We start from the raw sequence: 144,179 nt of genomic DNA, 5'->3' as shown, positions 1-144,179 counted from the left end.
TCATTCTTAAGATGATAGCCATTAAATCAATTAATTAAAATTACCTATCTTTATTTATAGATATCATATAAAAATAATAAGTTAAGATAACATTACACATAAAATAACATGTTTATTACATAAAATTTTAGAAATAGCATAATTAAATTTAACATACTAAACAACTACGGTCAGAGTTATCATCAAAATTTCAAAAATAAAAAAATATAGGAACAAAAAGAAACATTAAAATAAATAAATCAATAGTAAAATTCAATAGTTGTAAAAATATTTTCTAAATAAATTATTATTATTATTTTACTTTTTGGGAATGGATTTGATATATGAGGTTTGTTTTTTCTTGAAAAAATCTAAGGACGGGTTTGGATGGGCGATTGGGTGCGGTGCGGTGCGTTTAGCTTACTTTTTGTCTCACGCTACAGTATCGCTACAGTATCTAATCTCACCGCCACCGCTGTTTTTACACTAACCACAGGTAAACGCACCGCCCATCCAAACTTACCCTAAATCAAATCTTGAAATGACTTGAGTGGGTTATGAGAAATTAGCATCTTATTTTATAATTAGAATATTTTGACCAAAAGAAAAAGAAATTGTGTTTAGGGGACAAATGAAGTTGATTTGATACTTAAATAATCTAGCTTTGTCATGTTACTAAATATGGTTTTAAGGGTCTAAAAAATTCTTAAAATTAAAAAAAATAATTAAGTTTATATATTTTTTCACTCAATTGAGTACTTGAACTTTTAAAATGTATTAAAAAGACCTTCAATTTTTTCAAAAAAAGCAATTAAGCCCCTACTTTTATTAAAAATTAGAAAAAAATATAAAAATAGTAAAAAAATATAAAATTTTATAACAATATTAAAAAATTATAAAATATGAATATAAAAAAATTATAAAATTTTATAAAATACAAAATATAAAGAAATATAAATTTCGTAAATTTTTTTATAAAATTTATCGTACCAAAAAAAGCATTTTACAATTTTTTTTTTATAATTTTTATTGATTTTATTTTTTTATCATTTTTTGCCACATGTCATGTGTTGCGACATGTGATGAATTTAATTGAAAAAAAACTATTGGTCATTAATTTTTTTATGATTTTTATAAATTTTATAAAAAAAATTCTAATTTTTAATAAATTTTAAATTTATATTAAAATTTAATAATTTTTCTAAAATTTATTATTTTTAATTTTTTAAAATTTTTTTTCTAATTTTTAATAAGAGTAGGGGCTTAATTACTTTTTTGAAAATTTTTGAAGGTCTTTTTGATGCATTTTAAAAGTTCAAGTACCCAATTGATTGAAAAAAAATAGGGGCTTAATTGCTTTTTTTTTGAAGAAATTTGAGGATCTTTTTGATGTATTTTGAAAGTTCAAGTGCTTAATTGCGTGCAAAAAAAAGAGGGGCTTAATTGCTTTTTTTTTTTAAAAAAATTGATAGCTTTTTACACCCTTAAGCCAAACGTAATAAATTAAAACTTTCCTTTCAAAGTATAAACAAACCCTCCGATTTCTCTTAATTTCTTAATTCCTCTAGACTAATTTAATTTTTGTCAATTTCAAAAGTGAGTAATTAAGTAAAATTAATCATGATACTTATGTCTTTCACCAATTGTACATAATTTTGATTAGCATGATAATAAATCTAGCATTCAATGTTTATATATTTTGTCATTTTGGCCTTACTTCTAAAAATTTTAACAAATTCAACCTCAACATTTACATAAATGCTGTGGGATAAATTTGTTAAATTAAGACCAAATCGACATAATGTGTAAATTTTAAGGGCTAAATTTATTATATCAATCAAAATGAAGTACAATTGATGAAAAATATTAATGTCGTGATTAATTGTCCTTAATTGCTTACTTTTGAAATTGGAAGAGATTAAATTACTCTGCTTTTTTAAAGGAACCAATTTGTTCAATTTCGAAATTGAAAAAAAAAACTCAACAAGTATTTTTACCATTAATGCATCATGTATATTTATTTCTTTCTAAAAAAAAATATCTTCCTTCATTACTTAATATATTTTTCATCCATACATTTCATTTGAGGCTTAAATCTTAATACTAAATTCGCCTTAAATTTCTTAACTTTTCTCAACTTGAACTTAAGTTTTTTTTTATCACATTGGTTCTTAAGGTTGAGATTTATTACACAAATTAATCTTTATGATTAACACTTAATTTTTGAACAATTGGGTGAAATGGCTAAATTAAGATATAACACGTAGACAAATAGGGGAATGTCACATGTTTTCGTCTTTAATTATTCTAAAAAAAACTTAAAATTTCAAATATATATAAATTCAAAAAAATTAAACAAATTTAAAAAGTATATACGAAGGTATACCAAATCATGGTATATTTTTAAAAATTTTGATATTAACTTATAACTGACTGAATTGATAAATATTTTTTCCAAAGCAAAGAACATACTCATATTTAGATAGTAAATATACATTTCAAAAGACTTCAATAGGTACACGCAAAAAATAGGCCAATTCAGTAGGTTTTTGTTCAATTTCGCGCAAAGTTAAGTTCTCATCAATACGAGTCAAAGGAACGGGCCCTTGGCCACTGATTTCCATATAAAGGACACAACGAGCATAAATACCCTATTTAACTTCTATCCTGATGGACTGAATATCTTTTATAAGGAATCGTAGAAAGATGCAACGATTTTTTCTAGGAAAACCCCAACTAAAAATACATAGTATTCCCTCCTTTCTATCGAATCGATCATAACCACTGCCTACATTCCAAAAAATCGTGTACCACAAATAAGAACTAATAAAGAGGCCTGCGATCCCATAGAAAGACATCATGATTCATCGTGGAAAAAAAAACTATTTGCTGAGATGGAAATAAATATATCAAATTCCAACTAAGATAACTAGAATTTTCAACTAATAAAAACCCTAATGAACCAAAAAAAGAAAAGAAAAGATAAAGGCCTAGCAGAAATTGCTTGTTTTTTGAGATCCCACTATAAATTCTATACATATAGATTCTGATTCCAACTCATACATACTAGATCCAGTTACATTTTATTTGAATTGAGAGAATAATCAAAAAAATTCGACTTTACTTTTTTTGTTTCCGAAGTAATTCTTATCAACTAATACTATTTTGATATGAACTTTTAGAAGGAATTTATCAAATTGCTTCGATCTAAAATCATCCCCTTTATATGATCGCCTATATGGATCTACTAGATATATAGATTTTAATTTCATACATCCGTTTGGTACCGATCCACTTGTTATAATTCATTTAACCCTATACCATGTTTACGTATGCATAAGAGAGACTTTTTCATTTATGTTCAGTTCAGAGAAGTCGGATGTTATACAATATTCTACTAAATAGGTATCCATGACATCTAAGTCTTAAAAAAAAACTAATCTTAGCCCATCGAATCTAAAAAATCTTAGTTTTTTGAACATACAAACATAAAGAAGCCATTGGAATTGCAGAAAATATTAGACCTACTAAAGGCACAAAAATAGAGGAAAAACTGCTGGAAGTTGTCATAAAATTGGTACCTCAATTTAATATTTGTACCTGTTATATTGTTTAGTTAGAAATATATCTTATAAGATTGGGCCAAGTGATGGCGGACTAAATATAGGATTATCGATTGGGCATGATCCAAATAGTATTATTTTATTGGGTATTACATTAGAAATCATGGTCAAGAGCAGTTTCTGCTTCAATGGCGGAGGGAGGAACAAGGAAGAGAAAAATGGTGGACAGAAGCAGAATCATAACATCAGCTGATAACAAGAAAGCAACAGCAGTGGCAAAGTGGCCTTCTCTTAAACCCAAACTCGATCTCCACATTACCCGCCTTCAAGACAATGATCTCTTCACCGTACGTTTCTCTTGAATTTCGCTTTCTTTTTTATTCTTTAAAAATAAAATTATCTCCTTTTTTCTAGTGCCTTATATAGGTAGTGAAATTCTAGGACTATTCTAAAAAGAACCCTTTAATATTAGCTTTCCATCAGCTCTAGTGTTACCCAGAAACATTATAAAAGTTGTAGTACTTTGCCTAATTGGGTATTGTTCTAACTGTGCAATTAGTCAAAATATTACAAACTTTTGTAATTGGTTAATGTGGAAATTACACTTGCTAACAGTATGATTTGTATGTTTATAAAGCATTAAAGTATTTTGTCTTGAATTCAGGTTCATGTAAGTTACTCTCCAATGGATAATGATCTTGTTGAAATTCGTGGATGGTATTGATTCTTGCAGGTGCAGAATTTCTTCACATCTGCAGAGTCAAAGGCATTTATTAAGACTGCTGAGTCAATTGGTTTTGAGCACCAAGGAAGTCTTGGTCCAACTAAAGGTGAAGCATACCGAGACAATGATCGGTTATCTGTTTATGATCCTACACTTGCTGATACTATATGGCAGTCTGGACTTAGCCTATTATTCTCTGATATTAAGATTAGGGGGAAGGTTGCTGTTGGCTTGAATCCCAATATTAGATTTTACAGGTACCTTCATTTTCCCCCCATTAAACCCATGCTTACTTTTGTCCGAGTAAATGTAACTTTGGTTGGACTATAAAAGGTTATGATGTGTGTATTGAAGGCTGAATAATATACTTTGTAGTATATATTGAAGCCTGAACTTTGATTTTCACTTTATTCAATTAATATTCTACTTCAGGTATAAGGTTGGCCAGCGCTTTGGACGGCATTTTGATGGAAGTGTTGATCTTGGAGAGGGAAAGCGCACCCATTATACTTTATTAATATATTTAATCGGTGGTCCCGAAATGAAAGGCAAAAGTGACTTGAGCAACCTGAAGGATTCTGCATCAGAGCCTCTAGTTGGAGGAGAAACTGTCTTCTATGATTCATGGAACGAAATTGTAGCGGAGGCAAATTTCTTCCCTTTCATGTTACTTTTGTCTTTTTGAGTTCCTATCGGATTAGGTATATGGCTCGGTATGGGATACCCTTTATTTATGTAATATTAACTCTGCAGGTTGCTCCTGCTGAAGGAATGGCTCTCCTACACATTCATGGCAACAAATGTATGCTGCATGAAGCTCGAAATGTCTCCAAGGGTATCAAGTATGTTTTCAGATCAGATGTAGTTTTTGCTTGTGGGCCGTAGTTTTCAAATTGAGAAGGTTTGTGAGTTTTCCTCTAAAATTATACAGCAGCCGTAGCAATGCCTAACTGATACATGTATGATCAATATTGTTAAGGTGTGCACCTAGGCTGTAGTGCTAGAAAACAAAAGCACTACCCTTTCAGATGAGGTAGATTTGGTCATGTGTATGCATGGTGCACCAAGGGGCACTTTTTCTAAGAAAAAAAGGCCCATTTGGTTGAAGTTATCTTTAATTTCTGTTACTTTTAATGAATTGCTAATGTAGTGCTGTAGAATTAGATCTCATGCTATATATATATTTCATAGTTTACTTTATCTGCAGTTTTGACAATATTGTGTTACCAAAAGTGAGGGAGCATTCTTGCTTTATCACTTTCCCTTGCTTCGGGGATTAAATCTTCTTGGTTCTTGCTGGACTTGCATTTAAAGTTTGATTGCATCTTGTTCTGATTGTAATGCATCCTGGTATGGCAATGCCTGCCACTTTTTGAAACTGGATGACTCATCCAACAAGCAAAGTGGACATCATTCATAACTACTTAGGGCCAGTTTAGGAATGCTTTTCAAAAGTTCTTTGGGACAAAAAATACTTTTGGGACAAGAACATTCCTAAACAAACTGCTTTTTGAGAGAAAAAGTGCTTCTCCTAAGCCAAAAATTGTCCCAAAAGCACTCTTTTCAGAAACTGGAAATTTTATCTTATCCCAAAAAAGTTTTTTTTTTTTTCTCAAAAGCACTTTTGAGAAGAATTCCTAAACTAGGCCTTAATCCTATATTGTTGAAATGATCAGGCGTAAAGCATATTTGAAATTTATTCTTCATGCCAATATTGCTGATGGGGGTTTACTCTCACCTGTAGTTGAAATTTATAGCTTATTAGTGACAGACTAGTGACAAATACACGACAAAAACAACATTTAGAACTCAACTATTTACAGTGACGGACTTCTGATGAAAATATCACCATTACCATCACAAAGTTTTGATATTACTCCTCCTGACGGGATTGGGACGGTTTAATCGATTAAACTAATTTTTAAGAAATAACTTTATAAATCAAAAGTTACTAACTAAATATTCAAAAATAATTAGTCAATCAAGTCACTGGGAAAAGATTGGTGTTACTTTCAACTTCTTTGTTAATACTAGATTGAGAGTTCAAATAAGGATGGCAATCGAGATTGTGGATTCAAATAGGCATGGATATTGAATTTGTTTTTTCTTTTGGATTTTTGTGGATTTGAATAATATTCAGATAAGTTTGATTTTATATATATAACAAAAATTTAGTGGATTTGAATTGAGATTTTTGTAGATTTTGATATTTTTGAAACGATTGGAAACTTTGGTTTTTTTCTTTTCCGAATATCTGATGGTTAAACGTATTGGATTTGGATTTGGATTTGGATAGTGATATTCATATAATTTTTGAATAATAAATAGATATAAATTTTTAGCAAAATTTATAAATTCAAATTTGAATAATTTAAAAAATGTGATTGATAATTTCAAAGGCTGAGAATCCCGTCCAATTTTTTTTTCAAAGAAAAGGAAAATTCAAAAATAAATCATGTGCATATTCTGGCTAAATGCATGCACGCAGATCTTAGCTTTGATCCCCTCACTCCGTCTAAAGTACCTAAAAACACTGAAAAAAACAAAAAAAATTGGTTTGTATCTTCTTGGCTGCTATGGGAATTCTGAAAATAAAATAATTTTAAATTATAAATAAATATTCTATTTCAGACATCATATACTTTTTTTGTGGAATCCTGTAGGGAACTGAAAAATTGCCATTTGAATCCTCGGTCTTCTTTGTGTTGTTGATTGAGTCCCTCAAAGTCAATGAATAGGGAAATAAAAAGGGTAAACTAGTCAAACATAATTTGGTATGCAAAACTTCATTCTCGTGCTTTCGATTTGGTTAAATTGTAATTTTGGTCCTCATACTATACTCAAAATTGAGATTTAGTCTCAGTATTTTAATTAGATATAGTTTGATCCATTTATTTTATGATGTCATGATTTAATCCAAAAAATTAACATCATTAACTATTCATATTAAAATGATGATGTGAATTTTTCTTAAAAAAATTAATATAAATTTTTTGCCCAAAATAATTAACGGGTTCTATGCTCTTAACAGAAACATGTTTGTCTATACTCGAATCTTAGCTTTGATCAGAGGTGATCATATGTTAAATTAGGTTCAACTAAATCTTAGTTTCTAAAAAAATTTTGTTCAAATGATCTGTTTTATTGTTAAAAGTTTCATTCAAATTTAATTATAAAATATATACATTTTAATATAAAAATATTTTTATTATTTTATAAACAGACAACCTAAAATTGAAAAATATAAACTTAAGCTCAGCCTAAAGGGAGTCAGCCTTAAGGGAAAAAAACTAAAACCACTAACGAAAAACAGAGGGTTTGGATCTTCTTGGCTGCTAATGGAAATTTGAAAATAAAATAATAGAAAATATTTAAAAAAAAGGTTCTATCCATAGACTTTTGGGGATCCTGTTGAAAACTGAAAATTTGCCATTTGAATCCTCAGTCTTCTTTGTGTTCCTGATTGGGGTATGCAACTTCTTTCATTCGTAGTTTTATTTTGGTCAAATTATGGTTTTGGTCATTTTATTACATTCAAAGTGGGGATTTAGTATTTATATTCTAAATTAACATAATTTGATCCGTTATTTTACAGTGTCATTAGTTAGTCCAAATACCGGTCTAAATTGAAAGCTTGTGCAATTTTTTTGAAGGGGTTGGATGAAAATTTTACGCTAAAAAATAAGTTTGGACAAAAAATTAAGCCAATTTAAAATAATATCCGTACTTAGATTCCAACATTCAAGTCTGATTTAAGCTTGGTAAAAAAAATTAAGTTATTTATGTTTTAGAAATTTAATAAAATAATATATATACCTGTAGTTATTTATGTTTTAAAAAAATATGAAGTCTCTAAATATAAAATAAAAATAATATTTTTTAAAAATAATAATATGAGCATATTTAAATAAGTTTGAGTTAATCATTTACAAATATAAATGACATTGGTCAAAATTCGAGGCTTATATTGCGGGTTGATCAAACACTTATGCATGATAAAGATAATATACTGAAGTAGCCAATATCGTCTCAATAGACGTGCTGTTTTTGTTTCAATAATAGTACGTATCGGTATCGATATATTTTGATGTACCGTTTTAGATTTATTGACATTTAAAAAAATATTTTTATATTATATATTATGCAAATATACTTCAATGACATATATCAAAATTTATATACAAATATATTAATACAAAGATAAATTTTAAAATCCTTAATTAAATTGAATAACTTTAACTAAATACTTTTATTTTTAAATATAGTTATATATATTATTTTTAAATATAATTAAAAAAAGTACAAATAGTTAAGATAAAAAATTTATTTATTTTAAAATATTAAAATTTTGTACCAAATGTTACAAACAGGTATATATCAATATTGGTTGAAATATATCGGAATACACCGAAACAACCAAAAATACTGAAATTTTGATTGGATCAAAATTTAAACTACTCGATACCCGATTCAAGACCAGAATAGTATGATCAGTACTAGAATGGTTTTGGCTACCATGTATTATACACGGGCACAGTTAAACCCGGCTAACCGTGAATAACTCTAAAGTACATAGATTAAAATTTAAAATTACTCATAATAAAGGGACCAAGATAAAATTTTGACATTTCAGAAGAAGCAAAGGATGGAATAAAAGACTAACCATTCAAAACAAAGGTGCTTGAGATGTTTAACTGTGGTTTAACTGTTTAAGACAGAGTCCAAAATTAGATTTTGTTTTTCTCTTTCATAAATTGTGCTGTAAAATTTTGACCAAAACAACCTTTAGACATGTCGTAGACCCATTCAACTTTTACTCGCGCGTGAAATCACGTACCAATCATATAACTACGAACTCCAGCGTTGTGGTGATTTTCAATCAAACTCGGACAAAGGTCAAACCTTTGAATGCTGGTTTCTTTTTGCCCTTCACCGCCACCACTAGAAATTTTTATAGCACATGCTTTTTAAATTGGGATAAAGTAATATTTAGTCCCTAAATTTGGTACTTTTGTCTATTTTAGTCCTTGGATCTTATTTTTTGGTACGCATAATCTTGGAATTTGACAGCTTTTCACAAATTAATTTTTGAATTTGGATTTTGCTAATGTTGATTGATGTACCAGTTTGGGATTGTACCACGCACTTGAAAATTTTCTAAAATTTTAATATATATATGTTTGTATTTTTTAGATTATATATTTTAAAATTTTAGACAATGACATGACACAATCTCATAATATCACATCATCACTCTTGAACTAAATCCAAATTCATGGGCCAATTTGAAAAAAGTTATCAAATTTCGGAACTAATGTACAAAAAGTGTTCAAATTATTGTTTAAATTTTAAATTAATTCTAAACTTCAAAATGTCATTCTTCAAAATATCTTGACTTGTTTAAATCTCACATTATAAAAGAAAAGGAAAAAAAATTCTTTCTATTAAATTTTAGTGATACTATCTATTCTTTTAACATGTTAGATTTAAATTGTTTATACGATAGATATACATATATTTACAATCAATGACAAATTCAATGGGACCAGGTAAAGGCTTTGGCCCTTCTCGGAAATTAATAATTAATTTAACCCTTTTAGTATAATATTTCTAGCTTTGTCTTGAATAATTTATATTTTATCTCATCCGTTAACTAGCGTGCTCTAAAATTAATCCGAATAGGAAATTAATGCCTCAACTAATGAGAAAATTAATGGAAAAACCAAATTGATATAACACTAATACTTTAAGCTCTAAATTAGAACTTTATTAAATTTGGATTAATTTAAAATCCAGGTTACAGTTCGAGGAGATAATGTGCTATTAACCCCAGAAAACTTTGCAGTAGTAAAAACAACAGTAGAAAACAAAAATGGGTTATTTTTATTACAAAGCTTTATGGAATAAACCATGGATGTTTGTAAGAAAAAGAAAAGTTCAGTTCTTTTAAAAAAAAAATTTAAAAGAAGGGAGAAAGAGTTAGCTGATTAAGCACTTAGTATCCGATGTTTCTAAGCAACTACGTCTCAAAAATTAAGAGCAAAAATACAGAATAAAAAACCCACTAATTGTCAGTTCTTATGGATATGATTTTAGTATTTAAATATATTTATCCACTTTAGCCATTTTCTTCTTTGTTTCTCTCCCTTTTCTTTTTGCCTTTCTTCAAGTTTCACTTGAAACTGGTACTTTGATCTTCTCTACTTTTTTTTATATGAAAATTTATTGTTTTTGCTGGGTTTTGGGCTTGGCTTAGTTTCTTTGATAGCTATGGCTTGATATTGTTTATGTATGTTTATGGGTTTTGTTTAGATTTCTGGTATCCGCATGAATTTTTGTGATTTTTTTTTGAAGTTTCTAAATTTGGGTGATTGAATATTTACTTTTTCTTTTCTTTTCAGTTTTATATTTGAGAACATTGATTGTTTGATGGGCAATACATGCAGTGGATCTTTCAAGGGGAATCAATTTGAGGGCTACAAAAAAACTTGTTCCAACTCTGATTATACCAATTTGGCTCCATCCATTAGCCCCACAAAGACAGCTAACACCATGAGAAGAGCCATTGATCACCAAGCTCAGTATGTTTTAGGTCACAAGACCCCTAATATCCTTGAGCTTTACACTTTAGGCCGTAAATTAGGACAGGGACAGTTTGGGGTTACTTACTTATGTACCGAGATTTTGACCGGGATTGAATATGCTTGTAAGTCGATATCGAAAAGGAAGTTGATTTGCAAGGAGGATGTGGAGGATGTTAGGAGGGAGATTCAGATTATGCACCATTTGGCTAGTCATAAGAATATCGTGACGATCAAAGGCGCGTACGAGGATCCTTTATTTGTGCATATCGTGATGGAGCTTTGCTCCGGAGGCGAACTGTTTGATAGAATTATCCAGAGAGGGCATTACACCGAGAGGAAGGCAGCTGAGTTGACTAAGATCATTGTTGGTGTTGTTGAGGCTTGCCATTCACTTGGGGTTATGCATAGAGATTTGAAGCCTGAGAATTTCCTGTTGGTTAACAAGGATGATGATTTCTCACTCAAGGCCATCGATTTTGGGCTCTCGGTGTTCTTTAAACCCGGTAATCACTCGAATGTTCTTAACTTTTACTGATTGTTAACCTCTAACATTGAAACTCAATGCATGCTACCTTAATGCCAATTGATGGTTACCGGGAAGAACACGACCGTAATAGTTGAAGAGCTAACATTTGTTTCTTTATTGAGTTAATTTCAGCCCTTTAGTTTATAATGAAACCGATGTCATTTTGAAATTCAAGTCGTTTAACATAATGTGTGGTTTGCTACTTTAGGCGAAGTATTTACCGATGTTGTTGGAAGCCCATATTATGTTGCTCCTGAAGTACTCCTCAAGTGTTATGGACCAGAAGCAGATGTATGGACTGCTGGAGTTATACTCTATATATTGCTAAGTGGCGTGCCACCGTTTTGGGCAGGTATTTTTTGATACTTTTGGTTCTGCATCGGGATGGATTCTCAAGTAAATCTATGTATAATATACTTACAAACCATCCTCTGTTGTTTAGAAACACAACAAGGAATATTTGATGCTGTGTTGAAAGGATATGTTGACTTCGACTCCGACCCGTGGCCCCTAATATCTGATAGCGCAAAGGATCTAATCCAGAAGATGCTATGCTCTCAACCTTCAGAACGGCTGACTGCTCATGAAGTATTATGTATGTGATCTGATATTAACTCTCGGTTACTATCTGTTTGATGTTAATGAAGATAAAATTGTGTCATCATTTTCTTTTCAAATTGTTTAGGTCATCCTTGGATTTGTGAAAATGGGGTTGCCCCGGATAAGGCACTGGACCCAGCAGTACTTTCTCGCCTCAAACAATTCTCAGCAATGAATAAATTAAAGAAGATGGCTTTACGGGTAAGATTCTCAAGATTTGCTTGTAATATTAGGAAGAAACTATACTTGTAAATAGGATCATGTGTAATAAATCAGACGATGTCGTCTTTGAATCAATGAAGGGGTATTACCCTGTCAATACAGCAGAATCAAGCCGTTACATCACTATTTTTTGCTAAAGTATTTTTATGTCTGTCTGGATGCTCCTTGTACTTACTATGTTTAGAGTTCAGTCTTAACAACTACGGAAGTTCATGTTGGCCTGATCCTTTTGTGTTTTCAGGTAATAGCTGAAAGCCTCTCCGAGGAGGAGATTGCTGGCTTGCGAGAAATGTTTACGGCTATGGATACCGATAACAGCGGTGCAATCACATTTGATGAACTCAAAGCTGGTTTGCGAAGTTATGGTTCCACCTTGAAGGATACAGAGATACGGGACCTTATGGATGCAGTAAGTTTGTTTCCGGAGCAGATATCTAAATATGTGTTTCGTTTTCTAGTTCCGTTCGTACATTTCTTCTTCCTTGGTGAATGGTGTATTGTTGCTCGTTCCTTTGGTTTAAATGCCTGCTTATATGTTTTCATTAATTTGTGAGGGATGCAGCATTTGCATCCCCTCGAGATTCAATTTTAACAGAGAAGCATGGAGTAGCCTTATTTGTCTGACTGTAATACGAATAATTATGATTGTCAATGTTTGCCTTCACTTGTGTTTGCAGATAAATTTTTGCGTAATGATGTAGCCGTTGTGCTTATTATGTTATATTCATGTGGTAAATTTTAATTGCAAGTTTGCAAACCAATCATCTAATTTATATTTGATCTGTTCTCAGGCTGATGTCGACAATAGCGGGACCATCGATTATGGTGAATTTATAGCTGCAACCGTTCACCTCAATAAACTAGAACGCGAGGAACATCTCGTTGCAGCATTCCGATATTTTGATAAGGATAATAGTGGCTATATTACGGTTGATGAGCTTCAGCAAGCTTGTACTGAGCATAACATGACCGATGTTTTACTCGAGGATATAATCCGAGAAGTCGATCAAGATAATGTAAGTCATTTTCTACCTTGATGTTCGGATCTTTATGGTTTTCTTATACAGTTGAGCATGTTCCTACTAAAAGATAATGTAGAGTTTTCGAGTACTTCACCGTCTCACTGTTTACAGTTCTTGAATTTCGTGTATGATTTGACATCAATGAGACCTTGTCAATTTACATAGAACAAAGCAGTGGGGTATTGGCAAGCAAGTTCTCGTTTGAATATTATTTTGCTTTTGGTTCGTTTGTTGATTAAGTTTCTAACTGTTTTGCAACATTTGCTTTATTTCAGGACGGAAGAATCGACTATGGTGAATTTGTTGCCATGATGCAAAAAGGCAATGCAGGAGTCGGTAGACGGACCATGAGAAACAGTTTGAATATGAGCATGAGAGATGTGCCGGCTGCTCTATAATTTCCAGTCACACGCATCTTGTACAGGTGTCTTTCAACTGTCATTATATGCTCTTTCATGACCCGAATATCTTCTGGGATAGTTGAAGCACAAGTAAAATAGATCACCTCTAGTCTAGCTTGTTTAGGTTATAAGTTGGATGAAATGAACTTTCTGACTTGCTTTTAACCCGAAAATTCAAACGGTCTGCAGTGGTGTAATCGTAAAAACTCATGCAGTGGATTCACCGCCATCTAATTTACTCATTCAAATGGCTTAGAACTACTGTGATACTTTAGAAGTTCCTCTGAAAAATCGAGAAAGCATTAGAAAACTTGATAATTTCAATGCACAACCAAGGAACCATCTCCGGTTCTGCATCTAATTTGTATGGAAATGATAACGAATAGAAAAACTCCAAAGAATCAGTGTTGCATCATCGATAGAGGGATTTAGATATAGCTTAAGCATCACTGTTTTTCGATACTGAAAGACTAGCAATTAGACTGTTTCTAATGTTCTAATTATATGATGCCATGGCAGATTGTTCAGCAAAGCCGGAAGATGGAATATCCGCAACAAAGCTTTCTGGTTTCGGTTCTTCCTATGCCACCCCAGAATGTCACTGAAGAAATGGTTATGGAATGTTGTTTGTTTAGTGGGATGCTATTGGTTTATAATGCTATAAGGCTAAATCATAAGCTTTTAAAAGACTTTATGAATACGTAGTGTTGCAGTTAAATTACCAGTAGCCTTTTTAGGCATTTGCATGCTTTTCTCAAAATCTTCCTTTCCAAGGAAGCATAGTGTTCCCATTAGTTGAAATTATATTTTCATTCAAATGGATTTGTACTATAAATCGATTTATCATATTCAAACATTAAGATTTTGAATATTAAGATAATTCTAATGATTTTAACAATCTTTAATGATAAAGAATCTAAAAAAATTAACATTAACTTGTTACAATGAAAATAAAAATTAATGATAGAACTCTTTTATAACAAATGTAATAATAATAAGGCTTAAATATAAAATTAATACCTCAATTTGTTCATTTCTCCAAATTTTTTTTTGTCCTATAATTATTTTCTTTTTTCTTTTTTCCATTTTTTTTACGTTGCTTTCTTTTTAGTTTCTAAGTTCTGGGTTTGTCTCTATTTTATATTTCGAGTCTTGGGTTCATCTTCTTTTTTGGATTAACAAGTTTATTTATTTTTCTCTTTTTTCAATTTCTGAGTAGTTGATTTTTTTTCTGTTTGTTTTCCTGAGAAAATATGAGAAAGAAAAAAAAATGGTAGATGAAGGAGCTCCATTACCTCAAAAGCTTGCTTTATATGAACTAGAAAACAAAATGAAAATGAAGGGTGTTTGGTTGATTTTTGAAATTTGATATCAGTTTTATTTTTCTCTCTTTCTCTCTAGAAATGATGAACTGTCCGTGTCAAGTGCAAATAGAAAAAAAGAAAAAGAAAATATTTTCCAACAAATGCAAAATACTCAGATTTTCCAACAGCTTAAGTTTTAGATAAAATGTTGCGGGACTAAATTTTGAGTTAAGAACAGAGAATAGAGAAGGAAGAAATCGAAGAAGAAGACAAGAAAATGAGAGAGAACAGAGAATTCTTTTGTTTACTGAATTTTTCCTTGAAAATCGCTTCCATGCAATACATGCAAATTTAAAGAAACTGTCAACATGATGACGTGGACATTTTCTGTTATAATCAAAACGCTCCGTATTAATAATTCCTAAAACTCCCCGTTTCACTTAGGCTCGAAACTTTCTGCCAACTTTTTAGCTCGTAACAATACTTCCTTCCTGGAAGACAGCCTTGACCTCAAGGCTGGAAGTTAGGAAATTTGCCCTGGAAGCAGTGAAAGATTCCCACGTAGCATCTTCAGGAAAAGAGTTGGCCCATTCTACTAACACCTCAGTCACAGCTTGGCTTCCCCTTTTAACTATCCTTCGGTCAATAATGCAAATAGGCTCCTTTGGCAAGGCACCATGCCCATCCATCAGTGGCAATTGAGCCTGGGTCGGAACCGCCCCCACATGTTTTTTTAGTTGAGAAACATGAAATTTCGAATGAATCTGAGTGCTGCGGGAGTTGCAAGGTATAAGCCACTGCACCTATTTTCTTAATCACCGGAAAAGGACCATAGTACTTAGGAGACAACTTCTGATTATAGATTTTCCGAATGGAGTGCTGCCTATATGGTTGTAGGCGCAAATAAACCATGTCGCCCACTTGAAAACTTCTATCAGAGCGATGTTTGTCTGCCAGTTGTTTCATACGAGTCTGTGCCTTCTTGAGACAAAACTGGAGTAGTTGTCGAGCAGCTTTTCTAGCTTGCAAACTGCGATCCACAACAGCCACGGGAGAAGCGCCTGCCAAATAAGGCATATGTGTAGGAGGGGGTTGTCCATACAGTGCCTCATATGGGGTAAGTTGAATAGCTGAATGATAGGATAAATTGTACCACCATTCGGCTAATGGTAACCATTGAACCCACTGTGCAGGTGTTTCCCCTGTCATGCACCGCAGATAATTTTCTAGGCATTGATTAAGGACCTCCGTCTGACAATCCGTTTGTGGATGATAGGCTGTCGACAATAAGAACTTAGTTCCCGACTGTCGAAACAACTCCTGCCAGAAGCTACTAATAAAAATCTATCCCTGTCCGAAACAATGGATTCAGGCATACCGTGCAATTTGTAAACTTGTGTCAAATATTCATGGGCCACGTCTTTAGCAGTAAACGGGTGACTCATCGCCAAAAAGTGTCCGTATTTGGTGAGATGATCAACCACCACAAGGATGAGGGTCTTTTTATTCGAAGTTGGTAAGCCCTCAATAAAATCCATGCTAACCACCGACCAAGCTCGCTCAGGTATCGGCAAAGGTTGTAAAAGACCTGGAGAAGCCACTGACTCACCTTTACATTTCTGGCAGACCGAACACTCACGAATCCATTTCTTAACATCTGTCGTGAGCCCTTTCCAATATAGCTGACTCGAAATTCTTTTCCTGGTAACATGTACTCCTGAGTGTCCCCCAATGGAACTAGAGTGGAAGTGCAAGAACAACTCTCGACGCAATTGAGGAACTTTACCCACCATGATCTTCCATTTTCGAAACAAAAATCGACCATCCCAAGAATACTTTGGATCATTGTTTTGAGACTGAAATTTTCTGAATAATGTTTTGTAACTTGTCATCTGACATGTATGATTGTTGTACCTGCTCCAAGGGACTCGAAATAACGGAACTCGTGGACATTTGATAGTACTGGCAATGAGCAGACTGTGGTTGTCGAGAGAGAGCATCCGCAACCTTGTTATTGATCCCTTTCCTATATGATACTTCAAAATCGTAACCCAACATTTTCGCAACCCACCTTTGCTGAAATGGGGTAACAGCCACTTGGTCAGATAAGAACCTCAAACTCTGGTGATCTGTCTTGATTTTAAAATGTCGACCAACTAAATAGGGATGCCATTTTCGAACCGCTAACAGCACTGCCATCATCTCTTTCTCATAAATCGACAATGCTTGGTGGCGTACCCCGAGAGCTTTACTAAAGAAAGCAACCGGTCTCCCTTGCGGCTGTAGAACTGCCCCAATACCAACCCCACTAGCGTCTGTGTCGACAACAAATTCGAGCTGAAAATTTGGAAGTGCTAACACAGGGGCTGAACTTATAACTTGTTTAAGTGTCTGGAAAGCTTCAGTAGCTCGGTCAGACCATTCCCACCCATTTTTCTTCAACAAATCAGTTAGTGGGAAGGCCAACATCCCATAATTCTTGATAAACCTCCTGTAGTACCCGGTGAGACCAAGGAAGCTGTGCAGCTCCTTCACTGATCGAGGAACAGCCCACGCAAGTATACACTCAATTTTTGAGCTGTCCATGGAAACGGTTCCCTCTTGCAAAACATGTCCCAGGCAGTGGACTTGAGAGGACCCAAAATAGCATTTTGACTTTTTGGCATATAGCTGCTGTTCCCTCAAGATCAACAAAACTGATCTCAAATGTTGTAAGTGCTCCCCCTAAGAATTTGAATAGACAAGAATGTCATCAAAAAATACAAGCACAAATTTCCACAGCAAGGACTTAAAGACTGAATTCATGAGAGCTTGGAAGCTTGAGGGAGCATTAGTGAGGCCAAAGGGCATCACGAAAAATTCATAGTGCCCCTCATGCGTACGGAACGCCGTTTTATGTACATCGGGCTCCCACATACGGATTTGGTGGTAACCAGACCTTAAATCCAGTTTAGAAAACACTTTAGCCTCCTCTAGTTCATCCAACAACTCTTCAATCACCGGAATAGGGAACTTGTCTTTGACTGTGTGCTGGTTCAACTGTCTATAATCCACGCGTAATCTCCAACTCCCGTCCTTCTTCTTAACCATAACAATAGGAGATGCAAAAGAATTGGTGCTGTCGCGAATAATACCAGCTTACAGCATTTCTTTGATGAGCTTCTCCATTTTATTTTTTTGAAACGTTGGATATTGGTAAGGTCGCAACTTAACCACTACTCCTTCATTCATCAATGGAATTTTGTGATCATGCACCCTGTGAGGTGGTAACCCTTTTGGGACCTGGAATATGTCATTAAACTCTCTCAATAACCCTTGAAGATGAAATTCATGGTTCTTATTCTCTTTAGTAGACAATGTCACTTGTTCAGTCGAGCTCAACACTGCTGTAAAGGTCCCATCGATTGCCCCACAGTTGTAAAACACCTCGGATTAAATTCCATCTTCCCTACAGCCAAGGAACCCGGAGCTATGCCTTGGAGAACACAAGATTCCCCTGCTACACTAAACTGCATCGTTAGGGAACCAAAATTCCACATAATACCCCAAGAGTCAATAGCCATTACACCCCCAACACCATATCACACCCTTTCAAGGCTAACACCATGAAATTAATCGTAAAATTATGATTCTGTACCTCCCAAGTAACCTCTTTGCACAAACCCCAAGTGAACAAGCAACTCCCATTTGCTACAGAAACCCTCAACTGCTCTTGGCGCACCACTGGTAATGATAACCTGTGTACCAATTTTGCATCAACAAAGTTATGGGTACTACCCGAATCAACTAAAATGATAGCCCAGTGAGTCCCCAATTTCGTAGCCATCCACATGGTATTATGCCCTTGCATCCCCGTAAGAGCATTCAGTGAAATAGTAGGAGATGTAAGACCCTCCTCATCGTTTCCATTTTCCTCCAGCTTGTCAAAGCACTCCTGAAACTCCTCAGTCTCTCCATCCGAGTGAGGCTCCAATAAGGCTTGATACAGTTGAGATCTCATGCACTTATGACCCGCATGATACTTAGCCCCACACCAGAAACAAAGGCCCTTCTGTTTTCTTTCGGCCATCACTGTTGGAGAAATATTTTTAGACCTCTGATTGTTGGTTGAGACCCTAGTAGCAGTCTGGCTACCAACTACCGATCTAGTAGGAAAAGAAGATTGTCTCGATACAGTAGAGGTATTGCTAAAAGTTCTAGGTGAATGAGCTGCCAGGGTTGTTGTAGGTCCCCTACCCGAATGGGACATCAGTATTTCTATCTTTTTAGCTAATTGAAAGGCTTCCATCAAGGTCGATGGTGCAAATAAATCCAAATAATGGCCTATTTCAGCTTTCAAGTTTCCCAAAAAAATGCTGAGAGCATACGGTTTAGGTAAGTGTAGTTGATTAAGTAATCCTACAAAAAGGTCTTGAAACTGCTCCACCGTACCTTGTTGCTTGAGGTTGACCAATTCTCTCATTGGATCTCCAAACGTTCCACACCCAAAACGATCCTGGAGACTCTTTATATACGCCAGCCATGATAGCATTTGCAACCCACCATTACGTTGAGAGTAAAAATGGTGCCACTCTAACGCTCGACCCTCCAAGTTCAACATTACCAAACAAACTTTGCTAGAATCAGGTATCCCTTCCGCTTCGAAATACTGTTCCAACTTGGTCCACCATCCTCGAAAATCGGTACCATCAAACTTGGGACACTCTAATCGACTATGATTAGTAGAAACCCCAGCCACATAAGGAGAATATTTCATTTGTTCACTACCTCCATTTGGAACTACAATTTCTGTTTGCATCTGAGGAAAGTCCGTGTTCTTAGGACCGAAACCTAGGGGAGCTCCCAAAACACCCTTGCCTCTGTCTCCGGAAGCATGTGTCGACGCTCCTGCTGGTGGTGGTCTAAAGTACTGGCTCATTAAAGCTTGAAAATCTGCCTGGAACTCAGTTTTAAAATCCTGTAGACGCTGATCCAACTTTGTTTCCACCCGAACGATTTCCTCTTGAATTTTGGAAATCTCTTGCTGCATACTGCCCACCTCCTTCTGTAACATTGTAGAAACTCCACCGCCAGCCATCAGAGGGATCGTGATAAGCTTTGATACCTTTGTTGCGGGACTAAATTTTGAGTTAAGAACAGAGAATAGAGAAGGAAGAAATCGAAGAAGAAGATAAGAAAATGAGAGAGAACAGAGGATTCTTTTGTTTACTGAATTTTTCCTTGAAAATCGCTTCCATGCAATACATGCAAATTTAAAGAAACTATAAACATGATGACGTGGACATTTTCTGTTATAATCAAAACGCTCCGTATTAATAATTCCTAAAACTCCCCGTTTCACTTAGGCTCGAAACTTTCTGCCAACTTTTTAGCTCGTAACATAAAGTAGTCGATTTGAAGAAAAGAATCATTTAATCAAACCTAGATAAAAAAAACTTTTCATCTTCATCATCAAAGCCACTACAGATTGTAATTGTAAGAAAAGAAAAAGAAAAATAAATACTCTTCCTTTCAAAGAAACCCAAATCTTCTTTTTGTTCTTCATCATTAAATCAAGTTGAGCATTTAAAAATTTAAGCAAATACAGATGAAAAACTTCTCTATCTTCATCACCAAAGTCATTTATAATTTTTTATTTTGTTTGAAATTTGTAGTAATACAGATTGTAATTGTAAAAGAAGAAAAAAGAAATACCCAAATTCAAAAAATTCTCTTCCTTTCAAGGAAACCCAAATCTGTTTGAAAGTTTGTTTGAAAGTTGCAATTAAGATTGAAATTTGTTTGAAAGTTTCAGAGCGGTTGCTCATACTGAAAAGTGGCATTTCATATCAATAGCGGCGGCGATAAGGCAAGAAAAAGAGGATGTGATTTAAACAGAGCTTGCCTCTCGGTCTATCTCTACTTATCTCCATGCCGAGAATCTTCTTGGCCTCACCTAGATCTTTCATCTCGAACTCTTGATTCAACTGAGTCTTCAGCTTATCTATCTCATTTTGGCTCTTCGAAGCGATTAACATATCATCAACATACAATAGTAGATAAATGAAAGATCCGTCATGCAGCTTCTGCAAATATACACAATTGTCATATTTGCTTCTTGTGTACTTCTGCCTTCTCATAAAGCTATCAAATCGCTTGTACCATGCCTCGGGGATTGCTTCAATCCATATAGTGATTTGTTAAGCTTACAAACCCAATTTCTACCACCAGCATCTATGTATCCTTCGGGCTGAGTCATATAGATCTCCTCTTCTAACTCACCATGCAAGAAAGCCGTCTTAACATCAAGTTGAGCTAGCTCCAAATTCAACTGTGCTACCAAGGCCAACAAAATTCTAATGGAGGAATGCTTCACAACAGGGGAAAATACATCATTGTAGTCAATTCCCTCCTTCTAAGCGTAGCCTTTAGCTACCAATCTTGCCTTGTAGCGAATATCCTTCTTGCTAGGAGATCCATCTTTCTTTGCGAATACCCACTTGCATCCGATTGCCCTTTTACCTTTCGGTAATTGCGCCAACTCCCAAGTATTGTTCTTCCGGAGAGACTGCATTTCTTCATCCATGGCGCTTTTCCATTTATCACTTTCTAAGCTTTGCATTGCTTCTTGATAAGTGATAGGAATATCATCAACAACGGGAAGGGCGTAGGCCACCATATCAGTAAATCGAGCAGGTTTACGAATTTCTCTCCGTGACCTTGCAACTGCAACTGGTTCTGGTGTACTTAGTGGTTTTTGGGTCAGAACCTTTTCAACCTCTAATTCCTCCATTGTGGCTGGAGAATTAGACTTATTAACTGGGCAAATCCCCATCTGCTCAAACTCCACCTGTTTTGGAGTACACTCCACCTGCTGTGGAGTATTGCTCATCTGAATATCTTTATCTGCTACCTTTTTCAATGTGGCAGATTCATCAAAGGTAACATCTCTGCTACAGATCATTTTCTTTGTGCTTAAGCACCAAAGTCGAAATCCCTTCACTCCAGAAGTGATTCCCATAAAGAGAGCTTTCTTTGCCCTCGGATCTAACTTTGACTCCTTCACATGGTAATATGCAGTGGTTCCAAACACATGTAAGGAATCATAATCTGTAGCCGGTTTTCCAGACCATACCTCCATAGGAGTTTTTCTTTCTAATGCAGATGATGGCAAACGATTAACAAGATGGCCAGCGTATGTCACAGCCTCAGCCCAAAATTGCTTGCCCAACCCAGCATTGGACAACATACATCGAACTTTCTCCAGCAATGTTCGATTCATACGCTCTGCCAATCCATTCTGCTGTGGTGTATCCCTAACTGTGAAGTGTCGAACAATACCATACTCTTGGCACACATCGAAGAACGGATCACTTTTATATTCCCCTCCATTGTCCGTCCTAAGCCGCTTGATTTTCTTACCAGTCTGGTTTTCGATCATAGTTTTCCATTTAAGAAAAACTCTAAGCACTTCATCCTTAGTTCTCATAGTATACACCCAAACTCTTCTGGAAAAGTCATCAACAAAAGTAACAAAGTAGTGTTTTCCTCCCAATGAAGGTGTCTTGGAAGGCCCCCACACATCTGAGTGAACATATTCCAAAATACCTTTTGTATTATGGATAGCAGTACCGAATTTCACTCTCTTTTGCTTTCCCAGAACACAATGCTCGCAAAATTTTAATTTGCAAGCCTTTGCACCTTTCAACAATCCTTGCTTTGCCAGAATTTGCAAGGATTTTTCGCTGGCATGTCCCAACTTCATATGCCACAACTGTATTGAGTCCAATTCTTTGTTGCCGGAAGCTGCAGCGACTGCTCCAATAACTGTACTACCTTGGTAGTAATACAAGTTATTTTTCCTGATGCCCTTCAATATCACAAGTGCGCCAGATGTCACTTTCAAAATCCCATCTCTCATAGTAACAACTGAACCATTGGATTCCAGGGCTCCCAATGAGATGAGATTTTTCTTCAAACTGGGCACGTACCGAACATCAGTCAGAACTCTGGTTGATCCATCTTTATTCTTTAATTAGATTGAACCTATCCCAACAGTTTTACAGGCATTGTCATTGCCCATATAAACAACTCCTCCATTTAGTTCTACTAAATCAGAGAACCACTCCCGGTTAGGGGACATATGATAGGTACAACCCGAATCCAATATCCACTCATCTGAATGGAACGACGATGATGATGCAACCAGTGATAGTTCAGAGTCACTGGTATCATGCTTTGCAACACAAGCATCTACAGCAGCTTTTCCCTTATTCTTCAGCTTTGGACAATTTTTCTTCCAGTGGCCTTTCTCATGACAAAAAGCACATTCATCTTTCCCGAGTCTGAACTTTGACTTTGATCTCCCCTTTTGAGTTTTCTTCCGAGTGTATGAACGACCTCGAACACAAGAGTTTTAACGAGGTTTGGTAAATTATACCTACGTCCTCGGGCACTAACACCAGATGATAACTTTACTATCTTCAAAGTATTACAAACAAATAGAATTCCTTAAGAATTCTCAAATGGGAGAAAAAGAAAACTAAGAGAGAAAGATTGGTTGGGATATTCTGTCTAAGGAAAGACTTTGTATTTAAGAGATCCATGTGATCCACCTCTCTTCCCTGGGAATTGAACTTTGTGTGATTTTTTAGTACAATAATTTACACGCTTCCGACCCTATTGGAACAACAGAGGAACTAGGGGAAGAGAAGAAGAAATAAAAAGGAGAGGAAAAAAGATAGAAAAATGAAAGAAAAGAAAATAATGACACATATCACTGTGAGATACTTAACGGTGTTAGGCTTTGTTATCAATATAGTTGACCGAAAAAAAATTTTATGTACTAATCTGAAAAAAATAGACAAGTTTAGATATTAATTTTATATTTAACCTTAATAATAAATATTCAACAAATGTAATAATAAGATACTAATGATTTCAACAAATTTTATTAATATAATTAACAAAATTAAAACTAATTTATTACAATGACAATAAAAAACTATAATACAAAACGTATAATATATTCAATAATTATAACAACAATAACATAATATTGATTATTAAAATATTTTCTAACAATTGCTAAACATAATAAAAACATAATATTGGCTAACAAACTAATGACAACTTTAATAACATTAATTCATGAATTATGGTAAAAATAAAAATTCTTAACTAGATTAAGTGACTTGTAGAAATTTTCAAAGTAATTGCAATTGTGTAACAACCGGTTTTTAACAATATTAGAAAAATATGGTTTCAGAACCTTATTTTCATAATCCGAAAAATATAGTAATATATTAAATTTTGGTCTAGAAATTTTGTTGAATTGATTATTAATTCGGGTACATGGATTAAATCGTAAAATTCAATCGCAATAGTTTTTTAATTAAAAAATAAATTAAGATCTAAAATAGCAATTATATCATGTCAAGGTGGGTGGTGATGTTATTAGTGGAGTAATTGAATAAATTAAAGTTAATTAAGTTATAAATGTCCATTTTTTAGTGGTGTCAGAAACAACGATTTGGAAATCCTATTTTCGATGTTCGAGCCTATAAATATTATTTTTTAATATTTATGAGGTTATTATAAATGTTAATTGAAGTTTGGTCTCTTAATTTTGTTAATTGGATAGTTAATTAAGGTATAAGGACTAAATAGTAAAAATGGTAAAAGTTAATCGCTATGAAATTTTAATTAATTGAAGTACCAATTGAGCAATTGAACCCTTTTATTTATGACAAACAGTAGTGGAGATGAGCTATCATCCACCAAATTGACTAATTAAGGTTAACATTAACTAATTGTTAATTAATTAAGTTAATTGTAATTAATTAATAACTAATTAAAATATATAAGCCAAATTAAAAAGAAATGAAAGCATTTTCTTGTTTCTTCATCTTCCTCACGGCATAAGGGAAAGAAAATAAGGTTTTGAGGTTTTCAAGCTTTAGTTTTTTTAATTGGTAAGTCATTTCAAGTTCGTTTTTTGTAATTTTTATGTTTTTGAGATCTCGGGAACTTGATTTAGCTAACCCATATATCAATTTGTAAAACTTATAAAGCTTTTAAAAGTTAAAATTTATGAATTCTTGATGAAATTGGTGTTAATTTGTTAGATTTTAAGCTTAGATATGAAAAGAGACTAATTTGTAAAAGCTTAATTGCTAGTTTTTGAACATAGGGACTAAAGTGTTTAAATTTTGAAATTGATATGAAATTTCTATAATTATAGATAATAGAGTTATAATAGGATGTAATTGAGATCAGTTTCAAAATCAAAGCCCAAATTTGAAAGTTATGACAAATTCGATTTTAGGAACTAAATTGAATAAAATGTAAAACTTTAGGGGCATTCGAAAAATAAAATTGAACTTGAAGATTTTGGTTTTTTTTTTGTTTTGATTAGGTAGGTTCATATAGTCTGTTTATATGTAAATTGTTGTATATTTGAATTATGAATTTGTGTACGTGTAATAGTAATTTGAACTATTTACAATTTGGTACAAAAGGTGATAAATGAACAAATCGTAAAAAATGATAAATTGATCGATAAATTGAATATGATGAATTGCAATTTGAGATATTTAATGAATTGATAGATGATTATGAATGATTGAATCGTATTGGTATATTTGTGAATGCTTATCGAGAAAGAGTACTAAACTAAATAAAAATTGAAAATAGTAGAACTTGGTGAAACCATGAAATTGGTCAAATATTGATGATTTTGTATGTTTATGTTAATCCATAGCTAACGTCGACTTCTTGAAAGGGAAAGGAAAAGCTAAAGCTGTTGACGAATAGTTCGGAGTTTCCAATTTGTATTTCTATAATTCAATCCACTTTAGTTTGTTATATGCTAATATATAGAGGTAAGTTGCGAGAAAGTAGTTGGATTGAATTGGTAGGAATATGCCTGAGTATCAAGGTAAATGACTAAATTGAATAGAATTGGAAATAGTGTAGTTTGATGAAAGTATGGAATTTACTTGAAATTGGGTTGAATTATGTTATATTACATGAAGAATTGATGATTTGATGATGAATTGAAAATGATGGACGTGTCAATGGACCTACGACATGATATTACAAAATTGGTTACTTTATTAAATGTGTAGGTTTATACTTCAAGTTAGCCAATGATACACTACGATGCTAGTTTGAGATGTAGATTGACTAATCCGAATGTCTATCTTGAATATCCGAGTTAGGTTAATAGGATTATTTTAATGTGTTTTGTGATTAAATGTAATGAAATGTTGTAATCATATGATAGAGTATGTGAATCAAATGAAACCAAACCTTAGGGGCGGGAACAAATTCAAATGAGTCAAAAGACCCTAGGAACGAATAAATTAGGTGATTTTAGAAGTGGTAAATTGAAAATATGACTGATAAGGGGACATTTTGATATTGGTATGTTCGAAAAGTTGTTATTATAAGTATAATGAATTGTCCCTATATATTGTATTGAAGTGGGATGAATTGTGGTTAGTTTTGTACACTTAACATGTTTATATTGAAGATGTAAAATTTGGTAATTTCAAGTTATAAGTATATGGTAGATATATGCATATAGTTATACATGTTTAACTAGTGTAAATTTGTTAATGCTAATATTATATTGTAACACCCCACGCCCGACCCGTCCATCGGATTCAGGTATAGAGCATCACAAATGAACCTATACTTAATTTGGCTAACTTAGTTTCCATAAATAGACTAAGGTACAATAATCTAATAATCTAATATTCAATAATAATTATTATTCTTACAACTCGGAGCCTTAACTGCTAAATGTTTGGTTATTCAATTTCTGTCTCTAAACAGTTTGTTGGTTTACATTAAGTCCCTTAAAGTTTGACTAAGGGCTAGCTAGTTCAGAATCCAGACTCTATGAATAACGTCTAGTTACACCATGATTTATTCTAAGGCGATGCCTCTAATGATACCCTTTCTTATGTGCATGACTCTAACTTCTGTTGGGAAAGGTGCCCATATTGTAGTAAACATGTAATTGTTTTCTATTTATTTGAACGATAAATAAATCAAGTTAATTTCACATTTCACTATTATGTCTTTTGTATTTTCTGTCTTTTATATTTTGCCTGCATAGCGAAATTGTGACAAGTAAATATTAACTAATTGATTGTCTAAAGTTCAAATTGAAGATAAGTGGCATTGTAAAGAATGTTTACATAACGAGAAAAGCAACCTACTTTAGTAGATAACCTAAATGAGTCCATAATCTCATAAAAGAATCAAAGTGAGCATTTGATTCAAATACTGAGAAGGATTATTATGTCGTCTACAATTCCAATTTGGGAGATGGCTAGTCTTGGCTATCGGAGTAGGTGACTCCACGAGTAGAGACATAGATGTATTCATTGGTAGAATGATACATTGGACTGGACCCAAGATGAATTAATTCTTAATCCGTTTGTGAATTAATTCACTTGTGACATTCATGGTGTGATTTTCCTAAATCCTGAGTTAGTCATTGACTATGCGTATGCAACTCATGTGCTTTGATATAAGTAGAGGCTTATGCTCTAAAGATGATCGAGGCTAAAGCCGATATGTTGGGTACATGACTTGTGTATGACATGACTTTACTAGCAACAATGGAATTCATAGCTCAATTAAAGAGTTAATGATATCCTCTCATTGGCATTATGTGGATTGATAAATATGAAACGTGGGCACGAGTTGCTTGTTCTCGAAGGAGCAATTTATCATAGTCATTTGGTGGCAGTGATCATATTAATCATTAAGAAGACACAATGGTGACAATAAGATAAAATAGGATTGTATTGAATGAACAGATTTAACTCAAAGAAATTAAGGATATCATATGAGGGTAACACACACATGACAAGGTCATTGGAAAAAGCAGTTGGATGAATTGATTTCGTAAAGAGTATATAATAAGGAGTTTTCAATCATGGTACTTCTTGTGGATTGACTCCATGATTGCAATCACTAGAGTCTAATTGGTCCGATTGGTCCCTCTGCTAGCTCAACAAAAGCTCGATTGGGCTGCATTTGAATCAAAAGTAAATTCTACGACTTTGAGAATAATTTAATTGAGTCAATTTATTCGATGTGGAATTAAATTAAGTGGTCGTGAGAATTGTTCAACTAGAGAATTTGATTAAAGAATTTTCTTGAAAAATTAATTTGGAAAATCTAAGTGATTTTTGAAAAAATTAATTTTGATCATGTAAAAAAATTAGTCAAATTAATTAAAATTAATATGATGCTTTTAGAAATTAATTTTCAAGTCAAACAATTGGCCTAATGGGTAATTGAACTTGAAAATTAGACTTGATATCGTAAATTGGGCTCGGGAGCCCAAAATCAAGAACAAGACCCAAAAACTGATCAAACTGGACCTGGTATGTAATACTGGGCCGATAGTCCAATAGGTGGCTAGATCAGATCGGTCAGGTCGTCATTGACTCAGACCGAACCGGCTTGGAGTGCCGTAAGGGTGTCGCACTTGCATCACCGGACACGGCAGTACTGGTGGCTGCAACGGCGGTGTCACGATGACCGGCGGCAATTGGTCATCAGTGGTTAAGCAGTGGAAGAGTTACATTCCTACAGGAATTCTACTAGAGAATTTGATTTCAAATTAATTATTCCAAAAATAATATTAAATTTATTAATTTAATATTAAAGTGATTATCTTAATATTAAATTTAATTTAATGTTTATCTACGAGATAAACATTCTGTTATTTTAATAAGATTTAATATTAAATTTAACCTAATATTTATCTTGATAAATATTATATTAATTTAATATTAAAGTAATTAAGTTTAATCATAGTTGAACTCTCTAAACTCTTCCTATATAAAGAGAGCCTTGGGTCATTATTTACACATAGTTGAATTCAAGAAAAAATTGTAGAGAGGAAATTCTCTAAAGATATTATTCTAGAAAATTTCTAGAGATATTTTTCTAATTTACAACTTGACTCTAAAGTTTAGAGAAATTGTAAAATTACCTCACTGGTAATTTTTGTGAAAAATTTTCTGATTCAAACCGAGCCCACACTCGGTAGAAGTGAGCTTGAAGATAGTTGAGAAGACTACTCGGTTGTAGCGTTTATCCTAGACGAATTGAAAAGGTACAATTTTGATTAAGTGCTTATTATTTTAGATATCACAACTAAGATCTTGTTTTGAATTTTTTTTAAAACTTTGGTTTTTCTTTAAATTTATTTTCCGCTGCATTTTCCAAACCCCTATTTTTCAACAACTTTTGACGATCTCTGACTTTTATTCCATCTGGCTTGGTCCCACTTTGAAGCCTTCGATCATCCTCACAAGTCCTGCAAACATAAATCAACTCCGTAAGCTCGAATGAACTTAGTGAGTTCCTATACTACACCATAAGTTAACCCTATCGCATGAGGGTAACATATGTAAAATAAATTAAACACAAATACTTTCTATTCTCTCATCACAAACATTCTACATCGGGGTGGTGGACTCCACTTGGTCTTTTGAGCTATTCGGCTCACTATAAAACCTTCCTTTGATCGGACTCTCCATCGACCATATCCCAACTACTTCACCATACCAGTGATTCTTATCTTTCATTCATTTCACTTTTCCTTCGCTTGGGGTATTTGTTGACCTAAAACTAATTTGGCTATTTTTCGGCTTCCCATCATGAATCCTTATGGTAGCTTTTCAATTATTCGCCAAAAGAATCTTAGAGCATACCTTTTGTAACACCCCTCACCCGGTCCGGTCGTCGGACTTGGACAATAGGATGCTACAACTAAATACCAAACAATTACAAATGGATTATAATTTTTGAATATCAATTAAATATAAAAAATTCAAAATTAATTAAATTAACATGTGTTTCAATCAATTATGAATTAATATCGAGCTTACAGGAGGTTAAAACTAAACAGGCAATAATTTTGGATCAAGTTGAAATAAATTTAAAAAGATAGGAAAAACTTGAAAACAGGGGTCACACGACCGTGTGGTGATCTGTTGCAAATCGGTATAGCATGTTAAACTAGTTTATTCACTTTAGGAGCTTGAAGACTAGCGTTTTTATTAATTTTTCATAATGTTTTCTTAAGTTTCCATTAAGTTAATAAAACGTGCAAATTGAGTCTTTTATTGACCTTAGGGGCCAAATGAAACCTAATGGTAAGCTAATGAACTTATAAGTGTGCAGGAGACCATTAGAAGGCATACCAAATCAATACTGGTCACTACATCGCAACACGAAAGGTCTGATGTCGCAACATAGGGAGCAGAATGGAGAAATCATGAAATTGTCTTTGATGTCGCGACATAGCCTATGGGTGTCGCGTCATACCCTTGAAGATAGCTCAAGAGGAGTACCCTGACTGCTATGTCGTGACATAGGTCATGGTATGTCGCGACATCGACACTAGAAGGAAATTAAACACGAGACAGAGGTGTTTTGGTTCGCACAATCAAACTTAAAGCTCAGAAACGTTAGCTGACCTAGGGTTAAGGACGGTGACCACCTAAAATCTATAAATAGGCTCCTTTGCCACATGTTAGGGGGACCATTCACTTAGCCTAGAATTAGTCTTTTAATTTCAATTTAGTTTTCTCTTTCTTAGGTTAGATTTATTTTCATTCATTCTTGTTCTATTTTGAGAGGTCTGTATTGTGGAGATAATCAAACCTTGTGGACTTGTGATCAATTTTAATACAATTAGGCTCTTTCGTAAACTGTAACACCCCAAAATTTTAATTTTTGCATGATTTGTCACAAATTTCTTGTTTGCTTTAACGGTTAAGTGATTTGGGTGTGTTTGGGAGTGTTTGGGAAGCCTGGGTTTAAGTCTTGGCTTTTGTAGATTTTTTACTTTTTTCCCTTAAATGAATCTGGATGCTGGTATATAGGTTTTATTAATATTTGTGATTTTTTATGACACAAAGAGCCAATTGGTCCAGTGGTAAGTGGCGTGTGAAGTACTCTTAAGGTCTGAGGTTCGAGTCCTGACTGCATTGTGGAGTGTGTATTTTTATCACCTGTGCTGTGAGGTGGTGGAGTTTGACTGAAATGCTGTGGAATTTGAATGGAGTGGTTGGGGGAATTGAGGAGGAAGTGGTGGAGATAATCAATGAGGGATACGGGGAGTATTCTTAAGAGAAAATTAAGAAATTTGATGAGAGGGGAATGTGTGTGCCATTTGGGGTATTCCAACATTGAGAATTCGACTAGGGAGAAAAAATGTGTTATTTTCGGCATTTGAAAGAGCTTTTTGGGGAGCATTTGCCGAATTTGGTCTTTAGGTACTAAAGGTATTTGGTTTTTAGGTCAGTTTCGTTTTTCACCTATTCGCTTTTAGTGCCAAATTTTTTCTCGGGTTTGTGCACTTTTCTTTTCTGCTTATTCATTCTTTCTTTTCCCTCTCCCTTTGTTGACCGAATCCTTTTCTCTCTCTCCCTCTTATTTTCTCTGTCGGTCAAATTTCTCTTTTCTTCTTTTCTTCTTTGGCCGAATAACTTTTTATTTTCATCGTGTTGTCTCTGTTGAGTTTCTTTCTCCTTTTTACCTCTTGGCTGAATATCACTCATTAGTTGTTTCATTCTATACGTTGCCGTTCTCGTGCTGTAGGTTTCTGACTATCGGTAAGTGGTTATACTCCTCACTTGAATAAACCTACTCTCTTCTTTTTTTTATTTCCATAACCGAGTACTCTTTTCCTTTACTATTTGATTTCTTATGGTTGATTTCTTTTTCTTATAATGTTACTCGTTTCGGTCTTAGGATCTCCTTCAAGGAGTGGTGGTTTGTAGGTGATCTGAAAAATAAACGCAACATTTGTGGTCAACGTTCTTTCAATGTAGGAGGGTGTTTTTTTGGGGATTAAGTGTTATAAGAGGGCATTTTTACCCTAGCTACTAATGGACTAACTTTGGGGTCATGTTTGTTTCTAGGTGGGCGTACGTGGATATAGCACTCTTCTCGTAACTAGGTGTGTAATCACACCTTCTCTCAACTGGAAATTAGCAAAAGCTGAGACCATATGGGCGTGCGAACGCTCGTGTGGTAAATCAAGCCCATAAAACATGGTGTTAGATTATAGAGGCCTCCATGAGCGTTTCATGGCCTTAATGGGCCTAAAATGACTGAAATACCCTCGAAGGGTAAATGACCGAAATATCCTTGAAGAGTAAAATGACCGAAATACCCTTGAAGGGTAAAATGACTGAAATACTCCCAAAAGGTAAAATGACCGAAATACCCCTGGAGGGTAAAATGATTGAAATACCCTCGAAGGGTAAAATGACCGAAATACCCCCGAAGAGTAAAATGACTGTTATACCTCTAAGAGTTAAAATATGTGTATAACCGATTTGCTCTATGATATATATACGACTGTTACTGAGTATGACATACTGCATACGCGTATGATTTATGACATGACATACTGCATGGGGTTGGGATTCTGATATAGGGGAAGTATACTATACTGGTGGTTTTGCCACATATACTGTTACTGGAAGCTTTGCTGCGTTACTGTTACTGGTAGCTTTGTTGCATCACTATTACTGGCAGCTTTGCTGCGATATTGGTGTGTTGGCTGGGTGGGTCGAATTTATCCCCACATGGTGTGTTGGTGGTACGGAGTGGTGTGTTAGCTGGATTGGGATGGGCTGCATTACTGCATTGTACTGTTACTGTAATAGGCTAAGGCCTACATTGTTACTGTATTGGGCTCATGCGCACACTGTTACTATATTGGGCTAAGGCCCACATCGTTGTTGTATAGGGCTCAGGCCCAGACTGCTACTGCATGTTGTATACTGATTGACTGATAGGGGGTTTCACACTGAGTTTCGTAAACTCACCCTTTCCTTTAACTGTGTAGGTAATCTTCAACCATAGGCGATTCGGTGCTACGAAGGACTCGGATATGGCCACACAAACACTGCTGCTCACATTTGCTTTTATGCTAATTTAAATTATAAGTTGGGTTTTTGTTTATGTAATAATGCCTTTAAATTGGTTTAAATTCTTAATCGGGCTTTTACTTAAACATTTTAAACTGCTAGTTAGGGGAAGACGATTTTTTAAAAATAATTATTGTTTTTCAAAGTTACGATTTTTTAAGCAATAGAATTGAAAAAGCTGCTGCGATTTAGAACCAACTTATTAAAACAATATCTGATAACAAGACAAATGTTTTTTATTTTATTTTATTTTAATAACAAAGAAGTTAATGTTAAACTGGGAAACACATTTTTTTTTTACCAATGAGTCTAATTTTTCGAAAAACGCTTTAATGTGACACGCCAGATTCGACCGTAACGTCTAGGCCGGGTTTGAGGTGTTACATAAACTCTATATTATCGATTTATTTAACATGTTTTCTCTTTACATCGATTTTTTATTGTCTATGGAGACCATGAGGAACTAATTCCTCTATAGGGGATTGGTGAGTGAAAGTATGATCTGTTAACTGTTCTGTAGGGATACTCAACGAATCAACTATTTGGGAAAAGAAGAACGTAAAAAAAACCCTATGCTTGACAACCTTGGGAAGTCATCAAGGTGGGAATTAACCCAAAATTGGTATAACCCATCCGTAAATGCCTTCACCCTAAATCGGTCTAAACTATGAGGTTAGAAGATAAGTAGTTCTTGCCGACTCATTATTTGAGTAGAAGATCGGAAGATCCTGCTTAGATAGCGACTAGTTGATTGACGAGGAACCTGAAGTGACAGTTGACGAGGATAACCAAAGTGAGCTAATCACCCAGAATTAGATTTGATTATTTCCATTCTTCAATCTCTCAAATTTTAGTTCTTTATATTATATTATTTTTATTATTATAAAAACCCTAGAAACTCATTTTATTTTACCTTTGTACTATAGCTAAACTAAAGTACTAATTAAATCTTTTAGTATTTAGGTTAAAATTGATCTAGCACTCAGATTCCTTGGATAAGATCTTCGGAGTACTCACCTGCTTCATTGTAACTATAGTACAACTTCACTAGTATACTTGCAGATACCACCTTATTAATATATCCTTTACTGCAATATTTACACTCTGGACGCTAGTACGTCTAGAGGTGGGCAAGTTGTTGGCGTTGTTGCCGCGGAGGCAACGTCACTAGTTTAATTTTAATTTTTGCATTCAGAAGGAAAAATTAGAAAACTTTTAAGTTATAGATACAATTTTTTTATTTGTAAGTACAATTATTAACATTATATAGGTTTTAGGAACCTTATTTGATATAGACTGCCTACGACCTAACATTTCTTGTCTTGTTATTCTTAACTCACATTTTAAACTAAATCCTTCTTTGTAACATGGATTTTTGAAAAGGTTAGGTTTACCGATCGTGAAACTTAGGACCTTATAATGTTTTTACGGAGATTTGATCATATATGTAGCACAGTTACTTACGTAGGTGTTTCACCAAATGCTATTAAATTGTTATTAATTCCATTTGCATTGGATGGGAAGGCAAAAATGTGGCTAGAAACACTCCCCCCAAACACCATTACTACTAGGACTGAGTTTGAGTAGTTATTTCTTTGTTGAGAAGTTCCCATGAAAAGTTACTAAGTACTTATACACAATTATTTTATTTTAAGCAGTTTATTACTGAAACATTGAGACAATCATGGAAAAGGTTTAAAGTGATTCTCAAATCCATATTAGGTGGGGGTATACACTTTGCAGTTCAGATACAACATTTCTAGTATAGGCTGGACAGTAAAAATAGACAAAAATTTGACATTATGACTCGGGGAAGTATTTGGACAAAAACCCAAGAGGAAGTTATGGAAATATTGAAGAAGTTTAGCATTAATGAATCTACCTGGGAGAAATACTATGAAGGGGAAATCAAGGGACTAGAATATAGAAAAAATGGAAAAGAGCAAAAATGTAATCAGTTGGAGTCAATTATAAAATAATCAAATGATCACAAGACAGAAGAAGAAGGGGACAATGTTGAGTAAGAAAACGATCACATGGTATCCCAACTTGATTGGTGGAGGTAGAGTAAGGAGTAGCTGGAACAAATCATTTCGAATTCAACAAAATTGGTGCCGTCTGTTATTAAACCTCCTGAATTAGAATTAAAGCCGTTGCTCGCACATTTAAAATACGATTATCTGGGAGAACAAAATACTCTTCCAGTGATTATTGTTGCAGGCCTAGAAACAATCCAAGAAGAGACTCTACTAAGTGTTTTGAAAATGCATAAAAAAGCAATAGGATGAATGATTATTGATATTAAAAAAATCAATCCTCTATTTTTTCAACATAAAATTAGATAAGAAGAGGTAAAAAGACCTATAGTTGATGCTTAGCGTAGACTTAATCCAACTATGAAAGAAGTGGTAAAGAAGGAATTGCTCAAATAGCTTATTGTAGGTATTGTTTACGCCATCTCTGATAGTGAATAGGTTAGCACTACTCAGTGTGTTCCAAAGAAGGGAGGTCTAACTGTTGTCGAAAATGATAAGAACGAGTTAATTCCAAGGAGAACAGTTATTGGTTGAAGAGTATGTATTGACTGCCAGAAATTAAATGATGCAACAAAAAAAAGACCATTTCCCATTGCACTGTATTGATCAAATGCTCGATTGTTTAGTAGGTAAAGATTACTATTATTTTTTGGATGGCTACTCAGGGTACTATCAAATCCCAATCCACCCCGACGATCAAGAGAAAACCACTTTCACTTGTCCTTTTAGTATTTATCGTTTTAAAAGAATGCCTTTTGGCATATGTAATACTCCAGGAGCCGAAATGGGCAGGTTTTAAGGGGTTTTTTTTTTTACGTAAAAAAGAACATAAAGCTAGATCAGGAAAAAAAAAAGACTAAAGTGAGAAAATGGTATGTTTTAAGGACTAAAAGATGTATTAAGCGTTTTGTTTTTCATAACTGGGCAAAGCAAGCTTTAAGACATGTCGTAGACCTGCTGATCTTTTACTCCCTTGAATATCACACGGACCAATCAACTAACTACAAAGTCTAGTGTTGTGATTTCACCAATTTGAGAAGGGTCAAACCTTGAATCCGCCATATCCAGTTCAAGTCTCTGTTTAGGGGTTTCATCTATTTCCAACTCAAATTTGGTTGAGGATTAATGTTATTATTTGATATTAAGAAATATTAAGGAAAACAAATATTTTTAAATTCACTTAAAGTCAAAATTTTGAGTTAACAATACCAAACAGTTTCAATTATCATCTAAATTTTAAATTAGTTCCAATTTTTGAAATAATATTATTTTATAGATGTAGAACATTTTTAAAATACATGTGGATATAATAAAAGACAAACATAGGAAAAAACTTTTAAGGTTTATAGAATAACTATACATATTTTTACAATTTAACTCATGAGTTCTGTTGAGATTTAACACAAAATTTTAGAATTTTTAGTGCTATTAATCCAAAATATTTGTAGCAGAAAAAATAAAAAAAGAGGAAACCAAAAGCTGGTTACTTTCATCACACAAGATTTTAATCCAGGGATGTTTGTAAGAAGAAGAAAAAAAAGTTATTTTTCAAAACAAAAGGGGGAGAAATAGCTAGCTTATGAAGCACTTCATATTCTTATTCTATGTATCTAAGCAGTAAGCAACAGCAAAAAAAAAAGCAAAAAGTAAAGAAAAAAAAACCACTAACATGGATGAGTTTAGGATTTAAATATATTCATCCACTTTAGCAATTTCCTTGTTTGACTCTCTCCTATTTCATTTTGCCTTTCTTCATTTTTTTCATTTGAAACTGGTACTTTGATCTTCCTCTACTTTTATTGTTATCTTGATACTATCATGCATGTTTTCATATGAAAATTTTATTCTTTTTTGCTTGATTTTTCGGCTTGGCTTAGTTTCTTTGATATTTATGGCTTTGATATTGTTTATGTATGTTTACATCTTTGATAGCTAAGGTTTTTTTTCTTTCTTATCTGATATGGGATTCTTTTGATGCTTAGGTTTTTGGTTTCTGCATGGAAATTTACATTATTATTTTCTTTTTTTCAGTGTAATATTTGAGATATAACTGGATGAGGGAAATACTACCGTGATTGTTTTCATGGGAAATACATGCCTTGGATCTTTCAAGGGTAATAATCATTTTCAGGGCTACAATACCACCACTGGTGCCAATTTGGCTCCATCCATCAGCCCCACAGCTAACACCATGAGAAGAGCCTTTGATCACCAAGCTCATTTTGTTTTAGGCCGTAAGACCCCTAATATCCATGAGCTTTACACTTTTGGCCGCAAATTAGGACAAGGACAGTTTGGGATTACTTACTTATGTACCGAGATTTCGACCGGGATTGAATATGCTTGTAAGTCAATATCGAAAAGGAAGTTGATTCGCAAGGAGGATGTGGAGGATGCTAGGAGGGAGATTCAGATTATGCATCATTTGGCTGGTCATAAGAATATCGTGTCGATTAAAGGCGCTTATGAGGATACTTTATACGTGTATATCGTGATGGAGTTTTGCTCCGGAGGCGAACTGTTCGATAGAATTATCCAGAGAGGGCATTACAGTGAGAGGAAGGCAGCTGAGTTGACTAAGATTATTGTTGGTGTTATTGAGGTTTGCCATTCACTCGGGGTTATGCATAGAGACTTGAAGCCTGAGAATTTCTTGTTGGTTAACAAGGATGATGATTTCTCACTCAAGGCCATTGATTTTGGACTCTCGGCCTTCTTTAAACCCGGTAATCAATCGAATGTTCTTAACTTTTACTGAATTTGAAGCAACTTAAGTAGCTGGAGCATACACCAAGTAGTTAAAGAGATAACATTTAGTTTGTGATAAAACCAACGTCATTTCGAAATTCAAGCTGTTTAACTTAATGTGTGCTTTACTACTTCAGGGGAAATCTTTAGTGATGTTGTTGGAAGCCCGTATTATGTCGCTCCTGAAGTACTCCTCAAACATTATGGACCTGAAGCAGACATATGGTCTGCAGGAGTTATACTCTATATATTGCTATGTGGCTTGCCACCGTTTTGGGCAGGTATTTTTGATAGTTCGACTCTGCATCGGGATCACTTTTCAAGTAGTTCTATGTCTAATATACTTACGGACCTACCACTCTGTATGTACTTCAGAAACAATACAAGAAATCTTCGCTGCTGTGCTAAAAGGACATATTGATTTCAGCTCTTACCCATGGCCCCTAATATCCGATAGCGCAAAGGATCTAATCCGAAAGATGTTGTGCATTCGCCCTTCAGAACGGTTGACAGCTCATGAAGTATTATGTATGTCATGCATATTAGCACTCAATTATTATCTGTTTGATGGTCATGAATGTTCTGAACCTTGATACAAAGCAATAAGTACTATTATTTATTATATTTATGCACCTTCTCCATTTCTTTTTGAATCATTTAGGTCATCCTTGGATTTGTAAAAATGGGGTTGCCCCAGATAAGGCACTGGATCCGGCAATACTTTCTCGCCTCAAGCAATTCTCAGCAATGAATAAATTAAAGAAGATGGCTTTACGGGTAAGATTCTCAAGATTTATGTGTAATATGATGAAGAATCTGTATGTGTGTTACGTATATGTTTAGAGTTCTGTCTTAACAACTATGGAATTTCATGATGGCCTTAAGCATGCTCCTTTTAGAGTTAATGCAATCAGACTCATTTGTGACAGGTAAAGCTCTGCCCTTTTGTGCTATCAGGTAATAGCTGAAAGCCTCTCTGAGGAGGAGATTGCTGGTTTGCGAGAAATATTTACAGCTATGGATACTGGTAAGAGCGGTGCTATCACATTTGATGAACTCAAAGCCGGTTTGCAAAGATATGGTGCCACCTTGAAAGATACAGAGATTCAGGACCTTATGAATGCAGTAAGTTTGTTTATGAAGCAGATATCTAAATAATTGTTTCATTTTTCAAGCTTTCGTTTCGTATTGCTTCTTCTTCCTTTGGTCTAAATGTCTGGTTACATGTTTGCTTGAATTTGCGAGAGATGCAGCAGTTGTGTCCCCTCGAGATTCCTTTTTTGCACAATTATGTGGCTGTTATGCTTATAATGTTATTTGTGCGGTCAGGCTGATGTGAGCAATAGCGGGACCATCGATTACGGTGAATTTATAGCTGCAACAATTCACCTTAATAAGCTAGAGCGCGAGGAACATCTCGTTGCAGCATTCCAATACTTTGATAAGGATAAAAGTGGCTATATTACGATTGGTGAGCTTAAACAAGTTTGTGCCGAGCTTAACGTGACAAATGTTTTACTCGAGGATATAATCCAAGAAGTTGATCAAGATAACGTAAGTCATTTTGTACCTTGATGTTCGGGTCATTACATTAGTTGATTTCTTATATGGTTGAACAGGGTACTGATAACAACAATGTAGAGTTTCCGAGTACGTCACCATCCCGCTGTTTACAGTTCCTAAATTTTGTCTATGACTTGACATTGATGACACCATGTCAGTTTACATTAAACCAAAGCAGTGGGGTTTTGGCAAAGCAAGTTCTTGTTCGAATAATCTTTTGTTTTGTTTTCGGTTTGTTTGATTAAAATGTTCTGCAATATTTGCTTTATTACAGGATGGAAGAATCGACTATGCTGAATTTGTTGCCATGATGCAAAAAGGCAATGCAGGAGTTGGCAGACGACCCATAAGAAACAGTCTGAATATGAGCATAAGAGATGTGCCGGGTTCTCAATAATTGCTGGCCACACACATCATGTACAGGTACCTTTAGGCTATATATCTTCTTTTCATGTCTCAATAACTTCCGGGATAGTTGAAGCACTGGTAAAATAGATCACCTTGTACAGGTATCTTTGGATTATATACGCCCTTCCATGTCTTGATATCTTCCGAAATGGCATTCCGACTCGCTTTTAGCCCAAAATTTCAAATGGTCTGTAACGGTGTACTTGTAAAAGCACATGTTGTGGCTTCACCTATATCTAATTTACTAATTCAAATGGCTTTGAACTATTGTGATACATTAGAAGTTACTGTGATGAACTGAGAAAGCATTAGAAAACTCAATAATTTCGATGCACAATCAATGAACTATCTCCTATCCTGCATGTAATGTGTATGGAAATGAGAATGAATCAAAAAGCTCCGAAGAATTTGTGTTGCATCATCGATAGAACTTAAGATATAGACTTAAGTAGGCTTGTTTTCCATTACTGCTAGACTAGCGATTAGAGTTCGTAAAATCAGGTCCTCATCATCTTCTTTTCGCAACTGTTTCTAACCTTCTAATTATATAAAAAGTTTTATTTACTAAGGATCAATCTGAAAATTAAGATATAATTTAGGGGTCAATTACTAAATATGCTAAAGTTGAAGCAGAAAAATCCCAGCCAAAGTTCAAGTTTTTGAAATTGATCCAAACATGAAAACTTAAGTTGATTAATTATTTGACCATAAAAAGCTTATAAAAATCTATAACTTGAATCATTCAACTTAAATTTGAATTGATTCGAACTCAAAATTATCTAAAATCAAAATGATCTAAAACGATAATGATCTGACTCAAAAAATCTCAAATTTTAATCTTGAATGATTCACGCAAAAATAACTTCAACTGGAATGAATTGATGTATACCTTTTGAGTTAAATCAAACCAAGTTCTTTACTATTAGACCAGTACCTTGTTAACTTTGTGTTTAGTATAATCTTGTTTGTATTTTGTCTAAAATTATCAAATCTACTTAAAAGATAAATAAAAGGTCAAATTAAGAATTTGGTCCTTTTATTATGCAAGAGATATTTTGTATATATTTTAATTTGACATAATTTTATCCATTTACTTTTATAATGTCATTATTAATTTAAATAGTTAATATTATTAACTATTTTGATTAAAATGTTAGGCATGAATTTTTTTTACTTAAAAACACTCTTAGCTCATCATATTCGTATTCTTTTTTTTTGAAAGTTTTTTTTTTTAAATTATGCTAACATTTTAAACAGTATGATTAACAACGTCAACTATTTACACTAACCAATGATATTACAAAAATAAAAGATCAAATTATGTCAAATTATATAGATTGAATACCAAATTTAAACAAAATAAGGAGATCAAAAATAAAATTTGACTAAATAATTTGACAAAAAGAAGTTTCATATATAAATCACTAGTAAAGTAATCTGATGCCGAAATTCTTTTTTGGGTGAAAATGCACCATTTTTAAAACCGGACTAATCCGGTCAATCGGACTAGGAACTAATCGAGGTATTGATCCGAAATAAGAAATGGAACCGATTGATCCATGAATCACTTGAATTAGTTGAATTGGACGGTCGGACTAATTGAATCGATGGTTGAATCAATTTTCTCTATTTTTAAAAATTTTTAAATATTTATTTTATTGAGTCAACCAAACAAATCGAACCAAGAATTGATGGTTAACCAATTCAAGCCGCGATCTAATTCAAAAAACCTTGAAAAATGAAAACTACAAAAGATTGTTCAGATACGATATGATGGGTTGTATCTAAGCCATTGGCCTATGGATTACAAAAACAAAAAAAATGAAATTAATCTTTTATTTTAGTCCTCAAACTATTAATGGTTTATCGATCATATTTTTCTGTTAACCTAATCATCGGTTTAAACCTTAAATGCCTCGGATTTGATGGAAAGCATACTCAAAGCACACAAAATTAAATTCCAGACTATTGTGTATTTATTACATAAACAATTTGGTTATAGCGTGTTAAAAAAAAATAGTGATGTTAAAATTCAAGAGGGCTCTTTTTTAACATTTCAAATCTAAGTTATCCATGCTATAAGTATATATTGAAGCCAAACTTAGATACTAATTGAGACAAAAAACTCAGGTACCAAATTGAACATTAAAACCAAGCTCGGGTACCAAATGGTATATTAACCTATATAGTATATTACACAATAATAATTAAAAAAAAAAGCAAAGTTTTCAATCTCACTGCACCACAATGCGTTGAAAATTTTTACCTTGATTTTCAATCTCACTGCACCACAGTGAATTGCTTGGTTGTTTGGATGTCTTGCTTCCAGCACAGTGAGACTTTTTTACTGCACTGGACAGCCTTATCTCCACTGGTGCTAAAAGCTCCAGTCAGCTCTAGCACAGTGAGATGTCTAAGCCTTATCTCCACTGCTGCACTGCACTGGACAAAAATACTTATACTTTAATTTATTATTTTATCATTTTATCCTTAGATGTTAAACTAATTTCTTTCCCAATCTTATTTGTTTTCAGATTTGGGAACAAAACAACAGTTTCTCCCCTCGTTCTTGCTGGTTTCTCCCTTGTTCTTGCTGGTTTGTCCCTCGTTTTTGCTGGTTTCTCCCCTCTTTTTTGCTTTGTTCTTGGTTGTGGGAGCTTAGGATATTTTGTTTCTTCAGACTAACAAGTTAGAGATATCTTGTGTTTTTCCCTCTATTTTCGCATGCTCAACATTTACCCTTTTTCTCAATTAACAGGGGAAGTCTACATTAATTAGTGCACTCTCAAATAGTAATCTGTATAGTGATGCAAGATATATTTATTCTTTAAAACAGTTTTTCCTCTAAGTTAAATTCTTTGTTAAAAGTAAAAGGATGGATGTTTTTACCTAATTGGAGGCAATGGCTTTGTGCAGATTGTTTGCAACATTGGATGGTTGATTAAAAAGTGTTGTTCTTCCTTTAGGGTGAGATGGTTTGCTGTCACTCACTGTCATTATTGTTGTTATTGTTACTGCTTTTCTTTTGAGTAGTCTGGTTTTAAATGATATACTGACCTTATCCCATAGGTAGCAACATTTTATCTTTTGATCTTTGGACCTATCATTTAGCATGCTTTACACACTATTTAGTAATATTATTACTAAGTATAATTTTAAGTCATACACAATGAAATTACCTAAACATCTAAACTCAAAAACATTATAACTTAAAGCTTGTAGGGCACAAACCGAATTTCCAAGGCTTTTAACACTTGCTTAAGCAAAAAAACACAAACAAATGCATGTAATTATTCCCGATAACGATCAAATTATACAGTAGATTCAAAGTTAGAATAGAAAAAAAGTGAAAGGAACTCGAAAATAGTACCTCAAAGGAACTAGGATAGGAGTCAAATGGAGTCTCCCCTGCTTCAATAGCATCAGTACCCATTCAATATATATATCCCTGACTATATATAAACAAAGAACACAAGACAAGTAATTAAACAGATCAAAAACTGCAAACAAGCTATAAATGATAAAAATTGCAAACCAATCAATCTAGGAAGAAGGAGATTTAATTCATTTACCTGAAATCCAGCTGTCTTCTCAAAGGTAGTATTCTTATGCACAAATCCAAAAGCTGAAAATACCTTCATTATTAAGTCCTTTAGAAAGATGAATGGAAAATAAATCAAGTAAAAAGACTCCAAAAAGTCATTACAACCTATAATTTCCACTAACAAATCTGCCAATGGAGATAACTTCAACATACCAGGTCTTAAGCATCGAGACAGAAATAATAGAACATATTAACATAATACACCTTAACAATTGAAGTGATGCATTTCAGATTTTCTAATGATGTTAACAAAAATTATAGAACATGTAAAATCTATGATTTTGCCGAAGTACTTGAATGAAGTAAAGCATAAAAAGAAAAAGGATAAAAAATTGACCTATATGTGCTAAGAATCCTCAAATCTTTAAAAAAAAAAAACAAAAGCTACACTTCAGGCTGCTCAAATTTCAATTTTATCAAGTATTATGTGATAAATAACTGTGCCATCTTCTGAGTAAAAATCAGATACAATCACTATTCTTTTAAGGGTAAAACATAAAGCTTTAGCTGCTTTAAGTAAATTGAAGCGAAGTAAACTACAAATGTAGGAACTATGAAGATTATACTTTGTAGATTACATTGTTCCCTAAGAAAAATAAGTATTGTTCTCTAGTAGAATAGTATCAATGAAAATTACTAGCTTACTTCCCAAAAGTAGATATAGTTGTCTAGATCTTAGAGAAAAACATTTAGATTGTAACAATTAGTCCCTTAAACCATTGCTACGTGATTTCACAACTACATTAACAACTATAAATAGTGTTTAATTCCAAAATGGAAAGAGATAAGTACAACTACATGAGCACAGAAGGAACAGAGGGGTTTTTCATCTTCACAGGCTATTATTGATTAGCCATTCATTCAATCTTGAATAACAGGCATCAGCAAACAAAAAATAATGCTAATAACATTAATGAATGGCTATTAAATCAGGAATCAGAGTACCCATGCCCAACACTAGCACCTCACTTAAAGTTGCCATGGAATCAGAGGTTGTTTGGTACCATGGCTTCAGCTGAGTGCCAACACAAACTAAGGCACTCAATTAGAGATCTTTAACTTACTTGTCCACAGTTACTAAATAAGCCAGCAAGTTGTTCTTCAGTGATCTAGAACAAGACAATGAATTTCGCAAGTGACTTCTCGAAATCATAATGATACTATAAGAAATCATTAAATGATGCCATTGTTTAAATTTACAGTCTGATCAATATCAGATACATATACAGTTCGCTTAATGCTATCATCTCTTTCAGCACGAAAAGCTTTCCCATTAAGCTTTCTTCTACCCTGGTTGTAGTTACTTCTTCTCTGAGAAAAAAACCACCATTTATCAAATATAACCAACGAAAAGAAAAATGAACAAATATGAGACCGTTACGTGTCGACATTCGGCATAACCTTATTCCATATATGACAAGTAGATCAAGAAAATCTAAATCCAATTGAATCCAAATTCCAACAAGTCGATCAATTTAATAATTAGACAACAATTAGGCAAATTGAAAACCTTAAAATCATAATGCCAGTAAAAGACAGCAATTTTGTCAAATCCAAGAACCATATGATATCCTAACAATTTTGTTAAATCATTGAATTATCAAAGATACAAGAACCATATGATATCCTAACAAATCCTATGATATCCACTAATAACCCCAAAACACTAAAAAAAGAACATTTTCCCACAAGACAAAAATAACCTCAAAAATCTTATATGTAAGTATATGTGTGTATATATAACTCAAAACTATCAAACACTCATCAGTCAAAACCCAAGAAAAAATGGAAAAAGTGAATGATGAGTGAAAAGAAAATACCCTTCTATTGGGGAAATTCTCATTGCCTTGCTTATTAACAGGAGCCTAATTAAAATCACCACTTTTGGTGGGATTATGATGATACGATGATGGGAAAAATTCTTTGGCTAAAGGATTCAACTTTGTGAACATATCAACAAGCTTTTGCACATTGAATTCCTTTGATTCTGATTTGGATGTTTCAACAACCAAATTGTTGTTTCCATTAGCTACTGCTGCCTCGCCTGAATTATCAGCCACTGCAGCCATGGAATCAAAACCCCTAATAATAGATATCCAAATGATCAAACGAAAAATACCCAAATGATCAAACAAAAATGGGAATTTGCTTTTGTGAATTTATTCTCTTGTATTTAGAAAGAGCAAGAAAGTTAATAGCTTTACAGAAAAAATTAAAAAACAAAAACAAAAACTTTTTTTATGCCTAATAATAGATACCCATTTGAGCAAACAGATAAAAAAAATGTCTAGAATGGAAATAAAGTGAAAATGCAGATTGGATTTCCTTAAATAAATAAAAAATTATCACAAGATCATTTAACAAAGGATAAGAATTAGGGCTTTGATCAGAGGAGGGCACGGGGTTTGGGACTTTGATCGGTGGAAGAGGAGAAATGGGAATGGGAAATGGGAGGAGGGCACGGGGTTTGGGTTTGATCGGTGGAAGAAGGGAAATGGGAATGGGGAAATTGCATTAGTGTATTTTAAAAATAAAAAAAAAATATGTAGTGTACACTACACCAAAATAAGTTTTTAGCGGTATTTTGATAAAAAATACCATTAAAAATCAAGCAAAAATGCCGCTAAAGATCGAGCAGTAGCGGCGTTTTACTCAAAGCGTCGCAAAAAACCTAAGACTGCCTTAGTTTTGGGCTTTTAGTGGCGTTTTTTAAAAAACGCCGCTAATGCTCGAATTCTCAAGTAATATTTCAATTATATATTTTTTCTTATAAGTTGAAAAAATTAATATTTTGTTGTATTTATTATATAGTGGTCAAATTTACATTTAAATGATAACAAATAATATGTTTAATACAAAATGTTTTTATTAAAGAGAAGTACTAACTCGTAATTATTTATTACTTTCAATCATAGTTTATTTAAACTACTTTACTAGAAAAAATATATTAAATTATGAGTAAAATAAAATATAATAAAACTTAAATTGTTGTGTTGTAAAGAATAAATTAAAAATAGAATAAATTTTTATAAGAATAATAAATTTTGATAGTTCGACTAAATAAATCAAAGAAAGTAATATAAAACACCAATTTATACAAAATATTTTTTAACTATTAATTATTGTTTAACTGATTTTAACTATATTTTATGATTATTAAAGATTTAAGGAATTTTTTGGATGGTATTTTAAGGAGTACGGGGTATGGATTTAAGGTTAATTTGGGATTTAAGGTTTAGGGTTTAAGGGTTATGCTTTACTGGTTATAGGGGGATTTAGGGGTTATGATCGAGGTTAGGGGTTAGGGAGATTTAGGGGTTAGGGATTTAGGGTTTAGGGTTTCAACGGTCATGTTAGGGTTTAAGTTTAGATTAATTGGGTTGATTAATTTTTATGGTAAATATGTTCCTATATATTTGTAAAATAGATAATAATAAATTTAATATATTGAAATTATGAGTATAGTTTATATTATTTAAGAGATATATAATAGATAGATGATCACTTTATGCATGTAGATTGATTGGTTAATTTAGGGTTTAAGGTTTATAGTTTGAGACTTGTTAAATGATACAATTAATTAATATTTGTATATTTAAAAACATTTAACCCTAAGTACCATTTGATATTTTTGATATGGATCATATAATATATATATATAGTTAATTAATTATTTAATTTGTATATATAGGACCAAAATATAAGAAAAACATAAATAAACAAATAAATAAATAGGTAATTAATTATTTAAATTAATTTTTAGGTAATTAATTATTTAAATAGATAGGTAATTAATTATTTAAATGAAAGATACAAAAAATAAATAAATAATAAAATATGTAAGATTTAGCGGCGTTTTTAGAAAAAACGCCATAAAAATTTATTGCATTTACCGATACGGCGTCATTTCAGCTTAAGGAATAAGTTTTAGTTGTGGCGTTTTTCCGAAAAGCGCTGTAAATAATATTTAAACTTTACCAAAACGGCGCCGTTTCAGTTGAAGGATGGAATATTTTAGTGGCGTTTTGTTAAAAACGCCGCAATGATGTATAAAATTTTCTGGAAACGCCGCTGGTTCGATAATATATTAGTTGTGGCGTTTTTGGGAAAACGCCAGAATGTTGCCTTATATTTTTATAAAATGGCGCCGTTTCTTTCTGTACTTGAAATTTTAGTGGCGTTTTTAATTAAAACACCGCAAATGTCGATGCAGTAGCAGCGTTTGTTTAAAATACATGTATTAGTGTACTTTAAAAATAAAAAATATATATGTAGTGTATTTTAAAAATAAAAATATATATGTAGTGTATTTTAAAAATAAAAAATATATGTAGTGTGTTTTAAAAATAAAAAATATAATTTATATTCGGTTTATTCGAATTATTTGAAGCATGAAGATGCAATATTTTTCTTGAAAGATACTAATTTTGAACTTAAATCATGATAATAAAAAATTATGGGATTTGTGAAACAAATTAGGGAATTACCTTTCTTGTGAAGATATAGAACAACCCCAAATGTCATAATCAATTATCCTTTCTATATCCTTGTTATTGTTTACCATGGATCTTTGAGAATTTTTTCTTTAGTGTTCATCTTATGGCTTTCATCCATTCGTGATGTATTATTCTTATTTTTTATGAAATTATATTATTATATCTAATTATATATTTATGGTTTATGTCGGTTGACATTTAAAATCAAAATAATAATAGATGGTGTAAGGCCCAAATTCTGCCCGGAGCCCAAACCAAATAGAAAGTCCAATAAAATAACAGTCCAGTATTACAAGCCCACTAAACGTCAGCCCAAATCTCCTAAGCCCAAAACTAAGAACAGAAATCCTAGGGTTTCTGGAAACCAAGCCACCGCCAACACCTCCGCACGTGCGCCACTGCCAGGGACCACGCCTTCACACGTTGCACCGCTCCACGTCTTCGTACGACACCTGCAAAACAAAGGAGGCAGACAAACAACGCAGCACCAAGAAAAAACAAAAAAAATAGTAGAAAAAGAAATAACAGAAAGAGGAGAGAAAGAGATTTTTTTACTTTTACTCGGCTATATATGAAGCCAAAAACAATGTAAAGAGGGATATATTGTATAAAAAAACACAGAATATCAATAGAAAAAAAAATTGAAAAGAAAGGTGATTTTTAGATTTTATTTTGAAATTTTTCTCTCGATTCTTGGTTTCTTTCTTTCAATCTTTGATTTATTTTTCTTTTGATTTACTATTTAAGAGAGAAAGCAGAAGGAGAGTGATTTTACCTGATTGGAATCGTCGTTTGCTCCATTGTGATTGGAGTCGAACGGCGGTTCAAAAGATCGGAGAACTCCCTTTTCTGAGTGGCGCGACTTTGGAATGGGAGGAGAAATGTTTAGATTTTTTTGATTTGTTTAAGGTTAACTGCTGATTTTAGGGTTTTAGAGTAAGGTATCTGTTGTGTGGAAAACGACGCCGTTTAAGGCCTGCTTCAGTGGCCTTGAAACGGCGCTGTATTGGCCCTATAACCCGATGACCTGATCCAACCGCGGCCAGATCCGCGCGTTCTGGCATGGGAAGGGGAATTTGCGAGCTAGGTCCTCCCTCCTTTGCGGCGTATTCAATGCAGTTTTTTATTTGCAATTTTGGCATCGAATTTTGCTTCTGTTTCAGTTTGGTCCGTAGACCATGCGCTTTCACTTCGTTGGAACGGCGCCAATTAATTGACAGGGGTTATTTCCCTATTCAGTCCTCCGCTTTTCAAGCGCGATATAATTTAATCCTTTGTATTTCTTTACTAAGTAAATTCAATATTAGTTTTTTTACTATTTTTCATTATTACTGTTATTTTATTATATATTACTATTATTTTAGTATTATAGATTGCTATCATATTTATTTATATTTTCATTTATTCTTCAAATATATATATTATTTTACTACATATTATTTTAAAATTGTTTTTATATAGTTTTATTCCAAATTGTTTTATATAATAATTATTTTAAAATCATCTTATACTATTTACCTTAAATCAATTCATATTAGCTATTTAAAGCTCATTTTCATATAATATTTTTACCTATTTAAATCATTTTCCATATCTTGTTTTAGACTCTAGTTCATCTTTTTTATTGCAACTATATGTACATATTATTATACTATTATATATATTAAATTCTCCGTTTTATATATGCTATTTATCTAAATAAATATATATGATTTTATATCATTTATTCTTAATTTTCTTAATTTTTGATTATTTCAAATTTTCTTACTTCTTATTTGTTTTAAGTATTTTATATTGTTAATATATCAATAATTTTCAATTTCCTTTCTTTCACGTTTTTTGGTTATTTCAAAACTTGTACATTGAGTTGGTGTTTGTGATAATTTGCTTGTTTCTTAGTTTTTATTATTATTAATCATTAGGTTTTAAATATTAATGATGATATTTACATGTGATGTGAGATTATTGCATTTATGTATATGGTATTTGTTTATTGGTTTTATGGATTATTTATGTTTATTAACATATAGGTTTATGAATCATCATCTCGCATTGTACATCATTATTCCATCTTTTTTTTTTTATTTCGTTCAAAAGAATTACATCAAATTTCGTTTAAATATCAAAATCAATGTATCCAAAAATCTTCAAAATACTCGAAGTTTGGAATCCTCGAGATAATTGAGCCCTAACGTATTGGGTTCCAATTTTCTCGTTGAATCTAAATATCGAAATTTTTCAAACATATAAATTTCAAATAAAAGCTCATTCTCGGGAATTTGACGCGTTGTGTCCTAACGCATTGAATATGACGTATTATTTTCTCGAGACGAGGATTTTAAGGTAATGTTCGATATTTAGGAATTTTGTGAAATCGAACCGTAACGTACGGAGTTTTGATTTTCTCATTTGACCCAGATAATCGGACATCCTCCTCAAGATGCATAGGTTTTAAAAGACGAGAGATAAACTCAATTTTAAGGATTTAAAATGTTGCACTCTAACTTAATGAGTGTGACGATTTATTTCTTTGAAATAAGTGGATCTCATCGTCTAATTCATTTTATTCAAAATAAAAGGATCGTATTTAAAAATCTTTTCAAAATTTCGACATTAAGACATTAAACAATAACTCTGGTACCAATTTTGGGCGTCACGAAGGTGCTAACCCTTCCTCGTGCGTAACCGACTCCCGAACCTGTTTTCTCAAATTTCGCAGACCAAAATTATTTTCAAGGTGAGCCGATCACACTTCAATAAAGGATCGGTGGCGACTCCCATTTCCATTTTCAAAATCGATACCCATTTTTCAAATTCCAAAAAAACGGTTTTCCACTGGGGACACTTAGAGAGTTAAGCCGTAAAATTGATTATTTTCTGTCTTATTGTCGAAAAATGAAAATTTGATTTGAAAAATTACGATCTTTTCTTTGCGCTTGTTTGCATGATTATTGTAAATTGATTTGTATATTTTGGCATCATATTGCATAAGACTGTTTAGTCTTGTCCTTTTAAGTGGGAGTGAGAAGCTACTCCTTCGTGAGGTTTTCACCTCCGTGCAGGATAGTGAACCACTTTCAGGATACATCCATACCTATGTCTTCGTGAGATTTTCATCTCCGTGCAGCCATAGGGAAATATATTCCCCTGAACTGAACTCGGTCTGTATGAGCCCATAACGGGTGAAGAACGAGGAATCTGCTGGTTCGGGTACCTTGACTTTAGAACCAACCCTTATATAGTGGGCTTAGGAACTTAACCTAGGTAGGGCCACTCCAAATCCCTAGTGGTTACCTGATTAGGTACTTTCTGTTTTCCTTGTTTGCTTCTATTATGTACTAACCCCTCTTGTTGTGTTTTGACTATGATTGCATTGCATTTGCATCTTAGGAAAGAGATATTGATTCAAGTCCGATTACTAAATTAGAAAGTTTGTCATGGAATACGACTTCCTTGATAAAGTGGAAAACAATACGACTTCCCGGATATATTCCGAGAAACACAAGAATGGCGATGGAAGAGTTCATGACCCTGCTTCCTGGCCTGAGGGTTTAAGGCGATTGTCTAAGAGCCTTCGACGTTCCAACTCCCTTAAAGAAGCTGACGGGTCTCATGGAGACGGGAAGGTGGTGGATCGCAACCAAGATCAAGAAAAGGAGCTAGCAATGGCATCTATTGGCGAGATTACCTCAAACATGTGCCTGAAGAAAAAGATCGATGTTGTTTCTTGGAATATGAGGATGAGGCCGTACATGTATCCGTTTTATGTAAGGGAATTTACTTTCTAGAAAAGTTTTCTAAATGTAATTGAATCAGAATCAACGTCTCTTTAGGCATACATTTCATGCATTCGCATTACATGCATTAAAGTCCATTGAAAGGGTCTAATTGAGTAAATTTTTTTCAGCTAATTTGGAAACCGACAAAAGCTCAACTATTAAGCATCAATACGGTACTCGTCGAAAGACTAAAGAAATGGGCCAAAGATTAGAAAAACTGGAGCAAATGCAAAAGGATATGCCAGAACGATTACAAGTGCAAATGCAAGAACGGTTAGATAAAATTCAAGAATACATGATGGAAAAATTGATCAAGTCTCAAAAAGATGCGATGGCTGAATTGACCCATCTACTGACTAAGGGAGTAGATAAAGGGAAAGGTCCTATGGTAAATGATGATGAAGAAGACAATGATAGACCTATCTATCCTCTAGGCTTTACGCCTCTGTATGCGTAGATTCAGACCGAGGCTGGATCAGGTTCTAATCTTAGGGATAACCCAGTGAATCTTGTTATTCCTGATTTCGATGAAATGGCTGAAAAAGAGAAGGCAAGCGTCAAACTGTCAAAACAATAGGAAGATAGGTGTAAATGGTTGGAGGAAAAATTTAAAGCCTTGGAAAGCGCCGATAGTCACCATGGAATCGATGCGAAAGATCTGAGCTTGGTTCCAGACTTAGTACTCCCTCGCAAGTTTAAGATGCCTGAATTTGAAAAGTATAGTGGGACCAGTTGCCCAGAAGCCCATATCACCATGTTCTATAGGAGAATGACTAGGTATATTAACAATGATCAGCTATAAATATATTGTTTTCAGGATAGCCTCATTGGGGCAGCGTCGAAATGGTACAATCAGTTGAGCCGCACCAAGATTGATTTATGGAAGGACCTAGTACAAGCATTCATGAAACAATACGGCCATGTAACGGATATGGTTCCTGATAGAATCACCTTGCAAAGCATGGAAAAGAAATCGAGCGAAAGTTTTAGGCAGTATGCACAGAGGTGGAGAGAAGTTACAATCTAGGTTCAGCCACCCCTCTTGGAGAAAGAGACGACAATGCTCTTCATCAATACACTGAAGGCCCCGTTCATTACGCACATGTTAGGAAGTGCTACAACAAGCTTTTCTGACATAGTCATGAGCGGTGAAATGATTGAAAGTGCTATAAGAGTCGAAAAAATTGAGGTGGAAGAGAGTGATAAGAGGTCAACCCCAAGGAGAAGAGAAAATGAGGTGAACAACACAGCTTACTCAAGGTCAGTAAGTCATCCAGGTAAAGGGGTCGCTAGTTAACAAGGTTCATCAAGACAAAAACCTTATGTGAAACAAGGCACTGAGAACCTTCAGTTCACGCCAATTCCGATGTCGTATAAGGAGCTGTATCAAAGCTTATTCAACGCGCGCATTGTTGCCCCTCTCTACACAAAGCCTCCACAGCCTCTATACCCCAGATGGCACGACGCAAATGCACAATGCGAATATCATGCGGGAAATACGGGGCATTTCATAGAAAACTGCATTGCCTTTAAAAAATTGATTGAAAGGCTTATCAGTATGAGAGTCGTTAAATTTGATGATTCCTCCAGTGCGGAAAATCCATTACCCAATCATAATTGATAAATGGAGTGAATGCAATGCATGAAGAAGAGTGGGAAATGTTCACATCGACAAAAAGTAACTAAGGAAGGGACCTTGCTAGATATCCGCCCTTATAAATTTGGGAGTGTTCTAAGCAATTACGCTGCGGAAGAAAGCCCTGTAGTTTTTAGAACCTATTTAGAGTAATGTTCAGAACATTTTTTTTTGTTTTTAGCCTAAAAATGATAGAATTCCTTTGTGAAATAGGCTCATGTCTGAATGTTATTATTTTAATGAAATACATCTTTGCAATTATTGCTAAGCCAATATTTTCATTCTTTACAAACAAATCCAGATTCTTTCATTCTTTTGAATTTTCTTCTAAATTGTTATTCATTCATAATCATATTGTATAAATAATTATTCATAAATTTATACATTCTTTTGCATATTCTTTGGTACTTATTATGGGTCCCCAGATATCAATTACATGAATGACACTGCTACAGACTCATATTTTCCTCTTGAGCGAGACATGTGTTTAGACGGATCTCATGGCCTTGAAAATGACATAGATCGTAGCTTATCTCCGAACTTGTCGAGTATGGTAGAACAAGAGGATAAACAGATCCTACCTCTCAAGGAATTATTAAAAATTGTAAGCTTGGTAAATATTAGATTTGACCTAACGTCAAAGACGAAGCGAGACCTTGTTGAGTCACCTCTAGAGTTTAAAGATGTCTTTGTATGATCATACCAGGATATGCCGGGTTAAGCGCTGATAATGAAATCTACGCAACAACACAATGACAAAATTTGCAATGTGAATGACGCAATCAAAATTCTTTGCCGGGGCAATGCCTTTCTTGTTAACTCAGTATAGCTTTGCCCGTTTGAAGTCGAGTTTTTATTTCTTCAAGTTTTGTTAGATTTTATCCTGATTGAAGAGGAGGATCCAAAGTTTTCTATCGTAGTTGCACCCCAAAAGGCTCTATGAAAGAAACCTAATACCAAAGAGGGTTTTTCGCATACAAGATGAAAGTGAGAAATCTTATTCTGATCAAAAGGGTTCACATTCAAAAAAAAAATCAAAGTCAAAAGCAAAAAAGAAAAAAATCAAAGTCAAAATAAAATATGAAAAGAGAAAAAGAAAAGAAAAGGAGAGGCCAAGGCGAAAACCCAAAAAGGACGCTTTTTGACCAAAGGTGGTTTTGAGTTAAAAACCCGAAAAGGGCGACTCAAGTTTCGAGCAAAATGGGGCATGGACATCACCATTATCGAAGACTTCTAATGGGCATTGCTTCACTATTGAGATCATTAATTACTTCATCAAAGGGATAGAGGCTACTGCATGCGTCAATGTCATCGCATGCCGATATAGAATTCCAGAGAGGATGGTATTAGAAATTGCATTGAACTTGAATGACAGCACGATAGTTGAGGGCTGTAATCAGTTCAAAATCAGACACCACAGTTTGTCACTGTACTGCAAGACAATGGATTTAAAAAAAATGAAATGAAAAACGAAAAAATAAAAAGTAAAATAGAGAGGCTAAGGGGAAAACCCACAAATGGTGCTTTAGGCCAAAGGGGATTTGAGTTGAAAACCTAAAAAGGGCGGCTCAAATACTGATCAGAATGGGGCATGAGGTGATTTAAGCTGCTCAAATTTTGATCATATTGGGGCATGTGGTGATCTTGCTATGCCTGAATCAACAGGAAAGGATAGGCGACATATTGGGGCATCGACAGAGCACTGTAGATCTCCTAAACACATGTTCAACTCAGAATGGTCTTCAAAAAGTTTGTACAGAGAAGTTCAAACTGCGATATCTGGGGCACCCAATTCTCATATTATTTGTTGTTCTTGGAAAACTTTTTTTTTTCCAAGATATACACATTCCCAATTAATTTCTTTGTCATCCTTCTTTACTATTTTTGATAATTTGTTCTTTCAAGCTATGCTCAGAACCAACTTTATTCTTATCCATCGTTATGACCTTTTTTACAAACATGTTGCATTGGAATAATGATTAATGGACTAATAAAACTTTCACAAAGGAAGTTTTGCATATTACTCTGAAAAGTTTCTAAATAATATAGGAGCCTGAAACAAGACTATTGTTTAGAACACACCAAATTTAAAGGTGGGAAATTTGAGAAGGAATAGTCTAAATTTAGACTTTCTCTTTGGATTTTTGTCAAATGCATTAAGTGACAAGATGCCACGTTGGTGATAAAGCTTAAGTAAACAAGCAAGCAATGATCACCAGGCAAGAGAAAGAGGTTACCTCGGAGAAGAGAGCTTTCATCTGCGCATAACTCTTTGGTATGGCACCCTGAGAATGGTGTAAGAAACCGAAACGATTCGGATCCTATATCCCCGAATTGTGATAAAAGATGACCGAGGAAAATCCACATATTTCTACCATTGGATTACAGTGGGAGAATGATGGTACATTTTTTTGTGCCCCAGTGGATTAAAATTTAAGGTTTACAGTGGGGGGCAACCTGGTTAAATGTTTCTTCAAAAAACGCCAGTCGAGAAAGAAGGTGTTACAACACTTAGGTGATAAGGCCTTAATAAACTTCGAGTAATGACAACCTAAGCGGGATCATTCTCGGAAAAATAAAATTCTGCATTCATGCAAACACCATTCACACATGTCTAGTTAGGAGCATTTGATTCATTTTGATCATGCCATCCTAATCATTAGGCATAATTAAGTTTATTATACAGGTCATGTTCCCCAGAGAACAGATCAATGAAGATAGCAGATCTTGCCTTCCTGCGTTAACAGCGAAGCAGATTGAAAACAAAGCCTTACCTCCATCGGCGACAGTTGGAGCTGGTTAAAGATAGCAGATCTTGGCTTCCTGCGTTAACAGCGAAACAAATAAAAAACAAAGCATTGCCTCCATTGGTTGCAGTGGAGCTGGTTAAAGATAGCAGATCTTGCCTTCCTGCGTTAACAGTGAAGCAGATCGAAAACAAAGCCTTGCCTCCATCGGTTGTAGTTGAAGCTGGTTAAAGATAGCAGATCTTGCTTTCCTGCGTTAACAGCGAAGCAGATCGAAAACAAAGCCTTGCATCCATCGGTTGCAGTTGGAGCTGGTTAAAGATAAAAGATCCTGCCTTCCTGCGTTAACAGCGAAGCATATCGAAAACAAAGCCTTGCCTCCACCGGTTGCAGTGGAGCTGGTTAAAGATAGCAGATCTTGCCTTCCTAAGCACCAACGGAGCAGATCGAAGACGACGAATCTTATCTTCCCTAGGAGTAGGGAAACAGATTTAAACCACAAACCCTATGTCCCTGACCAGCAGAGGAATAGGTTGGAAATTACAAGTCTTATCCCCCTGAAGTCACAGTGGAGCAAACAGAAGAAATCAATCCTATCTCCCTGAAGTTGTAGCGAAGCAGACTGAGAAAACAAGTCTTATCCCCCTGAAGTCACAGTGGGGCAGACTGAAGAAGCAAATCTTATCTCCCTCAGGTTGCAGTGGAGCAGGTTGAAGTCGATAATCCTATCTCCCTGAAGTTGTAGTGGAGCGGATTAAAGTAATAGATCTTATCTCTCTGAAGTTGCAGTAGAGCAGATCGCATCAAATCTCCTCGACGTTGCGGTAGAGTGGATCGAAACACCAATTCCAATACCTCTAAAGATGCAGTAGGATGGAGTGAAGCTACTTGAAGAAAAAGAGCACCGAGGTCCAAGCACGACCGGACAAAATTGGTCCTCTTTAGTCTTTACTCTATCCTCGTTACACGACAATGAGCAAAAAGGGGCAGCTGTAGGGCCCAAATTTTGCCCGGAGCCCAAACCAAATAGAAAGTCCAATAAAATAACAGTCCAGTATTACAAGCCCACTAAACGTCAACCCAAATCTCCTAAGCCCAAAACTAAGAATAGAAATCCTAGGGTTTTTGGAAACCAAGCCGCCGCCAATGCCTTCGCACGTGCGCCACCGCCAGGGACCACACCTTCACACGTTGCACCGCGCCATGTCTTCGTACGACACCTGCAAAACAAAGGAGGCAGACAAACAACGCAGCACCAAGAAAAAACAAAAAATAGTAGAAAAAGAAATAACAGAAAGAGGAGAGAAAGAGATTTTTTTACTTTTACTCGGCTATATATGAAGCCAAAAACAATGTAAAGAGGGATATATTGTATCAAAAAACACAGGATATCAATAGAAAACAAAAAAAATTTGAAAAGAAATGTGATTTTTAGATTTTATTTTGAAATTTTTCTCTCGATTCTTGGTTTCTTTCTTTCAATCTTTGATTTATTTTTCTTTTGATTTACTATTTAAGAGAGAAAGCAGAAGGATAGTGATTTTACCTGATTGGAATCGTCGTTTGCTCCGTTGTGATCGGAGTCGAACGGTGGTTCAAAAGATCAGAGAACTCCCTTTTCTGAGCGGTGCGACTTTGGAATGGGGGGAGAAATGTTTAGATTTTTTTGATTTGTTTAAGGTTAACTACTGATTTTAGGGTTTTAGAGTAAGCTATCTGTTGTGTGGAAAACGACGCCGTTTAAGGCCTGCTTCAGTGGCCTTGAAACGGCACCGTATTGGCCCTATAACCCGATGACCCGATCCAACCGCGGCCAGATCCGCGCATTCTGGCATGGGGAGGGGAATTTGCGCGCTAGGTCCTCCCTCCTTTGCGGCGTATTCAATGCAGTTTTTTTATTTGCAATTTTGGCATCGAATTTTGCTTCTATTTCAGTTTGGTCCCTAGACCATGCGCTTTGACTTCGTTGGAACGGCGTCATTTAATTGACAGGGGTTATTTCCCTATTCAGTCCTCCGCTTTTCAAGCGCGTTATAATTTAATCCTTTGTATTTCTTTACTAAGTAAATTCAATATTAGTTTTTTTACTATTTTTCGTTATTACTGTTATTTTATTATATATTACTATTATTTTTAGTATTATAGATTGCTATAATATTTATTTATATTTTCATTTATCCTTCAAATATATATATATTATTTTACTACATATTATTTTAAAATTGTTTTTATATAGTTTTATTCCAATTTGTTTTATATAATAATTATTTTAAAATCATCTTATACTATTTACCTTAAATCAATTCATATTAGCTATTTAAAGCTCATTTTCATATAATGTTTTTTACCTATTTAAATCATTTTCCATATCTTGTTTTAGACTCTAGTTCATCTTTTTTATTGCAACTATATGTACATATTATTATACTATTATATATATTAAATTCTCCGTTTTATATATGCTATTTATCTAAATAAATATATATGATTTTATATCATTTATTCTTAATTTTCTTAATTTTTGACTATTTCAAATTTTCTTACTTCTTATTTGTTTTAAGATTTTATATTGTTAATATATCAATAATTTTTAATTTCCTTTCTTTCGCGTGTTTTGGTTATTTCAAAACTTGTACATTGAGTTGGTGTTTGTGATAATTTACTTGTTTCTTAGTTTTTTTTTTATTAATCATTAGGTTTTAAATATTAATGATGATATTTACATGTGATGTGAGATTATTGCATTTATGTATATGGTATTTGTTTATTGGTTTTATGGATGATTTATGTTTATTAACATATACGTTTATGAATCCTCATCTCGCATTGTACATCATTATTCCATCTTTTTTTTATTTCGTTCAAAAGAATTACATCAAATATCGTTTAAATATCAAAATCAATGTATCCAAAAATCTTCAAAATACTCGAAGTTTGGAATCCTCGAGCGAATTGAGCCCTAATGTATTGGGTTCCAATTTTCTCGTCGAATCTAAATATCGAAATTTTTCAACCATATAAATTTCAAATAAAAGCTCATTCTCGGGAATTTGACGCGTTGTGTCCTAACGCATTGAATATGACGTATTATTTTCTCGAGACGAGGATTTTAAGGTAATGTTCGATATTTAGGAATTTTGTGAAATCGAACCGTAACGTACGGGGTTTTGATTTTCTCATTTGACCCAGATAATCGGACATCCTCCTCAAGATGCATAGGTTTTAAAAGACGAGAGATAAACTCAATTTTAAGGATTTAAAATGTTGCACTCTAACTTAATGAGTGTGACGATTTATTTCTTTGAAATAAGTGGATCTCATCGTCTAATTCATTTTATTCAAAATAAAAGGATCGTATTTAAAAATCTTTTCAAAATTTCGACATTAAGACATTAAACAATCAATCCGGAACCAATTTTGGGTGTCACGAGGGTGCTAACCCTTCCTCGTGCGTAACTGACTCTCGAACTTGTTTTCTCAAATTTCGCAGACCAAAATTATTTTCAAGGTGAGCCGATCACACCTCAATAAAGGATCGGTGGCGACTCCCATTTCCATTTTCAAAATCGATACCCATTTTTCAAATTTCAAAAAAACGGTTTCGACAGATGGTTTGTGGAGGGAGATAGTACCTTAGCAACAAAAACTGTTTGGGATGATGAGCTGACGTTGATATTTTGTGAGCTTTGCTTGAATGAAGTCAATGCTGGTAATAGACCAACAACTCATCTAAACTCAAAAGGATGGGAAAATGTCATTGCTCTTTTTCAAGCAAAAACACACAAAAAAATATGGAAAACCTCAATTGAAAAATAAGTGGGATACATTAAAAAAAGGAGTGGAGGTTATGGAGGGAGTTGCTTAAGGAATCTACAGGTATTGGATGGTGTCCATCTAAAAAGATGGTCGATGCTACCGAAGAATGATGGGCTGCAAAAATACAGGTTAGTGTAAATTTTATCATTATTTTAATGCATAAAGTTTATTGAAATTAATATTTTACAATTATAAAAATCTTAGTATAACATTTAACATTTAACATGTTATGTAGGAAAATCCTGATTTTAAAGGATTTAAGAAGAAAGGAATTGAACCATGCTTGAATGAGTTAATGCGGCAAATGTTTGCTGGCATTGTAGCCACTGGAGAGAACGCATGGGCACCTTCGTCTGGTGTTCTTCCAAGTGGGGTTCCTATGGGAGATGATGCACCTAATGAGGGATTTGGTGATTCAGATGAACATAGTAACGAGAATGAAGGTATTCCTCCTGATGAGGTACCATCAAACCCTTCTCATGAAATTCCTAATCGAAGAAAGCAAACACTTGGGGCTGTACATGGTAAAGAAAAAACTCAAGTTCAAGTAGAAAATCATCAAGAAATACATTAACTACTCAGATTGAGAAATTGTGTGAGAGTACGGCTAGTCCAAGGAAGTTAGTGAATGAAATTATTTTTCCTCACTCTCAATATACTATTTCAAATGCAATGGATGCTTTGCGTGCTTTGGGAGATGAAATTCTAAAAAAAGATGAACTGTACTATTTTGCCACCAAAATGTTCCAAATACCCATAAAACGAGAAGTGTTTTTGAACTTAGATCCAGATGATAGGGTTTGGTGGCTTTGACGTAAGTATGCTGAACAAAATCCAATTGCATCATTTTCATCCTTGGTAGCAACATCCTCATTTCCCTTCCAACCATACCATCAACCACCTCCACCATAAGCTCCTTAGAATTATTATTGTAATATAACTATACTACTTTTTTATATGTAAAACTAATGTATGATGCTTTTTATGTTTGGTATTTTTATGCTATGCTTTTAATCAAGTTTCTGTGTTGTATAGAATGTCACGAAATATTAATTTATTTTCATTTGATTACTTTTTCAGGTTATGGATGAATTTAACAATATGTATAATAGTTTTGATATGAATTATGATACCTCTGAATTAAGTGAAGAAGTTCAACGAAGAATAGCCACAATTATTACCCAAGTTGAGCACAACAATTATCATGAAGAGGAAGAATATGTGTTAAGCAGTGTATTGGTACACCATGAAACTTATTTCACTATGCAACCGCGTATGGATTCAAATTATACAGGTCAAATGTGGGTGGACAAAGTATTAAATGGGCACGATGATCGTTGCATGAATAGTTTTAGGATGCCAAAAAATATATTTCACAGCTTGTTGCATGATTTGCAAACAAATTATCGCTTAAAGAATGAGAAAGTATCGGCGATGGAGAAGTTAGCATTATCATTGTACATTCTTGGAAATAGAGGATCAAATTCAAATGCAACAGAGCGATTTCAACGATCTGGGGAAACTGTTAGTCAAATTTTTACTGATATGTTGCATATATTTGCACGAATGGGAATAGACACGATTAAACCCACTGAAGGTCAATACGAGGAAGTACCGAACCATATTCGACATGATACAAGATATTGGCCTCACTTTAAGGTAAAATTTACACAATCTGTATATTTTTAAAATGTAAATTATTTCTAACTTTTATCTCATTACTTGTATTTATTTTAAAGGATTGTATTGGGGTCATAGATGGAACACACATAAAAGCATGCATTTCACCTTCTTGTCAAATACCTTATATCGGACGGAAAGGTGAACCAACTCAAAATATTATGGCAGTTTGTGACTTCAACATGTGCTTTATTTTTGCATTTCCTGGTTGGGAAGGAACAATACATGATAGTAGAATTTTTTTGCAAGCACTTAGAAAACAAGAGTTAAAGTTTCCACACCCTCCACCAAGTTGAACTTTAATTTTTTAATTAATTTTTACATGAAAAAATATTAAAATTTTTAATTTATTTTTAAACTTGATATTATGTTTTACTTTTTTGTAGAAAAATATTATCTTGTGGATTCAGGATATCCACAAATGGCAGGTTTTCTAAATCCATATAGGGGGAACAATATCATTTACCTGATTTTCGTCGAGGTAATCATCAAGTATCTAGAAAAAAAGAAATCTTTAATCATGCACATTCTTTGTTACGCTCTGTGATTGAACGAACATTTGGAGTGTGGAAAAAAATGGCCAATATTAAGAAATATTTCAAGTTATTCATTTAACAAGCAAGTTTTAATAGTTATTGCAACAATGGTTTTGCATAATTACATTCGAAGACATGCTTGGTCAAATGATGAGGATTTTCGACAATTTGAGAATATACCCAACATGCCAATCTCTTCAGGCCATTTTGATAGAAGTGAATCGAGTTCTTCTAACAGAGAAAGTGACCTTAAAATCACGATATTAAGGGAAACCATTGCAACTAGTTTAATGAATCCATATTTGTAAAAACATTTTGTATCATAACCTAATTTCTAGTAATAATGAAACTTGTTATGTCTTATGTCACTATATTTTTTTCATTAAAAATCATCCATTTAGATACTTCAAATTTTGATCAAAGTATAATGTTACTGTTTGTGAAAATAATATTTATCATTGTTATAAAAAAATATTTAACTATAAAAAATTAAAAATAATTATCATTTTATCTAATAAATAATTTAAAGTGATTATATAATTCATTAAAATATTGGAAGATACATTTTAATATTTTATTAAATGAATTTATAAATTCACATATTTTAATAATTTTAAAAAAGTAAAATAATTTTAAAAAAATTTATTATATATCAATTCTAATCTGATGTACTTAATAGTCATTTTTGATTCTCACCTCACCGCTACAGCTGCATTTCAATCCAAACACACACTCCACCATTGTTTCTAATCTCACCGCTACAGTATCTAATCTCACCGCTACAGTAACTAATCTCACCGCCACCGCTGTTTTTAATCTCACCGGAGCTAAGTGAGATTCAGTGGGCAGCTTTCATTCTTCTATGTGCTGGCTGCACCACAGCACAGCTAAACTCTCGGTAAGAGTGATAGAACCTTCCTAATTATTCCCTTGATTGGATGGATCCATAGATCTTCTTCGATTACATGCTTGTTACTTGATACAAACTTGTTGACATTGGAGATTGCCTTTGTTTAAGCGATGGATGTGTCTATTGCGTCTTGGTAAATTTCTAAAATTGAGAGAGAACTATTTAAGAATTTCAAGCTGTCTGTTTTATATGGTTATAAGTCCCATATTTGAAATGGCATTCGATATCTCAATTACATGCCATTCGGCTCAATGAAGATGGGGGCTGCTTTTCTTAATTTGGAATGTTATGAGTTTTATGCTAAATTTATCATTCAGCTACGCTTTACTAAGTGGCATTAATTTTTGCAGTTCTGACCACGTTCTTCAAACACCTTTGCAAGGTTGGATAATGGCCATTGTAAGTTGCAAAAAAAGTGGAAAGTTCTTTTAGTCCAGTGATGGAGAAAAATAAATTGATTTATCACTTCAAAGTTCAAATTTTTTATAATTGATATCTTTATACTTTGCAGGTGATGGCCCTTTTGAGTGGATTTGCAGGAGTGTACACCGAGGTTAATTTTTTGAGATACTCATTGCAATTTTCTTTTCTTTCTTTTTTAGCTGCAACATGTTTAGAATATTATTTACTGTTGAGATGTTTAACTGTTGTTGCCTGATATGGTCCTATTGAATTTATTTGGTTTATAATTCTACTTGATCTCTGAAAAAGTATTGATTCAATTAAAATGCACACTGAACTTCTGCAGAGTGCAACTAGTAAAATCCTTAACTGTTATAGGCATTCATGTTGTTTATTTCCTTTCTCTGCTACCAGGCTATAATTAAGAAGCGCACATCAAGGAATATAAATGTGCAGAATTTCTGGTTGTATATCTTTGGAATGGCCTTCAATGCTGTAGTAATACTGATACAAGATTTCGATGCTGCCATGAACAAGTAATCTGAGCCTCTTAATTTGTTTCTGGTATCTATCTTAGAAATTATCATTGACTTTGCATGTCATGTATGTATGTCTATGGAACATAGATACGACTCATTACTTATAAATGCATCTATTTGTCTTACAAGATGAAGAATCCTCTATTTATCACTTTAAAATAGTGTTCTATCTTAATAAATTTATAATCCGAGACAATTTTATCAATTATTTAAACTTTTGAACTATGTTTCATTTGCTCAGGGGTTTCTTCCATGGATACTCAATCATTACCACTCTCATGATCCTTAACCATGCACTCAGGTATTTACATTCTCCTTTCTGACTTGATCTGTTTGCCGGTAACTAGCTGCTGACTCCATTCATTGTTTTGTCATAGAAGTTGCATTTAAGAAGATCTTACTATTTTTTCCTGGTAGTTATGAGGAATTAAAGTTTGTTATTGGAGAATAATTATGAACTGTAGAGAATTTCTTAGACCAACATAAAATTTTTAACTGTCAGAATAGCATGTTTCGAAATGCAATGAGCTACAAAGCCATTACTCGATCATTACCACTCTCATGATCCTTAACCATCTGAAGTTCCGCAAACTAACTCTTCACGTCAATCGTCACTGCTATAGCTAAACTACAGCCAGAAATAATAAGGATCTCTGACATTTATACCATAAGTATATATTCTTTTTGCAATGATAGCTTATATTTTTTAGACATCCTTTTCCTTGTTCCAGTCAGGTACCAGCTAAGTATGGACTTGTTAGTTTCCTTGTGCTTTCGTGAAATATGCTTATGTATTTGTTCCATTTGCAGTGGCATTGCAGTGTCTATGGTAATGAAATATGCAGACAAATTTGTGAAGGTATGTTTTGATTGCAAAATTTATCTGTAATTGTTGTATTCATTTGTCCGCTTTTACATTCGCCTTTCTGATTGTTAGAATCTTGTGAGTTAGCCCTGTCATGGTTGTCCAAAAAAGTAATGTTCATACATTTGCATGGACATACATATGTAATTTAATCAACAATGAAAGAAATTGCTGGTCCTTCCTCAAGATGAATGGATTTACTTGTTTATTCTGCTGGTTACGTTATATATAACTGGCAGTTTTATTGATGCTGGAACCTATCAATAAGGTGCTTGCTTTATTTAAAATGAGTTGATTGTACTATTTACAAGTTACCTTTGATCCCGATAAATAGGGGTGAGCAAAACTCGATTCGACTCGAAAAAATCGAAAAAAAATTCAAATTTCGAGTTAAACGAATCAAGTTATTCGAGTTATTCGAATCAACTCGAATTTTTTTTCAAATTTCGAGTTCGAATCGAGTTGAGTTTTCGAATTCGAATAACTCGAATATCAAACTATAATATTTTACATTTTTACCCCAAACTCCTTAACCTTTTTACTTTTCCCTCAAAACTTTTACTCCTTCCCACTTTCCCCCCAAAACTTTTACTCTCCTCCCCTCCCAACCCCCCAATCTACCCAAAATCCATTTCCCATCAAAATTTTACTCTCCCATTTATTTTTTCTCAAAATTTTACTCCTAAAAACCCTCAAAACCTTTTATTTTCTCCCAAAATTTTTACTCCCTCCCACTTTTCCCCTAAAACTTATATTCCCTTCTCATCCCACCTCCCATCTACCCCAAACCCTTCCCCCTCCAATTTTTTTTTAATATTTTCCCTCCAAAATTTTACTCCCCCTATTTACTTTCCCTCAAACTTTTGTTCTCCAAAACTTTTTATTTCCCCTTAAACTTTTACTTCTCACCCTTTACCCTCAAATAAAAAATCAAAATTATCCAAAAAAAATTCACTAAACATAAATAGTATTAATTTTATTTATATCTACTATTTATATTATTAAATTAAATTTCACATTTTATATTATTTATATTATTGAATTGTTTAGTCATATTGAATATTTATATTAAAATTGAAGTATTAATTATGCCATAAAATATTCATGTTAAAATTTTATATTGGTATCAATTTCACATTTTATTTTTAAAATAACTTTTATTAAAAAATCATATTTTTACATTTAATATATTTTTTAATTCCAAAATACATAGTGACAAGAATCTGAAGATAATTAAAACAACTAAGCAAGCAAAGAAGTTAACCAATATATAAAAAATTAATATATAAATTATGAGGTGATGAAAGTTAATAAAAAATTTGATTAAGGTGGACAAATTTTATTACGATGGGTGACAGTGGTTACAAGGACCCGAAATTATTTTTTAAAATTTAACTCAAACAAATATATTCGATTCGATTCGAATTCCATCTCACTCGACTCGATTCGAGAAAACTTTAAATAAAGTTAGGATGATAAAATGAGATTCGAAAACTCGATTAACTCGAAAATTTTCGATTCGATTCGATCGAATGCTCACCCCTACCGATAAAGTCTTTTGCGGCTTAATAATAATTTAAGAATCATCTGTAGCTGATGATATTAGATGCCTGCTAGCGAGCAATTGAAGCTAAGAAATGAGTTAACTTCCTTGTAATGAGATACCTCCAATGTTGCGCAGGTGTATTCTAGGGTTTTTTACAAGAATATTATAAAAAAATAAAAATTTACTAAAATATTATAACTTTTTTTATTTACCAAAATATATAAATTTTTTTATTTACCAAAATATATAAAAAAAACCTGTAAAAAAAATCAGATCGGTGTGACAATTAACTGGTCACGCCAATGGGATTGGCGGCACCAAAGGTGCCAAAACCATTGGCGGCACCAGTTAATAATAGGGGGGTCGGTGGTGGGGGCAGAAGGAGAGGGAAAGAAAGAAAGAAAGAGAGAAAGAAAGGAAGAAAGGAGAGGGAAGAAAGAAAAAGAAGGAAAGAAAGGGAAAGGAGAAGAGAAAAAAAGAAAGAAAGAAGAAGAAGAGAAGGAAAAGAGAAGAAAAAAGAAAGAAAGAAGGAAAGAAAAGGAAAAGGTAATTTTATTTATAAATTTAATTTTTTTGTAATATTTGTGTATTTAAAATTTATGTTATTTCATTATAGTTATTGTAGAAGCCCAAATTTGCTGGCCTAGTAAAAATAATAACCCAATCACAAATGGGCCCAAAAATTAAAAACCTAGCCCAAACAACATTAACATTTTCAGCAGAAATGAGTAAAAGAAACCCTAGGAGCCGCATGCCTCGGGTGGCCTCCTCGTCTGCCACCCCCAGCCACCAGGCACCTTCATCGCACGCCCACCGCCACTGCTCGCCTATCACCAGCCACCCATGCGTCTGACACCTGCAACAGAGACAAAAACAACAGCAAAAGGAAGCATGCAAGGAATGGGGAAAAGAATAAACAAAAGAACGAAAACAAAAAATAGGAAAGGAATGTCTTATAGATCGGCTTTAAAAAGCCAAAAATCGATCACAGCAAGGGAGCGAGAGAGAGAATCGATTGTATTTTTAGAGGGGGGAGATTACATAGAGAGAAAAAAAAAGGGTTTGAAGGATTTTCAGATAAATTTTTCTTTTTGATTTTTTGGGTTCTAGTTTTTTTCTTTTTCTTCTTGATCTTTACTTGCTGCATATTTATAACAAGAAAAAGAGAACATTACAAAGCAACAAAAATAGGAAAAACAGCGATTTCAAGGTTTTCGTTTTTTTTGTGTTCTTATTTTTTCTTACCTTATTTCGAATCTACTTGACAAATCTAAAAGAGGAGTTTATTTACTATTTTTGGTGTCGATTTAGTCGACGTTGGCTCCTCCGGCCTGATGGTCGACAGATCCTTGTGGTCTGGCTGAAACCGCGACGGTGGTGGAGGCGTATTATGCGCCGGTGAAGCCTAAGAGTCTGCCAAGGTAAAGAATAAGAAAAAAATGGGGGGGGACTTTCTGTGTAAACGAACACATAAATTAATCAAAATGAGAACACAAATTTTATAAGTTAAAAATCTGATCGTTTTCTTTTCTTCTTTTTTATTTTCTGTTTGCTGTTTTCTTTTTATTCTTATTCTTATTATTTTTGTTTTGTTCATCTCTTTTACAAATAATTTTAACAATAAATAATAAATAGAAAGAAGAGGGGAAGAAGGCCAGACCTGTTCGCCGTAAATCCCATCGCCGGTGGCCGTGTTTGGTCACTGAAATCGGACCCCGAAGGGGTGTTGGGGGGTTCTCTTCTTTCGGCTCTTGAGCCTAGAAGGTTCGGCCTTCAAATGGTCATTAAATCGGGTTGAAAATCCGATCCCCACGTCGCTCCAGCCACCGCCTATGGTGGAGCCATGGCGGCGCAGACGGTGGCCCCATGTGGCCAGATTCGAGGCTGTTAGAGAGAGTTTGAAAGCTCTCTGATTTTTTTTAAGAGTGGGTTTAAACTGATTTTTGTTTTGTTTTTTAGAGTATTTATTTTGGGTGTAAAACGACGTAGTTTTGGGCCTTAGCACCATGGCCAAAACGACGCCGTTTCGTCTTTAACCCAAAGACCCGACCCGGTTAAGCAGAGGATCCGCACGTTCTCAAGGCCGAATGGGCTATTTGCGTTGCGGATCCTTTAGTTTTGGTTACCTGTCTTCAATGCAATCCTTTTATCTTTTTAAGCTTTTTAATTTGACCCCAAAGTTTTCACTGTTGATTCATTTCAGTCCAATTGAAACGCTGCGCATGGGACTTCAGGAATAATTCCAGGATTAGTCCCTGGTTGTTTTACCCGCGTTCATTTCAGTCCAGATTCGTGTTTTATTATTTAAAAATGGTTTTGAACACCTTTTTAAATGCAACATATTTATTTTAAAATGCTTTATTATTTTTTTATTTTTAGATTTTTCTTTTCTTATATTATGTTATACTTATACATATATGTACATCGTTTGTTTTATTTATATATATCATCCTTTTTAAATTTGTTTTATATATATATTCTCAATCACCATCATTTTATTTTATTTTATTTTTTACATTTTTATTTGATTTTAGTTTGTTTTATGCCTTATTTAAATTATTGTTTAATTCATTAGTCTTTATTTATTGATGTTATTTTTAAATGATGAATGTTGTGAGATTATTGCCATTACGTGTACGTTTATTCGTTTATTCGCTTTCATATCATGGGCATTCACTTACATCAGTATTGTATTCCTATATTATTATCCCGTGTGCACTATTATATTTTATTTCATGCTATTGCATCGTGAATGTTTCAACATTTTTATTCGATATAATCTATTTTGTTTTACTCCCAAAACAAATGCATCCCGTTCGAGTATTGTACTCGCAATTATTCGAAAAGGAAAAGTTTTAAATTAAGGCAATATTTCGCGTTTGGGAAATTCGAGAAAACGTGCCCTAACGTGCTGGGTTTCGATTTCTCGTTCGACCAAATGGCCAAATACCCTTTTAAACTTTCGATAACGAAGGCAATATTTCGTATTTAGAAATTCGAGAAGTCGTGCCCTAACTTACTGGGTTTCGATTTTTTTTTCTCGTTGATTCTAAGTAACCGAATATCCTTTTAAAATTAAAATAAATGAGGTTTAAATAAAAAGTGAAATGCAAACTTACTCTCGAAGTATGAGATGTCAGGCCCTAACTTACTGGGTGTGGCCTCTTGTCACTTCGAGATAATGAGGCATTTTCTATTTTTTTATTTAATTAAAGCATTTTTAAATCAACAATATAAAGAGGGATCGTATTTTTAAATTCTTTTCGGGTTTTTTAATTTTCGACACCAAGACATTAAGTAATCAACTAGGTACCAATTTTGGGCGTATCGAGGGTGCTAATCCTTCCTCGTGCGTAACCGACTCCCGAACTCATTTTTTTGAATTTCGTAGACCAAAATCGTTGTTTTAATAAAAATTAAATCGTTTATTAAAAACAACCACTTTTCGGTGACCCGATCACACCTCATCAAAAAAGATCGGTGGCGACTCCCATTTTCGTTTTTATCCAAGTCGACCCCGTTTTTCAAAAAAATGGTGTCAACAGCTTGGCGACTCCACTGGGGAAAATAAGAGAGTCAAGCCACGTGTTGATTATTTCTTGTCTTTTTGTTGAAAGTGGAAAATTCGATTTAAATTTACGATCCTCTCATTGCATCTCTTTTGTTTTGAGTTATATTTTTTTTGTGTTCTGTATTTTATTTTATACCTCTGCACATTGCATTGCATGACCGCTGGTCATACCCTTTTAAGTGGGAGTGAGAAACTACGCCTTCGTGAGGTTTTCACCTCCGCATGGGATAGTGAATCGCTTCCGGGATACATCCGTACCTATGTCTTCGTGAGATTTTCATCTCCGCATGGCTATAGGGAAATGTATTCCCCTGAACTGAACTCGGTCCATATGAGCCTATAATGGGTGAGGATCGAGGAATCTGCTGGTTTAGGTACCCTTACTTTAGAACCAAACCCCATGTAGTGAACCTTAGGAGCCCACCCTAGGTAGAACCACTTCGAACCCCTAGTATTCACCCAAATAGGTGTTCTATTTATTCTTGCTTGCTTTTGCTTTGTACTAACATGTTTTCTTTTTGTTATGATTGCATTGCATTTTCATCGTAAAAAGAGGTGTTGATTCACGTTCAGTTGTTAAATAGAGAGCTTGTCATAAGGAAATGGGTTTCTTGATAAAGTGGATAATAATACGGTTGTCCGAATGTGGTCCAAGAAAACGTGATAAGAGAAGGATGATAGTTTAATGGAGGACCACACAACCATTGCTCCGTGGCCCGAGAATTTAATGTGACAAGGATTATTCGAGAGCCGCTGAACTTTCTTAAAAGAGAAGCCAACGAGCACCATGAGGTTTAGTGAGCAACGAGTCATGGCCCGGATTGAGTAAAAAGGAGATATAAGATACGTCCCTTTTGAAGAGTTCGTGAGACTTATCTTAACGCTCGAACGAAGAAAATGATCGAATGTCTCCGCATATGAGGGCAAAGCCGTATATGTATCCGCTTTATGTAAAGAGATTTGTTTTCTAGTAAAGTTGTTCTAATAGAATTGAATTAAGAATCAATGTCTCTTTTTGCATTCATACATCTACATTACATTTCATTGCACGTATCTCTTCATTCATTAACATTACATTTCATTACATACAATAAATTTCCTAAAATCCAAAAATACGCGTTCATGCATTAACATTACATTTTATTACATACAATAAATTTCCTAAAATCCAAAAATACGCGTTCATGCATCAACATTACATTTCATTGCATACGATAAATTTCCTAAAATCCAAAAGTACGTCGAGTTTAGAACTCTAGTACAAAACTAGATGGATTGGAATTCTTTGAATATATCGATGGTTCGAAAGGTGAAGATGTGTATGCCTTTGAAAAAGAACTAAAAATGAAAAAACCTATCTTGAATTTGTTTCTACATCTCTAGAGGCGTTTTAAACAACTGGACCGTGGAGGAGATTCTTGTAATTTTTAGGACCATTTCAGAGTAATATTTGGAACGCTCTTATTGTTCTAAGCCTGGGAGCAATAGAAAATCCTTTTGTGAAAAGGCACATGTCCACTATTCTTTATTTCAACGAAATGCATCTTTGTGTCTTGTTTTGGCAAATATTCTTTTGTTCCTTCCAATTCATTCATACTCATACCACCAGGTAATTACCCTTTGATTCGTTAGCTCTTTGAGACTTCCTTCGTCCCTAGAATAGGTTTCCAGATATCAATGATATGAGCGACACTGCTATTGACTCAAAACTTTCTTTCAAGCAAGATATGTGTCTAGAGGATCCTCAAGACTTCGAAGATGATCAAGACTGTAGTTTATCTCCTGATTTGTTAAGGATGGTAAGGCAAGTCGAAAAATAGATCCAACCTTACAAAAAAAAATTCAGTGGGGAATTGTGAGCTTAGGAGAAGAGAAAAAGGTGAAGATTAGAGCCTGTATCACTGCAGAGACAAAGCGAGACGTCATTGAGTTACTCTAAGAATTCAAAGATGTTTTTAGACAAGTGGATGCTCTTGAGGTTAAGAAGATCTTGGACGAGGAACACGTGCTAATGGTTTTGCAATGGCCAAGCAAATCATGAGATTTGGGTACTGCTGGCCCACCATGGAAGGGGATTGCACCAGTTATACCAAGAAACGCCACAAGTGCCAAATTTACGGAGACAAGATTTATGTGATTCCTTTATCTCTTCATGTTATGAATTTTCCATGGACTTTCTCTATGAAGGGCATGGATGTTATTTGGGCCGACCTCACCAAAAGCTTCTAGCGGTCATCGATCTATCTTTGTGTTCGTCGATTACTTCATCAAGTGGGTAGAGGTTGTTTCATATGCCAATATCATAAAGTCGACACTCGGCAAATTTCTTGAAGAATCATATGTCGATATGGAATGCCAAAAAGGATCATATTAGACAATGCATTGAATTTGAACAACGGCACGACATCAGAAGTTTGCAGTTTGTTCAAGATTAACACCATGTTGCCCTCAAAATGAACAGTTTAGTGGAGGCCAAAAAAAAAGAACAAATAAAAACCAAATAAAAAACAAAAGCAAAAACAAAAAAAACTCTACCAGGACAACTCATTTCTCATTGGCATATGGAATAGGGACAGTTTTACCCATCGAAGTTGATATTCCTTTCCTTCAAGTCTTGTCAGAGCTGAATCTGGATGAAGCAAATCCAAACCCGATATGATCAGTTAAATTTGATTGAAGATGAAAGATTCAAGGTTATCCGTCTTGGTCAAAAGTACCAAAAATAAAATACGCGAGCTCACCAAAAAGTTCTCCCCAGAGACCTGATATCGAAGAATATTCTTGCCATACAAAAGGACTTCAGAAGAAAATGGATGCCGAACTGGAAAGGACCTTATGTGGAAGGCCTTATCTGAAAAAGCGTTAATATTGACAGGATGGATGGCAAGAACCTACCTAATCTCGAGAATTCTGATTCAAGAAATAAATACTTCACTTGAAAAAAAAACGAAAAGAAAAATGAAAAAATGAAAAAAGAAAATAAAAAAAGAAAAAGAAAAAGGAGAGGCCAAGGTGAAAACCCGCAAAGGGCGCCTTGAGACCAAAGGGGTTTTGAATTGAAAACCCAAGAATGGGCAATTCAAATTTTCGATCAAAGATGAGGCATAGAGTAGTTTTGTCTTCTCCGAATTAACAAGAAGGAAAGATGCTACATCTTGGGGCATCAACAAAGCCTTCTAGGACTTCTAAACATATATCAAGTTCAAAAGGGTCCTTAAGAAGTTTGGGGCAGAGAAGCTCATGCTACGATATCTGGGGCACCTATTCCCATTTTGTTCATACATCATCTTGATTAATTTATTCTCATTTTGTATTCTAGCAAAATTTGCTATCCTGATTAATGTGTTCATTTAGAGTTTTGCTCTCAACAAATTTTCATCTTATCCATTGTGATAATATTTTCCATCTTATTCATCTCGTATCTCAGCAAAATTTGCTATCTTGATTGATTTGTTTGTTTAGAGCTTTGCTCTCAACAAAATTTTATTTTGTCCATTTTGATAATCTTTTTCAAGCATTTTTCATTGAAATAACGATTAATGGACTGGCAATACACACGCAGAAGGAGTTCTGCATATTACTCTGAAAGTTTCTAAATAATACGAGGACCTGAAACAGGACTATTGTTTAGAACTAACCAAACCTAAGGGTTAGAAACATTTGAGAAATGATAGTCTAAATAGCGTCTATTTCTTTGGGTTTTCTGTCAAACTGGCTGAACAAGAAGGCATCAGTGATAGAACCTTGATGAACAATGAGGAATGACAACCTAAGCATTAAAAATGGATCATTCTCATGACATTCTACAAATATAATACATACACATCTAGTTAGGAGCATTTGATTCATTCTGATCATGTCATCCTAAACACTAGGCGTAAATAGGTCCTATCTTCCTATATTGGTAGGAAGTGGATCAAAGATACAGATCTTGTCTTCCCATATTGGTGGCGAAGTAGATCGAAGGTAGCAGATCCTATCTTCCTATATTGGTAGGAAGGGGATCGAAGATGCAGATCTTGTCTTCCCATATTGGTGGCGAAGTAGATTGCAGAAAGCAAATCTTGTCTTCATGTATTGGCGTGAAGTAGATCGAAGGTAGCAGATCCTATCTTCCTATATTGGTAGGAAGTGGATCAAAGATACAGATCTTGTCTTCCCATATTGGTGGAGAAGTAGATCGAAGAAAGCAGATCTTGTCTTCATGTATTGGCGTGAAGTAGATCGAAGGTAGCAGATCCTATCTTCCTATATTGGTAGGAAGTGGATCGAAGATGCAGATCTTGTCTTCCCATATTAGTGGTGAAGTAGATTGCAGAAAGCAGATCTTGTCTTCATGTATTGGCGTGAAGTAGATCGAAGGTAGCAGATCCGGTCTTCCTATATTGGTAGGAAGTGGATTGACGATGCAGATCTTGTCTTCCCATACTGGTGGCGAAGTAGATCGAAGAAAGTAGATCTTATCTTCATGTATTTGGCGTGAAGTAGATCGAAGATTGCAGATCTTGCCTTCCTGTATTTGGCAGCGAAAAAGATCGAAGATGGCAGATTTTACCTCCCTGACTACAGTGGAGTACATTGAAGCCGATAATTCTATCTCCCTGTATTTGGCAGTGGAATAGATTGAAGATTGCAGATCTTGCCTTCCTGTATTTGGCAGCGAAGCAGATCAAAGATGGCAGATTTTACCTCCCTGACTACAGTGGAGTACATTGAAGCCGATAACTCTATCTCCCTGTATTTGGCAGTGGAATAGATTGAAGATTGCAGATCTTGCCTTCCTGTATTTGGCAGCGAAGCAGCTCGAAGATGGCGGATTTTACCTCCTTGACTACAGTGGAGTACATTGAAGCCGATAATTCTATCTCCCCGTATTTGGCAGTGGAATAGATTGAAGATTACAGATCTTGCCTTCCTGTATTTGGCAGCGAAGCAGATCGAAGATGGCAGATTTTACCTCCCTGACTACAGTGGAGTACATTGAAGCCGATAACTCTATCTCCCTGTATTTGGCAGTGGAATAGATTGAAGATTGCAGATCTTGCCTTCCTGTATTTGGCAGCGAAGCAGGTCGAAGATGGCGGATTTTACCTCCCTGACTACAGTGGAGTACATTGAAGCCGATAACTCTATCTCCCTGTATTTGGCAGTGGAATAGATTGAAGATTACAGATCTTGCCTTCCTGTATTTGACAGCGAAGCAGATCGAAGATGGCAGATTTTACCTCCCTGACTACAGTGGAGTACATTGAAGCCGATAACTCTATCTCCCTGTATTTGGCAGTGGAATAGATTGAAGATTGCAGATCTTGCCTTCCTGTATTTGGCAGCGAAGCAGGTCGAAGATGGCGGATTTTACCTCCCTGACTACAGTGGAGTACATTGAAGCCGATAACTCTATCTCCCTGTATTTGGCAGTGGAATAGATTGAAGATTGCAGATCTTGCCTTCCTGTATTTGGCAGCGAAGCAGATCGAAGATGGCAGATTTTACCTCCCTGACTACAGTGGAGTACATTGAAGCCGATAACTCTATCTCCCTGTATTTGGCAGTGGAATAGATTGAAGATTGCAGATCTTGCCTTCCTGTATTTGGCAGCGAAGCAGGTCGAAGATGGCGGATTTTACCTCCCTGACTACAGTGGAGTACATTGAAGCCGATAACTCTATCTCCCTGTATTTGGCAGTGGAATAGATTGAAGATTACAGATCTTGCCTTCCTGTATTTGGCAGCGAAGCAGATCGAAGATGGCAGATTTTACCTCCCTGACTACAGTGGAGTACATTGAAGCCGATAACTCTATCTCCCTGTATTTGGCAGTGGAATAGATTGAAGATTGCAGATCTTGCCTTCCTGTATTTGGCAGCGAAGCAGGTCGAAGATGGCGGATTTTACCTCCCTGACTACAGTGGAGTACATTGAAGCCGATAACTCTATCTCCCTGTATTTGGCAGTGGAATAGATTGAAGATTGCAGATCTTGCCTTCCTGTATTTGGCAGCGAAGCAGATCGAAGATGGCAGATTTTACCTCCTTGACTACAGTGGAGTACATTGAAGCCGATAACTCTATCTCCCTGTATTTGGCAGTGGAATAGATTGAAGATTGCAGATCTTGCCTTCCTGTATTTGGCAGCGAAGCAGGTCGAAGATGGCGGATTTTACCTCCTTGACTACAGTGGAGTACATTGAAGCTGATAACTCTATCTCCCTGTATTTGGCAGTGGAATAGATTGAAGATTGCAGATCTTGCCTTCCTGTATTTGGCAGCGAAGTAGATCGAAGATGGCAGATTTTACCTCTCTGTGACTACAGTGGAGTACATTGAAGCCGATAGTTCTATCTTCCTGGGCAACAGTGGAATAGATCGAAGATTACAGATCTTATCTCCCTAAGCAATAGTGGAGCAGGTCGAAGATGGCGGATTTTACCTCCCTGATTACGGTGGAGTACATTAAAGCCAGTAGTTCTATCTCCCTGGGCAACAGTGGAATAGAGTGAAGATTGCAGATCTTGCATTCCTGTATTTGGCAGCGAAGCAGATCGAAGATGGCAGATTTTACCTCCCACTGATTACGGTGGAGTACATTGAAGCTGGTAGTTCTATCTCCCTAGGCAACAGTGGAATAGAGTGAAGAGCACAGATCTTATCTCCCTAAGCAGTAGTGGAGCAGATCACATCCAGTCTTATCTCCCTAAGTAGTAGTGGAGCAGACTAAAAACACAAATCTCATTCCCATGGAATCGTAGCAGAGTAGATTGGAGTCATATCTCTCTAAAGATGCCGTAAAGAGGATCAAAATAATAAGACGCAGTGGATTGGAGCAGTACCCAAAGAAGCCAAGCCTCGGCGAGACCAGACAAATTTGGTCCTTCTTAGTCTTTGCTCTGTTCTCGTTACACGAAAACGAGCAAAGAAGGGGCAGCTGTAGAAGCCCAAATTTGCTGGCCTAGTAAAAATAATAACCCAATCACAAATGGGCCCAAAAATTAAAAACCTAGCCCAAACAACATTAACATTTTCAGCAGAAATGAGTAAAAGAAACCCTAGGAGCCGCATGCCTCGGGTGGCCTCCTCGTCTGCCACCCCCAGCCACCAGGCACCTTCATCGCACGCCCACCGCCACTGCTCGCCTATCACCAGCCACCCATGCGTCTGACACCTGCAACAGAGACAAAAACAACAGCAAAAGGAAGCATGCAAGGAATGGGGAAAAGAATAAACAAAAGAACGAAAACAAAAAAATAGGAAAGGAATGTCTTATAGATCGGCTTTAAAAAGCCAAAAATCGATCACAGCAAGGGAGAGAGAGAGAGAATCGATTGTATTTTTAGAGGGGGGAGATTACATAGAGAGAAAAAAAAAGGGTTTGAAGGATTTTCAGATCAATTTTTCTTTTTGATTTTTTTGGGTTCTAGTTTTTTTTCTTTTTCTTCTTGATCTTTACTTGCTGCATATTTATAACAAGAAAAAGAGAACATTACAAAGCAACAAAAATAGGAAAAACAGCGATTTCAAGGTTTTCGTTTTTTTTGTGTTCTTATTTTTTTCTTACCTTATTTCGAATCTACTTGACAAATCTAAAAGAGGAGTTTATTTACTATTTTTGGTGTCGATTTAGTCGACGTTGGCTCCTCCGGCCTGATGGTCGACAGATCCTTGTGGTCTGGCTGAAACCGCGACGGTGGTGGAGGCGTATTATGCGCCGGTGAAGCCTAAGAGTCTGCCAAGGTAAAGAATAAGAAAAAAATGGGGGGGGACTTTCTGTGTAAACGAACACATAAATTAATCAAAATGAGAACACAGATTTTATAAGTTAAAAATCTGATCGTTTTCTTTTCTTCTTTTTTATTTTCTGTTTGCTGTTTTCTTTTTATTCTTATTCTTATTATTTTTTGTTTTGTTCATCTCTTTTACAAATAATTTTAACAATAAATAATAAATAGAAAGAAGAGGGGAAGAAGGCCAGACCTATTCGCCGTAAATCCCATCGCCGGTGGCCGTGTTTGGTCACTGAAATCGGACCCCGAAGGGGTGTTGGGGGGTTCTCTTCTTTCGGCTCTTGAGCCTAGAAGGTTCGGCCTTCAAATGGTCATTAAATCGGGTTGAAAATCCGATCCCCACGTCGCTCCAGCCACCGCCTATGGTGGAGCCATGGCGGCGCAGACGGTGGCCCCATGTGGCCAGATTCGAGGCTGTTAGAGAGAGTTTGAAAGCTCTCTGATTTTTTTTAGAGTGGGTTTAAACTGATTTTTGTTTTGTTTTTTAGAGTATTTATTTTGGGTGTAAAACGACGTAGTTTTGGGCCTTAGCACCATGGCCAAAACGACGCCGTTTCGTCTTTAACCCAAAGACCCGACCCGGTTAAGCAGAGGATCCGCACGTTCTCAAGGCCGAATGGGCTATTTGCGTTGCGGATCCTTTAGTTTTGGTTACCTGTCTTCAATGCAATCCTTTTATCTTTTTAAGCTTTTTAATTTGACCCCAAAGTTTTCACTGTTGATTCATTTCAGTCCAATTGAAACGCTGCGCATGGGACTTCAGGAATAATTCCAGGATTAGTCCCTGGTTGTTTTACCCGCGTTCATTTCAGTCCAGATTCGTGTTTTATTATTTAAAAATGGTTTTGAACACCTTTTTAAATGCAACATATTTATTTTAAAATGCTTTATTATTTTTTTATTTTTTAGATTTTTCTTTTCTTATATTATGTTATACTTATACATATATGTACATCGTTTGTTTTATTTATATATATCATCCTTTTTAAATTTGTTTTATATATATATTCTCAATCACCATCATTTTATTTTATTTTATTTTTTACATTTTTATTTGATTTTAGTTTGTTTTATGCCTTATTTAAATTATTGTTTAATTCATTAGTCTTTATTTATTGATGTTATTTTTAAATGATGAATGTTGTGAGATTATTGCCATTACGTGTACGTTTATTCGTTTATTCGCTTTCATATCATGGGCATTCACTTACATCAGTATTGTATTCCTATATTATTATCCCGTGTGCACTATTATATTTTATTTCATGCTATTGCATCGTGAATGTTTCAACATTTTTATTCGATATAATCTATTTTGTTTTACTCCCAAAACAAATGCATCCCGTTCGAGTATTGTACTCGCAATTATTCGAAAAGGAAAAGTTTTAAATTAAGGCAATATTTCGCGTTTGGGAAATTCGAGAAAACGTGCCCTAACGTGCTGGGTTTCGATTTCTCGTTCGACCAAATGGCCAAATACCCTTTTAAACTTTCGATAACGAAGGCAATATTTCGTATTTAGAAATTCGAGAAGTCGTGCCCTAACTTACTGGGTTTCGATTTTTTTTTTCTCGTTGATTCTAAGTAACCGAATATCCTTTTAAAATTAAAATAAATGAGGTTTAAATAAAAAGTGAAATGCAAACTTACTCTCGAAGTATGAGATGTCAGGCCCTAACTTACTGGGTGTGGCCTCTTGTCACTTCGAGATAATGAGGCATTTTCTATTTTTTTATTTAATTAAAGCATTTTTAAATCAACAATATAAAGAGGGATCGTATTTTTAAATTCTTTTCGGGTTTTTTAATTTTCGACACCAAGACATTAAGTAATCAACTAGGTACCAATTTTGGGCGTATCGAGGGTGCTAATCCTTCCTCGTGCGTAACCGACTCCCGAACTCATTTTTTTGAATTTCGTAGACCAAAATCGTTGTTTTAATAAAAATTAAATCGTTTATTAAAAACAACCACTTTTCGGTGACCCGATCACACCTCATCAAAAAAGATCGGTGGCGACTCCCATTTTCGTTTTTATCCAAGTCGACCCCGTTTTTCAAAAAAATGGTGTCAACAGTTATTTTATTATTTTATTTAGCATATATATTTTATGAAATATGTTTAGAAAGAAAAAATAATAGTATGTACATTGTATGTTGATTAGGGATTTTTTTATGAAATTTATTTAGGAATTTGAAATTAAAATTTTAGGAAAATAGCATTAAAAGTAAAATGACAAAGAAGTATGTTTAAGAAAACATAAAATACGAAAAGAAAAAACGGGAATTGTATATTTATCGAAAATAATAAAATGCGGAAAAAATGCGAAAATGCACATGTAATAGATTTCAAACATAATAAATTGAAATAATGTAAAATTATAAAATAAAAAATTACGATATTTTAAAAAAATAAAATACGGATAAAAAATATGAAGAAATGACCGAATTAAGAGTGTATTACTTTTTTTAAAAACATCAATAATATAATTTATACAAATAAGTGAAACAAAATGTACTGAAATAATATAAAATTATAAAATACGAAAATAATATAGTTTTATTGAAAGTAATAAAAATCGAAAAATAATAATACGACCAAAGGGCAGGGGACCAAAGTAATAAAAGCCGCAATAAACCCTTTCCCCTGCCCTTTGGTCGTATTATTATTTTTCCGATTTTTATTACTTTCAATAAAACTATATTATTTTCGTATTTTATAATTTTATATTATTTCAGTACATTTTGTTTCACTTATTTGTATAAATTATATTATTGATGTTTTTAAAAAAAGTAATACACTCTTACTTCAGCCATTTCTTCGTATTTTTTATCCGTATTTTATTTTTTTTTAAAATATCGTAATTTTTTATTTTATAATTTTACATTATTTCAATTTATTATGTTTGAAATCTATTACGTGTGCATTTTTCGCATTTTTTTTCGCATTTTATTATTTTCGATAAATATACAATTCCCGTTTTTTCTTTTCGTATTTTATGTTTTCTTAAACATACTTCTTTGTCATTTTACTTTTAATGCTATTTTCCTAAAATTTTAATTTCAAATTCCTAAATAAATTTCAGAAAAAATCCCTAATCAACATACAATGTACATACTATTATTTTTTCTTTCTAAACATATTTCATAAAATATATATGCTAAATAAAATAATAAAATAACTATAATGAAATAACATAAATTTTAAATACACAAATATTACAAAAAAATTAAATTTATAAATAAAATTACCTTTTCCTTTTCTTTCCTTCTTTCTTTCTTTTTTCTTCTCTTTTCCTTCTCTTCTTCTTCTTTCTTTCTTTTTTTCTCTTCTCCTTTCCCTTTCTTTCCTTCTTTTTCTTTCTTCCCTCTCCTTTCTTCCTTTCTTTCTCTCTTTCTTTCTTTCTTTCCCTCTCCTTCTGCCCCCCACCACCGACCCCCCTATTATTAACTGGTGCCGCCAATGGTTTTGGCACCTTTGGTGCCGCCAATCCCATTGGCGTGACCAGTTAATTGTCACATCGATCTGATTTTTTTTTGCAGATTTTTTTTTATTTTTTTATATATTTTGGTAAATAAAAAAAATTTATATATTTTGGTAAATAAAAAAAGATAATATTTTGGTAAATTTTTATTTTTTTATAATATTCTTGTAAAAAACCCATCACAATACGCCGCATATGCTCCCCGACCGAAGAAGCGTTAATGCCTTCATCATTGTTGACATCTTCAGCGTCAATATCATCAGGTACATCATCCACATCGGGATCAGCGTCACTATCGACCTCTTCATCCCAATTATTGCCACCACCTTCTTCTTCGCCGGCACCTTCTTCTTCACCACCAACCATGTCAACATCGGTTGTAATATTCAGGTCGATACCGATCCCACCCATAGTTGATTCACTATCAACGTATGGTATTGGAGCCACCATCCGCGGTTCTTCAGCCCCGTCTTCTTCATCAAATGCATTTTGCTCCATACCGACTAACTCAGCAAATAAGTGAATCGGTGCATTTTTCTCACTCCCATTCCCACAGTAGAGATCGACCATTGTCTCCACGTCTTCGTCGTCTACAAGTTCCATTTCGACGAATTTGACCGGATTTGTCGAAACTGGAAACTTGTAGAAAATTTTTGGTATCCTTCTCCCACAACGTCTATGGATTTTTGCATTAATCCTTGCATTCATTTCATCGAACGATACATTTCTATTAAATCTCATTGCTATTTGTTGCCGACATTCAAATACACATCCAACACTTGTTGTCAATATGACTCCATCGAAATAAACGCATATAAGAAACTTAGCATCCATCTTCAATATTTAATCTATCAAATAAAAAAAAACAAAATCTCATAAAAAATCTCGAACAGTAACTGAATTACTTAAAAAAATTTTATACTCAAAATAATACACAAAATATTACACACTAAAATTATTAATTTTATACTCAAAATAATATTAATAATTTTATACTCAAAATAATACACACTAAAATTATTAATTTTACTAAAAATAATAACTAACTAACTATAATAATAATACTAGTTTTTTACTAACTAGTTTATTTTCGTAAATAAAAATAATAAGTAACCATAATAATAATACTAGTTTTCTGCTAACAATAATATTACTAAGTTACATCTTAATACATTAATAACATCTTAATACTAACAACAACAACAACAACAACAATAATAATAATAATAATAATACTAACTAATACTATTATTTTGAGTTTTATTAATCTTAATAACTAAACTAAAACAAAAAATATTACAAAATATACAAAATAATAACAACAATATAATCAGTTATTTTTAAAAAAATACCTCCTTTTTCTCCTCTTTTTCTCTTCTTTTCCGCGCCAACTCTTCTTCTTCTTTTTTTTCTTTTGATTTTTCTCTCTTCAGCTGGACAGAGGTCGTATTTATAATACGAGTGGTGCCGCCAATTAGTATGGCACCATTGGTGCCGCCAATGGCATTGGCACCATTGGTGCCGCCAATACCATTGGCGTGACTAGTTAATTGTCACATCGATCTGATTTTTTTTTGCAGGTTTTTTTATATATATTTTGGTAAATAAAAAAATTTATATATTTTGGTAAATAAAAAAAGTTATAATATTTTAGTTAATTTTTATTTTTTTTATAATATTATTGTAAAAAACCCTGTATTCTGCTTCGGTTGCAATGTTTCTCACAGCCATTGTTTCGGTGTTTCTTTTTGGCTTTAAATCTTACCCTTGCTTTCTTCCTTGGTGCCATGTAAGTTATCTCCAACCACATTTTAATACCCATACAGATAATGATATTTCTCATGCATGGCAAACTTCAATTATGTCTCTATGTGGTAAGAACTCATGTTTCTCTTGTTATTTCAGTGTTGTGTCACTGTCGGTATACTTGCACTCTGCAGGGAAGTCGCAAAGATAGTGATTTCTTGTGCCGCATTCCTGCGCATTGTAAATTCTTGCTTGCCAAGGTTTTTGCTTTCATTCCCATGTATATTCTCCCTTTCTTCCGTTACCTTACAATCATATATATTTCAAAAGCTGAAAATAGTTTTAGACAAGGTTTGTTGAGGGTCGGGGTCGAACCCAATCATGCACAACGTGCATGGTTCGCCTTATTAGGTACCCGTCGAGGTACTCTGCCTCTTCAAGCATTCAGGCTTTCGTTAGAGTCAGGAGAGAACCCTGACATGGGGTCCGACCCTCAGCAAGGTTTTTTCAAATACTGATATTGTTAAGCTGGCAATTTCCCAGTTCCATATTCTTTGTTTAACCTTTTTCAACAGTTAGACAGTTGAGAGGTTTAAGAAAATATTAAGGACCTTTATTTGTAAATCCACCAACATCTTTAGGAATTTGAGTTATGAACGCTTAAGGTCGATTACATTACTTTTGAATTTATCAAATATATAGTGTTTATGTTTTCGCATTGTTACTTTACGTTTCAAATTTACAATAAAATACCTTAATTTGACAGATGTCATAAAAGGATTGCTTTGTCTGTCTCTTTGGAGTTTTGGGCACGTGTCATAAAAGGATTGCTTTAATTTTATAGATAAAAGCATTCCTTTATATAAAAAGTATAGACTTCTCAATTTTATAAGAACTTATATTATAATTTCATATATTTGGATTACGATTTCTTGCATTTCATAATATATATTTGGTCTACTTTTGGGAAAAGAATAAAAATAGATGTTTAAAAATGAATTCCATCCCTCTATGAAATTGAGAAGATAGTTCTTTTAATTTAATTTAGTCCTTGCCCTTTACAATAACATAAATTTCGAACTAATTTGTTGCATATAAATTACTAAACTATTAATTTTAATGTTAATTTAGGAGGAAAGTATAATTGTATTGCCTACTTAGACTAATTTTCAAGTTTCATAAAATATAAAGGGATAAAATTCACATTTAAACATAATGTTCAATTTTAAGATGGTTGGGAAGTTCTGGAATTCAATCTTTACACCATGTTTGGTTGGGTGTAATGGATTAGCCATTACACCCCGATTCGGTGGCCCCACTCAATACGCCGTTTGGTTCGCTGTATTGCCCTAATACGGGCCTATTACGTTGCGGATGGATTCGGTATTTTCTCTGCTTCAGCGCCGATTTCTAATCCCTTGCAAAAGCAAAGATTAGGTAATCGGTGTCTGTTTTACCCTCCCGTTGGCGAAATCGAGCTCCACCCGACCCTCTCCCTCCCAACATCAACAAAAGGTGCCAGCGAACCAAACCTCCAGCCGCTCCCGATTTCATCTTTGCATCTTTCTCTGACTCGACGGTCTCAAATCTCCGGACGCTTTGAATCGGCAAGTGAGTAATCTCCACCTGTGAGTAACCTCTATTTCTTTCCTCTCTGCATGCAATTTAAATGGGTGTTATTGCAATTTTTTTATAAATACGAGTTTTTGGTGCGATTGTTTCAGTTCTTGGTAAATCGGCATTTCGTTTCTTACTGGTTATGATTTTTTTGTCATTATTTGTTTGGTTGTTGATCATTACAGGTTCTTTGCTCCAGCACTTCTTCATCGCTCTCTTCCCCAATTTGCTCATTACAGGTTAGTTTCCCCCGATTGCATGTTTGTATTGCTGTAACAGCTTTTGTTAGTGCAATAGGGTTGCAATCTCCTGATTTAAAAATAGCTTTCCATAGGTATTTCCAATCTCCTCCTGTAATGTTTGCTCATTACAGCTTTTGCTAAAATCAAGTAGCATACACTGTTAGGATTCATTAGCCTCCTGATTTAAAAATTCCAACTAGTTAGCATCAATCCATTTACACAAAATAGTTTCAACAGGTGATTACTAGATCTATTTGAAGCTTGAGATCTATTTGAAGCTGCTCTATTTCATGAAGATTATGATAAAATAAGGTTGTAGTATTTGTGGTTTGTGTTCATGCAACTACTTTGCTGTTCATTCTGTCTTGTGCATGGGAGAAAGATGGAGTGTTTTTAGCACCTATGTAAAAAAACCATAATATTTCCTATGATAGCCTATCCCTTTCCCGTTCAAGGTGTTCAACTTCCACCAACTTTGTTCTCCTATCGGGGTTTGACTTTGACACATTTTTCCTCATACACCGGAACAAAGCATGAGAGTCTAGATCCACTGTTTTTGATGCAGAGCATGTTCTATATGTTAGTGATAATAGTTGGCACTTGGCATATGTATATGGAGTGAATTTATTATGATAGTTATTTGATTAAATCAATCTTGATTGCATCTTTTTTAAAGATAATACTAAATTTGAAATGTAGGATGGTGCATAAAACTAATTTTGAAATTTTCTTTTTCTTTTTTCAATTTAAGGGAATATTACCTTTGCTGGGCTGTATTTTCTCTGCTGTGCCCTCATCATTGCATGCAGAATTTATTAATCTTAGACTTGTTTTAGGTGAAGATGTTTATACCTATCAGGAAAGAGGCAATTAGTTGATTTCCTTGCTTTTGACTAAAACCAGTGATTAATTAATTTCCTGGTATAATTGGCAGTTAGGTTTAAAGTTACCCTTGAGAACATGGATTTTTAAGAATTAGCTTTGTTAGAATTCATTTATATATTTTCTGCTGTGACGGAGATAGTTTTGTATCCTCTCTGTTAGAGTTTCTAGTACTTTTTTTGGCTGCTATTGTAGAATATGCTGTAATAAATTAGAAGTTCCTTGATTTGACTATGCTCTATGTTAAGTGCCAAGTATTGTCTATAGTAGGTGTTAAGTGCCTTCTCCTTTTCTCTTCTAGACCATGATGGATGCTGAAGAAAATTTTGCTTAATATTCTGTAGTAATAATTTAATTTGAGCATATAGGAAGCTTTGACTGAGGTCATATCTAAGTAAGAAAATGTTGATTCAAGTGAAATAATATATGCATCGGGTATATATTTCTTCCTTGGATAACTATATAGAGAGAAGGAAAGGAGGCTTGTTTGCACAAGATGCTTGCCAACCAAGTTTGATTGGCCACATGGAGTCGAGAAAATGATATTTATATCTAGTCAAAATGCATCCTACTTTTGTTGCTGTTTTTAATTTTCTATACACAGATTATCATAGATTAATACGTTTTTGAAAATTGATTTGTTCCATTAAATTTATACCAAACATATCTTAATTAGTAGTGATTACTTAAAATATATTGCTTTTAACTTTCTCACATTTCATTTGACTTGTAAAATAAGCAAGCATCTGAAACTAACTCATATTGAATCAAATTAATACCTTTTTTCTCTCTTTTTGAGAATTCATCTAAGTTGATTGTCAACAGCAGTCAAATGAAGTCATCATTGTCCAAATCTTACTTAGTATCAGTCATAAAAATCTATGTTGTTCTGACTAATGAAGTTGTAATTGTCCAAACCTTTGTTAGTAGCATTATAATGTAGGGAACTTGTGAAATCATGCAGCTAGTGAACATGCTTTAATAAACTTTTAATGCCTTCATTTCATACTAATCAATGTTCAAACTTTGAACATTCTTTAATAAACTAATCAATATTAGCCTAGAACTTTAACCGATTAAAATGCTAACGTTAATTTTTAAACTTGATAAAAATATTAATTTTTTTTAATTCGAATTCATTATAATATTATTTTTATATAATTATTTGTAGATGTAAATGAGATTAAATTTACAAAAAACAGTTATATATATTTATACGAAATGAAATTTAAATTTAAAATGTTATAAAAGTTTTAAAACTTCAATTTCATTAGTAAACCAAATCCTCATTCTTTATTTTATTTGTTTTAAAATTAGGTCACCTTAATTAAACTAATCATCAATAAATAAACTAATCAATGTTCAAACTTTAAACATGCTTTATAATTTTAAATTATAATGAGTTTAGTTATAATCTAACAAATACCAACAATTAATTTTAGGTCAATTATACATATACCTTTAAATTTTTATAGTGTTTTAAAATGTATTTGAATATATTTTCTTTCTTTATTGTTTGGGTGATTGATAAAGAAACGAAATTAAAGTTGCAACGATATCATTTAATAGATACTTTTTTGCTTCGTGTGTTCTAAAGTTGTATTGTTTATTTTTATTTGATAATGTGTAATTGCAACTTCAATTCTTTGATACTGTGTTCTAATTTTAATATGTTGTAGTAATGGCTCGTCTGTCTTTAATTGCACAAAGTGTGAGGCGTAAAAGAATTGGTATTGCATTAACAATATGGTTGGAAATCTGTAGAATTGCGATTTGTTTCTTATTTAGAATGGGTGCCAGCCTTAGCCTACATACTTATAGACCAAGGATTAGATCTTATAACTTAGATTTTTATGTAAAACGGGATTATGTGAAAAGGCTTGTATATACTAGTGACGAGACCTGTATTGAACAAATTAGGATGAATAGAACTACTTTTTTTAAACTATGTGAGATGTTAGAATTGTTAGGGGGATTGAAGTATCAAGAAACATGCTTGTTGATGAGCAAGTGGCAATGTTTTTACATATCATCTCCCATCACCTGAAAAATCGAGTTATCAAGCGTCACTTTAGAAGGTCCAGGAAAACTGTTAGCAGAGCATTTTATAGTGTTTTAAATGTTGTCATATGCTTACAAGATGTGTTATTTAAAAAGGCGGAGCCAATTACAGCTGATTCTTCTGACACAAGGTGGAAATGGTTTAAGGTATTGGACTGAGTTTTATATATAGCTTGTACAACATTTAGTTGAATTAGATTTAAATTAGTATTCTAACTCAAGGTTTTATATCATGTGATATAGAATTGCTTAGGTGCTCTTGATGGAACCCACATCAAGATTAGGGTTCCAACAGTTGATAAACCTAGATATCGAACGTGAAAAGGTGACATAGCAACAAATATGCTAGGTGTTTGTACACCTGATATGCAATTTGTTTATGTTCTTCCTGGTTGGGAAGGTTCAGTTGCTGATGGACGGGTTCTTCGAGATGCCATTAGTAGAAGACATGGACTAAAAGTTCCTCATGGTAAAGTGGATAGTTAGAGGACTTTGAATTATTCATTAATATCAAACTTTTTGTGCTGAATTAATCATTTAAAAAATTATTTTATAGGTTGTTATTATCTAGTTGATGCTGGATACACAAATTGTGAGGGATTTCTTGCACCTTTTAGAGGACAACGATATCATTTGAACGAGTGGCGTCAGGGTTATCAGCCAAGTTCTCTGCAAGAGTTTTTTAATATGAAACATGCCTCAGCACGTAATGTTATTGAAAGATTCTTTGGGTTATTAAAACTTAGATGGGGAATACTTAGGAGTCCATCATTCTATCCTGTAAGGGTACACAATAAAATTATTATTGCATGTTGTTTACTCCATAATTTTATTCGAACCCATATGAGTATTGATCTTATTGAAGCGGAGGTGGGAGAAGGATTACCTAGTAATGTGGTGGATGACGATGAACCGAATATCGCAAATATTCATCCATCGGATGCTTGGGCTACTTGGAGGATGGAACTAGCCAACCAAATGTTCAATGAATGGCAAGCATCTAGAAATTAGTTTGTGAAACTTTTGTGGTGTTTGAATTGATTTTTGTATTGTACTAAATTTGTTGAATTATAATTTAATTTCTTTTCATTCAGCATGTCTTATAATTTTAAATTTTTGTGGTATGGAGCTTTTGATTCATGATATTGAACTTAATTATAATTTTATAAAGTGTTCACCTTTTGATTCATGATATTAAAATAGTAATTAATATAATTTGTTTTTTTTTCTTAAGATAATTATGTCAGGTGTTCCAGAATCAAATGCTTCTTCTCAAGCTTCTCGAGGAACCAAAAGAAAATGGGTTCCAGATGAAGAAGTAGCATTGGTTTCCTGCATGGTGGACTTGCACAATGTTGGAACATTTAATGCTGATACCGGGTTCAAAGCCGGTTATTTAAACGAGTTGGAAAGAATGCTACAAAAGGCTTTACCAAATGCAATGTTGAAGGCGAAACCTAATATTGAATCGAGGATTAGGTTACTAAAAAGGGAGTGGTCAATCGTCTATGACATGCTTAATGACCAAAACAATAGCGATTTTGGTTGGGACGAGCATAGGCAGCTCGTTGTTGCTGAAGATGCGGTTTGGGACTCCTATTTAAAGGTAAGATTATTTCAATTCTTTATTATCTTATTTTTACCAAACTTATAACTAATATGATTTCCTCATTTTTTTAGAGTCACAAAGAAGCCGCTCAATTCAGACATCGTACTTTCCCTTACTACGACCAGCTTACTGCCATATACGCAAGAGATCGAGCGACTGGGAAAGATGTTCAAATAGCTGCTAATGTTCTTGAAGAAATAAATGTTGAGGGTGTACCTACTACAGATATGGATGAAGAAAGAAACTCATTCTATGACTGCGAAGCTAACGTCTCTTTGGATGACATGGATGTTTCTCCTGCGGAGCCGCGACGAGATAGACACCAAGGGGGTTCTTCATCTTCAAACAAAAAAAAGAAGAAATCCGATGCTCGTGATAATATGTCTTCTTCATTTAATGAGGCTGCCACTTTATTGGCCGAAAACATGCGGGCTATTGGCGAACAAATTAGTAGGAGTATTGCCTCCGATGTGGTCGTTCAGCAGAAGTCAGATGAATTCCAGATCATCCAAGAGAAATCTACAAATTTATATTCAACCTTATAGGAAATTGAAGGTTTAACCATCGATGAGCGGTATCGAGCTTTGAGTAAAATTTCAGATCATCCTACTCAAATGCTCGTTTTCTTTAGTTTACCTTCTGATGCGTGATTGGAATGGGTCAGAAGATTTCTTTCTGACCATTAAAAATCAATGTTCAAACTTTTTGATGTTGTAAAACTATATAACATATGGATTATGATGTAGAATTTCATTTTCATCTAACATTTTGTTAATATAAGTTAATTATGTTTATGCAGAATATAATTCTCAAGTTATATTATGATTTTAGTAAATTCATATAAGAATATTTATTATTAAGAATTTTATGAAATTATATATCATTATTAAATTATATTTAATATTAATTATTTTAAATTATATAAATTCATATAAGAAAATTTATTATCAAGAATTTTATGAAATTATATATTATTATTAAATTATATTTAATAATAATTATTTTAAATTATACAAATTCATATAAGAAAATTTATTAGTAATATTTATTTTAAATTTTATTAAATCATATATTTTAATTAAAATATATTTAATAATAATTATGTTAAATTATGAAATTATATATTATTATTAAATTATATTTAATAATAATTATTTAAAATTATACAAATTCATATTAGAAAATTTATTAGTAATAATTTTTTAAATTTTATTAAATCATATATTTTAATTAAAATATATTTAATAATATTTTATAGTATCATATATTATGATTTTAGTAAATTCATATAAGAATATTGATTATTAAGAATTTTATTAAATCATATATTTTAATTAAAATATATTTAATAATAATTATGTTAAATTATATTTTATAGTATCATATATTATTATATGAAATTCATATAATAATATTGATTATTAAGAATTTTATTAAATTATATATTTTAATTAAAATATATTTAATAATTATTATGTTAAAATATAATTAAATTATTTATTATTGATATTAATAATCTTATTAAAATTTAATAACAACAATAATCATTCACCTAAACAAATTTCTGCTAAGGGTATTCTAGTCATTTTAATTTTTTCCCTTATGCTATTACACCTCCATTCCATTCAACCAAACACAAGAAAACTATTACGCCTCTATTCCATTACATTCAACCAAACAATTGATTTGCTATTACGCCTCTATTCCATTATATTCAACCAAACAATTGATTTGTCATTACGCCTCTATTCCATTACGCCTCTATTCTAATACAGCGAACCAAACGTGCTCTTATTTTCCAAGATTTGTAGGTGCTCTTGTTATGAGACGAACTATAAATTTTATTTCGAAATTCTGAGGTTTCCAAAAAATTATTAAATTTTTTTCAATTTTTTCAAATTTCAACGTAATGACCTTTTTTTTTATCTAACAAAAAACTTTTTTAAGAATGTAGATGTTGATGTGGCAAGGAGAGAAAGAGAAATGGTGCTTCGTAAAATGCGCTTGTCACATCAACAAAAACAAGTCCAATAGAACGTGCTTTCATCACTTGTACAAAAAATTGGATTATTCTCTTAAATTTGAAAAAAAAAAAATCGGCAATATATAGAAAAGCTTGAAAACAAATATTACTAAATAAGGATTTGAATTTTTGTTTGATTTAGAATATTTTTATTATCGATTTTTAAATAAAATAATGTTTTTAATATTTATATTATAATTACATGATTTGTTCCTCAACTATGTGGATATTTACAAGCTAATACTTCCACTTTAATTTAGTTTAATTTAATCTCTTTACTTTTATAATATTATAAGCATGTCTGAATTAATTGTCATCATTAAACTAATGACATTATTTGTTTCTTAATCAACCTTAAACATTTGCCTAACATGTAATTTTATTATGTGTCTACCTTGATCAAATCACAATGAAAGGATTTCATATTAAATTCTTTTTCATGTAATCACTTTAATATTAGTAAATATATTAAGAAAAGTAAAATGACCAAATCACTTTAATAAAATAGGACTATTTCATAAAAGATTAAAATTTAAAAGTTTAGCACATTAGAGGCACTAAAATCAAAATTAGACCTAATTACGTAACACATGCCAAAGTATCTTCATGTAAACCGCTGTCATGGTCTCCCTCTCTTTCCATCAATAGCAAAAGCGTTCAGTCTCTGTGAAATGTGAATACAATTTTGGAATTCAAAAGGCTTCAAAAATTTAAGATTTCATTTGCAGATTAAACGTTGAAACCCTCAAATTTTATTTCGGGTCAGGGAATCGATTCAGCCATGGTTTCCGATAAGAAAAACCCGTCGCCCTCGTCTTCGAGAAAGCTAAACTCTCCCCCGGCAGAAGAAACCACGCCTCTTATAGACAACACGAAGCCGCTATCGTCACATCCCAAGACCTTGGCCAATGTTTTTATAGCCATTGTCGGCGCCGGGGTTTTGGGTATGCCTTACGCTTTTAAGAGGACCGGGTGGATCATGGGGTTGCTCATTCTTTCCTTCATTGCCGCCTCCACCACCTACTGTATGACGCTTTTGGTTCAAATCCGCCGTAAGCTCGACTCATACGAAAATGGCACGACCAATATTTCTTCTTTTGGCGATCTGGGATTCGCTGTTTGTGGCACACTTGGCAGGTTTTCTTGTTGTTTTAATTATGCTTTCTTGAATTCTTTCTTAATTTGGATTGTCTTTGCTCTTGTTTGCTAGGTCTAATCGTTTGGAAATTTTGGTTAATCTTAAATGTGTTCCTAATTAGTCTCGCATTGGATTACTGTGTGTTTTAAAGTTCTACCATGAAACTAAAAATGCACCATATTGTCGGGTTAATTTCACTAAATGTTCTTAAACTTTTAAACTTTTATAAATTGACCCCTAACTCCAAACTTCGTAATTAAATCTAAAAGTATCGGTATACTCAGTGATGAGCTTGACCGATCAGTAGAACATATTTAAAACATATTAAAAATAATGAGATAACTTCTATATTTTGTTAGGAAAGTATTCGATACGACACATGATTTTTTTTCTTTTTAAAAAGAGACACCCTACTTCTGTTGTTAAATATTTTCACTGGAGTGTATCAAACACCAATCAATTTTACAAACCCTGTTTGTTCTTAGTCTGTTAAATCTAAATTGTTTGTATACACGTGTTTACAATTCTGTCTACGTGTTTACAATTCTGTCTACGTGTTTTAGATATATTGCATGTCATAATTGAATTGTCATTTAATGACAAAATTGACATCTAAGCTGATGGAATATCTGATTAATACAATACTCATACTTTGAGGGCTCAAATAGAACATTTGGAAGTTTAGGAACTAATTTGGAACATGAGCAATAGATTGAGGACATTTCGTAAATTAACCCTTTTTTTGCTTCACCAGGTTTATTGCTGACCATTGCAAGGTGCCTCTTCTTGATGATTTTATGGCTAATCATTCTTTTTCCCAATGGGGAAACATAAACATCCCAATTTGATTATTTTATCCTCTCATTGCTAAAGTTTTTAATAATTCCATTGACAGGTTTGTTGTTGATGTGCTCATTACTCTCTCTCAAGCTGGATTTTGTATTGGATATCTTATATTTATTGCCAACACTCTGCTCCATCTTTTTCACGATGAACCATCCTCGGATTTGGGTCTAAGTTCCGGGATGTCCCGTTTTACGGTGAAGAGTTTGTATATATGGGGATGTTTCCCATTTCAGTTGGGGTTGAACTCAATCAAAACATTGACACATTTAGCTCCATTAAGCATTTTTGCTGATGTTGTGGATATTGGGGCAATGGGAGTGGTTATGTTGGAGGATTTGAGACTCATTATGCTCCGAAGGCGTGAAGTTAAGGCTTTTGGTGGTGTCTCTGTGTTCTTTTATGGCATGGGTGTGGCTCTTTTTGGATATGAAGGGATTGCTATGGTTTTGCCTATAGAATCTGAGATGAAAGACAATGCAAAGTTTAACAAAATATTGGCACTTAGCATGGGGTTGACCACTTTGATGTATGGAGCATTTGGAGCTTTGGGTTATTTTGCTTTTGGTGATAAAACCAAAGATATCATCACTTCTAACTTGGGGACTGGCTGGATTAGCAGTTTGGTTCAACTAGGCCTTTGCATCAACTTATTTTTCACTTTCCCCTTGATGATGAATCCGGTTTACGAGATCGTTGAGAGGCGGTTTTCGGGAGGGAGGTACTGCTTGTGGCTAAGATGGTTATTTGTTTTGATTGTAAGCTTGGTAGCTTTGTTCGTCCCGAATTTCGCGGATTTCTTGTCCTTGGTCGGAAGCAGCGTATGCTGCTGTTTGGGGTTCATATTGCCCGGTTTGTTTCATTTGTTGGCGTTCAAGGATGAGCAGGGATGCAAGGGATGCAGTTTGGATATTGGAATCATGATCTTTGGAGTTGTTCTTGCAATTTCAGGGACTTGGTTTTCTCTAATGGAGATATTATCTGCGAAGGAGTAGATGTACAATATCGTAGTGAAGGTGAAGTCTCCACACTACTCGTTTTAATCGTATTGGTAAAAATCCCATCATTTTCTTTAGGTCTCTAAGTTCTGGATGATGAAATTATGACCTCTCCCCTTGTTCTTGCAGTTCCAGGGACTTGGTTTTCTCTAACGGAGATCTTATCCACGAAGACATACAAAACTGTTCCTCGTTCGAACCGTATTCATAAAATCCAATAATATTTATTAGGTAAGAAACTACTTCATCAATCATAAAGTTGAAGAGGCCTTTGATATTTTACCTCAACTCATGTTTGAATTGTTGATAGATTAGTGATAGTAAAATGTTTCCCCATATGTTCTCCATTCAGCAATTTTTGTATGATATTACAATAATTTTCTTTTTTCTTTCTTCTATGTGTCATTCCAAGGATTACTATGCCTTTGAATCACTTCCCTGTCCTTTATATTTGTAAATCTGCATAGTGATTTTGCAGCGATTCTTAAGTTTTAGATTGTGTTCTGATGATGAAAGCCACATATGTTAGCTATGGTGTGAGAGTACTCCACTGAATAATGATAAATGTTGAGGGATTTTAATTTCTTGTAGAAAAGTCCGCAAAGTGTCGTCCATAGAGAGCGGATGGAGCCCCTCAACAGGTTTGATGTTGCGCCTGAGGTGTGTCCATATTCGGTTGTATCTCTAGGTTTTGTTTCCTACTTCCCCCGAGAGTTATAAAGGGTTTACAGAAAGGAGCGCCTTATCCACCAAGGAAATATTAACATTTGTTATTGGTGTAATTCGAACTCATGCCCTTATATAACATTTGTAAGTAAAGAGGGTATCCCTCGTTCTAGCTAGATCAAGCGGTAGTATAGGCACCTTAAGAAGTTTGCATGACATGAAGAATGCTTAAGAAGTTGAATGATGCTTCCCTTTTTGGTCAAACTATGGTTTTCTTTCTTATGGCATATACGATTTAGGGGTTTAATTTTTTTTCTTTCTTAGATCCTCCCATATCTACTATTCACATTGAATGTTGATTAAATTTAGAGTCAAGCCAGATAGAGGAGGAAAACTTTTCCCACACTTTTTTTATCTAGTTTACTTAACTTTACTTAACAAGCATCAAATTTGTAATTATCACGCATTTGGTAGGGATTTGGCTTTTTTGTACTTTAATTTAGGATGCTGTTGGTATTTTGCCTTATTCCAAATCACTATAAATGTTAACAAATTCATTACTTGGTTGATTTTTTATGAAGAAGGACAAATCATGAGTTGAGTTAGATTTTTTTTTAAAATGCTGTATAAAATAAGATTTTTTTAATGACAATTTAATGAAAAATAAATAATTTGATAACTATATTTCATAATTTTTAATGGTTTTAATGGTTTAAATTAAAGTATAAAAGTAATACAATGAGAAAATTGAATTATGTCTAGTGACTGAATTTCCAAATATAATAGTAAAGAGACAAAATGATATTTTGACTTTTTCTTGTTCTATTTTTTATTTGTGTTACTATTAATGTATATAATACGTGAAGAATTAATTTATAAATAAAAAGGTACGTTTGATTTAAAAAATTAATATAAAATTTCGACATAAAATTTTTATGTTTAGATTTCAAACATTACTTTTAGACGATAATTTCACAACAATCAAAATTTGAAATATATAAAGGTCTTAAAATCATTTATTTCTTATGTAATATTAAATTTTCTTGATAATGTAAATTTTTTAAATATTTTTTCTTATTTTTAATGGCTTTAATATATTTTTCTTAAACTCACATGAAATGATAATAAAAATTAATGAATCAAAATTCTTTCATTCTTTAATATATTATTCATTAACACTTCAACTATACATTTATATTTATTCTAAGTTGAGTAGAATTAATATTTAATTTATTATATTAAATTTATTTATTCCATTCTACTTAAAATATTATTTTTATAAAAATTTTACCATTTTGATGAAATTTGACCTTTTTAATTTTAAAAAAATTGTTCTCTTTTTTTTTCTCTCATCATTTTGATAAAAAGATAAGTTTTAGATGCTTATACCTCTTCTCAATTTAATTTTATTTACTTAAAAATTTATATATAAAATAATTTATCAAAAAAATATGTACAATAAAATGCAATAAGCACAAATTATGATGATAGTTTAATAAAATGTGCTTTATAATTTTATATTCTAACAACAATAATAAAATTTTATTTTCAAATAAATTAAATACGATAATATAATATACTCAATAATGTATAAGTAATCTTATATTACATCTACATTTCATTTACCAAATCAAAACCCATAATAATAATAATAATAATAATAATAAGGGTAAACTACCAGAATAGTCACTTTTGGTTTCCTCAGGTTATATTTTAGTCATTTATATTTGAAATGTTACGTTTTAGCCACTCACATTATCGTGTTGTAACATTTTAGTCACTGAGCATTAATTTTTGTTAACGGTATAAGGGTAAGCTGACGTGGTACGTTAAATCATCATTTCAAACGAAAATTTTAGGTTAAATTATACAATTAGTCCCTATATTATTTTTCTTTTTGAGCAATTTAATTTTTTTTCTTTTACGTTAAAAGAGATGGAGAATGGAGAAAAATAGAAAGAGAAGCAAAAAAGAATAGAAAATATAGAAGAAAAAAAAGTTAAAAGAACATAAAAAAATTTTACTCAAAATAAAAAAATATAAGATCAATTGTATATTTTTTATTTAAAATAATAATTTAACATGTCACATCAACTTACCGTTAAACCGTTATCGATAATAATATAATAATAATATAAATCAAAAAGGATTTAGGGATTTCTTTTTATACTTTTATTTTATAAAAAGAAAAGAAAAAAAAGGCTGATTGATTGACCTAGTAATTAGAAAACAAAAGGTTTGATAGAATGTTGACTTTTTTACTGCTACGACTTTATACGAGGCCGAAAGAGGTGAAGTATTGTGTTGACCATTGAATCAGCAATGGATAAATTGAAATATTATGAAAATAATTAATAAATTAATAAAATGAAACTTCAGTATTTTTCCTTAGGGGCCACATTTGTCAGCAATTTCAATTGAACCATGCAAAAAGTAAAAATGAAAGTGACTAATGCTACCTAGCTTTGGAATTTTTTTTTCCACATTGAAATTTGACATTTGTATATTTTAATAATTAATTCCAATTATAATTATCTCATATTCCAATGAATTTTCTCTACATATATAAATTTCACCGTATGATATCCTATTCGGATTTAGATATAGTGGTGATTATGAACCGAGTCATCTGGCTCAGTCTAAAGACCCACCTAAAAAGTAAGAGAGATTGAGTAAAAATATAGGTTCAAACAATTGACTTAAACAATGATAAAGTTTTTTTTTGCTTGGACCGAGCTTGAATTTGCAAAAAGAAATCATGTTATTTTCTCACTATTTTGCTACTGCTTTCCCACTGTCTTACTGCCATTTCATTTTACTGCTTTTTGGAAACATTTGCTTGTTAAATTACACACATCTTAGTGTTGATATAAAGACTTTTTTTAAAAAAAAAATTTAACTTGTTGGAAAACATTTATTTTAATTTTTTAATATATCTATTATATTTTTAAAAAATTATATAAAAATAAAATAAAATAAATTAACATGGTCGGGTTAGGCTAGACCTGAATTTTAACATTTTTATCCGAGTTAAACTTGGGCAAAAATTTAAGCCCATTTTTCAAATTAAGTTCAAACTTATCATTTAGATCTAAAATTTTGTTAAGGCCTAGCCTAACTCATAGACACCTCTATTTAGATATATATATTCTTATTATTAATCAATTTGTATATTATAATAAATCATTCTATTTATAATTATTCAGTTGTATTTATTACAATTGTAATTATCCTTATAACCTCACCAATATGTAATCATTTTAGTATTTCATTCAATTTTTTCAACATTAATTTATCAAATTACATATAAATTTAAAATATCCTATAAAATTATTTTTTTATACCCATAATATCAGTGAAAGAAAAAATTATGAAAAAAATATAAAGAATTGATTGAAGCTTTTTTGTTGATACTTTAAAGAACTAATGTTCATATCTCCATGTTTTGTTTTAATGATTTCATATAAATTATTTAAAAAACATAAATATTTTTATAATAATATTACATTTTTAATTAAAAATAATTTTTAACTTTTTTTTTTCTAATTGAATTTGTGTAAAGTTAACTCCAACTAAGTTAAAAGCTTTGTATTAATATAGATAATTTTAAAAGAAATGCATCTTGTGATATATAATTTAGTCGCGTAAATTTTTGAGATTCATTGCATTAGATATCATTGAAGTATAATTCACATTTAAATTATTTTTTGTTATACTCGTTCTCATACGCTACAATTTTATATTAGTGAATGAGTCCTACCTTTATAGTCGTTCTATATATAGTATGGCATCATTCTATTCAGACCCACATCAAAGCTCTTCCTTCTCTATAAAACCCTTCTCCGTCACAATAAGAGATAAGCTCCGGAAGGCATATCAAATCTCTATCGATAAGCTCTTTAAGCTTATGAGACCCTTTGAAACCACCATTCTCGATAACTCTTTATTCATTTACGGTGAAAACCACCTTCATTTTAATAGCTTTTCGCACTCCAATAATGCGATCTACTGTAACAAACAACCCCAACCTTTGTGTTGTAACAATTTTAAATTTCGAAACATTTTCATTAATTTTCTCAAACTAAATTGTCATTTTTATCAAAGTGATATAGATGTCAACTTTGACTTTAAATGTCAACTTGAACTAGATATTAATGTTGTTTAAACCGAATTGGTTGATTGGACCAGAAACTAGTAGGGGTATGGATTTGAAGAGAGAGATTAGATTGATTGATCCACGAACTGCTTATAACTGAATAAATTAGACTAGAAAACTGATTGAATTAGTGTTTGACTTCATTTTCTTTATTTCTAATAAATTTTTATAAATTTTAAATAATTTATTTAATCAAATCGAATCAACTGATGAAATCAGAATTGATAATTTGACTCACTAAACCATGAATCTAATTCTACGAACCTTCCCAGATGTACTTAAAATAATTAATAATTAATGCATGTTGAAAAGAACTGCCGAAGCTGATGGTTATAATGACAGAATGACTTAATTAAAATGATACTTTAGTTTGAAGATTAAATTAAAAGGTTTTGAAGTTTAGGATCTTTCAGAATTTAACCCACATTTTAGGGGTTCCCGGTGCAATTAAACTTGAAAATTGTATTCAAGTACATTGCTTTGCCTCATAGAACGAGCCAATGAAAAAGTTTGGTCAAATTTTGCCACTAATCCCTGTATTTTAATTTTTTCAAATTTAGTTCTTTTGTTTTTTTTAGAATTAATCAATTTTAGTCATTGTATTTTCTAAATTTTGTAGTGTTTAAATATACTAGATCAAATTTTATTAGTCTTGTACCATGCGTAATCTGTGGATTTAATCATTGTTCACCAATTTGATGATTTCTAGCTCTTACACTTTTAAAATTTAGTTTTAATTTAAACCCTAAATTGTTAAATCCATGAGCTAAATGACTTTATTTTTGCTAACATGACATTACATACATAATAATATATTAATTACATAATATTTCAGAAATAACATAATTTAATAGTTATTGTGCAATCGATATTATTAAGGCATAATGATTTATTTGGCCCTCCAACTTTACAAAAAAATTATTTTAGTCCTTTATTTAATTTTTTATCTTTTTTACTCTTTAAGCTTGAAATATTTATCAAGTCACTTCAAAATGGATGGAAAAGTTAATGTTCGTTAACTTTGTTGATGTGACATCTATGTAAAAATCCATATGTTTGCCTTGTTAAAAAAAGATTTTTTATAATTTTAATATTTTTTTGAATTTTCTAAATTTTAATTTTTCATCCATTTTGAGTAATCTGACAAACATCATAAGTTTAAGAACTATAAAAGGTAAAAAAATGAATAACTAAAACAAATTTTTTTTTTATAAAATTGAAGGGCCAAATAAGTGATTATTCCTCTTAGTATAAATAAAAAAATAATTTTTGCAGTTGATGTGTTTTTCAAAGCAGATTGAAACAGCAGCCAATAGAATAAATAAACGTGAAGTCCATGGAAGTTCTTGAAAATCGATTAGTATTAATAAATTTAACTATTTTTTCATTATGGTTTTAGTCCTTCTACTTTACTAAAACTTAGGATTTCACCAATCTACTTTAATTTAACATAATTTAATCCTCCTGCTATTATAAAATATTATTAATGTATTCAAATTAATAACACCGTTAATAGGTAACAAGTTATTTTTTTTCTTTTTAAATAACCTTACACATTTGGATGATATTGTAAATTTATAATACGTTGAACATGGTTTATGAGACTTTATATGGTCCCAACTGTGTGATCAAATAACAATAAAAAGATTTTATGCCATTACTTAAATGATAACATCTAATTGTATTATTAATTTGGACTTGTTAATAATATTATAAAAGTAGGTCAAATTTTGTTACTGGCCCCTTATTATCTGTAAATTGAGGATTTTAATATGTGCACTCTAATTTGGTTATTTTTAATTTATATAATTTTTGAATTTTGAAATTGTATTCATGCCTCAAACAATATTTGCTAAATCCATTAAGTTAGACTATGTTATTTCAAAAATCTTATGCGACAAACATGTTATCACACATGCAATGCAATATTAACTTGCTATTTTCACATAATGCTAAAAACACACACACATTATTTTAGTTAATTGATTTTACTGAACTAGAATTTCAATATTAGAAAAGTATGTGAGCTAAAACTGATTAAATTGAAGAGAAAAAAAAAACTAAACCCACGTGTATACATAGTCAACAAAGTTTAAAAACGTTAATTTTTCCATTCATTTTGAGGTGATTTGATAATAAAAAAAATTTAAGGTCTAAAAAAGGCGAAAAATTAAATGACGGCTAAAATGACTTTTTTGTAAAGTTGAAGGGCCACATAAGTTATTATGCCAAAAAATATAGGAACTAAAATTGTCCAAATTAAAATATAAAGATTAAATTTGCAACTTATGCATAGCATAGGGATTACTAGCAAAATATCACCATAAAAATATAGAGACTAAATTAAGTCAAATTAAAGGAATTAATATCTAATTTCAGAATAGTACAGGGACTAAGCCTTAGATTTTTTTCCCTGTTGACTGACCTTCTTCTAGAGCACGGCAGTTGACCCAAGATAACGTTACCTTGAAGAAGCTCAGTTAACAATGTTGTTTGCTAACATCCAAAGACTCAGTCTTTTCATTTTAAATTTTTTTATTTAGTAATTTATCATAGTACATGCACTTTAAATTTTCTTTTGGGCAATAATATTTTTTATTATCATTATTTAGTTATTTTCATTGTCAAAGTTTAGTTGCTGAATTTTATTGAATAACAAAAATCCAATTTGTGGAAACAAAAACCAAGATTTGAAGTCAACTGAGGGGAAAGAAAAGGAAAATAGTAACCCTTTTTTTTGTGTGGTTGGATTGAGAGGAAAAAAAAAGGATTTGTTGTTCAAAGCAAGAATTTTGATTTTTTTTTTGTCCCTTTTATCATCACCTTGTTGAAATATATTTATATTCCCCTTTTGTTTGGTAAAGAGAGATATTTGAAGATGGGAATTTGCTGGGGTTCTTCAGCTGATAATCCAACAACACCAAGCACCACTGGTCATCTTAGTTCTGGTACCTTTTTCTTTTGTTTCTTGGCTTTGCTCACTTTTGCAATTAGATTGCCTTATTTTCTTAGGTGGGTTCAGGTTATTGTTTTTATTTAGCTGAAATTTATTGATAAAATCCATATTTTTCTTGTATTCAGCACCAAAAACCCAATTCTTGATGCTGTTTTGTTGTTGTATTTGGATCATTGACTTGTGTATTTCTTGAATATGGTAGATTTTGTGTTTTGATCACTATATCCCTGTGTTGAAATTTCACAATCTAAACATTTACATTTCCATTGTGCGGATTGCAATACATAGATTGTTTCTTAGTTTTGCTCACTTTTGCAATTAGATTGCCTCATTTTCTTAAATGGGTTCAATTTTTTTTCTTCATTTAGTTGAAATTCATTGATTTGATCCTTTTTGTTTTTGTAGTCAACACCCAAAACCCAGTTCTTGACGCTGTTTTGTTGTTGTGTTTGGATCATTGACTTTTGTATTTCTGGAATATGGTAGATTTTGTGTTTTGATCACTATATCCCTGTGTTGAAATTCATTGATACAATCCATACTCTTTCTGTATTCAGCTCCAAAAACCCAGTTTTTCCGTACTTTTTTTATTAGGGATAGGGGTAGGGGTTGTCCAAGAATTGAACCCTGAATTGGTGTCAGCTGAGGATTTGAACACAAATCCTTTGCCACTACACCATTGGTTCAGTCAACCAAAAAAATCCAGTTGATGTGTTTTGTTATTGTATTTTGATCATTGACTTGTATATTGTTTCCTGTATTTTTAGTATTACTACTCAATTTGTTGGCTAAATTCACTATCTAAACATTTGTGCATATTCTCCATTGTGTGGATTTCTATAGTAATATCTCAGACAGCCAGCAACACAGCATCTTATTCAACTTCTAGGGGCAGTAACATCTCAAGGGGCAGCGGGTTCTCAGCTTCGAGTGGGGACGAGGCTTTTCCCAATGGGCAGATATTGCCCGCTCCAAACCTAAGGATCTTCAGTTTTGCAGAACTGAAGACTGCAACTAAGAATTTTAGGCCTGACATGGTGCTCGGTGAGGGAGGTTTCGGTCAAGTCTTCAAAGGCTGGATCGATGAGAAGGCACTAGGGAAGAGTGGAAGTGCAACCCTCGTTGCTGTTAAGAAACTCAACTCTGAGAGCTTGCAAGGATTTGAGGAATGGCAGGTAATTTCTTTAATTCTTGAGAAGTTGTTGCTTTTTCTTCTTTAACTACTGCTGTTAAAATGAAGTTTTAGAGTTCAAAGCTCATTAAAAGTGAATAATTTTTCAACACTAAACCGTATTATTATGCTTTACATTGGTAATTCTGGAAGTATTTCTTACAGTCTGCATCTCGGGACAACCAGTTTCATGCCCTGCAAAATTTGTAACTCAAGAGTTTTACAAATGCCATATCTCGCATAAATAACATCATAAGATTGTTTCTTGTCATTTTGAATTGGTGCTTTTGCCTTGTTATAGAACTTCAAAATCTCTCTTTACGATATAAATTAATAGCTCACATATCAAAATGTGCATTTTGGGAATTGTTTACTGCTTGTTTTACTGATTTTTTTAAAAATATTTTAAAATGTATAGACATTCATGGTTGTTAAAGCTTTTGTTTCGTCACTTATTGGTGCAGTCGGAGGTAAATTTCTTAGGAAGGTTGTCTCATCCTCACCTTGTAAGGCTACTTGGGTACTGTTGGGAGGATAAAGAGCTTCTTCTTGTTTATGAGTTTATGCAGAAGGGTAGCTTGGAAAACCATCTATTTGGAAGTAAGAGTTTGGAAATTAGTTGTTTATATCTCTGATTTTCTCATGCGAGCATATAGTCTATGTATGCACACTTTCAATCTCGTATTTCTGGCAAGTTAATTTTGTTCATCGTACTCTTCATGGTCTTTGTTAACCAGGGGGTTCTAGTGTTCAATCACTTGAATGGAACATACGGATTAAAATTGCGATAGGAGCAGCAAAGGGCCTATCGTTCTTGCACTCATCGGATAAGAAAGTAATTTACAGAGATTTTAAAGCCTCAAATATACTACTTGATGGGGTAACTTTCCGAACAACTCGTTGAATTCATTTAAGGGTTAAAGGCCTAAGCAGTTGGATGAATTATACGACATTCTCCTTGAATGCATACAAAAGAGACAAAAATTTAATGTAGTTCAGCTATTGGTTACATTGCAGTCATATACCGCCAAGTTATCGGATTTTGGGTTGGCCAAATTGGGTCCTTCGGCTAGCCAATCGCATGTAACAACAAGGGTTATGGGCACATATGGTTATGCAGCTCCAGAATATGTTGCTACCGGTAATCCTCTGAAATATTTCTGAACTTTGGATGTTTGCATAAGTGATGCCCTTTTATTGCTAAATATTATTGCATTTTCGAGACAATTGAGCAAACCCACTTTGCACTTCTCGTGACTCGAATACTTTTTGATTTAACAGGACATTTATACGTAAAGAGCGATGTGTACGGTTTTGGTGTTGTTTTAGTCGAAATTTTAACAGGGTTGCGAGCACTTGATCCAAATCGACCCAGCGGGCAACATAATCTGTCAGAATGGATAAAACCGTATTTATCCGACAGAAGAAAACTAAAAAGCATAATGGATAATCGGTTGGAGGGCAAATATCCATCCAAAGCTGCAGTTCGAATAGCCCAGCTCGCTTTAAAATGTCTTGAACCTGAACCTAAGTACCGTCCATCAATGAAAGAAGTTGTAGAAACTTTAGAACAGATTGAATCAATAAATGATAATCCAAAAGAGCCTCGAAACCGTACTGCTCGTCAAACAACTCGTAGGCACCGCCAGCAGCCATTGCATCATCGATCTCCACTCGCTCCAAAGAATGAAACAGGTCGAGCCAACTAGAATCCTCCACAGCTGAGTTAGGTTGTGGAATATCTACCCAATTTGTTGCAGGTCTCAATATTAACATGCTAATTGTTTCACCAAACATTTCCCTCCCCCCCTTTTTTTTATATTCTTGTATTTATTTTAGAATCTACGAGTTCCATTTTTTCGTTGTGACTCATGTTTATTTCAGTAAGTACAGCTTTTCGTGCTTGATATCTTGTTAGAATTGTTCTTATTAATTCAGTTCTGCTGTTTCTTATACCCGAAATCCCTTTGTTTATCGATCTCAAACAGTCGAGATAAAAACCGATCGTTGTAATCGGAACCTAGCAATGGAAACCTGCCTATATTTTCGTGTTTTTCGGCCACTACTTGTTACTTTGCATGTATTTTTAGTGATGAAGAAAGGTTGTAGGCTTTGTTTCAACAGTTCTTGCTGTTATTGAGAGTTCCATCGTTGATCATTTATTTAGAGATTCAAATCACCGGACCTCAAATAATCTTGAAACTGACACGTACATGTATAACTTAAACTCAAAATAACTTGAACTCAAAATTGACTCTAATCCGAAATTATCCAAACTTGAAATAATTCAAGCTTGAAATGAACCAAACCGATCTGATTCGAAAAACCAACCCCAAACTTAAAATACCGAATGATCTAAACTTAAATTTAGATTTGAAAATTTTAAAATATGAATTAACTTAGATTCAGATAATCCAATGCAAACCAGCTTAACCTGTCCAATTAAGAGTAATAAAGTGGGAAGGACCATTCCCCCAACCAAACATTTGATCTACTATGTGACCAAATCCCAAAATGATAAAAGGGTAAATTTTATTTTTGGTTCGTGTACTATGTATAAGTTGTGTATTTAGTTTTTATATTCTAATCTGGACAGTTATAGTCTCTTTAATTTTTAAATTTTACAATTCAACCTTGATTGAAATAATAGTAATTAAATCTGCTAAGTCAAACTCTACTATCAATCTTGTACCATGTGTAAGTTGTGAATTTAATTTTTGTTCTCCAATTTGATCATTTCTAATTCTTATACTTTTGGTATTTTGAAATTCTAGTCCAATAGATTTCTTAAAATGACATTACTCTTTGTTGTGAGTATTATGTGAAAAAATACGCTGACACGGTATTACACATGTGATAATATATTTATCGAATAAGATTTTGGGAATAGCATATTTAACTTAACAAGTTTAATGGCTAGAGTATGGGTAAGGACTAAATTTTTAATATTCCAAAAGTACAAGGATTGAAACTGATCAAATTAAAGTATAAAGCACAACTTATACATAGTACAAGGACTAATAGCACAATTTCACATAAAAAAAATCTAACTTTTACTAGTGTCCTATCCTTGAACAATGCTTTATATAATTTGTACTTATACATATTCTTTTAATTTTTGTACAATCCAACAGCTTAGTCATTTGTTCTTTTCCGATTGAGACACCAAATGTCAATTTTCAAACCCACACCACTTGAAATGTTTGACTGTATACTATGAAATCATATTAATTTCATTTGGTCTAATTCTAGATTTACTCCATCTACTATTATTAAAGTTTTAGATTTAATCCATTTACTTTAATTTGACATATCTTGCACTCTACTTTTATAATGTTATTATTAGGTCCAAATTGATAGCACTATTTGCTATTTGTTGTTAAAGTGAAGACATTTTTTTTAGAGATATTCAATTGCATAATATCTCGTGAAAATTTAGTTAACCATGTTTAACCAATAATAAATTTATATGTCAATTGTCTACTTAAGGTTGTTTTTAAAGAAAGCCATATCATCACTTTTACGGAAGTAACTAACGGAATTATCAATCTGGGGTACCTATAACATTATAAAAGTAGAGGATCATATTATGCCAAACCAAAGTAGAAATTAAAATTTAAAATTTTAGTGAAATAGATGGACTAAAACCAAAATTAGCCCATTCCCTTTAAATGAAAAGTAAACGTCTTTTTTCACCGATAATTTTTTAAGGTCAAATTGCATAGAGGGTCTCCATACTATATATTTTTAGTATATTTTAATTTGGTTCGGATAAGAAAAATCTAGAAATTGAAAACTAGCCAAACAGAGGTGTTTGGACAACATATAAAAATGCAAGTTAAAAAATCGCAATTATCCTTTTTTTATTTAATTTATAATTAATTTTATTTTTATGATGTAAGAATAAATATTTTATATTTAAACCGGTCACAGTAACTTAAAATTTCTATATATAAATATTTAAACATAACATATGGAAGTTAATTGGTTATTTCTATTTACTTGAAAAGAATTATATTTTTTTTTAAATTTTATTAAATAATATAAAAATATAAAACAAATTTTATTTTCTAAAAATAAATACAAATATTCAAAATAAAATTTAATGTGAAAAACAGAGAATCAAACCCAATTATGATAGACGGTAAAAAAAATCAAAAATTCTAATCGAACTAAATTGATCTTATCCTAAATTTAATCCTCTATTCTAATTTAATCTTTTCTAATCCCTTTATATTTTAAAATATATATTCTCAATTCTGAATAAGCCAACCCTTAAAATAAAGAATTTTAGTTTTATCTAGTAAAATTATCTTTTACTTTCTCAAAATAATAAAATTTTAATTTAATCTTTTAAAAAGTTATAAAAATATAAATTATTAAAATAGTAATTTTATATTTTAACTCTCTGATATATGTTGAGTATTGGCAATATCCCACATTAGGAAAAGATAGAAATGGAGGGGGTTTGGTTTGTTATATATAGAACCCCTCCCCTTTAGGTTTCATCATCCCAAAATCTCATTTTGAAAATCCAAGTAGCTAATTGTAACTTGGTGTTGATCTTCTCTTTTGTAATATTTCTAGCGGAAATATTAATTTGGTAGTGTCCGAGGACGTAAGCTAAATTGGCCGAACCTCGTTAAATTCTGGTGTTTTATTTCTTATTTGTTTGCTTATATTTAATAGCTTTATGTTAGTTATATTTATTTAGTTATTATTGCTATAAATAACTAAGTGAGTTCTGTCTAGTTGTTGGGTTTTAAGTGGGACCATTTGTGACCCCTCCAATTTAACTGGGAATTTTCTTAGTATAATTGTTGGCATAATAATTATCTAAATATTTCTGATAATATTGTTATTAATATTATCGTCGCTTCCGCAACAATTGGTATCAGAGCCAGGTTTTGTAGTATGCTCTGTGTTTGCAGCTTAGTCTGATCTTACACATCAGAAATATTTCCTAAAGCTTGTGGGTATTCCGCATTTGGTGGCTATTAAATAGAAGCTATGGCAAAAATGACAGAAGAAAAACCATCCACATCAACAACTTCCACCTCGTACATTTTGTCGAGGGTTGGAACTGCAAATACGAGATTTACAGTGGAAATTTTTGATGGAACAGGTCATTTCGGCATGTGGCAAAGTGAGCTTCTAGATGCCCTCTTTCAACAAGGTCTAGATATTGCCATTGAGGAAGAAAAACCAGAAGGGGTTGATGATAAAGAATGAAAGACCATCAACCGATTGGCATGTGGTACAATTCGATCATGTCTTTCCAGAGAGCAGAAGTATACATTCAGTAAAGAGACTTCTGCAAGTAAATTGTGGAAAGCATTGGAGGAGAAATTCCTGAAGAAGAACAGTCAAAATAAGTTGCATATGAAGAAAAGTGTTTCGTTTCAGTTATGTTCCTGGTACCACGATGAACGAGCACATTACCAATTTTAATCAGCTGGTGGCTGATTTGTTGAATTAGGATGTGACTTTTGAAGACGAAGACTTGGCGTTAATGTTGTTGGGATCGCTTCTTGAGGAGTTTGAGTACCTTGAAACTACTCTACTTCATGGAAAGTCGGAAGTAACTTTCAATGAAGTAACTGCTGCATTGTATAGCTATGAACTACGCTGAAAGGATAAGTTGAAAGGTTCAGGTGAAGCAGCAGTGGAAGCATTAGTAACAAGAGGTCGTCAGCAAAGTCAGTCTAAGGGGAAGAGAAGAAAGTCCAAAGGTCGAGCTGTTGCCAAAGATGAATGTTCCTTTTGCAAAGAAAAAGGACATTGGAAGAAAGATTGTCCAAAATTAAAGAAAAAAGGAAGACTCCGCAAGATGCAAATGTTGCAGAATGCAATAGTGAAGCAGAGTCAGACTTTTCTCTTAGTATGACATCTTCAACATCACATGCAGATGAGTGGATCATGGATTCTGGTTGTTCCTATCATATGTGTCTCATTTGGGAATGGTTCTTTGAATTTCAAAAACTAGATGGAGGGGTTGTTTACATGGGTAATGATAACACATGTAAAACAGCCAGGATAGGTTCAATTAAATTGAGGAATCATGATGGATCTACTAGAATTTTGCGGGATGTACGATATGTCCCAAAGTTGAAGAAGAATTTCATCTCTTTGGGGTCGTTAGAATTTAAAGGCCTAGTTGTGACAATACGAGATAGAGTTCTTAAAGCAACTTCAGGAGCATTGGTGATGTTGAAAGGCATAAGAAAGAACAATCTGTATTACTACCAAGGTAGTACAGTGGTGGGGACAACAGCAACAGCAATTTCGAGTACCAAGAAGGTGACATATGCGTTTGGGCTATGCTGGTGAAAAATCCTTGCAAACTCTAGCCAAGCAAGGATTATTGAAAGGTACAAAGACTTGCAAACTTGAATTTTGCGAGCATTGTGTTCTGGGAAAACAACGAATGGTGAAATTTGGCACTAGGATTCACAATACCAAAGGTATTCTAGATTATGTGCATTCTGATGTATGGGGACCGTCCAAGACTCCATCACTTGGAGGAAGACGTTATTTTGTCACCTTTATTGATGATTTTTCCAGAAGAGTTTGGGTGTTTCCTATGAAGAACAAAGATGAGGTGCTTGAAGTTTTCCTTAAGTGGAAAACTAAAGTTGAAAATCAGACAGGAAGGAAGATTAAGGTTCTCTGATTAGACAACGGTGGAGAATATAAAAACGATCCATTCCTGAAGATATGCCAAGATTGTGGCATAGTAAGGCACTTCACCGTAGGTGGAACACCGCAACAGAATGGGGTGGCAGAGCGTATGAATCGAACGCTTGTGGAGAAAGTTCGATGTATGTTATCTAATGCTGGATTAGATAGAAAGTTTTAGGCTGAGGCTGTGACGTACGCTCAACATCTCATCAATCATTTGCCATCATCTGCTATAAATGGCAAGACTCATTTGGAGGAATGGTATGGAAAACCTGCTACTGATTATGACACCTTGCGTATTTTTGGTTCTATTGCATATTATCATGTGAAAGAATCAAAGTTAGATCCAAGAGCAAAGAAGGCTCTATTCATGGGCTTCAATGCTGGTGTTAAGGGATATCGTTTGTGGTGTCTAGAGGCAAAGAAGACGATAATCAGTAGGGATGTTACCTTTGATGAATCTGCCATATTGAATAAGGTAAATCCAGAAGGAGTGAGTAGTACTTCGCAGCAGGTGGAGTGTACTCCGCAGCAGGTGGAGTTTGAGCAGAGTGTGGTAATTCCAGCAGAAGGTACCACTAGTGATTCTTCATTGGCAGATGCAGAGTCAGATGAGGAAGAGGTTCCTACCCAAGAACCTCAACAGCAACCAGAGCTAATTGTAGTCAGAAGGCAGAGACGAGAAATTCAGAAACCTGCTCGTTTCACTGACATGGTAGCTTATGAATTTCCAGTTGTTGATAATATTCCATCCACTTACACCAAAGCCATTCAAAGTTCAGAGAATGATAGATGGTTAGGTGCAATGGAAGAGGAAATGCAATCTCTAGAGAAAAACAAGACGTGGAAGCTGGCACAACTACCAAAATGGAAGAAGGCGATTGGTTGCAAATGGGTATTTGCAAAGAAAGAAGGATTTCCTGACAAAGAAGATGTTTGTTACAAGGCAAGGTTGGTGGCTAAAGGCTACGCTCAGAAGGAGGGAATTGACTATAATGAGGTGTTTTATCCAGTTGTTAAACATTCCTCCATTAGAATTTTGTTGGCCTTGGTAGCGCAGTTGAATTTGGAGCTAGCTCAACTTGATGTGAAGACCGCGTTTCTACACGGTGATTTGAAGGAGGAAATCTATATGACTCAGCCAGATGGATACAGGGTTGCTGGTAAAGAAAATTGGGTTTGTAAACTTAGCAAATCGTTGTACGGATTGAAACAATCTCTGAGACAATGGTACAAACGATTTGACAGGTTCATGAAGGACCAGAAGTACAAAAGAAGCAAATACGATCATTGTGTGTATTTGCGCAAGCTTCAAGATAGTTCCTACATCTACTTACTCTTGTATGTTGATGATATGCTGATTGCAGCAAAGAGCCAAATGGAAATTGATAGACTGAAGGCTCAGTTGAATAAAGAGTTTGAGATGAAGGATTTAGGGGAAGCCAAGAAGATTCTCGGCATGGAAATAACTCGGGATAGAAAGAGGGGCAAACTTTGGCTGTCACAAAAATAGTATTTGGAGAAGGTACTACAACGTTTCGGTATGTCTGAAGGTACAAAACCTGTAAGTACCCCACTTGCTCCTCATTTTAAACTGAGCAACTAGTTATCTCCAACGACTAAGGAAGAACGAGAGTACATGGCAAAAGTCCCATATGCAAATGCAATTGGAAGCTTGATGTATGCAATGGTATGTACGAGACCAGATATTTCACAGGCTGTTAGTGTTGTTAGCAGGTACATGCATGATCCGGGCAGGGGTCATTGGCAAGCTGTGAAATGGATTCTGCGGTATCTCCAAAATACCATAGATGTCGGATTGGCATTCGAGCGGGATGAATCACTTGGTCAATGCATAGTTGGATATTGTGATTCTAATTATGCAGGTGATTTGGATAAGCGACGGTCTACAACTGGCTATTTGTTTACTTTAGCAAAAGCGTCAGTTAGTTGGAAATCTACCTTACAGTCCACGGTGGCTTTGTCTACAACAGAGGCAGAGTATATGGCAATTACAGAGGCTGTGAAGGAAGCAATTTGGCTTCACGGATTGCTTAAAGACTTGGAAGTTGGTCAGAAACAACTTAAGGTATATTCTGACAGTCAGAGTGCTATTCATTTAGCAAAGAATCAAGTCTTTCATGCACGAACGAAGCACATAGACGTTCGCTATCACTTTGTGCGGAAAATTCTCGAAGAAGAGGAGATACTTCTCCGAAAGATTCACACTATGGAGAATCCTGCAGATATGCTGACTAAGGTGGTTATAAGGGCCAAGTTTGAACATTGTTTAGACTTGATCAATGTCCGACACATTTGATATGGCGTCGTTGGCGCAAATTTGAAGACACTATTGAAGTTTGTGTTATGAGAAGATGTTCGAAGATGTGGAATATCGCCAATGTGGAGATTTGTTGAATATTGGCAATATCCCACATTAGGAAAAGATAGAAAGGGAGGGGGTTTGGTTTGTTATATATAGAACCCCTCCCCCTTAGGTTTCATCATCTCAAAATCTCATTTTGAAAATCCAAGTAGCTAATTGTAACTTGGTGTTGATCTTCTCTTTTGTAATATTTCTAGCGGAAATATTAATTTGGTAGTGTCTGAGGACGTAAGCTAAATTGGCCGAACCTCGTTAAATTCTGGTGTTTTATTTCTTATTTGTTTGCTTATATTTAATAGCTTTATGTTGGTTATATTTATTTAGTTATTATTGCTATAAATAACTAAGTGAGTTCTGTCTAGTTGTTGGGTTTTAAGTGGGACCATTTGTGACCCCTCCAATTTAACTGAGAATTTTCTTAGTATAATTGTTGGCATAATAATTATCTAAATATTTCTAATAATATTGTTATTAATATTATCGTCGCTTCCGCAACAATATATACATCTAATTTTGTATTGTTTGACAAATATAATCGATTTTTTTTTGTCTTTTTTATAATATTCAAAAAAAATTGTCCAATTATAGAAATATTTTAAAAAATATATATGTGATGTCATCAATACGTAAAAATATTTGTAGTAATTAATGGAAAAAGGTAGCCTGACTGTACTTATTTTCATTCTACTAACGAACACTCTGTTTTCTCTAAAAAAGAAAAATAAATTAAATTATAGTAACAGGTTCAAGCTATGAAAAATGCATAATACAAGGACTTTATATAGAATTTGACCTTTTTACTTTTTAGCACCGCGGTATTATGATCTTCCTCTCACTAACTCCCGGTTTCACACTCTCTCAAAGGTTCCCGGTTTTAAACAAACGCAACGCGTACTCGGGGGAAAAAAACCGACGGCAAAGAACCCCCCCACCCCCCCCCCCCCCCGAAAAAAAAAAAACCGATCGCGATTCATAAACATATAACAATCACAGTCCCGCTGGACTTTTAGCAAAATCCAAAAATCTCTCTTCCTCCATGGAAGCTGCTTCGAGGAATCTATTGAGCTTCATTTCCATGCTACCCACATGTTTCATACTCGTAAGCACTCTGATATCTCTCCTTTCTCGATTTATTTTTTAAAAAAATCTGCTTAAATTAGCTTATTATTCGGTTTTTGTTCTCTCTAGGGTTTTAATGGATCGATTATCGATGTTTTGGATCTTTATGTAATGATTTGATTTAAGTTAATCAGAAATAACAGTAAGATATAAAATAAAAATGGCTGCATTTATTTGATAATTACTTGTTTAATCTGATCTTTTTCTGTGCTATTTATTAGTTAATGGTTATTATTATTTATGTAAGTTGATTGTTCTTGAGCTTCATTTCCATGCTACTTACATGTTTCATGCTCGTTTGCACTCCGATATCTCTCCCTCTTTCTCAAATCCCCTTTTCCTTTTTGTTTTCTTTTGCAATCTGCTTATGTTCGGATTTGAATTAGCTTATTATTCGTTTTTTTTGTTCTCTCTAGGGTTTTAGTGAATCCATTATAGATGTTTTAGATCTTTATGTTATGATTTGATTTATGGTAATCAAATTTATCCGTGGAACTTAAAAAAAAATAAAAGTGATTACATTAATTAGATAATTATTTGATTAATCTGATCTTTTTCTATGCAATTTATTAGATGATTAATATTTTTTAAAGTGTTTAAATCTATTATTCTTTCAGGTTATTTTCAGTTTTACCATTGTTGATGCAGAAATATCAAATAGCAAAACGATGTGAGATTATTTCTAATTTTGGCTTTTCCTTTCCGGAGATTTTTCATTTTTCCTAATTTGATTGATCTTGATAATTTGTTTTGTGCTACCTCTTTCAGTGGAAGAGGACTCAAAGCATATGGGCAACTGCCTGACAGAAAGGTTACTTCATATTTTATAGATTTGAATCTTGTTGTCGTTTGATCTATCAAAATTAGGTAGTTTTCTAATTACGATGTCTTTGCCTGGATTCAGAGTTTCTTATGTTGCATGACCCATTGTTTTCTTAAATATGTTGTACAAAACTAACCGTTGGTGTGAATGTTGACTGAGCAGGAACTGGCGACGCCCTCTTCTGCTCTATTTTTCGATGACAATGAGAAGGTAATGAACAGAGTTATTTATTTTAATTCTTAAATGCTAATATCACCGATTCTCATGTAAACTTGTTTAATTCAGGATATTGACATAATTGCAACTTACAGTGATGCTTCTGGGACTATTAGAACAAGTAGGGTGAAAATGAAGGATCTTTCTGCTTCTTGGGTTCTGGAAAACCCTATCAGTGGAGAGCCTGGCAAACAAAAGGGCTCACAGGTACTTAAATTTGATTCTGTAAATCTGGTTTTAGTAATTCACGGTCCTATACTTCAGACTCCAATACCTATATTGTCAAATTCATAATAGCAAGTGTAGTGAAATTAAGGGTATGAACTAAGCACTTTAGTATCATCAACTTGTATATTTTTCAGCACTTATGCAATCTATATGGCAAGGAAAAAGAAAATTTTATTATCAACACTTATCTCCTTTTTCCTTGTTTAAGTTCTTGACATCACCAATTGAATGATAATTTTCTAGGTATTTAAACTAAAAGATTCCTACCAAGCTAGCAGAAGATCTGAAGAAAATGTTGAACATTTTATTGATGATCATCATTGGCAAGAAGATGAAATTCAAAATCGTCGCAAGGCATCATGGAGCCCTGTGAAGTTCAAGCGCCAGGTAAATTTTCTGATACTGCTGTGTATTTGCTTTATGCATCTTATATGGTTGAAATTTGTGATATTATCATCTTCAGATGTTGCGGCAAAAAAGGTGGGATCTTCGTACTGTGGACCTTATCCGCCAAAATAAAGAGGCTGACAAGCAGATGGAAGCAACATCCGCTATTGAGGACTTGAAAAATATGGACCCTGTTGTCAATGGAAAATATAGCATATGGAGAAGAGATTTTGAAAATCCTAACTCTGATTCTACTTTGAAGCTTATGCGTGACCAGATTATTATGGCAAAAGCCTATGCAAATATTGCCAAGTCTAGGAACCAAATTGATCTTTACAGTTCTCTTTTGAGACATGTTGGTGACAGTCTACGTGTTATTGGAGATGCTAATTCTGATTCTGAGCTTCATCCTAGGTATTAAAAATTTATTTTCACCATTTCAGTTATCAGATACACATATTCTTGGTTTTCATGCAACGGTATTTTCTTTTTCCAGTTCACTTGATCAGGCAAAAGCAATGGGCCATGCTCTATCTTTTGCGAAGGATCGACTCTATGATTGCCATATAGTTGCAAGGAAGCTTCGAGCCATGCTTCAGTCAGCAGAAGATAACGTAGATTCTCTGAAGAAAAGGAGTGCCTTCTTGATTCAGCTAGCTGCAAAGACTGTCCCAAAACCATTGCATTGCCTACCTCTGCAGCTAGCAGCAGACTATTACTTCCATGGATATCAGAGCAAAAAGGATCTTAATATAGAAAAGCTTGAAGATCCTTCTTTGTATCATTATGCCATCTTTTCTGATAACGTACTGGCAACATCTGTGGTCGTCAATTCTACAGTGCTTCATGCAAATGAGCCTGAGAAACACGTTTTCCATATAGTGACCGATAAACTGAATTTTGCTGCAATGAGAATGTGGTTTATCTTGAATGCTCCTGAAAAGGCTACAGTTCAGGTTGAGAACATTGATGATTTTAAGTGGTTGAATTCCTCTTACTGTTCCGTTCTACGTCAGCTCGAATCTGCCAGAGTTAAAGAATATTATTTCAAGAATCATCCATCCTCTCTCTCTGTTGGGTCTGACAATCTCAAGTACAGGAATCCAAAATACTTGTCGATGCTGAATCACCTTCGATTCTATCTTCCTGAAGTGTACCCAAAACTCCACAAGATCCTATTTTTGGATGATGATATTGTAGTTCAGAAGGATTTGACACCTCTTTGGGATGTTGATCTGAATGGAATGGTGAATGGTGCAGTGGAGACCTGTAAAGGGAGCTTTCATAGATTCGACAAGTATCTCAATTTCAGCAATCCGAAAATCTCAGAGAACTTTGACTCCAATGCTTGTGGTTGGGCATTTGGGATGAATATTTTCGATTTGAAGGAGTGGAGAAACCGGAACATTACACAAATATATCATTATTGGCAAGATAGGGTAATGCTTCACTTGTGCTTTTCACATGTTTCAATCCTCTTATAGTAAATTTTGGTTCTCCAATGGCTCTCATATTAGCACCATGTTACTTGGAGTCTGGTGTGAGTATCCAACACGGATTTGGTTAGATTTTCCTATGTTTCCTCTTTATATTTGGAGGATCCTTGAAGGTCATATCCACATATCTATGTGTCGGGCACGGGTACTTTAAAAGGAATGAAGTGTCCAAGCAACATAGTATTAGCATATTATCTAACACCCATTTGGATTATCATTTGTTTCTAAGCATCATTTTGTCACTGATGAAGAAACTATTTTTGCAGAACGAGGATCGAACTCTTTGGAAGCTCGGCACGTTGCCACCAGGACTGATCACTTTCTATAACTTAACCTATCCGTTGGATCGAAAATGGCACGTATTAGGACTCGGATATGACCCAGCCCTCAACCAAACTGAGATAGTAAACGCAGCTGTCGTCCATTACAATGGAAACTATAAGCCATGGTTGGATCTGGCTGTAGCTAAGTACAAGTCATACTGGTCCAAATATGTAAGGTTCGATAGCTATTACCTTAAACTCTGCAACTTAAGCGAATAGCTATTTGACCTATGTTACTTTTTTTTTTTGCATTCACTCGTGTAATTCTTTTATTGAGGTAAAGAAAAGAGAAGAGAGGAGAGAAATTCTTTTATGCTTCTTTGTTGCTTTCATTGGATTATCATCTTTTTATATTACTTTAGCTTAGACATGCAGCATTGATTTAGGTATAAACACTTGGGAGGTCCTTGGGTTAGAAGTTATTTAGTCTCTCTCAAAATAAACATAGCAATTTAGTTCCTTGGGTTACCGTCCAAGCCCAAAAACCCGCTTGATATTTGGGAGAGCTTAAACAAAAATATTAGCTCGAAAAAGAGTTTTGGGTAATAAATAAGCTCGTTTAAAATATGAGTCAGGTTTGGGTTTTAATATTGAAAGCTTGAGCCTAGTTTGATTTTCAAGTTTATAAATGGTTTTTTTTTGAACAAACTGAAATTTACAAATTGGGAGAGGGATGAAGCAAGGTTTTAACTTTGGTCCTTAGGGTGCCCAACAAAAAGTCTTAATCTTTTCATTCTTAGGTTATATCATATTGAAAATTTAATATAAACATTATTTTTAATGTTATGTTCAGAGAAAAAAAAATTAAGTTCATAGTCAGAGATTTAATAAAAAAATATATTATGGTAGTAATATATATAAAATTACTAAATATAAAAAATTTTAAAAAAATTGGGCATGTTAAACATGTTGAATTAGTCATTAAGTTATGGTAAAAATTAAGACTTAATATTTTATGCTAAGCTGAGGTTCCGCAATTATATACAAAATCAATATTTTATATGGGTCAGATTGGAATCAATCTATGTGCAGTGTAATTATATATGACATGAATATCATAATTTGGTCGGACTCTAACCAACCCATTATAATGTTTTAAAGTGTCTTAAAAAAATTGAATCTAAATGGTGGCAAGCTTATTTACTTTTAGAAATATTTTAAATGATTCACTTAATTCTTATCTACATACACATATTTAATTTGTGAAATCTATTAAAGGAAATGGGCCGTAAAATTAAGCAAAAAAGGTTTGATTAGATTTAATTTTGGGTAATATTTCCGCATTAATTATGCAATTTAGTCCTAAGAAAAGTTTTGAAACACCAAGTTTAATGCTGAAAAAAAGGAGAAGACAGGATTAAAAGACTAAACAAAACAATTAACGCCTGTTCAAATTTGTGTGTGTAAACTTAGGGCATTTCAAGTCACATTGGACTTGAGACTAATATTAGTTGAACCGGGAGCGTTTAAGAAAAAGCCCTCCAAGTGCCTTTTTCCGAGATTCGAATTTATATTATCTTTCTTATGGGGTTGAGGCACGACGAAGCTTCAATAGCCATGCCCTCCTTGACTGTAAGGAGATGTTTGTAATTTCTCCATTCCAACATGTCCTTGCACTCCGTTCCTTTTGTATTGCTCCCACATTGCTTGTTCCTCTGCCAAAAGCTTTTGCTTCTTCCCCATGTCTGACATTTGTACGTACGGTGGTGGTGCCACGGTGAGTGATGCCATGAACGGATCACTGTCGCTCGTGTTCTTCCCATTGGACGAAGGTGGAGCTGGCAATGCCAATGCAGCCGGTCTTCCGGCTGATCCAAATGCGACGCTGCTCGCGCTTCCGGTTGCCGCCATACCTTGCGAAGCCATTCGGCCATGTTGATACATTCCATCGAGCATCAACATATCGAATCCACCTCCGAGACTTGCTTTCTGATGATTGAGATTGCTTGTTGATTGAATCAAGGCCGATTCCCAATCAGCTTCGTCCTTGAAAGCATCCCAGCCAAGTCCCGCTGGAGGCCCGACTGACACGCCGCCGTCGAACAAAGCCAACGCAAATTTCTCCGCTTGATCCTTGCTCGACACCACATCATCTCCTAGATTCAACAAATCAACCACTTGTTGCAAAACTATGGCTTGGGATTCATCTTTCTCTTCTTTCTCTAATCCTTTCGCAACAGGTGCTTCCTCGACTTCCTCCTCCGGCGCCGGCAACGCCTTAATGGCATTCATATCTTCTTCTTCAACCACTTCTGATTCTTTAACTTCCAGCTCCACTTCATCCTTAGGTAAATCATCCTCGACCTTTTTTGCTTCCAATTTCTTATCACGCATCAGTTCATCGACGAGATCGAGTTTCTTTTGCGTGATTTTCTCAATATTAGGATACTCAGAAGAGCGTCCAATGCCGACACTTTTACACCAGGAATAGAAGTTATCGAGCTCATCGAATTGCTTGCCTTGACGGCAAAATATATCATAAACTTGAAGGGATTCAGCAAGATCTAGCTCCATTAAACGGTCGATAAAAATAGACAGTATTTCAGTTATGTCGTAATATAACTGGAAACTTTCCTTCACTATTTGGTAAAGCGCCACAGTCACCACCCTGTTGCACTTTGCTGCTCCTGTTTCACATCAGAGAAAAAAAACCCACTAATCACAAGAAATCTTCGCTAAATGATGCTCCGCTTGTTCTTACAAGCTCGAAGGTTAGAACAAAATATTTGAGTGGAGATTGGAATTTAATATTTGAATCTGGATTGGCTTAATTTAAAACTATTCATGGATGACTCGTCTAGTCCCATTAGTCTCACCTGATTTAATTCGGGTTTGAACAAAAAATTTTATTTTTAGGTCAATGGATTAGTTTGACCTGACTTGAGCTTAAATTAAATGAAATTTAAGTATTTTTAGTTAAATTTAATTATAAAAATATATTTTTATAAAAAATATTAATTTAAAATAATAATATGAGTTTTTTTTTTATTTTAATTTTTTAATAAACATATGTATATATCAAATATTAGATAAAAATTAACATTATATATATTAGAAATGTAAGAGTAATTTTGCATAATTTTAAGCTAATCATTTATATATATTTAGAATGATTTAGATAAAATTTGAGTTCTACTATTCGAGCTGAATAGAACTTGGGCTGGTCTAGAATCTTAGATCAAATCATTTTAGTTTGTGTAATTTTAGATTTAAATTATTCAAGTTTGTTGGTTGAGTTTTAGGATTTAATTATTTTGGATTTGAATTATTTAAGATTTATTTTATTCGAGTTTAACACTTGAGTTTGAGCCAGTTTAGATTCCGATTATTTCTTATTCATATGTTCAAGTTGAGAAAATTCGAATGGTTTAGTTTTTATGTTCAAATCAAAGTTGATTTGCCTCTACGCGGAATGAGTTGATGTATAGAGAGAAATTAACCTATTGGTCGGCAGGCTAAGAATCGTTCAAGCAGCTGTTGCAAATGTTGCAACGTTGTAAATATTTGTTCCGTCTTCATCTCTCGAAAGTGTGATGATTTAGCTCCACTTTCCTTCTCGTTGTTCTCTTCCTCTTTATTTTCATTCGCTATGGTCGCTGTCTTAGTCTTTTCCCCGCGTCTATCTTGAATATTGTACTCCAATTTTTCGTCAAGGTAAAGTGCATAAGTACGCACAAACGCAGAGAAGTCCCACGAACGGTACCGCGAAGTGTCGCGAAAATCCGACAAGTTGAGGATCCGAGTCCCGCGCCTTGTCGAAAAGAAAATCTCTTGTTGATATGCTAGATCGCCTTCATTCAGTAGCCGATGGATCAACAATAGAGTCTTCAATGCAACCGTCCAACTCTTGGTCTTGTTGAGCCGCCTAGACATCGTGTTGATGCATGCAATGATGTAGGCGCGCGAATACGACGTTATGCATATGATTTCTCGAATGTACCGCTCGTCGGCAGGCTGTTCTTCATGCCTTGTCGCCTTAACGATGGCAATATCAAGGTCCGACAATGAGGTGGTGCCACCAACTTTGGCTAGGCCTATCCTGGTTTGATCTTTGACACGCCCAATGGCTTTTTTTAGCCTGCTTGGAGCCATAGATTTGAAGTACCCCAATTATAAAATTTACTCAAGGAAGAATAGAAATATCCCAAACAACAATCTCTAGAGAAGATTGTTGATGGGAAAGAAAAAGAAAGGAAAGGAAAAGAAAAGAAAAGAAAAGAAAAGAAAAGAAATGTATTTTTTTTATGGTTTCCTTCTCACATATCACCTTTTGTTTATAATGTAAATTTGTCCTTTGAGTCAAACTATGGGTTGGTCTCTATTATTTTTTATGCCATTATTTTTAGCATGAAGAAGAGGAGAGAAGTTTCAAAGGGATATATTTAGCCATGTGTCAAAATCTAATTGGTTTTTTTCTTAAAGAATGGGTAATTTTGTAGACAGCAAATTTAGCTTTTAATACTTTTTTTTCTCTTTTTTTTTTGGCAATAAATTTAGCTTTAGCAGTTGTACCTATGACTTTTTCATATTTGCATCGGACGGTCAATGTAAAGTTAATGCTTCATAAAAGAGTTCTTAAAGCCCAATGTCTTTTGGGCTCTTTTATTACTCAAGCTCATGAAATCTTTTGTAGGATTAAAGCTCTAAAGTCTAAACTCTTTCCGAATTAGTACGAGATTTTGAAATCTTAATTTTTTTATCTTAAACATTTTTATTTTTTATAAATATATTAAAAATAAAAATAATCATTAAATTAAGATTATTAATTTGATTAATTATTTTAAAAATTATTTTTACATATATGAAAAGTATTTAAAACATATATAAATAGATTTAAGATGTTACACAAAAACATACCAATACTGAAATAAAAACGATACGATGACATTGGGTATAGTATATGATAACTATTTTTGGCGATAAAATTTGCATACAATTGATTGTAAAATTCATAAAATTGATTTCTTTGTTGGATTTTCTTTTCCATCAAATTAGGAATGATAATAAATTGTATGAATTTAGATAATATTAGGATTCAAATATTTTAATTGAATATTGTAAATAATCATTTAACTATAAAAAATATTGTAAAATATTTTTGAAAATATTTGTATATTTCTTTGATGTTTTAGAACTAGGATTAAATTAAGGCCATTTGTAAATTTTGAGGATTAATTTTTTAAAATTATAGCTAAATCAATATAATACATAAAAGTGAGGGTTATTATACCGGTTTGCTTGCCGTTTGTGGTTTTGACGGGAATGACCAAAATGATCGAACTATGTAACGTGAATGCTTAAATTACAAATTTTTTCTTTTGAGTGTTTAAAATAAAAAAAAATTATCGTTGGGTGACTATCTATGTAGTTTACCCTTCTAATTATCATATGCTTCGGGATGGATGCAAATATTAATTCTCCCATATTTAATATCCGAGTACATTTTAATTTTACAGATAACATATTCAAATATCTAAATCTATTATCTAATTTGCTTTTCAAAATTTTAATATTTTTGGACTTATTAAATGTGTATTTGTAACACCCCTAACCCATATCCGTCGCCAGAACAGAGTTACGGAGCATTACCGGAATATACAGATCAAATACAGACAATTCATATTACTTAACATTCATATCAGAAATTATTCATAAAGTCCCTTATATGAACCCTCAAGGTCCAAAATACACATTAGAAACAAGTTAGGACTAAACCGGGTACTCGGAAAATTTTTCGCAAAATTTCAAAATTTTTCCAAGATGCAGGGGACACACGCCTGTGTGAGCATTCGAAATAGGGCACACGGTTGTGTCCCAGCTTGTGTTAGTACCCATGTAACTCTTTAACTTGGGTCACACGCCCATGTGGATATTTTGAGCATTCTGTTTTGCAATTTTAAAGATGCAGGGAACATACGGTCAAACCACACACCCATGTGCTAGGCCGTGTGTCACACACGGTTGAGACACACGTCCATGTCTCTACCCGTGCGGATGAAAATAGGCCATTTCTATGCCACATTTCTCACCCAAATTTGTCTTCCACCTACATGAACACTTTAACACATTCACAAACCAATATAAGACATTCAAATCAATCAAAAACCAAGTCTTAAACAAGTCATATTATCACATATATCTTAGCATTCAAATTTACCATGTTGATCAAAACACATATTTTCTTACTTATACCAAACATACTATCTCAACTCATCCACCAACATGCCTATAAACTATCCATCATTCAACTACACTAATTATATATGTCAAGCATGATAAGACCACACCATATATATATATCAAAATATGTCCAACACTAGCCATTCCAATAGCTAATCACAACCAAACATATAGATGCCATCATTGGCCACATTTAGCTTATACATGCCATTATAACCCAAAATTTAGTTTACTTTTTTATACCGAAACGAGCTGATGGATAGTGTGAGATATAATACTTAGTAAGTTCATATAACAAGAAATTAACTTACCATTTAATTCACATTTAAGGTAAGCAAATAAACATGCTCAAGCCAAAGTGGCCATTTGCCTAAACACATATCCTCATCAAGCATGTCAGTCATGTAATTCACATAAATACCAAGAAACATGAATGAACTCATCAATATTCAATTTCCACATACATGTATTTATCATTTCAAGTGTCCATGAACATGTACATATCATATCTTTGTATTTCAAGTATTTCTCATAGTAATTCATCTTGAATTAATATAATCTCATATCAGAACTTTACCCGTTGAATCATTTAAAATATCGATGGATACAAGGGTAGTACACATAAAGTGCACAAAACTGTAAACCGTCAATTCATATTGGAGAATGCTCATATAAGTACATAAACGAGAAGCTCTCTCTCGAGCCACATAACGGGAAGCTTATCCGGGCTGTATAACGGGAAGCTCATAAGAGCCATAATCAGGAAGTTCATGCGAGCCAATAACGAGTAGCTCTGAATAGCCATTAATAAGGAAGCTCCAGATAGCCATATATCGAGAAGTTTAAGCGAGCCAATATCGGGACGCTCATAAGAGCTGTGGTGTGTCTACAACACATGCAGAATCACCACCAATTGGGATGCTCCGAAGAGCTATTAATAGGAAGCTTGCAAGAACCATATAATAAGAAGCTCGAGAGGGCCATATATCGGGATGCTCATGAGAGCTAGACGCTTTTTTTCGAGCTGTGGTGTGTCCGCAACACATGCAGGACCACAACCAATTCGGGAACCCTGTATCCATCGAATTTTATTTATTCAATCGAGACTTAATACTTATCGAGCATTATCGGATAGGTGATCGATTTTCATACATGTCAATTATACAACACATATACACAACATTCAATTTAAAACATATAAATATACAATTCAATTACACGAACTAACCTCGACAATTGTTCGTGTACAAAAAATCTACTAATCCGACCCTTTTTCTTTTTCACGATCTGACTTTATATTTTATCTATCCAGATCTATACGAATTAATTTAACATTAATTTATATTCATTTCAATACAATTTACATCTTTGGAAAAATTACCATTTTGCCCCTATACTTTTAATTAATTATGATTTTATCCCCAGGCTCGGAAAATAAAATCCATGCAATTTAATCCTTATTCCAAGCCTAGCTGATTTTTATATATCACAATAGCAGTTCATGTATTTCATAAAATTTAGAATTTTTCCATGAATTTTACAACTTTTCAATTTAGTCCCTAAATCATAATTTCATCAAAATTCCCTTTACAAAAGTTGTTTATCTATAAACAACCTTTCATTTTCTACCATAAAAATTCATAATTCAACTATATTCAGTCATGGAAAAACCCTAGTACTTTGATAACTGTAAAAATATAATATCGATAATGACAATATATCACAAAGAAAAGAGAAATAAAAATAAAGGACACACAAATTTTACGTGAAAACCCTTTCGGGAAAAAAATCAAGGGCAGATGAGAAGAAAATTCACTATGTCGAATTCGAATTAATTATAAGAGGAGTAGACTATGTCTATTTATAGGCTTGTAAAACCATATTCTAATAGGAGTGAAACACCTTATTCTAATAAATATCAAATAGATGGAGTTTAATAAGGTTTAAAAAACCTTATTCTAAAATAAAATAAAAGAAGTATAATTCTATAGGGATTTTACTTTTATTTTATTTTACCACAGTATTTTATTTAAATAAGGATTCAGGTCACTTAATTCTAACAATCTCCACCTTGACAAGAATTCTTAATGAACAAGTTCTTCATCGCGAACTCTCAACGAACAAGTTCTCCACCTCTTCCATAAAACCCCTTAAGGGTTTATCTTCAACAATGAACACCAACCAAGTCTAAGCAATGCTCAAACTTGGTTATAGGAAGTGACTTAGTCATCATATCTACAGGATTTTCATGAGTACTAATTTTGCTGACAACAATATCACCACGAGCAATAATATCACGAACAAAATGATACCGAACATCAATGTGTTTTGTTCTCTCATGAAACATTTGATCTTTTGTAAGAAAGATGGCATTCTGACTGTCACAAAATATTGTATTGATTTGAAGGTTTTCATTGAGTTCACTAAAGAGTCCCTTCAACCAAATAGCTTCTTTACAAGCCTCAGTAATCGTCATGTACTCAGCTTTAGTGGTAGACAAAGAGACTGTAGTTTGCAAAGTGGCTTTCCAATTGATTGCACAACCTCCGATTGTAAAGATATAACCTGTGAGAGATATTCTTCTATCGAGGTCTCTAGCAAAATCAGCATCAATATACCCAATGACTCCATCTCTAGTTCTTCCAACTGTAAGCAAACATCAGTAGTACCTCGTAAGTATCTTAAAACCCACTGAACTGCTTTCCAATGTTCTTTACCGGGATTCACCATGTATTTGCTAACTGCACTAACTGCATATGATAAATCTAGACGTGAACAAACCATGGAATACATGAGAGATCCCATTGTACTAGAGTATGGAACATGTGACATGTACTCAATCTCATCATCTGATTGTTGAGACAAAGCCGATGAAAGTCTGAAATAGGTTGCTAAAGGAGTACTAACATGCTTAGCATTCTGCATATTGAATCTGCAAAAAACTTTCTCAATGTACCCCTTCTGACTTAGTTACAATTTACTTGCTTTTCTATCTCTGAAAATCTCCATACCAAGTATCTTCTTTGCTGGTCCCAAATCTTTCATCTCAAATTATTCATTTAGTTGGGCTTTGACCTTTCTTATCTCTCATTTATCTTTCGCTGTTATCAACATGTCATCAACATAAATGAGTAGATACACAAAAAAACCACCACTATTTTTCTTAAAGTAAACACAACTGTCAAAGCTACTTCTTTTAAGATCATGAGAAGTCATAAAGGAATCAAACCTCTTATACCACTGTCTTGGTGACTGTTTCAAACCGTAAAGAGACTTTTTCAGCAAGCAAACATAGTCTTCTTTTTCTGAGACTGTAAAACCCTCTGGTTGTTGCATGTAAATATTCTCTTCAAGTTTTCCTTGCAAAAATACAGTTTTTACATCTAACTACTCAAGCTCCAAATCATCCATGACCACAATACCAAGCAAAGCTCAAATCGAACTATACTTCACAAGTGGATAGAACACATTTGTGAAGTCCACTCTTGGAATTTGACTGTAACCCTTTGCAACAAGCCTTGTTTTATATCTGGGTCTTCAACTCTTGGAGTCCACTCTTTCTTCTTAAACACCCATTTACAACGAACAATCTTTTTACCTTTAGAAAGTTTCACAAGATCCCATGTTTTATTTTTGTGTAGTGATTTCATCTCTTCTTGCATAGTAAACATCCACTTTTCTGAGTCTTCACAACTAACCGCTCAGAATAATTAGATGGCTCTTGGTTTGCATCTATATCTTCATCCACATTTAAAGCATAAACAACTAGATCAGCCTCAGCATACTTCTTTGGAGGTTTAATTTCTCTTCTAGCTCTGTTTTTGGCGATAGAGTATTGTGGTGAAGAAACAACTTTATTTTGAATTTTTGTGCTGGCTTCAGTAGTCGATTCTGTTATAGATTCTGTATTAATCTGATGCTCCACCTGCTTTTGATTTTCTTTATTGGAAGAGTCTTTAAGAGATAAGTTAAGTAGCATAACAGTTTTTCATAAAAAATAACATCACTGCTAATAATAACTTTTCTATTTTCAGGACACCATAATTTATACACTTTTACACCAGTTTTATAATCAAGAAAAACACTTGCAATTCTACATGAAACATTATTTCCCATCAAAACAACACCTTCAGACACTATTTCGTAAGTTGTAAACCAATCCCGATTGGGACTCATGTGGAAGGTGCAGCCCGAATCAAGGATCCACTCCTCTCTCACTTTAAAATAGTTGACAGAAGCGACTAGAAGTTCACCATTGCTGTAGTTTTCTACAACATCAGCCTTACCAGAATTTTCTAGTTGTTTTCCATTTTGATCCGCAGCCTCCCTTTTGATCTTATTTTGTAGCTTATAGCACTCAGATTTAATGTGCTTTTCTTCTTGTAGAAGTTACAAGTTTTACCTCTGTTTAAAGACTTCGGTCTACCCTTAGATTTATCGCAAGGATTCCGTTCCTGTGTCTTTTCACGATCATCATTAGCATTCTGATCTTGTCTCCCACGAACAATGAGACCCTCTCCTTAAGAGTCAGTTTTAACCACAAGATGCTTCATCTTATTATACGAGGTTAAAGAATCATAAACCTCATCAAACTGTGAGAGACTCTCGGCTATATAAAATTGATGAGGTTAAAGAATCAATCCTAGATCTTCCTTATCATACTTAACCTCCATGGCCTCCAAATTTAAGAGGATTTCTTTAAACACTGTCAAGTGTTCGTGCACAGACGCACCTTCCTCCAAACGATGAGTATAAAGACGCTGCTTCATATGCAACTTACTAATTAGAGTTTTCGACATACATATTTGTTTCAACCTCTTCCATAATCTAGCGGTGATCTTCTCCTTCATCACATCCTGTAAAATTTTGTTAGACAAATGCAGATGTAACTGTGTTAGCGCCTTTCGATACTTGCGCTTCTTCTCTTCTTCCGTCAATGTTGAAGGCATCTTATCTACCCCTAGCAGGGCTTTCTCTAAGTCCATCAGTGCAGAACTGCCTGCATCTTTATCTGCCACAACGCGAATCTGGTATTGTGATCCAACAGAAGAATTTCATACTTCAAAGACACCATTACCATAATTGAGATGAACAACTCGGAAGCTCTGATACCAATTTATAAAAATAGAATATCGGTAATGACAATATATCACAAAGAAAAGAGAAATAAAAATAAAGAACACACAGATTTTACGTGGAAACCCTTTCGGGAAAAAACCACGGGCAGATGAGAAGAAAATTCACTATGTCGAATTCGAATTAATTACAAGAGGAGTAGAATATGTCTATTTATAGGCTTGTAAAACCATATTCTAATAGGAGTGAAACACCTTATTCTAATAAATATCAAATAGATAGAGTTTAATAAGGTTTAAAAAACCTTATTCTAAAATAAAATAAAATAAAAGAAGTACAATTCTATAGGGATTTTACTTTTATTTTATTTTACCATAGTATTTTATTTAAATAAGGATTCGATTCACTTAATTCTAACAATAACTTTACAAATTAATCCCCGAGATAACTAGATTAAGCTATTACGATCTTGGAAATATAAAAATCATTAAAAACGAGACTTGAATACTCACCTAATTGAGCCAAAGTAAGCTCGTCTATCTTTAAGCTTCAAACTAGGGTTTCCATGTCTTTTGATTTTAGGAAAGATGATAAATGATGATATTTTGCTTTATTTTATTATTTATCATCTTTATTTTTCATCTTTCCAATTTTATCCTTTTCTTTTCTTAATTTTCGATTGATGACTAATCATCCTTATCTACTAACTCTTCTAAATGGTATATTTGCCATATAAGGACCTCAAATTTTGAATTCCATAGCTATTTGATACTTATAGCTACTAGAACTTAACTTTGGCATTTAATGCAATTTGGTCCTTTTATCAATTAAACATGTAATCGGTAAAATTTTCCTAACGAAATTTTCATACGATATTTCTTTCATAATTCAAACCATAAAATAATATTAAATTTTTTTTCTTACGGACTCGAATTTGTGGTCCTGAAACCACTATTCTGATTTCATTGAAAACGAGTTGTTATAGTATTTCAAAGCATTTATATAATTGATAAATAATTTAATTAATTTGAACTTAAATTTAGATGATAATACTCGAATTTAGTATGAATTATAAAAAATTAAAATTTCAAAGCAAATTTACAGAAAGGGTAAACTATCAAAATAGTTACTTTTTTTTGTCTCAGGTTACATGTTAGTCACTTATGTTTGAAATGTTACGTTTTAATCATTTATGTTATCGTGATGTAACATATTAGTCACTGAGCCGTTAATTGTCGTTAACGGTGTAACAGTAAGTTGACATGGCATATTAAATGATCATTTTAAATGAAAATTTTAGGTTAAATTATACAATTGCTCCTTATATTTTTTCGTTTTGAGCTTTTCCGTTTGGTTCAAGATTCGAAACCAGTAACGGTTCCAGTCCCATGAGCCTTGCAATTACGCTTGGTGACCGTCGTTGTTTATCGTTATCATCCACCTAATCTTCGCATTGGTTTGTAGATAATATAGAGGCATTTGTACGAATCTCCAAGGCTTAAGGCTTCCTTTGGCATCAATGACAACTCTGTCATCCTGATAGAGTCTCGAAGCTTCCTTGAAGAATTTTCATGGTGACCTCGAGCTACCTTCTTTGTACTAAAAAATGAGGAGGAGAGGTGACTTGGTCTAATTACCAGTAGGTGTGGAAAGTTCTGATGCTGGATACTAGAGCTCCAATGTAACCGGAGATTGTTTCGAATAGTCCAGTGATGCTACTGCTCGGCATTGTGGCTGCTTCTTTAATTCTCTCGATATTGCTGGTGTTTCAACAGTCTTCACTTGCTTCATTTTCTTTTCACTCGCCTGAAACAAATTTAAAAAAAAAAACATCCATAAAACAATACAAACCAACATAAAAAAAGACGAAGATCAAAAAATAAAAACCAACTGATGTTTCCACAGGAGAGGGGTGCTTAGGGGAGTAAAGGCATTTTCCAGAAAGAAGCTGGTGACGATAAAAGATTTGAAGGAAATCAATCATGCATCCCATTTGTTTCCTTATTTGCTTTTCAAGATTTTGCTATGGCACTACACTTGTCATCATCTTTTCTTTCTTTTTTTTAAGAAAAAAAACTATTCACCCTCGTATTTAACTCAATAATCCACTTCTTAGTGGCAAGTTAATCTTTCTGTTTAGACTTCCTGACAAGAGAATGGAAAATAAGAAGAAAAAGAAAGGAAAGTTAAAAAAAGGTAAAAGAAACAAAATAAATTAACTTCTCATGCCAGCTTACCGTTACACCTTAAAGGTAATTAATGACTCAGTGACTAAAATGTTACAACACGATAACGTAAGTGACTAAAATATAACATTTCAAATATAAGTGACTAAAATATAACTTGAGACAAAAAAAGTGACTATTTTGATATTTTACCCTTACAGAAATCGTATTTAACAAAAGTTACAAACATATGAGCGGTTGTGATCCCTAATCAAAATTACGAAATTGTGTTTTATAGAAAGGTTAAGACTAATGATTAAGGTGGGTTATGCATGAATTTGAGATTTTGGTGGTTGATTATGTAATGTATTAACACGTGCGAGAAAGGCAAAAAGCGTGCGATGCCTTACATCATAACTGACTCAATGCTTCTCTAAGCAATTCCACCAACCCATACCATACCTTCGTCTCCAAATACCATCAAAGTTGGAGTTTAGAAGGGTAAAAACATGGATGTCTCTTGTAAATAATTTTTTATATAAATTTAATCGAATAAATAAAAAATTACATCCAAAATTAAAATGGCATCAAAGTTGCAAACTATATATATTTCAAGCAAAGCCTTACGGACAGTGTTCTTAGGGCTCCACCTGTCCCCTATCCTTATTGTCCTTTGTACGTGAGAATCTCACCCAATGCCATACTTGCACATTGTAAGTCCTAATATCTTATAGGTTTAGGATTTGGTTAAAATATTGGTATTCCGAATTATTGGGATCACACATTTAATCTTGATAGAGTATTCCGTATTCACACGTCGCGTATATCTATTCTCTTAATATAATAATTTATATCTATAATGATAAGGTATTAATTTATTAACTAAATTTTAAAAAATTCGCAATCAATACATAAACAACATGTGACTAGCATCAAAATAAAAAATCAAGACTTACTCTCCTCTAATTCCCTCCTATTCTCTCAGATACACACGTTTCATCAATGTATATTATGAGCACATTGCATTTGGATTTATCTAATCTTTTCCAACACAAATGGTGGGTGTGGTTGAGGAATCTTTGGTCCAGCATCCCACACAACATCACTACACACACACACAGTGAGTAATAAGCATGGATTTCTCCATGTTTCTATTTTCATTTACTAGAATAAAAATAATACTATATTTGCTACAATAACAATTCCATTTCCGTATGCAATCTCCTATCTTTAACCTGGATAAAACTATTAATAATCTAACAATTTAAATTTAATTTCTCTTTGAAAGTACATTCAAAAAAGTTTGCTGGTAATGCATGCTTCTAGCATTAATGGCAATTGCTGATTTCATCATCATCATCCAAGGATAAAAACACTTCGTCCAAGCACGATAGTTCCATTCCACCATCCTCCTCATCACTTGTACTACACCTTCTTTCATAAACTCGACAGATAACCCATTTGCTATAGTCCTGAAAAATAACCAAAACAGGATAATAAATAGACAGGTTGGATTGATTTTAATTGAGGTTTTGAAAATTCAAAGTCATTTAGAGTTAAAGACCATTTTAAGTTTGATCCATTTTGAATCTCGATCATTTCAAATTGTTAGTTGAGTTTTTTTGACTGGCTCGTTTCAGTTAAGGTTATTTATGGTTACTTATTTTGATAATTTTATGTTCGAGTCATTCTGATTTGAAGGTTCAAGTTTTATGAAAGGGGCGAAGTCAAGAATTTTATATTAAATTAGAAAACTTTTGAAGATCTGGCTAAAATTTTTCAATTTTGTCCTAAAAAAATCTAATTTGAATAATTAATTTTTTAGAGAAATCAAAATGTAATTTTCTCATTCTAACAAAGGGCACAAAGTTGTTGCCTTCCCCTTTTGGATCCACTTTCAAGTTTCGTTTTATTTAATTATTTAATTTTTTATGAATCAATCAAATATCAGATTTAAATTTCGTGATGAATAAATCGAATTTAGGTTAAAATTGACATTTATTTAGAACGAGTTACAAATGAAGAATTGTATATAAAAGGATACTAACTATTTTGGAATTATGTCCTCTACGTTTGGATGATCTAGAGGTACCGCTGCTGGAATCCGAATCCGAGAGACGATATTCATGCATTATCCAATCTGTCTTGACACCTCCTCCTCCTCCTCCTTCAGCTTCACCAATGAAGAAAACCAAGTATTTTTTAATGCCAACTCTCCTGCTACTACTCCTATTCACTACACTTTCTTCCATTCCCATTGCCTTCCAATACCCATTCCTTGTATTCCTATTTTCACTCCTCCTGCTGTAATAGTACCACTGCTTTCCCTCCCCCAATGCTTTACCTATTTACCAAAACAAACATACATTATAATATTATTATTATTCAACTTTCTACCATATCTATATAATATTCACATTAAATCTCAACTAAATTCAAAATCAAGTCAAATAAAAAGCAAAACTCTTGTAACACTATTTTTTCTATGCACAAGACTCGAGACTTAAACTTTAATTAATAGTGTCCAACTAGCATGATAAGTTGAATAAAAATAAGAATATTATTATATAAATACCATCAAGTTCCCAGGGATCATAGGGATAGAGGTGAAGATCAGGGATAACGTCAGGGTGGCAAGGCAAGAGGGCGGCCTTACGTTGAAGGAAATGAACCACTAGCTCTTCATCTGTGGGATGGAATCTGAATCCTGGAGGCACTTTATTAATGCTATTATTATCTCCCATCTCTCTCTCTCTATATAGCAGTAGAAATGCAACAAAATAAGGAGGAGAAGAAGGATAGTGAAGGAGAAGGATTTGTGTAGTGGGTGATATTTATAGTGTGGGAGAGGAAGTAAAACAATTTTATTGTATAGTGGATCATGGTGCATCCTTGATTTACAACAAATATATTTATAAAAATTTTATAATAAAATAAATAAGAGTTTGGTTTGCTCAATAAATTTAAGATTTTAATCAATTTAATTAACTCGTAATATCAAATCGATCAAATACATAATAAATATAAAAAGATAAAATTTTTAATTATTTTTTAATTAAATTAATATTAAATTTAACTTATTACACTAACTCAACCTCCTACCTATATAATATTTATAAAGAAAAATCAATTAGTTGACGGTATTGGGTGCTCACTGAAACTTCCCCACGATGGCACGTAACGGATTATGGAATGCTTTTGCATTGCATAATTCCCAAGTAAGGTATCTTATTTTAGCTAGGCATAATCAAATTCATTTTAGTTATTTATTTAATTTTTTTAGTTATTAAAATTTTTCTTTTGTCAAATTAATTCAAAATGAATGGAATAATTAACGTTATTTTAACTTTGATGATGTCGCATACATGTGGATTGTGAGGTAAATGGCATGTCAACATTTAACTAATTTTTTGAAAAAAAATTAAAAATTAGAAATCATTAAAATTATTAAAAAACTATAAAAAATACTTTTTTAATATTTATAAAATTAATTAAATGTTGATGAGTCATCCACGAGTATGTAACGTTTTTTTCCCTTCATTTTGAACTATTTTGAAAAAAAATGTGAATTCAAAGATTAAAAGAGACGAAAAATTAAATATATAACTAAAATGATTATTTTTTTAAAGTTGGAATATAAAGAAAATCATTATGTCTTTTAGCTATTATTATAACATGTACTTTTGCTTTGTTTTTATACAAACATTTACTGTTCCTTATATATATATATATAAAAACTGTGACATACTCTCTATATGTGAGTAGAAAATTTTATGTAAAATACGTATTTATAAAAAAAAATTATATAAACATCAAATAGAATTTTGATTGAAAAATATGTAAAGTTAAAGTTTTAAAAATTATGGTATCGTAGCTCCCAATGTTAAATCCCACTATAGGAGGGTAATTTTTTAAAATTTATTTTAGTTTTGTAAATTTTATATAAAAATATAAAAAATAGCTTAATAATAATATTTGTTATTTTGTATTAGAAATGATTTTTACTTATTTTTTAATTCAATATGTGTTACAAGTAAATCTAGCACTAATTCAATAAGAGAATTAAAATTTTTTTGAACAAATAATTTTTTTCTTTTATATATACTTATTTTAGCTATTACAGTAACATTTTTTTTATATATAATTTTTAAACTATTTATAAATTTTTTAAGTCTTAAATTAAAAGATATTATGTACTTAAATATGACTTAGCACCAGTTTAACATTACTTTTAAAAAATATTTTTTAGACAAAAGTGTTACTAAACAAGATACTTTTAAATTTTTTAAAAGTACTGTTAGAACACAAAATGCTTTAAAAGCAAAAAAAAAAGAAGATTCAAAATCAATAATAAACTAAACATTACTTTACTTAAATTATTATAATAAGAAGGAAAGTAATTGAAGTGAATTAATTGTTATAAGATAAACTTAAAAACGGAGGAACTGAAAAAACAGAAAGCAAAAAAAAAAAAGTGAGATTGAGTTATGTGATAGGTGGCACATTAGGCCTTTTCCTTGTAAAAAGAACACAAACATTATAATTAGTTTCATAAATTTAAAAAATATGCTCATGTGTGTCATCATCAAACACATGCTTATATCATGCATTTGCTGTCATATACGTGGGTCGCATGAAGTTTATTTCTGGTTAAATTCACTATTAGTTCGTCTACTTTGTAAAAGTTATGAATTTAGGTCCTGTACTTTAATTTAATCAATTTTAATTCTAGACTTTTTGAATTGGTCAGATTTAGTCTTTACACTTTTTGAATTTTGAAATTTTAGTCTAGACCCAAATAATAATAGTTAAATTTGTCGGTTAAATTTAATTACTAGTAGTATATTATGCGTACAGTTGTATATTTAGTCATTATTCTCCAGTTGGATCATTTTAAGTCACTATACTTCTCAAAATTCAAAATTTCAATCTTGACACAAATGATAATGATTATTCCATTTATTGGATTTTTAGTGTGTAAAATTTGAAAATAAGAAGCTAACATTGCATTAGGCATATGATAATATGTTTGCTTTACTGGATTTTGGAAATAATAGAACTTAACAAATTTAACAATTATCATATGGTAAGGATTGAAATTTTAAAATTGAAAAGTAATGGACTAAAAATGCTCAAATTAATATACACAGACTAGATCCACAACTTTCGTAAGTATAAGGACTAATAGTAGAAGTTAACATTTATTTTTTGTTATTTTGTTAAAGGGATAAGAAAATGATTGTCAATGTTTAGGTTTTACCTATGTTATAACACTAAAGTTATATAAGATTTTAGAAGCCACAACAAGGGCGATTTACATTGTATAGAGTGCCGAGAGTCGTTGGAATGTGGTGGTTCACACTATGGAGTGATGCAAAAAGCCACTAGATTGAATGGGTAGAGAAAGTCAAGGTAGCAAAGGAGTAGAGTTTCACGCTTTTTTTTTCTTTTGTTCTTCTTTCTAGAAGAGGGGGTCCTTATTTAAGCAATGAAGGGTTTGGAGTGGGCCTTCATCTCATGATGATTTTTTTGTAGAGTCTAACTCTAGTCCCGGTTTAGGGTGTAGGTAAGCTATGATCTTCTTGAGGGTTGATAAGTTTGAAAGTGGATCGAATGTGACTTTTTTGAGAGTTAGTGAGCCTAGCGTGTCGGTAGGGTTTTTATAGGTTGCTTTATTTACTAGGAATGGGCTATAGATTGGTGTGCTAGTTTATCAAAACTTTGAATGGAACCTTCTGGTAAAGACAAATACCACGTTCTTGCATAATTTCACAACATAATGGGGAAACTCTTCATTTGAGTGCATAAGTGGCATTGAGTCTCCATATAATTCTTATACTATAAAATATGATTAGTAGGATCTCTAGTTTAATTTTCTCTTTCAGTGGTTTAAAATTTGGTGGCATGTATTCTACAACTATGTGTGGAGCTAGAAGATTATTGGAGAAAGAAGTTCACTCCACATCATAATTAAACCTAATTTTGCATAAAGATTGCCTTTCTCTCTCCTTAAGGCTTGCATATGGTTTTTTAGAGGTGTATTTTGTTATTATAACAGTACTACCTAAGCGTTGGACTCATCATGTCTATCAGGATGTCATTGTTGATCTTGATGTGAAGAGTCTGCCTTGTCTTGTTATGGTGATTGTTGGGTTTTTTTTGGGGGGTAGATTTTGGTTTGCCCATAATTCCTGAATAATTTGGGTATTCTATTAAATCTTCTGCTGCTATTGATATAGTTGTTGTTACGATAGTTGGTCTTGTAATGTTTTTACTCATTCTTACAATTCATTATATTTCAAGGAATATGAGTTAGGATTTTGGGTTTTTGCTTAATAGTGGGATAAAGATGACTCAAGTGGAGGTGGAAATGGTTGTTGATTTGAGTAACAACTGTTAATATTTGTACTTTTAAAGCAATGATTTTATCATACTAGTAATTTTTTGATTGATTGAATAAATAAAATTACTCTATGCTTCATTGATAAATCATTATATGTTTGTCCTCAACAGTTTTTGCATGACAAGCAAAATGAATAAGCAAATATATGCTCCTTGATAATAATAAATTTAATTATAAGAACGAATTATAAAGCAATTGACAACTTTTATTAGTAGATAATCTAAATTGTTCATATTCCACAAGATTAGATTAAGCAAATAATTCAAATAAATAGGGGACTATCATGTTGTCTATAAGTCTAAATGGAGAAATAGCTTGTCTTGGCTATCAAGTGAATGACTCCTAGAAACAAAGACATGGATATGATTGTCTAGACTAATGTTGCATCATCTAGGACTTAAGTTGAATTTATCCTAGATCCATTTATGGATTTATTCACTTGTGATGTTCATGCTATGACTTATTAAATCTCTAGTAAGTGCATGACCATGCATGTATACTGATGTACTTTGATGTATTGAAAATTTGAGTTATCATGGTAGTGGGTTGTAAGTTGATTATATAGGGTACATGACTTATGTATGGCATGAAAACACCTATAATATTAGAATTCATAGCTCGAATAAAGAGTAAATGGTATCCTCTCACTGACATTGTATGGATTATGGAAATAAAACGTGACCATAAGTCATTCGTCTGAGACAAATGGCTATCATTACTCTTTGTAAGTAATGATCATTTTTCATCACAAAAGATACAATGGTAACCAATAGATAAAATGGTCTAAATTAGGTGAAAAAATTTAATCTAATAAGATTAAAGATATCCTACGAGAGTAGCACATATGACAAGGTCATTGGATAAAAGCTAAATGTTTGTAGCTTCCATAATGGTATATGAAAAAATTGTATACAAGAACAGTAAATAATAGAAAAACTCAACTATACTATCTTAGTGAAAGAATTTGTGAATTATTTCTTGATTTCACAGAGTAGATGATAGGAGAATATATACATATACAAGAGGAAGAAACTGCTTCTAACAACTAACAAATTCAGTTGAACAGTTGAACAAACTAACCATCTAATATTCACCCATCTATTCAAACCCAGAGTTTCTCTCGAAAACGAAAAAAATAAGAAGAAGACAACAATTTGGTGAGGATATCGGCAACCTGATCACAAGCGGGTGCCTCACCAACAGCGAAAGACCCATTAGCAACTTTCTCTCGAACAAAAAACAAGTCAAACTCAACATGCTTAAATTTTGAATGAAGGACGGGATTGGTTGCAACTGCCACGACACTAGAGTTATTGCACCAGATGGTCGGGGTATCGTTAGAGAAAAATCGAAGTTCCCGTAATAATGACTCTAACCATGTGATGCCAGCAGTTGCAGTAGCTAAACCTTGATACTATGCCTTAGCTGTCAACCAAGAAACAACTTGTTGTTTTTTAGAGCACCACGAGATGAAATTCCCACCAAAATACACATAATGCTTGGTAGTGGATCGATGATCATCAAATTCTAATCCCCAATTTGCATCAGCATATCCGACTAGAGATAACCTTTCAAAAAGCTGAATATGTAACTTGTAGTCAATGGTGGCATCGAGGTAGCATAAGATTTGCTTGATTTCCATGAATTGCTTGCTTTCCATGAAATGGATATCGGTTGGGGCGTGCATAAACTAACAGATACGGTTAACAACATATGTGATGTCGGGTCGAGTGAGAACTACATATTGTAACGCTCTATTAATACTCCGGTATTTACGAGGATCATTAAACGGAGTTCTCATATGTTTAGAAAGAGAGCACGAGCTAATCATGAGTTTATGGACGCCGCTAGCCTTATCCATATAACAACGTTCCAAGAGATCAAGAATGTACTTTTGTTGACAAAGATGAAGGGCACCAGTTGATGAACGAGTCACCTCAACACCCAAAAAATAATGAAGGGGCCCCATGTCTTTGAGTGAAAAATCAGTGTAAAGTCAGTGAACAAATGTATCAATCTTGACAAGTGAGTCACCTGTAATAATAATGCCATCAATATAAACTAATACATACATATAAGACTGATCAATCTCGAGGGCATCGTGTGTAACAAAGTGGAGTGCACTAGAAGAAGAGAGGTGGTGACTCGCTTGGATGTCAAAGAGACAGACGGGGCACTAAAAGAGAATAAAAATCGATCCTCGTCAAATACTATATGTTAAGAAACAAACACCCAGCCATCTGGAGTAAGACATTGGTAACCTTTGTGTTGGGAACTATAACCAAAGAAAATACATGGTTGAAATCAGAACTCCAATTTGTGATTAAACGACCTGAGATACAAGTAGCAACAACACCAAAAAACTCAAAGATGGTCATATGTCAGAGGAGTACCCTAAAGAACCAAGTACGAAGATTGATGTTGAAGAACCGGAGTGGGCAATCGATTTATTAAATGTACAACACATGAAAAAGCATAACCCCAATATTTCATCGGCAAATGGGCTTGAGTAAGTAATGTGAACCCAATTTCCACTATATGATGATGTTTCCTTTCGACAATCCTATTTTTTTGGGATGTGTGTAGGCATATAACACGATGAAGGATTTCATGCTAAGCCAACAAAGATGAGAACACGCAAAATTTACTACCTCAGTCACTTTGAAATTGCTTGATATCTTTATCAAACTAAACTTGAACCATTTTCTGAAACTAAACAAAACAGTCAATAGCTTGAGAATTCTTTTGAATAAAAAACAACCATGTAAACCGGTTACAAACATCAACAAAAGAAATATAACACCAACTAGGCCCACAATTAATAGAAGTGGGTCCCTATAAATCGGAAACAACCAAATCAAACGGATGATGATACATCGTGGTGGAATCCAAAAAGGTAATTTATGTGACTTCCCTTGTTGACAAGCAGAACAAACATACTGCAATTTATTAGCATCAACAATAGTATTACAACTTTTTAGAACCGAGCTTACAACATTCGACGATAGATGTCCACGTTGACGATGCCACAGCTCAAACGCTTTTTGCTTGGTGCCAACTCTGTATTTTGAAGAGACATCTCAGCACCTTGAATAGACCCCATGTTGACAAAAGACATTGTCGGAGAGAACCGATACAACCCCTCATGTGTGTGGCCTCGGAGTAAAATTTCCTGAGTTTGTATATCCTTTACAAGACAATGAAACGGGTGAAACTCAAAAAAAGCATTATTATCCTGAGAAAATTGAGAAACAGGGAGCAAATTTTTCTAAATCTTAGGTACATATAACACATTTGTTAAATGCAATAATTTATGGGAAGCAGAAATTGTCCTATGATCCAAATGCTCAATATTGGCACTCGTACCATCACCCACAAGAAAAGGAATATTACCTGAATATTCACTTGAAAAATTTAATACCGAGGCCTCTTGATACACGTGATTGGTGGTACCTGAGTCAGGGTACCAAGTAGATGACTCAGCAGATGTATGGGGCAATGAAATATTTGGCCCAATAGAAAATGCAATAGGGAAACCAGACTTAGTGGAGTTACCTTTAGTGGCTCAAAAATAGTCCCAAGCCTGGAAGTATTCGATGGCCTAATTGACTGAAACATTGATAAAGTATCAATTTTATGCGGCGCATACCCAGCCTGAAACAACACCGCAATATTATTATACGGAGCACTCCCACACGATGTCCTAACTGAAGCACTAAATAAAGACACACCTAAGTGAAAACATAGCAGACTGAAGACTAGACAACCTATCATGCGCGGATTGAGACAACCCAAAACTAATGACGTTTGAGTGAGGCAAATAGGTGACCTGATTGGCCACTGGGCCTGAAGTTGGCCATATTTACCTGAATAGGGATCTTTGAGATAAATCGATGTTGTCGTCATTCACACTTTAACAGTATATCCAAAATGTGGTCTATAACTAGAGGCTCTGATGAGAAAGATACAATGGTGAGCACATACTCGAATTTAGTTAAAAAATCGGCTAGAACAATCTCAACTTGCTCCTTGATGGAAATGAGATGACTAGAGGTGTGAAGCAAATCACAGGTAACTTTAATTTTTGCCAGATACTCTTTGACAGATAAATGCCCTTTCTTGATCAAGTGTAAATCATGTTTCAGGCGAGAGGCTTTACCATTGGAAACTGCAGCAAACAGTTGACAAGCCTTAGTCCAGACTTCATGAGCAGAGCTGGTTCTTGTAAAACACGACAGAAGATTAGTACTAATATTAGATAAAAGCCAAGAAGCAAGAAGCTTATCTTACTGATGATACGTTGCAAAATCGGGATTGGGAACCAACTTCCCTTCACTATCAGCCACAAATTTAGACGGGATCGGAAGTTACCAAGAATGTAACTGGTAAGATCACACCCTTCAATGATAAGCTTCATTTGATGCTACCATTGAACGTATGTTTCCTCTTTAAGCTTTACCATTTCATGCCTAGAAAAAGACTGCACCACACGAACAGGGCGAGCACTATCTGAGGGACAAGGCGATGAGGACCTGTGAACCGGAGCTGAAGACTCATCAGATGAAGAAGTAGCCATCAAATACAAACTGGAACCCAGAAGGAACCAATGATTGATACCATGAAAGAATTGTATACAAGAACAATAAAGAATATAAAAACTCAACTATACTATCTCAGTGAAAGAACTTCTGAATTATTGCTTGATTTCATAGAGTAGATGATAAGTGAATATATACACATACAAGAGGAAGCAACTGCTACTAACAACTAACAAATTCAGTTGAACAGTTGAACAAACTAACTGTCTAATAATATATAATAGGCAATTTAAATGTTGTGCTTTAGTGGATTATTTCGTGACTAAATAATTTGTGATTAATAAACAAAGAGTTGGAATTTAGTAAAAAATATTTAAGACCTAATTAAATATGTCTAATCAGTCCTTCCGCTAGCTCAACGCAATTTTGTATGGATTGCATAATAAGAACTGTATGAATGATTAGACAAAAATGGCAAATAAGAAATAAATTGTATGAATTACTATTTGAAGTAAATACATTTTCTCGAGAAGATAAGAAATGACTTAGAAATTATTTTGATTTATTGGGGTATTAATTAATGGTATAAAATTAGATAATAGAGTTCAAAGTGAAAATTAAATTAATTTGCCATCGTAGTTATATTTTATTGAGTTTATACATAGATTCTATCATGGTAAAGGCATTATGACTTCAACAAAATTAGAATTGGATTGTATAAATTATTTAATTGAATTAATTAATATTGAAAATATTTATTTATGTATAGGAAATAGTAGTAATTGGGTTGGATAATTATATGATTTTGTTTTAATGCAAATTAAGATTAGAAAACATATATTAGACCCAATACAAACTAACTCAAGACATACTTGGAAACTTAGAAGAAGTATTTCTTTAGATAAATTCAGGTGAGATTTGTCGAATCTCTCTTGATATAATTGAGAGAAACATTTTTGTTTTGCCCCAAGTTGGAACGCATTTGATGATGTTCTTTGAATTTTCCTTGATCTATGTCCATTTTTTACACGGCTAGAACTTTTGTCTCGCAATCCGTATTGCCTTAGGCGATTTCTTGGTTTCGAATTCGCCTAAGTTAGCCTAACTCTCAAAAAGTGAGAATTTTTGATAGAAATTCTCTAAGGTATCGAAAATAAAGTGGAAGCAGTTCAAACTAAAAGAGCAATGAAAGAATAAAAAATGTCATAAGAAAACAACGCACGCAAGGTGTTTAAGTAAATTCTCTCAATAGTATTAAATTACTATGAAAGATTACAACTGAGTGATCACAAATGACGGGGAATGTCTCTATTTACAATTCAGCTTCCCCAAATCCAACGGTACAAATTGAGTTACACTGATGGTCAAGATTAGAGCCTATCTACAAGATAAGAGTCCTAAAGGATTTTAACTCTATACATCTTTATCCTTTAGGATTTATAACAATTACCCTGGTAACTCTAGTTTTACCGAAGTGTTTCATTGAGCCACCAAGGTTTCAAGTAAATGGTTTTCTCCATATGTTCCACAAGTCGGACCAGTTCAAGCAAGCCAAATAAGCCTCACTTAATCAATTGACCTCTATAGGACACTCTTTGTGCATTTGTCACGGGTTTTAATCCGCGGCTTGTAACACTTTGGCATGCTTCTTTTTTTTATTCTCATTGACAGTGCTAGTGTCACAACATAGTGTCAAGAGTCATAAAAAAAAGGTCTTGAAAAGTTTAGATAATACAATAAGATTTGGGCTTTTTGAAAAAGAAAGCTTCGCCTCAATGAACATGATGTCTTGCAAAATAGGATTGGTTGTAAAGTCATGGAGAGCCTCATTAAGATATGATAAAATGTGATTTGATGATAGATTTTCGATAGTATGTATGTAACACCCTAATTTTCTAAAGTTTAAATTGCCAATTCATGTCAAGTGATCTAATTTGTTTCAGTGATGAAGTGTTTTGGATGTGTGTTTTAGGTCCCCATTAATTTCGAAACTATGTCTAACTTGGTTCATAAGGATTATATTTAATTTTTGTAAAATTACTAACAAGAATGAGCCTGCTAGTTCAGTGGCAAGACCTTAACTTACCCATAGGTCCCTAGTTTGAATCTTGATATGGTTGTAAATGAAATTAATTTTTATTCCTTCTTGTTGTGTCGTTCAAAGCATGGGGAGTTTGGGTGAAACTTTGATTTCTAGATAAATGATAAGTTAAACAATCATTCTCAAACTGTTGTCACTCTCTGTTTGCTCTTTTTGGTTTCTGTAAGTTTTGTTTTATCGTTTTCTTTTCTTTGTTTCTTCATTCTTTCCTTTTCTACCATACTTCTCCATAATCAACCCTATTGTCTTCTCTTATAACCGCCCATTTGTTATTTTTCTAGCATCACTTATACCCTTATTTTGCTATTGATTCTCTCGTGCTAATTTTTGTGTCGGGCATTTGGACATGTAGTTGGTAATGTCGTTCCTATGTAAGTTTCCTTAGTGTTTTTCCTATGTAGTAAGGATACCTTTGCTTTTCACTTTTTCACGTGAAAGGTAGTTGGTTGTGTTTTGGTCAATAATTCTCATTTTGAACGTTTTTATAACCTTTGTTAGGTGAAGTGTGTGAGATACGTGATCCATCAGTGACTTAGGTGCTGTTAATTTTTGTTTTATTCAAAGTAAGTAGCTTAATGTTGGTTTTGGGGCTGGTCTTGATAAGTGTTAAATAACGAATTCAAGATCAGTTTTGATAATTGGTTGCTAATCAAGTTTGGTGTGGTTTTCGTGTACAAGTTCATGTTGCTGCTTTAGTGTCGACATCCCAAGAGCATTAAGGTGTGTGTTTCTAACCCGAAAATACCAAAACAGTCACAAAAATTTGAATTTTTTATGAAAATTTAAAACTGGAAAATAGCGTCACACGGCTGTGTGAGGGACACGGGCGTGTGGTTTGCCGTGTGATCCACGAGGGCCCAATGGTTTAGATCATGTGGGCCTATTCCCAGCAAATTTGTTCGGGTTGTGCTTTAGGTCG

The 144,179-nt window shown here is 33.4% G+C and overlaps 9 protein-coding genes, 2 long non-coding RNA genes and 1 pseudogene across 21 annotated transcripts; 9 read left to right on the top strand and 3 right to left on the bottom strand.

The window, feature by feature from the left end:
• Positions 1–3,540: 3,540 nt before the first annotated feature.
• Positions 3,541–5,466, top strand: LOC107918597 (uncharacterized). Its single transcript, XM_016848188.2, has 4 exons — positions 3,541–3,889; positions 4,276–4,523; positions 4,699–4,912; positions 5,020–5,466. The coding sequence occupies exons 1-4, from the start codon at positions 3,731–3,733 to the stop codon at positions 5,149–5,151; spliced, it is 753 nt and encodes a 250-aa protein (XP_016703677.2). The 5' UTR covers positions 3,541–3,730; the 3' UTR covers positions 5,152–5,466.
• Positions 5,467–10,109: 4,643 nt separating this feature from the next.
• On the top strand, positions 10,110–14,496 carry LOC107920434 (calcium-dependent protein kinase 4). 5 transcript variants are annotated; one of them, XM_016850162.2, is made up of 9 exons: positions 10,110–10,451; positions 10,713–11,353; positions 11,585–11,728; positions 11,819–11,971; positions 12,062–12,177; positions 12,440–12,607; positions 12,990–13,214; positions 13,496–13,644; positions 14,141–14,496. In XM_016850162.2, exons 2-8 carry the CDS (start codon positions 10,819–10,821, stop codon positions 13,616–13,618), a joined length of 1,464 nt encoding a protein of 487 aa, XP_016705651.1. In that variant the 5' UTR covers positions 10,110–10,451; positions 10,713–10,818; the 3' UTR covers positions 13,619–13,644; positions 14,141–14,496. The 5 variants fall into 5 exon arrangements, with proteins under 5 accessions (XP_016705651.1, XP_016705650.1, XP_040966103.1 ...); XM_016850161.2 differs by having other exon boundaries at positions 10,170–10,451; positions 10,668–11,353; XM_041110169.1 differs by having other exon boundaries at positions 10,181–10,555; positions 10,668–11,353.
• Positions 14,497–36,379: 21,883 nt separating this feature from the next.
• On the top strand, positions 36,380–39,639 carry LOC107918800 (calcium-dependent protein kinase 26). The gene is made up of 8 exons (XM_016848388.2): positions 36,380–36,695; positions 36,953–37,647; positions 37,807–37,950; positions 38,045–38,197; positions 38,331–38,446; positions 38,627–38,794; positions 38,999–39,223; positions 39,507–39,639. The coding sequence occupies exons 2-8, from the start codon at positions 37,005–37,007 to the stop codon at positions 39,627–39,629; spliced, it is 1,572 nt and encodes a 523-aa protein (XP_016703877.1). The 5' UTR covers positions 36,380–36,695; positions 36,953–37,004; the 3' UTR covers positions 39,630–39,639.
• Positions 39,640–41,756: 2,117 nt separating this feature from the next.
• LOC107918272 (uncharacterized) lies at positions 41,757–45,980 on the bottom strand. 3 transcript variants are annotated; one of them, XR_005923617.1, is made up of 4 exons: positions 45,065–45,980; positions 43,213–44,555; positions 43,011–43,092; positions 41,757–42,314 (listed from the first exon to the last, which is right to left on the bottom strand). It is a non-coding gene; the product is annotated as an uncharacterized lncRNA (long non-coding RNA). The 3 variants fall into 3 exon arrangements; XR_005923616.1 differs by having other exon boundaries at positions 41,757–42,082; positions 45,065–45,979; XR_005923615.1 differs by having other exon boundaries at positions 41,757–43,092; positions 45,065–45,979.
• On the top strand, positions 42,014–48,432 carry LOC107918273 (uncharacterized). The gene is made up of 3 exons (XR_001690012.2): positions 42,014–42,236; positions 42,557–42,607; positions 47,960–48,432. It is a non-coding gene; the product is annotated as an uncharacterized lncRNA (long non-coding RNA).
• An 11,581-nt stretch (positions 48,433–60,013) lies between these two features.
• LOC107919632 (CMP-sialic acid transporter 2-like) lies at positions 60,014–82,987 on the top strand (annotated as a pseudogene).
• Positions 82,988–88,818: 5,831 nt separating this feature from the next.
• Positions 88,819–89,851, top strand: LOC121225743 (uncharacterized protein At2g29880-like). Its single transcript, XM_041110168.1, has 2 exons — positions 88,819–89,184; positions 89,259–89,851. Exons 1-2 carry the CDS (start codon positions 88,819–88,821, stop codon positions 89,730–89,732), a joined length of 840 nt encoding a protein of 279 aa, XP_040966102.1. The 3' UTR covers positions 89,733–89,851.
• A 1,922-nt stretch (positions 89,852–91,773) lies between these two features.
• On the top strand, positions 91,774–95,342 carry LOC107918997 (amino acid transporter AVT3B). 3 transcript variants are annotated; one of them, XR_005923613.1, is made up of 4 exons: positions 91,774–92,347; positions 93,244–94,242; positions 94,319–94,420; positions 94,781–95,342. XR_005923613.1 is itself a non-coding variant. In XM_016848543.2 (3 exons), the coding sequence occupies exons 1-2, from the start codon at positions 91,992–91,994 to the stop codon at positions 94,184–94,186; spliced, it is 1,299 nt and encodes a 432-aa protein (XP_016704032.1). In that variant the 5' UTR covers positions 91,779–91,991; the 3' UTR covers positions 94,187–94,207; positions 94,319–94,622. The 3 variants fall into 3 exon arrangements, 1 of the variants encoding a protein (XP_016704032.1); XR_001690331.2 differs by having other exon boundaries at positions 91,778–92,347; positions 93,244–94,207; positions 94,781–95,340; XM_016848543.2 differs by lacking the exon at positions 94,781–95,342 and having other exon boundaries at positions 91,779–92,347; positions 93,244–94,207; positions 94,319–94,622.
• A 6,040-nt stretch (positions 95,343–101,382) lies between these two features.
• On the top strand, positions 101,383–105,189 carry LOC107918281 (probable serine/threonine-protein kinase PIX13). The gene is made up of 6 exons (XM_016847802.2): positions 101,383–101,959; positions 102,811–103,142; positions 103,603–103,738; positions 103,876–104,018; positions 104,156–104,279; positions 104,420–105,189. Exons 1-6 carry the CDS (start codon positions 101,890–101,892, stop codon positions 104,845–104,847), a joined length of 1,233 nt encoding a protein of 410 aa, XP_016703291.1. The 5' UTR covers positions 101,383–101,889; the 3' UTR covers positions 104,848–105,189.
• Positions 105,190–113,060: 7,871 nt separating this feature from the next.
• On the top strand, positions 113,061–117,110 carry LOC107920493 (probable galacturonosyltransferase 3). Of its 3 annotated transcripts, none has more exons than XM_016850234.2 (9): positions 113,061–113,304; positions 113,942–113,994; positions 114,093–114,135; positions 114,310–114,357; positions 114,433–114,570; positions 114,835–114,978; positions 115,055–115,392; positions 115,475–116,417; positions 116,741–117,110. In XM_016850234.2, exons 1-9 carry the CDS (start codon positions 113,242–113,244, stop codon positions 117,014–117,016), a joined length of 2,046 nt encoding a protein of 681 aa, XP_016705723.2. In that variant the 5' UTR covers positions 113,061–113,241; the 3' UTR covers positions 117,017–117,110. The 3 variants fall into 3 exon arrangements, with proteins under 3 accessions (XP_016705723.2, XP_016705724.1, XP_040966101.1); XM_016850235.2 differs by having other exon boundaries at positions 113,078–113,304; positions 114,459–114,570; XM_041110167.1 differs by lacking the exons at positions 113,061–113,304; positions 113,942–113,994; positions 114,093–114,135 and adding an exon at positions 114,168–114,191.
• Positions 117,111–118,038: 928 nt separating this feature from the next.
• LOC107919060 (putative clathrin assembly protein At1g03050) lies at positions 118,039–121,054 on the bottom strand. Its single transcript, XM_041110166.1, has 2 exons — positions 120,238–121,054; positions 118,039–119,424 (listed from the first exon to the last, which is right to left on the bottom strand). Exons 1-2 carry the CDS (start codon positions 120,887–120,889, stop codon positions 118,346–118,348), a joined length of 1,731 nt encoding a protein of 576 aa, XP_040966100.1. The 5' UTR covers positions 120,890–121,054; the 3' UTR covers positions 118,039–118,345.
• Positions 121,055–131,343: 10,289 nt separating this feature from the next.
• LOC107919554 (NAC domain-containing protein 104) lies at positions 131,344–133,039 on the bottom strand. Its single transcript, XM_016848996.2, has 3 exons — positions 132,794–133,039; positions 132,267–132,562; positions 131,344–131,690 (listed from the first exon to the last, which is right to left on the bottom strand). Exons 1-3 carry the CDS (start codon positions 132,960–132,962, stop codon positions 131,547–131,549), a joined length of 609 nt encoding a protein of 202 aa, XP_016704485.1. The 5' UTR covers positions 132,963–133,039; the 3' UTR covers positions 131,344–131,546.
• Between the last annotated feature and the right edge of the window lie 11,140 nt (positions 133,040–144,179).

The sequence above is a fragment of the Gossypium hirsutum genome, chromosome D13, assembly GCF_007990345.1.
Source record: "Gossypium hirsutum isolate 1008001.06 chromosome D13, Gossypium_hirsutum_v2.1, whole genome shotgun sequence".
Taxonomy (NCBI): Eukaryota; Viridiplantae; Streptophyta; class Magnoliopsida; order Malvales; family Malvaceae; genus Gossypium; species Gossypium hirsutum.
This window is presented reverse-complemented; position numbering and strand designations above follow the sequence as displayed.

Coding starts and splice junctions, on each gene's coding strand:
- LOC107920434 (XM_016850161.2), top strand. CDS start 10,696: ATGGGCAATACATGCAGTGGATCTTTCAAGGGGAATCAATTTGAGGGC. Junction 11,729..11,818: donor CGTGCCACCGTTTTGGGCAG/GTATTTTTTGAT, acceptor TCTGTTGTTTAG/AAACACAACAAGGAATATTT. Junction 12,178..12,439: donor TAAAGAAGATGGCTTTACGG/GTAAGATTCTCA, acceptor TTGTGTTTTCAG/GTAATAGCTGAAAGCCTCTC.
- LOC107918281 (XM_016847802.2), top strand. CDS start 101,890: ATGGGAATTTGCTGGGGTTCTTCAGCTGATAATCCAACAACACCAAGC. Junction 103,143..103,602: donor AAGGATTTGAGGAATGGCAG/GTAATTTCTTTA, acceptor TTATTGGTGCAG/TCGGAGGTAAATTTCTTAGG. Junction 103,739..103,875: donor GGAAAACCATCTATTTGGAA/GTAAGAGTTTGG, acceptor TTTGTTAACCAG/GGGGTTCTAGTGTTCAATCA.
- LOC121225743 (XM_041110168.1), top strand. CDS start 88,819: ATGTCAGGTGTTCCAGAATCAAATGCTTCTTCTCAAGCTTCTCGAGGA. Junction 89,185..89,258: donor TTTGGGACTCCTATTTAAAG/GTAAGATTATTT, acceptor TCATTTTTTTAG/AGTCACAAAGAAGCCGCTCA.
- LOC107919554 (XM_016848996.2), bottom strand. CDS start 132,962: ATGGGAGATAATAATAGCATTAATAAAGTGCCTCCAGGATTCAGATTC. Junction 132,563..132,793: donor TGATCCCTGGGAACTTGATG/GTATTTATATAA, acceptor TTTGGTAAATAG/GTAAAGCATTGGGGGAGGGA. Junction 131,691..132,266: donor GAGGACATAATTCCAAAATA/GTTAGTATCCTT, acceptor GTTATTTTTCAG/GACTATAGCAAATGGGTTAT.
- LOC107918997 (XM_016848543.2), top strand. CDS start 91,992: ATGGTTTCCGATAAGAAAAACCCGTCGCCCTCGTCTTCGAGAAAGCTA. Junction 92,348..93,243: donor GTTTGTGGCACACTTGGCAG/GTTTTCTTGTTG, acceptor TTCCATTGACAG/GTTTGTTGTTGATGTGCTCA.
- LOC107918800 (XM_016848388.2), top strand. CDS start 37,005: ATGGGAAATACATGCCTTGGATCTTTCAAGGGTAATAATCATTTTCAG. Junction 37,648..37,806: donor CTCGGCCTTCTTTAAACCCG/GTAATCAATCGA, acceptor TTACTACTTCAG/GGGAAATCTTTAGTGATGTT. Junction 38,198..38,330: donor GACAGCTCATGAAGTATTAT/GTATGTCATGCA, acceptor TGAATCATTTAG/GTCATCCTTGGATTTGTAAA.
- LOC107919060 (XM_041110166.1), bottom strand. CDS start 120,889: ATGGCTCCAAGCAGGCTAAAAAAAGCCATTGGGCGTGTCAAAGATCAA. Junction 119,425..120,237: donor CTTAGCCTGCCGACCAATAG/GTTAATTTCTCT, acceptor GATGTGAAACAG/GAGCAGCAAAGTGCAACAGG.
- LOC107920493 (XM_016850234.2), top strand. CDS start 113,242: ATGGAAGCTGCTTCGAGGAATCTATTGAGCTTCATTTCCATGCTACCC. Junction 113,305..113,941: donor TACCCACATGTTTCATACTC/GTAAGCACTCTG, acceptor TTATTCTTTCAG/GTTATTTTCAGTTTTACCAT. Junction 116,418..116,740: donor ATCATTATTGGCAAGATAGG/GTAATGCTTCAC, acceptor CTATTTTTGCAG/AACGAGGATCGAACTCTTTG.
- LOC107918597 (XM_016848188.2), top strand. CDS start 3,731: ATGGCGGAGGGAGGAACAAGGAAGAGAAAAATGGTGGACAGAAGCAGA. Junction 3,890..4,275: donor AAGACAATGATCTCTTCACC/GTACGTTTCTCT, acceptor TGATTCTTGCAG/GTGCAGAATTTCTTCACATC. Junction 4,913..5,019: donor GGAACGAAATTGTAGCGGAG/GCAAATTTCTTC, acceptor TTAACTCTGCAG/GTTGCTCCTGCTGAAGGAAT.